General features: G+C 34.1%; 3 protein-coding genes across 3 annotated transcripts; 1 reads left to right on the top strand and 2 right to left on the bottom strand.

Moving 5' to 3' along the window:
* Positions 1 to 738: 738 nt before the first annotated feature.
* Positions 739 to 32317, bottom strand: LOC129223775 (myomesin-1-like). The gene is made up of 5 exons (XM_054858134.1): positions 31990 to 32317; positions 22192 to 22491; positions 12021 to 12305; positions 9339 to 9362; positions 739 to 1105 (listed from the first exon to the last, which is right to left on the bottom strand). The coding sequence occupies exons 1-5, from the start codon at positions 32048 to 32050 to the stop codon at positions 822 to 824; spliced, it is 954 nt and encodes a 317-aa protein (XP_054714109.1). The 5' UTR covers positions 32051 to 32317; the 3' UTR covers positions 739 to 821.
* A 31138-nt stretch (positions 32318 to 63455) lies between these two features.
* Positions 63456 to 93748, top strand: LOC129223740 (diphthine--ammonia ligase-like). The gene is made up of 9 exons (XM_054858098.1): positions 63456 to 63575; positions 67678 to 67766; positions 67892 to 68076; positions 68893 to 68966; positions 75255 to 75373; positions 76482 to 76546; positions 76988 to 77079; positions 81739 to 81832; positions 89904 to 93748. Exons 1-9 carry the CDS (start codon positions 63553 to 63555, stop codon positions 90027 to 90029), a joined length of 867 nt encoding a protein of 288 aa, XP_054714073.1. The 5' UTR covers positions 63456 to 63552; the 3' UTR covers positions 90030 to 93748.
* Positions 93749 to 104047: 10299 nt separating this feature from the next.
* Positions 104048 to 143933, bottom strand: LOC129224331 (uncharacterized). The gene is made up of 14 exons (XM_054858769.1): positions 143733 to 143933; positions 142769 to 143044; positions 141010 to 141294; positions 139700 to 140122; positions 133934 to 134212; positions 132756 to 133022; positions 129436 to 129787; positions 125747 to 126177; positions 124532 to 124795; positions 121388 to 121648; positions 119589 to 119761; positions 117454 to 117611; positions 107974 to 108131; positions 104048 to 104130 (listed from the first exon to the last, which is right to left on the bottom strand). Exons 1-14 carry the CDS (start codon positions 143890 to 143892, stop codon positions 104048 to 104050), a joined length of 3570 nt encoding a protein of 1189 aa, XP_054714744.1. The 5' UTR covers positions 143893 to 143933.
* Between the last annotated feature and the right edge of the window lie 246 nt (positions 143934 to 144179).

The following is a 144179-nucleotide window of genomic DNA, read 5'->3' as shown; positions in this document are numbered from 1 at the left end:
TGGATCATATCCTCCAATCGACCTTTCAGTGCCTTAATAAGGACACCGGAGACCTAATAATGCCAATCATGGCCTTATTGGACAACAACTTCCCTTTTTGATTATCTTTATTCCGACAGGCAGAGCCTTTTTCTTGGGAATTAAAAATTCCCAAGAAAAAGTGTCTTGTTTATCAGTGTTAGTTGTCCTCGTGTCTCGTTATCGAAATATAAGGTCTTAAAGTCTGCCGAAATTTTGAGAAAAGTCGCCAAGTTTGGCGAGTTTCGATGAGCAATGAAAGAAATCTTTCACACGCTTTGCAGATGGATGTTCTGCCGCATGTAGAAGGTGAAACTGGTAGTAGCTTCAATATCTAGCAGTCTTCAAATCTGGCGTTTTTCTTAAAACTTTGGTAGACTTTAAGACCTTATATCTCGGTAACGGAGACACGAGGGCAAATAAATGTTGCTTCGAAAATATGTCTCAAAACGCTCTTTCGATTGCTACCAATTTAAAAAAATCACAATTGCATTGTTTGTGTGGTTTCCTGGTAGGACCTAAATAGACATCTTTGCACTCATTAGAGGGCTTGTTTACCAATCTATCTGTCCAAGCAGTTACACGTTTTTTTTATTTGCATCTTGGTAATGCATTCGTAATACATACTTCAATAACGAGTGCTGCTAAAGACTTAGAAAGTTACAGTTACGTCAGGTTTGCAAAAGACACCACGAAAACAAGATGCAGATAAAACAACAATTTTTTTCACTGAAAAAAGATTTTTTATTAGAGACATAATAATAATTTCACGGAATAAATATAAATTATAAGGCCTCAAGTAGTTATTTTTTGGGTTTCTTTTTATTGAACACCGCAGCCAAAGAAGTCGCTCCAGTAGCTCCAACGATACCAGCTTGAGTGGATGCCGCCAAGCCAGCAGCCCCAATGCTCTGGAGTGTTGCGAAGGCGCTTCCAGATGCTATCGTGCCACCCAGAACAGCACTTTGATATGCAGCTGCCATTGATCCCGCTGCCACTCCTCCGGCCGTGAAGCCTAATCCAGAAACAACAAGTGGTATTCCACCTAAGATGGCTGCACTGGCTCCTGCTGTAATCAAGGCGGCTTCTGCAAGGAAACAGTAATAATAATAATCAGGACTTGATTACCGAAAAGACCCTAAATAGCTTTGATTAAAAATTACAGCTTCTGTTTTTAAACCCTTTTTTGATTCCTCAAGGAAGATCTCAAAACCAGAGAAAAAACTGCTTTAGTAGCTTTCTACTATTAAAACGTGAAAAACTCAACCATTTCGTTCCCGTTCAAAAAATAGTTTAAGAACTAATAGTTAAACAACAAAGAATAATACTAAAATAAATAGTTCAACAACAAAATCCAGTAGAACTATTGGGTTGTTCGGAAAGTCATTTCGGTTTTTTTGGGGAACATGAAAGACAGTTTTCGTATAATGAATAAATATTTTATTAAATTATGTATTAGGGCCGTGGTAGCCTGATCGGTAGGGCATTGGACTCGGGGCCGGAGGGGCTCGGGTTCGATCCCCGCTGGTCGAAGACCCACCGTCGTCATTAAAGGGGACTGGGCGACGTTAAATATGCTCGTGGTCTCAATGTCCTCCAAGTGAAACGATACCTCTGGGGGTGCTAGTACCGGGTAGCTATTAGCTCTTGGGCTAGTTCTAAATTCTCATTAACTGTTCGATCCGGTGATGGTGCTGCCATCTATCGGTATATAAAATAATGGAGGCAAGGCACTAGTATGCAGTCCTCGACATAAATACAGTTGTAGTCAGTTCTGACTCTTGAATAGAAATAGAAATAGAAATTATGTATTGGCCATTCTGGTCCAACACCTTTCGCCATCTTTCTGGCAGTAACATAATTCCCCTCTCATAAAAGTTTTGGTCCTTGCTGGCAAAAAACTGGTTCAGGTGGTTTTTGACATCTTCATTTGAGGTAAAGGTTTTGCCATCCAAAAAATTTTGCAGGGACCGGAACAAATAGTAGTCGGAAGGTGCCAGATCTGGAGAATATGGTGGATGTTGCAGTACGTCCCATTCAAGCTGTAAAAGTTTTTGGCGAGTGACCAAACTTGTGTGAGGTCTCGCATTATCCTGGTGGAACACTACACCCTTCCTGTTGATTAATTCGGGCCTCTTCTCTTTAAGTGAATCATTCAATTTGTCCAGCTGATGACAATAGACTTCTGAATTAATCGTTGTATTGTCCGGCAAAAGCTCAAAAAAAAAAAAAAAAAAAGATTCCTTTGACATCCCACCAAACGGAGAGCATCACCTTTTTTTGGTGAATGTTGGCTTTTGACACGCTTTGAGCCGGTTCATCTTTTCTGCTCCATGACCTCTTGCGTTTAACATTGTTGTATACAACCCATTTTTCGTCCCCAGTAATAATCCGCTTCAAAAATGGATCATTTTCTTGACGTTTGAGGAGCGAATCACACGCGTCAACGCGACGACACAAATTTCGCTCCGTAAGGACATGGGGCACCCACACATCGAGCTTCGAGGTTAAGCCCATGCCTTTCAAATGGCCATAAACAAATTTAATCTCTCACCGATCTCTCGTGTGGTTATTCGCCGATTTGCATCAACTAATGCCTTTATCGCATCTTTGTCAGCTTCGACCGGCCTTCCAGACCGTGGTGCATCTTCGACATCAAAATTGCCGGATCGAAATTTTGCAAACCAGTTCTGGCACTGGCGTACTGTTAACACGCCTTCTCCATACACATCCGTCAATTTTTTTCTCGCTTGGACAGCATTTTTACCTTTTCTGCAGTAAAAAAGTAAAATATGACGAAAATGCTGCTTATTGCTCTCCATATTTAAAAGGGCACCAACCAAAACCACTGCGTAGAATTAATAGAACTTTTTCACACACAAGCCTTGCAATATCAGCTCTCAAGACATATAATGGTTATGCGGCTTAAGTGTGAAGTTGGTTTCGAAAAACGTAATTAAGTCCTCTGACGGGAAAAAACGAAATTACTTTCCGAACAACCATAGAACCTCTAAGGGGCGCTAAGAGGACTGGACATCGTGTCCCCTTAAATAGAGCTAGCCTTTTTTCGTTCTTCGGAGGCACATGAATTGATGCATTCTGTGTATTTAACACGGTACAATTTCACAATAAAGGTAAACTAATAACATTCAAGATAAAATATTAAAAATGTTTCATTTATACTAAAGTTTAGAATTACTCAAATCGGAAAGAAATGTTTTAAAAATTAAAATATCGGCAAATTTTTTGCAGAATCCAATTTTTGTAACTGATTTCCATTAATTACACTTTTGAATTAATATGTTATATGAATTGTTTGATGTTATGTAGTTAACAATGCAATACAAAGCAAAACAACAGTGATAACATTTCAAGTTCTCTGTACAAAACTTGTAATGGGTGGGACACCCATCAGTCAGTGCTGAGCCCATATGAAGAAATCGAAGAGAGAGAAAAGCATGAATGTCGGTCTCCGCCAGAATTTGAGAATGCATATTTGTTTCTCTGCATGTTAATGTCATAACAAACTTTTATCAGTTCAATTTTTGACAAAAAGTGAACCTTTAATTCTAATAAATTAAAGGTTTTCTAATGCATTTATACATTAATTTTTGTAATTTTTCTCTAACATTGTCTTTTAAATAGGGGTCCCTTAATGAAAGGGAAATACATGAAGGATTCAAAGGGACTAGAACCAGAAAAAAATGTCCCTTACAGGAGGTGCTGCTGTAGTTTAACAACTAAGCAGGGTTGATATAGTGGACTCAAGTAAAATTTTCTGAAAACATTTTAAGGAAGCTCGACCCCCCGGTAACAGCTATGAAATAAATAAAAAAAACTCTTAAAATATGCATACAAAAATCATAGCATGTGTTTAACTGAACATAAAATATGATGCATTTACAACCATAGCTTCAATTAACTACGAAATAAGCATAAAGTTTTCGGAAACGGCAACCCAAACTTTTCGAAAATCTCAGAAGTTTCAGATCGCAAGCACCCTTGTAACTAACTTAACAGTAGAAGGAATTGCAATACAACTATATGCAATGTGTACAAAATGTCTATGTCAGTGGAGAAAGGCGAAAAAAGCCTTGAATCGGAATTTTGCAGGGTCACTTTTGGAAATATAATGTTTGTAGCATCAGTGAGTTTGATTTCAAAGAGTAGAGATTTTGGATAAGAATTTCTCAAGAAAAAAAGTAGGGCCCTGCGAAATGAGAAAGAGTTTCCCCTAACTTTAAGGCTGTAGCCAGCGGGGGGAGGGGGGGGGGTCAGACCCCCCCCCCCACGAATTTTTCACATGCTAGACAAAAAATTGCCAAAAATTTCGTTTTTCGCACTTTAACTCTGAAAAATTCAAGTTGTCCCCGAGTCCCCGAACTCTCCTGCCCCCATATCACCAAAGATCGTCTAAACTATCGTTTTCAGGGCTTAAATTCCGAAAAAATTTCAGGGGGAGCGCCCCCTAAATTAGCGAAGAGTGGTCCCCAAACCCCTTTTCCCCACGAACATTACCGAAGATCTTCTAAAACTTGTGTTTTAAAAGCTAACTTCAAGAATTTACAGGGGGTTTCTCTCCGCCCGCCCCCTTCCTCCTTGCCAACAATAAAGATTGTCTTAAATTCAGTTTTCAGAGCTTGAATTACGAAAAGTTTTTGGAGGAGAGATTGAAAACTCCTCCCCTTTACGTCATTGGAAGTCAAACAAAATTACGTTTTTGGAGCTTCAATTGGAAAAGATTGCCGGTACGCTTAACGTTACCAAAGGGTCTGGAATCGTGTTTTGAAGATTTTAGTTTCAAAAAATTCCCGGGGATTAGCCCCGAATTTCTCTTTTCCCTAACATTTCCGAAGATCGTCTAAAACTACCTTTTCGCAACTGTAATTCGAAAAATTTCGGGGGAAGGGCCCCCGAACCCCCATCTTCACAGCATAATAGGTGATAATCGGCAATTTTATTTTAAAAGATTCAATTTCATAAAGGGACCATGGGAACACCTCTGAATGCCCCCTTCCATTACGTTACCAAAAACTCTGAAATGCATTTTTAAAACTACAAATTAATAAAATATCTGGGGTTGGGCCTTTGAATCTCTCCTTCTCATCACGAAATCTTCTGAAACTGTATTTTTAGATTTTTTAAAAAAAATTGCGGTTTTACAATTGCAATTTCGAACAAGAAGTTCTGTCTAGAACTAAACGAGCCTACTTTCCCATATACCAATATCGACTTTCTAGTATCTGATCAGTACTCTCAAAATTAGCTAAAATCGTAAATTATTTCAAACATATTTTAAAAATATTTTAAGCTGATTTCGAGAAATAAAGTATGCCTCGCTCATCTAAAGAATTAAATACGCAAAAAATAAATAAAAGAACAAATAAAATAGCAGCACCTTTTAAACAAAGCAGTTAAATACATTTTTTCCATTAAAAAAAAAATCTTCAACCACTTTTTAAAAGGAAAAAAAAAAAAAAAATTCAAATTAAAAACTAATTAAAATAAATACATCATAAAAAAAAATCGTTTGTTTTTCCCCTGTTGCCAAAATTTTTTTAAGAATTTATTAATGTACTTTCAAAAATAAATAAAAACAATAAAATGTCAACTTAAAGAAATAATTTTCATTGTCGAAAAAACAATCGTCTGCGCATATCTTTATGTAGAAACATAAAGGACTCCGAATTTCTCCGCCAAAAAGTGAAAACATAAATTAAAACTTTAACTTGAAAATAAAATCAAAACATATTAAAAACAATTATTTCACAGTAAAAACATGGCTGCAAAGTCAGAGTCTGAGTCCATCTGATTTTGGGACAAAAGAGTTTAAAATTCAAAGACTCGGGGTTGGAATCGGTCATTTCCCCCAAAAAGTCCGCAAGTCTGCCAATATTTGTAGAGTCGGAGTCGGACTTATTATTTGATACAGGAGTTGGAGTCAGAGTCGAATTTCCAGGAGTCGGAGTCAGTCATTTTTCCTCCGTGCATGAATTTTTGCGAAAACTACGAAGTCAGATTTAAAGTCGGGGAGTCGGAGTCCGAGTAATTTTCGGGCACAGGAATCCGAGTCAGGAGCCCCAAAATTATCGGAGTCAGAGCCTGGAGTAGGTCGTCAAGAGCTATTTCCAACGAAGTTTGTTTGAAGTAAATCCGCGTAATAATTAAGTTCGGAATCTATATTGACTTTCAGTTTCCCCATAGATGCTAATGTTAAGAGATTTGAACTGTTCAAAACTGAACGAAAACTTGTTCAAATCAAAAAGATATTTTAGATACATGTCTTTCATCAAAAGCTTTTCCCACAAAGTTTGTTTGGAGTCACCTCGCCTCTAAGTTCAAGTTTTATTTTTGCTTTGAATTTCCCCGTAGGCGCTAATGTTAAGTTTTTTTGAACTGTTCAAAATTGAACGAAAAATTGTTCAAATCATAAAATGAATTATGGGAATGAGACGTCCTCGCTGAGATCTTTCTCAGAAAAATTTTTTTGTTCGAATCGGACTATTCATTCAAAAGTTATTAGGAGGGGACAGACAGACCGACAGACATTTTCCCCCATCTCAATTACCCTACTTTCCAATTTTTAATTTTTCAATATTTATCTAACTATTTTATTTATTTTTGACTTTTTTTTTTGTTTGCTTTTTTCTTCTTTCTCTGACTTTTACTGGGAAAGTAGGCTAAAAATAAGCGAGGGAGCACCCTCAAACCTCTTCTTCCCCAACATTACTTAAGATCGTCAAAAATGCATTTTTTAAAACCACAAATCCTAATATTTTCTGGGGGAGAAGCGTATTTAACACATGTGATGGGGAAAAACGAAGCCTTTGATTTCATACACCTCCTTACTTTTTTGACCTCAGAATGGCCCTATGGGATAAAAACATCGCTAATCCAAAAAAAGGTTTTAACCCCTTTGACAAGAACGTAGAGAGTCCAATACATTTTTCGGCTTTTAATTTTGGAAAACTTTCGGGTCAGAGTCACCAATCCCTTCCATTCTTCTTAATATCAATAAAGGTAAATTAAAATTGTATTTTCAGAATTTTGATTTTGAAAATTTATGGGAGGACAGCTACCGATTATCGCCCCTTATGCCGTCGTACCAAACATAAATCATATTTCTTCGACTTCGATTGCAAACAATTTTCTCTAGGCTGCCTCTTTCTTTTGTCTAACGTTGTCGAAGAAAACTTTAGAATGTGTTTTACAAAGGGAAAGCTCCTAAATTTCCATCTTTTCCCGTAAACTCATCCAAAGAAAATTTGTAATGGCGTTTTTAGAGTCTTATTGTTAAAAATTTGAGAACTCCCCCCCCCCCTAGTTTTCTCTTCTCCCCCAGCGCATAGGCCTTATAACTTCAAAAAATTTCTGAGTTAGAGCTACCCACCTCCTTCCCTAACATGTTATCATGTATCTCAAAATTGCGTTTTTAAAACTTCAATAACAAAATTTTCCGAGGGCAGTCCCAAATGAGTTTTTAAGGCTACGAAAATTTTCAGGGGAACGTACGCTAAACCAAACCCTTTCCATAGTCTTACTACCAAATATAGCTTAAAATAGCGTTTTTTTAAAATAATGCTTTTTTAAATTGCGTCTAAAATGAGATATCAAACCCGGTATCAGTTTGGCATGTATTTGAAAATATTAAAAATGCTCCTAGTTCTGCTCCTTCCTTACAAACAATCATTTGGGAGCTCCTGATCCTAAGAGCTCATGAAAAGTGATTTGTGGTACTATTTCATGTCCGACTTGAGGGTCAATTACAGGTCTTCATGTCATTGGTATCTTTCGCAATTGCGACATTTACGACGCAACACATCGTTTTCTGAACCAACAAAACTTGTACATTATTGAATGTTGATTAACTGATATTATAATAATAAATTAAAATTATCTGGGAAAAAATTTGCTCATATTTTCATAAAGTAACTTTTCCTCCTGGTAATTAAACCAACCAATAGCATCGCCAACCGCTCCCCCCCCTTCCGTCTTCTTTTTTTTTATTTTCCTGTTATGCCCCCCCCCCCCCCATTGTTGAATGTCTACCAATTGGCAATAAGCTTCAAAAATAATAGCAACAAGTGACTTTTAGTCGAACATTTATGAGCCCCCCCCCCCCCCCAAAAAAAAAAAAATCCTGGCTACGGCCTTGCCTAACTTCAGAGGTTAATCAGGTCCTCATAATAATAGAAAATTATACTGTGGCAAAAAATCAAATTTTTGGTTTCATTAAACAACAAGAAAATCACCCGTCGCGTCGGTACGACGAATGGGAGTAAATTGCTTCTTTATTAGAAAGATTTCCAAAAAATTTGGTAGATGTATGATATGAAAGAGAAATGTTTTACATAATTTGAAAAAAATGTTAAATTCATCATATGTTTCACGACAGGATATATTTTTTAAATATACGTTGTTAAAATAGTTCTTTATTTGGTTATATTTTGATAATGGAGACTTTATTCATTGTTATAAAAATATCACAACGGTATACGCTCCTTACGTTAAGTGACAAGTGTAAATTGGTCCTCATATACATATTTTTATTACTGCATTCCAACCATCGTTCCTTTGTTACGGGTATACCAAGTATTACCTAATCTAGAAAATCACCAGTCATAATGTTAGTGATGCAAATTTCTTTTTCATAAAAGCATGACTGTACTGTACAGAAACAGTGCCTCGAAGATTCTTGAGAAAGTTTGCAGACTATTTCTTAGTTTGGGTAGAAGAAAAACCTAAAATTTTCAAAGAAATATGAATCTTAAACTTCTATTACAACTTTTAACATAAAACTTCTTCCGACTAAAGGTTTTTAAAATTAGTGTCTAAAAACATACTTATAAACACTATAGGATGGTTATTAGTGCTGTGTCACTGACGCTGTCTGAAATATCTTCTAAAGGGGATTTTTTTTTTTTGACCAAGAATACCCTCTGGAGGGTTTTTTAATCAAAAATGCCTTCTTTAGGGTTTCTTTAAATCAAAAGTACCATCTGGAGGGTTTTTTTAAAATCAAAAATACCTTCTAGAGTGTTTTTTTTTTGAGGAAAAAAATACCTTCTAGGTTTTTTTTTTAAAAATCGAAACATCCCTTTCGTATGCATAAACTACTGAATTAGAGTTTACGTTCATGTTAAACCCAATGAATCTGCCGGGTTTTTTCACCCCCCCCCCCCGTTTTGCCACTGCAAATACTGTACGGTTTAATTTATATTATTTATTTATTTTATTTTACGGATATGAGACGCTTCCTTTATCTTTAATTTTACCTTAGTTATTAGAAATGTTCGGAAAAAAAAATCAAATGTACTTACTTCCCAGTTTTCTGAATACTCCATCTAGAAAGATAAAAGTAATAAAGTAATTTTTACAAAGTTTATAAGACAACGTATGTAAAGATAAAAGTAGGATTCAAAAGTCTACCTTAAAAAATTTGAATCTTTAGTCACAGTAAAATACCCAAAAAGAAGGAAACAACAAATCTTAAAACGTATATTTGGAGGCGGCTCCGTAATGATCTCAGGAACTTTCGCGACGGATGGAAAACGATACTAATACTTTTTTTACGGGGCAGAATGAATTCTGAGAGTAATGTTGATGTTCTGAAAAACATTTTTTAAACCAAAAACACTGTTAATTTCGAGTCGAAACAATGTATTTCATCAGAATAATGCATTACATGTTTCTCAAATATCAAAATGATTTCTTCGCGTTTATTTTGTGAAATTACTGGTACTGGCCGGACAAAAAGTTTGATTTAAGTTTAGTGAAACTTTGTGAAGCATTCTAGCGCCCGAAGCATGAAAAAAAAAAAAAAAAAAGGTACTCAATATCGAAACAAGAAAAAATTCATTTTCTCCATTGAAAACGCAAAGAACTTCCAAGAATGTTCTTCAATTTTCATGACATCAAAACTGATAAATTTGACTGAAAAACACGGGGATATTATTGATTACTAGGGGTTTTCAGGGCAAAACGCTAGTTGTCCTTATAATTTTGTCCAGTTTTAACAATGACATTTTTTTTGTGAATTACGACAAAGCATTTATATTTTGTATTTTCAAATGTTCTGCACTCCACAATGCTTTTTAGCATAAAAAGGCATTTTGTGTACAAATTTCACTTAATTATTTCGGAAACATTTTTTTTTACTGTGCAATTTTCTGTGTGTCCTTATAATTCTAACCACACTGTATATGATAACTACTCTTTATTTCACGAAGAACTGTTCCATTATAAAAATATAAACAAATCCTATTTTTTCTTATTGAAGCGATTTCTTTCTGTCAGATTTTTTTTTTCTAATACAAGAAAAACTAAAGTGACCAATGTACGAGTAATATGCATTTTTGCTAGTATTTTGATGCTTTTTCGTACAAAATGTATTGTATTCTCACTCCCTTTGAGCCACCCCTCCCCCTCCGGAAGACTTTGAGGGGTCACAGTACCTCAAAAATAATCAAACGATCAAAAAATATTTTATTGCTTATTTAAAAACTACAAATTATTCCAAACTCAGGGGAAAAGTTTCAACGCTTTAGTTCAAATATTTAAAAAGTTATGAGTAGTTTTAGGTCATGCTCGCTATGTGTTCTCATGCAAAAGAAAAATTTTAAATTTCTTTTTCTCAGTGATCGTTTTTTTTTTGTGTTTTCATGTCATTAGAGTCCCTAAGGATTTTTTTCTATTAAAGATACAGCTTTAAAGTAATACTTTTTGCAGTCAGGATAATATATTTAACAAAACTGTGCATTGGATAAGCATTTTATAAATTACTCAAATATTTAGAGCATGTTATACTATTAAAAACAAAATTTTTAAAAATAAAAAACAATTTTTTACACAATAATTCACAGAAAATATTCCAATACATATATTAACAAATGAATGCACAGATTTTTAGAGATGAATATTGTGATTGCTTAGCAAAAACTTTTTTTTAAATAAGTTCAAAAACAAAAAAGCCTTTAGGATTTTAAAAATTTGAAATTTTCCTAAATTTTTTTGAATTTTTAAAAAATGTGGGCAATATTTCAAGATTTTGAAAATAAATTATTGGTTGCGAAATGAGTGTGTATGTTATGGTTTCAAAGAAAAACACAATATTCATAAATGTAAAAAAAAATTTTCAAAAGGTACTGTGATCCCTTGAAGTGACGAGACTGGTTGCAGTTGATGCATAACGCAATTTTCAAAAACTGCTTTAAGCTCTTCTTAAAAATTCAAATGTAGCTCACAGTCGTCTGTCTCTGGGTGATAATTTTTGAAACTGCAGATAAGTTTAAATAAAAATTGAATTGTTTACCATACACACATCCACACCAAATATTATTTTGTAGTTTCAAGTTCTCACTCCTGTCAGCAGTCCCCTGCCTATTTTTTTTTTTTTTAAATCTTTTAAAAGTTTTTGCCAAAACGCTTAAAGATAATCATAATGGGGTCGTTTCCAAAATTTTAAAAGTATTTTTTTCTGAAACAGCATACTTAAAAACATAGGATCTGACCATTTCTTAAATCACAAATAATGAAATACCATTCAAATGTTGCCACTCACAGTGCAAAATATTTAATTCGCATCTTTGCTCACGTGTATTGGCAACGATATGGTTGATAGCAAGCGTAGGGCGCAATTTTAATTCGCTTCTTTATTTTCAAAACGTGGAAACGTAGTAGAAAGATGCGGCAAAGAGCATCATTTGTGACGTCATAAAGACCACGCCTTGTTTGAAAAATCGGACATTTTTAAAAAAGTAATTCAAAAAAACTGTTGGGATAATGAAAGTATTTTCTGGGTCCTTGTTGTTTTTTTAATTATTATTTATTTATTTATTTATTATTATTATTTTTCTTTTGCTCATTCTATCCATTTCAATGATTAAAAGTAGTACTTTTGACTGAAGGAAACCACCCTATTTCCCAATAAATTAGTCATATCTCTATCTGAAAAAAATTACCTTTTTCGTGAAATACATTTTAATCAAAATTGGTGCATTTACCTTCGACGACAAGCTTAAATATTTTTTGCTCTAGTCGTCCAAACTCATTCTTAGCTGTAATTGAATAGATTCCACTGTCATTCTTTTTGCATTTGTGAATTTCGATTCTTGCGCAACATTTTTCGTAAATTATTCTCACTCGATCTTGGTTTGTTATTGTTCGTCCGTCCAGCTGCCATGTAACAAATGCCGAGGGTTCTGCATCGATGAGTCTTTGAACTGCAAATGAGTCGCCAACTTCCATTTCGACGGTGTGTAATGTATCATTATGAATCTTGGGGGCACCTAAGAAAAGAAAAGGAACAAATAAATTAATTTCTACAGTTTCCTGAATAAAAGTTTCAAAATGGGGTCGTTTCCAAAATTTTAAAAGAATTTTTTTCTGAAAGAGCATGCTTAAAAACATAGGATCTGACTATTTTTTAAATAATTTGACTAAGTTTAATATTAAAAAAAAAATACTTAAATCGGTGCTCTTTTATTGTTTACGCTTCTGCCGACGACATCACAAATGATGAAATGCCATTCAGTGTTGCCATTCACAGAGCAAAATATTTAATTCGCATCTTTACTCATGTGTATTGGCAACGATTTGGTTGATAACAAGCGTAGGGCGCAATTTTAATTCGCTTCTTTATTATCATAACGTGGGAACGTGGTAGAAAGATGCGCCAAATAGCATCATACACTGTAAAAAAAATTCGGAAACGTTTCTGAGTATATCGTGCAGCTGCGGTTCATGAAATTTTCAAAAACGTTTCTGAGTATTTCGGAATTCTCTTTCTGTAATGTCCGGAAACGTGTCTGAGTATTTCGGAATCCTCTTTCTGTAATGTCCGGAAACGTGTCTGAGTATTTCGGAATCCTCTTTCTGTAATGTCCAGAAACGTGTCTGAGTATTTCGGAATCCTCTTTCCGTAATTTCCAGAAATGTTTCTGAGTATTTTGGAATCCTCTTTCTGTAATTTTCAGAAACGTTTCTGAGTATTTCGGAATACTCTTTCCGTAATTTCCAGAAATGTTTCTGAGTATTCTGTGCAGCTGTGGTTCATGAAAGTTTCGAAAACGTTTCCGAGTATTTCGGAATTCTCCAAACAATTTTCAAAAACGTTTCTGAGAATTTCGGAATCCTTTTTCCGTGATTTTTTCTAAAAAATAATTCTTTTTTAATAGTATTGTATGCCATATCAGTTTCAATTCTTTCATATCTAATAGCAATGAAACAAGCAATTTTAGAATCATTCGTGGATTTTTTTTTCGGAATTTCTAATGACAAATAGCATGGTTAACAGCATAACATATGCACAGTTATAAATTTTTGAAAATTTATGAAATAATATAGTAGTTTCATTCATAATCACAAAATCGTCGGGGGAGGGAAGGGGAGTACTTTCTCAAAAGTGGGATTGTTTGGTAAACAATTTTAAACTTCAGTTTTTCTCTCAATATTTTCAAGACAAAATTATCAACATATTGTATTTTTAATGCAGAACTTAAAAACATATCTTGTATCAAATTTGATAGCTTTTATTTTCGGATAAAATTTGACAGAACTTACCTACACTTGGCGTTCCGAAATTCGTTCACGTCAAGTCAATTTCTTTGACGCACAAAGTGTACCGAAAAGTACCAACAGAGAAATTGATGAATTTAAATATGACACCAAAGTCCCCCTGCTGGAACCATTCGGGTTTATTCCTCTGTTCTTGCCCTTTTCCAGTTTATCACAAATATAGATAATTAATCAAAATAGGTTACTGATTTAGAGTGTGCGCAAAATGCATTATATATTTTATTTATTATAACATTGAACTCTATTACATGATTATTCCATTTCATATATACGAGAGTTCCCCCCCCCCACACCATAAGAGTGATGGTGCACCCATAAAATGATATAAAGCGCCCCCCACCTTAAAAAAAGCAACCCCTTGAAAATGTCAATGGCACAGTCTGCGTGGTGAACGCCCCTCGTCTTCTCACCATATGTGCATTGCATATTAATAACATAGTATTTAAAAACTGATCACTTTTAAAACGATGACATGAAATAATATTACTTTTATTTCAGCATGTAAATGCAGCTGTTCCATTTTTGCCACTGACTCATTTCTCTTGACTGTCCTACATTAAACTAGTATATCCACGAAGGAAATGTTATTTTCGGAACTAATGTCAAGGAATTTTTTTTATTGTTAACCACATTTAACAAAATGAATAAGCGGATGAATTAATTTCATAACTATGTTCTTACTAATAGATAACATGGTCATTTTCTAATGGTATAAATATTTTTAAATGAATGAATAAATTATAATAAAAAAAGATAAATTATACCGGCACATTTTTTGTGAAGCATATTACAATACTAGAAAATATTTGCATTACCATATTTCTAATGAATTAAACAATTGATTTTTTTTTCTTTTTGAACCAAAATGTATGTATATCCAAGTATTTCGAAATAACTTTCCTGTGATTGCTTCTCAAGTATAAATCTTACTTCTTTTGCGTAATTAATCAGTTTCAGTTGGTTACAACAAATAGTACACCGCGCACATAGGTATGTAGGATAACTTTAAATTAATTCGATAAACCCAAAAACAGTTACAATTGGAGCCTCATCAAATGCAAATCAACAAAAATACAAATGTATATAAAAACATGTTTTAAAATATTCATTAATACTTACAAGGGAACATGAGCGGAAGAAAATCTAAGTACCTCCATTACAACTGAATAAGTAATCCAAAGGGTTTCGTTTCATTAAGTATAAACACGTGTGTTGAAACTATTCACGCTTGAACACACAATATATATCTAATTATGGTCGCATTGGAAATTGTAAAGAAGCAAATGGTTATTAACTAACTTAATAGCTGCGTACATCGTCTAAAAAATCAAGGGCAGTCCAAAATGCAAAGGCGTAAAATTAGTTTCGACACATTTTACTACTCTCTAGACATGAAATAACAAGCAATCCAATGCTAAACAGTTGCTGAATGCAGCAACCATAGATAAGAAAAAAAGAAGTTCTCGTTATTTCCGACTCATTGGCGCCTGTGTTGGAAGGATGAAATAGGTTTCGAAGCGTTGCGTCATCACTTCCGCTTCTAGATATCTTGAAATAACAAAAAGCTTTCTGAATATTGAGGAGTTCGCTATTGGATGAAGGATTCCTACTATTTCGGAAACGTTTCCGATATACTCAGAAACGTTTCCGAAATTTGTTACAGTGTATGTGACGTCATCAAGACCACGCCTTGTTTGAAAAATCGGACAGTTAAAAAAATTATTAAAACAATAATTGCTGGGAAAATAAAAGTATTTTCTGGGTCCACGTTTTTTTTTTTTTTTTTGCTTATTCTATCAATTTTAGTGAAAAAAGTATTACTTTTGACTGAAGGAAACAACCCCAATACTATACGAAACTACTATGTTGTGGCCATCACGAAACTTTCTTCTATATCTTTCTTGTGAATTCTGATCCCTCCCTATGCTTGAAGAGAATGCAATATTCCCAGCAAAAAAAAAAAAAAATGCGCACAAAAACTTGACGACCGTCCGAATTCCTGAATTCTCGCAAAAGCAAAGCAAAGAACGACTTGAAAGTTATTTTAAAAGCCTTGCTTGAATTAATTAGATGTTTAATTTGTTAACAAACATAAGATGGCAACAGTTAAAAATTTTAAATCATTGCGATAACATTTCCGATTATTTCCCAAAAATTAAAATCACGTGAAATAAGCAGACGACAATATTACAATTTATCTTTCTTATTGTTGCATTTATAAAGCTATTTTTATTTACACAAAAAAAAACTGCCCCCCATGGAGCGACTGGCGCCAAAATTGAAACAACGCCTATTTACAAATAGATTCACATTTATTCCAAATTTCAGCCAGAACGTAGCATTACTTCTTGAGATATGGCACTCGCCAATGAAAAAAAAAAAAAAAGAACATTCGATTGCGCCACCCCCTTTTCAGCTTTTGACACCAAAATAAAATCAGCTATTATACCCTCTAGGGGCTACTTGTCGATAAATTTTTGTTCGATTCCGTTCATTATTTCTTGAGATACAACCATTTTTTAAATAATTATTATTAGGCTTTTATTAAGCAAGAAGATGAGAGGAGGGTGCATAACCAAGAGTTCAAATCAAGAGAGTCCTCAGAACTCTTGATTTTAAGCCATATTGTCAAGAGCAGTACGCTCTACACTGTTAAAAAAATCCTGAAATTTGACGGTAAAAGTTACTGGCATCCATGTTGCCAGTAACTTTTACCGCAAAAAATCCTATTTTACAGTCAAATTTTACTATAAAATTAACCGGAGGTAAAAAAAAAAAAAAGGCAATCCGATGGTATGATCTCGGGACCTTCAGATTGGCTGGCGGCTTTGCTGCCCACCATACGAGTTCGGGCAAGTCGAGTGAGAAGAAATACGGCGTTATCTGCTTCGCACTGTATGTCACGTGGTATATCAATTGGAGATGCAATCGTTTATTTCTCTCGGTACAATTTACTGTAATTTTTTATGCTCTGCAAACACTACATTTTACAATAATATTTACCGAAAAGGTTTCCTGAATTTTTAACAGTGTACTGTACTAGCTGCGTTGCATGGCATACCTTGAAAATAAACGCTATTTAAAGTGATGCATGTTCAACAATTAGGCTTCTTACCGTAAAAATTCTAGCCAAAGTGTAGAAGAGAGTAATTTTGTGGCTAATCTTATACTAATAAAATCTGAGTATCTGTCTATCTATGTCCAAGCTTCTTCTCCCGAACGACAGTGAACTGACCATCGAACCAGGTATCGATGGATTCGTCATCTTCCCGTCTTCATGTTTGGCTATTTAACATAATCCTCCGATAATAATTAGCGGAGATATCAATTAAAAATTATTAATTATGACTCTTAGATTTCAAAATAAAATCCATATTTTTCGAAGGCTTTCCTCCATTCAAATTATTATTCAGTGCTTCAACTCAACTTTCCGGATGAACGCTTTTATTAAAATTTACAGCGTGAAGAAAATCATTGAGATGAAAGATCTGTTGCCATTTCTTTTTCTCGAATATGAACAGGTAAAATTCTTGTTTTTGTTTTGAGGCTTTTCCTGTAATCAGGGGATTTAAATTGTTTACTTTTTTGGGGGGTTTTCCGCAATCTGCCGCAAAACTACACTGACTTTTTTTTTTTTTTGGTTCAAGCCTGAGTGTTGAACTCGCGTCACTTGACATAACTTTTATTTTTGAGGTGGACCGTGCAAAGCCGGGCGACGCAGCTAGTATATTTATATTTAGTGCTTTTTGGATCTTGTTTTTAATTACGAAAATTCAGTCTTTGTAATTAATAGGCGTTAACATTCCGCTTCATAGATGATATAAATACTGTGTACATGGGGTAGCGAAAGAAGGGAGAGGGAAACACCACCAAACCCTTTGTTTCAACATATATTGCTAATCTCGATGTAGGATCTGACCATTTTTTAAATAACTTGATAAAGTTTAATATTTCTAAAAAAATATTTTAATCGGTGCGCAGATTCAATTTTATTCGCACATGACATCACAAACGATAAAATGCCATTAGCGCAGAGCACGATATTTAATTCGCTTCTGAATTATCATAAGCGGTAAACAGCAAGCGTAAGCATTCAACGCGCCAGTGGAATACGCGCCAAAGTGCACCACTTGAGACGTCATAAAGACAGCGCCTTGTTTGAAAAATCGGACATTTTAAAAAATCAATAAAAAATTAAACGTTTTGAAAATAAAAGATTTTTTTTCTCTCCACGTTATTATTATTATTATTATTATTATTTTGAGCAATCACGATTGCTTATTGTTCTCATTTGACTGTTTTGATGTCCTATCTTTTTATTTTCCCACCGCCACCCTCCGCACCCTGTCACCGTCGACCGGGTCCTCACGATGCTGCTCCTATAGCGAAAGCCGTCTCCAGGTTGCATCCATGTCCTACACACACGCGCATACATACACAACTACACACACACGCGCACACATACACACACACAAACACATACACACACGCATACACACAGACACATACACACAAACATACACACAACTACTCACACATTCATGCATACATACAGACACCTACACATACACACACATACACACAACTATCCACACATTCATACCTGCACACAGACACAAACACACATGCCTACACACACATACTCCTACACACAATATACATACCCCCACACACAAACACACACTTCTACGTACGCACACTCGCGATTGCGAAAAACATAATTTGAATTCAAGAGGTCAAAATTCAAATTAATTTCCCCCCCCCCCTTTTTTTTTTTTTTTTGCTCATTCTATCCTATGACTAAAAGTAGTACTTTAGACTGATGGAAGCAACTCCATTTTCGTAATTTGAGCTCTAGTTTTAATTTCATAGGTTCTATTGTAGTGAATTTGCTTTGAGATTTATTTTCACAATATTATTTTCAAAATAGCAGAATTAGAGCCGCAATTTTCTTCACAAACGAATAGCGGATTTTGAATTTTTTGGTCATACTCAATAAAAAAAACACATACAAGATTTTCATAACCAATGGGGTGGTTTCCTCCAGTCAAAAGTACCTCTTTTAGTCATCGAAATGGATAGAATGAGCAAATAAAACTACATGGACCCAGAAAATACTTTCATTTTCCCAACAGTTTTTTTTTTTAAATTAATTTTTTAAAACGTCCGATTTTTCAAACAAGGCGTGGTCTTTATGACGTCACAAATAATGCAATTTGGCGCATCTTTCTGCTACGTTTCCACGTTATGATAATCAAGCAGCGAATTAAAATTGCGCTCTACGCTTGCTATCAACCATATCGTTGCCAATACACGTGAGTAAAGATGCGAATTAAGTATTTTGTTCTGTGAAAATGCCAACATTGAATGGCATTTCATCATTTGCGATGTCACACGACAGAAGTGTAAACAATGAAAGCGCACCGATTTAAGTAATTTTTTAAAGTTTTTTCAGGCCAAAAACTAATATGAAAGGAAGTTTTAAAATAAACTGTTAGAAGCAAAAAAGAATGCCTAATTGGCTCTCAAAGCTGTGCGTACTTCTCATACGTGACAGTGAGAAGCAAAGGGATGTAAATGGCAAAATTAAAAATCTGGATATAACCAGTTCAAATGGTAGGTGAACCTCTCCTCTGTCTTGGGGAAAAAGATAGTAGGGGAGACCGGGGCAAGATGACTATGTTAACAATTTTTGTTGTTTATTAATTCATTTTTAAGGATAGTAAAATTAATTTCACATGAGCTGTTAGAGTAGTCCTTTGTGGTATTAAATATATTACCATTTAATTTTTCAAATAAAAATAACGAAGGATATTTTTATTTTTTCATGACCTTAACAAATCGTCATCTTGCCCCAGTACTGGGGCAAGATGACTTTGACCTAGGGGCAAGATGACGACGTTGAAAAAGGTTGAACATATTATATGTTTTGAATATGTTACCTTGTTTTAAAAATGATAACTGTGTTTTAACATCTTACAAAGTATCAAATTAAGCGTAACCCATTGGAGCGTAATGTTGAAGTGTTAAATTGTGCAGCGAACAATAGACACAAGTAAAAATGCCATTTTCATAACTGGAACATGCCTCATGCTATCATTCTTGACTTTTACAGCATTGGGTCCGTTCTTCTGTTGGAGAGTCACAATATTTCTCTTTACAAGCAGGGCATCTTATAACACCATTTTTTGAAGTTGATGCAACTGAATCGCTTGTCATGAATTGGACCTAATAGACTTGGACCTAAAGGAACTTAGTTTGAGTTTTTTTACTCCTTTTTTGAGCTTTACGAGCTTATTTTCCCTGTTTTTTTTAAATAATCCTTTTTGTCCTTCTGCTTTGCTCTTTGTTCTGACATTTCTTTGACGGGTGTGCTTGTAAAAATGTTTGAGCTCAGTTTTCTGCTTTTTTTTTTTTTTGAGCAATCACGATTGCTTATTGCTTTCATTTCAATTTTGCCTAATTTGTGTTTATTAGGTCCAATTCATTTGACTGTTTTGATGTGCTATCATTTTATTTTCCCACCAGCACCCTCTGCAGCACCACCGTCGGTCGGCCGCCTCACGATGCTGCTTCTCTAGTGAGCAAAGTCTCCAGGTTGCGTCAATATCCTACACTTACACGCATACATACACACACACATACATACACCTACACACACATACATACACCTACACACACATACATACACCTACACACATACATACACCTACACACATACACACACATACATACACCTACACACATACACAAACACATACACACACTCAAACACATACACACACACACCTAGACACAACTACCCACACACTCATACCTGCACACAGACACAAAAACATGCCTACACACATACACATTCCCCCCCCCACACACACAAACACTCATACACACAACTACCCACACACTCATACCTGCACACAGACAGAAACACACATGCCTATACACACATTTACACAAAGACACATACCCCCCCCCCCCCACACACAAAAACACACACGCTTACACACACACACACTCGTGAATACGAAAAACATAATTTGAATTCAAGATGTCAAAATTCAAATTAATTTTTTTTTCTTACATTGTGTTGCTTTAGGTAATGCATTGAAATCAGAAACACTAACAGGCTTCTTTGGTGCATCGGAATCAGCATTTGCCATAACTTCTGCTTCGTCTGGAGGGTTCTTATTTTGCATTTCCACTCCCAAGGTCTGAGGATTAGCACTATTATTCTCAGTTTAATCGCCAACAACATCATAGTCCGCTAAAAACAAGAGACTAATGGGTCTTGATCCCTCATTCTTTAAACCCTTTATCGTCATTTCCAACTGTAGCTGGTTTGAAGTAAGCGTTGCTCAAAAGCCCACCAATTTTTTTGTCTGTGATAGTTTGTTTTAGATGACTAACCATAAAGTTGTCACATGCTTGGCTATAGTAGATTTTTAAAGGGCAGAAAAATGACGCATCAGGAGCTAGAGACGATGCGATGTGTGGGGTGGGGTGGCAACCCAACAGCATGATGTGTTTTTCACTGCAATATAAGATAACCTGCAAAGTTATGCGAGATTTATGATTTTCAATAATCAACAGAGCAAGTGATTCTTTGCTTGGTTTAATTCAGTCAACTAGTCATTTGGTCAACTAGTTTATAAATAGCCTCTGGTGACCGGCTTTCGAACAACACCTCCCTTGATTCAATGCGTCCTTTAACCTAAGAGGAGATAGAGGCACAAGGTCGCGTGAACAAACACACAGACAAATAAGCATTTACAGGATTTAATTAAATGGACAACATAGTTAGTTAATTTCCGAAACACGGGGCAAGATGACGAGCTCGTCATCTTGCCCCGCGTTTCTTCCCGTCATCTTGCCCCGGACTGCCTGTTTGAACGGATTCTTCTCCATTGCCATAAAAGAAAGCGATTAATTGACATTTATTCATGGTAATAGGCAGTATTTAAACTAAGTTACTCATAAATACTAAAGAGACACGATATAACTTATCTGTATCTGTATCAGAGCTTATTTACAAATTCATAAAAGTTAGATCGTGGCAAAGGTGAACAAGCAGAGCTTCAGAACTAACACAAATATGGCAATTTCAGCGTCTCTAAACTATTGCTGAACGAACAGAGGAGAGGAGACCTTATAGTATGCAGTAGATGCTGTTAACTGGGGGGAAACGGAAAAAATGAGGAATTCGTCATCTTGCCCGGCTCGTCATCTTGCCCCGGTCTCCCCTACTAGTAGCCCTGGTAGGTGCTAGCATGATTTACGAAAATTTTTCAATGAAAGCCTACCTAGGACCTTGACTTTTAACGCGTTTTACTCAAAACTTGAAAATGTCCACTTACATACATTCTTTTGCTTCTCACTGCCTCATATGAGGTCTCAGGTTTTGGAAGCTGTTTTTGACCGGAATTAATAGGATTCGTTATCAATCACTTTGTAGAGTGATGCTTTCAACCAAGAAGTATCAAATAACAAAAGGGGGGGGGGGAGAGAAAGTCATGGATGGATCAGGTTTTTACCTCAATCAAAAGCACCTCAATGAAAGGCACAATTTCCCTGGCGTGTAAAAAACAGTAAGATACTTACACCCTTTAGGCTTAGCGACTGTAAATGGCGTTACATTGCTCGGTTCACCAGCTCCAGCTTCATTGACAGCACTCACTCTGAACTGATAAACTCGGCCTGGTTCGAGGTTTCTTATGGAAGTGATCTCCTGGTTGCTAGGAACAACTTTTTCCGTCCTCCAGTCACCGACTTTATCCAATACTTCAACGAAGTACTTGGTGACGGGGGAACCACCATCTGTTGCTGGGGGATTCCACTTCAAGAACACGTTGTTTTCACTCGAAAACGCAATTTCTAAATCTAGAGGTTTACTCGGTTTTCCTGCAAAAGGGTGAGAAGATTGAAGGACATGCCTAATGCCTATACATTAGGCTGGAAGAGGAAAAAAATATATACATACTATACATACATACATATATATATATATATATATATATATATATATATATATATATATAGTAAAAACTGTGAAGTTGACCACCTGTCTAAGTTGACCGATTTTATCAGGCACGGAATTAGCCATTACCTCTATAAATCAACCTCTGTAAGTTGACCACCTGTTTAAGTTGACTAAAGTAGTGCACAGCAAGTGGTCAACTTACACAGATTTCACTGTACATGGTGACAAAAAAATAACTTGGACACATGATACATTATAACTTTAATGCTAATAAAAATATTACGACCAAGCTTCAAAATGAATATGGATACACTATTTCGTCTATTATACAGGGTGTATCAGTACAGCGTTTACAGACTTTCAGAGCAGACAGAATACACCTAGACGATGGGAAATCACACAGCAATGCATGGTCGGAAACGCTTTCCTGACGCGATAGTGGTGACACAAAGCACAGGAAAGACAAGACACTAATAAGAGGAGAAAATATGTTTATTATTTTTAACACAACAAAAAATACTGGTTTTGTCTGGTGTACACCATAGATGTTTTTGCGTAAACCGAAGCATCAGATGACGGTGCTTGCGCACACGCGGTTTTTGTTACACCGGGAAGCCCGAAACACGCCCGGTATTTACGTTAACGTTCGATATTCAATGCGCAAGAGATGTAAGGCACGCATCACGGCCCGGGGTGGTCGTAATTTCGAACACATACTTTGGTAACGATCGTTGGCTTCTTAATGTTCTTTTTTTTATTATTTAGTTTTTTGCTGTTCTATGGATAATAAACATGTTTTCTTCTTTTATTCTTGTCCTGTCTTTTTGGTGATTTGTGTCGTCACTACCATACCAGGAAAGCGTTTCCGACCATGCATTGCTATGTGATTTTCCATCGTCTAGGTGTACTTGATCTACCCTGAAACTGTAAACGCTGTACTGATACACTCTGTATTTAAAGGTTTTCAAAGTGCTACTTTTAGTCTTTAATACAGAATTTTTAACGCGTTACAAAATTTTCGGCTATGGGCCGCAACTCACTTACTGGCATTTTATCCCGTGCCTTGAATAAGGATTTCTTTAGGGATGGCAAGATGAGGTTTAGCTAACACCCTTGTCTCCCCAATGGATTGAACAGAATAATCCATTGGGCTCAAATCTGGGGAATACGGTGGTTATTCTTGAGATCCAATGAAGTCCGGAAAATGTGTCTTGCACCTATCTTGAGTGCATTTAGCTCTGTGTGAAGCCAGATATGGAATCCTGTTGGAAGGTTCATATTTTGTTTCCAAAGAACTTTTGCGACTGAGGTAAGACAACATCTTCCAAATTGCGTTTGCGATATGTTTCTTGATTAATCTTTATTCTTTGATCAACAAACACAAGTGGTATTTTCCCACTAGCACATATCCCACCTCAAACCCCCCGAATGAATATTGGGGTCATTGACGCCGGTGAACAATGCAAGAAGGTCTTGGAGACAAGGATATGCGCTAAACCTCATACAACTTTGGCATCCCTAAAGAAATCCTTATGCAAAGAACGAGATATCAGTAACTAAGTAACTAAATATCAGTAACTGAATTGCGTTGCGACCCATAGCTGAAAATTTTGTGACACGTTTAAAGCTCTGTATAAAGACTAAAGGTAGCCACTTTGAAAGTTTGTAAATATATTAGACGAATGAAGTTTGGTCTTAATATTTTCATTAGCATTTAAGTTATAATGTGTTATGTATGTTCGAGTCAGAAAATGTGAGGAAAAGTTGTGATCGCCTTATGCCCACAAACTTATGGGAAGGGACATAAGGCATCATTAAAAAATTTAATTAAAAGTGTTTTTAAAAAAATAAAGAAATACGAAGTTGCAATCTTGTCTCCAAAATCCCCGAATTGTCCAAAAAAATTGCCGTCTAAGAAAAGATTTCGGGAGATCAGAGTGACCTCCCATCAGGACACCCCTGGTTTTGAGGCGAACAGAATCCACTTCGATCATTTTTAAAAAATGTCAGTCTGTCTTCCAGCATGTCTGTAACGGGTGTGACCGATTTGTATGACAGATTTTTTTTTTTTTTTTTTTTTTTTTTGTGGCCACTCTAGCACAAAAACTAGTGAGCAAGTGTATCCTGATGTGAAGTGGTGCTGATCACTTTTTGACACCTAACCGGAATGAAGTCAAAGGGAATGAAATTTTCTAGTTCTATTGTATATATATATATCATTAAAAATCATCATAAGATGTTCAGGGGTGCCCATCCCCCCCAAGCTCAATGGCGCAAATTCCCCCCCCCCCAAATTTTCCTCAACTCTCTTCCCCCCTTTTTGTTTTTAGCTCTTTTTTTTTATTTTACTTATATATTTTTTTTAAATAATTTTTATTAGTTTTTCTTTTTAATATATTATTTATTTATTTATGTATTTAATTATTTTTAATTATTATTATTATTTTATTAGAAAATTTCTGTGCTACGCCAATGACACACACACACACACACAAACTAAATAAATGAAATAAAAAATAAACAGAATAAAATAAAATAAATACTAATTTAAATTAAAAATAAATAAATAAATAAAAGCAATTTTAAAAATCCTCCCAAAGCTTTTGATGGCGCAACTTGCGCCATAATCCCCCCCCCCTTGTGGGCACCCTTGAAGATGTTCACACAAGTTCACAATTCAACCTAAATTTTTGTTAAGGGAGGGGTTAACCCCACCCCCTTGTATACGCCACTGATTCTTGCTCCCATGAAAATTTCGCGAAATTTCCCGCGTATTTCATCCTCTTTCTTCCCGCGGCATTCATAACGCTGCCATTACACTGCTAAACAAAAATTAACTTTACATTTTTTTCTTATATTTTTGCTGTACATGTTGTGTGTCATAGGTACTTAAAAATAATGATAAAAAATGTTCTCTTGGTCCTTATTTTTTTTACTAAATGGAGAATATGTATTTATGAATTATTACAAAAATATCAAATCTAGAGTTCGACACTAAAATTTGAAGGAGAAATCTTCTCAGCTATGGTCAAATAAATAAAAACAAAAGCGTATTTCATTTGTCAAAAAATTAGTGAAAACACATTTTCAGAATTAAATTCAATTCAATTCACAAAACACAACGCAACTAACATTTCTTAATGTTATTCCAATGTAAAATACAACAGTAAACTAACAACAAACCTACATTTTCTAATGTTATTCCGCTATGAATTTCAACTCGAAATCAATTATCTTCCAACGTTATTCAACTTTAACGGCAACGGTGCACCAATAAATTAGGTATTACAAGGTGCTCTTAATAAGAGGGAGTGTAAAGAATAATATATTTTAGTCACATTACCTTAAAATGATAAAATGGCTGAATTTTTCATACAATTAATAACTCCCGTCATTTCTTGCTAAAGATGCAAAAACACAGTTCAACAAAATATAACTTCATATTTTTTCATTAAATGTAAAGCTAGTATTTTGGTTAGGTACGCTCATAGGTAAGGTATCTAAAAATAATGGTAAAAAGTTTACGGTTCTTATTTTTTACTGAATGGAGGATACGTACTATTTATGAATTATTACAACAATATCAGTAGATTGCACATTTTTAATTTACCTGCTGTGTACCAGTGGCGGATCCACAGGGAGGGGGCGATTGGGGCGATCGCTCCTCCCAAAAGGTTTGAAAAATCGAAACATTTCCGGGAAAAGGTCACCAGAGTCTCCCTCCCCCCTCCCCCGAAGCATATCACAAAAAGTCCTCAACAACTGTATTTTTACGACTTTAATTCGAAAAATTAAAGTCCCTCAACCCCCCTCTCTTCAATGTTATCGAAGATCACCAAAATTTTAAATTTTTGGAGCTTCAATTTCGAAAAAAATCGGTGGAATCGAAAACTTTTTCGAAAATGTCGTTAATGAGAACATTCAATTACGTTTTTAGAACTTCTATTTCGAAAAAATTCCGGGGCAGAGTTCCGATCCTTAGCCCTTCCCCTAACGTCAAAGAAGATTCACTAACATTACGTTTCTGAAGCTTCAATATCAAAAAGTTGAGGGGCAGCTCTTGACCATCCATTCTTTTAACACTACCAAAGATGGCCAACCATCGCATTTCAAGACTCCAATTTCGAAGAATTTCCGATGGAGAGTTCAAAACCCCATTCCTTCCCCCTACGTCATAAAAGATTGCTTATTATGACTGCGTATTCAGGACTTCAATTTCGAAAAATTTCCGGAGAGGGGAGTCACCCGAGTCCTTCCTTCCTCATATTTCAACCTATCATAAAAAAAAAATCGTCTAAAACCGAGTTTTTAGAACTTCTACATCGAAAAGTTCTGACCCCATTTCTTCCGCTACGTTATCAAAGGTAGCTTACAATTGCGTCTTTAGGAATTCAATTTCGAAATTTTTTCCGGGGGAAAGCCCCCGAACCCCTGGTTTTCAGCATCACTAAAGATATCTAAAGTTGCGTATTTGCAGCTCATCAATCAAAAAACGTACTGGGGAGAATTCCTGAATCTTATCCTTTCCCTTCAAGAAACCAAAGATAGCAAATAATTGTTTTTTCGCAAATATACCCTTAAATTTGAAAAAAAATTTCGGAAGGGGACCTCTAAGCTACCCCTTTTCTTATTAACCACCAAATAGGCTAAAACTTCTTTAAATGGGGAATCAAATCTGGGATTTTGGGCGGTCCCTTTATCCTGTTGTTCAATAATGAGAGAAAGATTATTAAATTAATATCTTGATACGACAACATTTCTTTTATAAGGAAAAAAGTACAAGTGAGGAACTAAATGGTTACTGAAAATAGTTCACGAGTCCTCAAACTAATCAAAGGGTTTCATTTGGATAATGGATCCAGATAGTAGAAATTCTTTTTTTTCTTTTTATTCTTGTGTGTGTGTGTGTGCGTGTGGTACTCGAAACTATTATAACTTTCATTCAAACTCTTTCAAAGACAGACATTATTCGAAAAGAAAAAAAAAAACATCATGCTTTATTTCTTAAACTTTTTGAAAATTTTGTTTTCATTAGTCACCCCCCCCCCCCCCCCCCCATAATGCTCAATCGCCCCTTCCAACAGGGTCGTCTGGATCCGCCACTGCGGTGTACTATTATTCATTTTGCTCAGAAGAATACATTTTAAGTGTAATAAATCAAGTACATTAGCACCTGTTTTTAGTTACATTTTCGTTCCAGGAAGTTTTATATTAATAATCCAAGACTTCAATTATTGCTTCCCAGAAGAATATAACCTAATTTTCATTTTTGTCATAATAAGTTTTCCTATTTGAAATCAACATACTTCAATACACTTATTTCAAGATTCAGAAGTTTTTTTTCCCCACCAAGCGCAGATTCAGAAGGGGCATGGGGGTCATGAACCGCGAATCAGCCTAAAACTACATTTGTCCATCAATTTGATATCTAGGCAATTTTTATTAATGATCGCAAATTTAATTCTGTGAGTGATCACGTATTCGCCTCAAATATACATTTGAAGGTGTTTTTTTTTCTTTTTTTTGGAGGCTATGAAATGAAATGCTATGCAAATTCAGGAATGCTCACCTAAGGAAAGTCATGGAGCAGTGGCATTGACATTTTTAGGGGGAGGGGGGGTTGAGGGGTATTTTTTCTTTTTTAGGGGGGCTCTTTATGATATTTAGGTGGGTGCACCCCTGGAAAATCAATTATTTAATTTATGTTCACAATAAAATTCACTTTACGATATAGTGTCAGACGAAAGCCATCTAAATATGGCCCTACCACTCACTTTCGTTATCATTTTTTTTATTGCAAAAACACAGTTTTTTAAAAGCCAAAAAATAAAATTTTTTTGAAAAATTTAAGCGAGGATATCGCTTAAACGAGAACCAATTCTACTTTTTTTTTATGAGCATTTTCAGAATTCTCACAGGTAGGGGTGCTTAAATTTTTGCTAAAAATTCCAAAGGAAAAAAAATATACTTGTTTATCAGTGTGCGTTTAAGTAATAACGTTACACGACCATAATTAAAAATAATAATAATAATAAATATCTGCTTGTACTGTTCAACCACGGATTGTATGGAATTTTCAAGCGTCCAGATGAGACGAATCTGTCTGAATGAGGGGGAAAAGTAAAAATCTGATACGTGTATTCCGCTTATTTGAATGAGACACTGCTTCTGCAAAAGCTGACATCGCTAAAAATAATAGATTTGTCCATTTCCGGCTGTAAAACGGATGTTTGTCTCTTTATACAATCCCTGGTCAGACAGTATATGTATACCGTATGATTGTATGCTAATGATATGGTCATATTAGTAACTGGAGATGTGCAAGGTATAATACAGTCAAATACCCATACTTGGGACAGCTTTGAACTTCTACCTTTAGTAGCGTATTAATCATATGTTTTCCATTCGACCTCAAACCTGTGTGCCTTTGTTTTTTTTACGCCCTCGAACCTGTGCGCCTACGCTTTTTTTTTCTTGGCGCCTCCAAATCTGTGATTTTTTTTCCCGCTCTTGAACCTGAGCATCTTCGTTTTTTTTTTTCTTTTTTCTTTTTTTGTGCCCTCAAACCTGAGTTCCTTCGGTTTTTCTTTTGCGGCCTCGAGCCAGTGCGCCTTCGTTTTTTTTTTTTTTTTTTTTTAAAGATTTTATTTTACTCTATTTGCGTCCTCGAAAGTATGCGCTTTCAGGTTTTTTTTTTTTTTTTGCGCCCTTTGGAAGTTAAGGTTGGCGCCCCCTTGGGGAACCCAGTCCGCCCCTGGAGGGCAGGGGCGTAGCTAAGGGGGGGTTGGGGACAACCCCCCCCCCCCGAAACGTTTGTTTCAAAAAAAAAAGAGAAAAAGAAAAGAGAAGAGAAAGAAAAAAAAGAAGAAAAAGAGAAAAAAAAGAAGAAAAAGAAAAAAAATCGAAACGACTTTTTTCTGAGTAACAAAGGTCAAAAATTCACTTCGCTCCCCCCCCCCCCTCCCCAATGCCATTGAAAATTTGCTCCATGGGTGACCCTCAAGCATAAAGACGCCTCCCTATGATGCGACAATTTTTTGATAATTGACTGAAATTTGACACTTCGCTTTAGAAATGAGATTGATTTGTTAAATCCACGAATATGTAGTCTTTGTTCGTCCTCGATTTTGCAAATTGTTAAATATGTTTCATTTTGTGAGTGGCGCAGTGGGAATATTGCATACAGTCGAATCTCTATATTTCGAATTTCACTGGAAAGAAAAAGAGGTTTTGAGATACGGGAGCTTTAAGAAACTTTATAGAAATTTGGAATATGATGGTGAAAATTTGAAATCGATACTAAAGACAATGCGGGCTCTTGACTAAAATTCCTCTGTGTTAGTTTTGTTAGGTATTTATTCTATTATTATATTATTAAGTGCTTTAGTGCGAGTTTAAGGAATCATTTTGACAGTAAAAGAAACTTTAAGAATATCTTTTTCAAGAAAAAGTCTTATTGCTTTCTGGTCCCTGTTTTTTTTTTTTTTTTATTATTTTTTTTTAAAATCCTCTTGAGGTTAGCAATTGCTGCAAATCTAACTTGGCCAATATTCTACGATTTTCCTTTTTTCATCACTTGAAAAAATCTTATACTTTCTTTTTACTCCTATTATTTCGGTTTTCTAAGGAATCACAATTTTAAGAAAGAGAGCAACCAAAGAACAGTACTAATCCAGATTACAGAGCGAAATGACTTTTAACTTGAATGACCTTTAACCATGAACTTGAAATGTTCATCTTAAATGTAAAACCTGTGAATTTCACCCCTTTACTGTTCTTCCAAGAAAGTGCGCGAAACGACTGTCTTTTTGTTAATCTTCCTAGAAAGCCAATAGGGAAGTTGCAACCTATTAAATGTTCATATTTTGACTATTGGATATTGTTAATTGACCCTCAAAACTAAAAAATACATCATCACCAAATTTTAAAACACCGCGATTGATTTTTAATGAATTTTTAAAAATCCATGCGCATAAGGGCGCTCTTCTGAAACGTCACGAGCCTACGTCACAGGGCACTAATGGGCAGCCTTCCGCCGAAGATCCCTTGTTTTCGCTACGGACATTTTGAGCGCGCTGATATTTTTATTTTCTTATTTAGATATTTTTATTTTCTTCTTTTATTTTTCTTTTTAAGTCTTATTTTATTTTTTTTTTCATACTTTTACTGCAAACCAAGTCAGTAAAAATAGTCTTTATATTCTGACTGCCGATGAGATTGAAAGTCAAACATCCAGTTAACAGGCGGAAAATGGAAGTATCTATTAGCTTTCAGGGATGCTAGCTTATGTACTAGATGTGTGTTAGCCTCTAAATTAAGCAGTCACACTGAAATGAACGGAACACGCTCATTGGTTTGGATTGACTGGTTTTGACAAGATCCCACCCCCTTTCCCAAGAAATTTCAATTTAAATTAAATGGAGGGAAAAGAAAAAAAAGTTAAATTTTCCATAACATTAAAAAATATATAAAAAAATTTCTTTGCTTTTGTTTTGTTTGACACAAATATCGGACTTGGGGCACTCTATTCCAAAGTATGTAAGATTCACCTCCCTTTTTTTAAAACTAAAAAAGTTTACACACACACGCGCACACATTTTAAAAATGGAATCTGGAAAACATATGATTATTAAACGCAACTAAAGGTAAAAGTTCAAAACTGTCCGAAGTACGAGCATTCGATTGTATGACATTTTACATTTAAAAAAAAGGCCTCATAAACTGAATCTTCTTTATAAGAAGAGGTATTTTAGCAGTTATTACTTCAGTGGTGCCCCCCTAGGGAGGAAGGGGGTCATGGCGCAGACAGCGTCATTGAAATCTTTAGGGGAGGGGGGCATCCCTGGTTACTTTGTACTAGTATCAGAACCTTCAGCGGTTTGTCCGCCACAAGTTTAAAAAAAAAAAAAAAAAAAAAAAATCGATCAACCAAGAGAGGACAGTCGTAAGTTCAGAGCAAAACTTTAAAAACAGCATTTGAGACAAAATCAAACAATAACCTACAGTTAATTTAAATGTTCATTTTCTTCATTTTAAGCATTTTCCCTGGGCACGGCTTTGAACGATAGCATTTTAGTAGTTGGAAATTAAATTTGATAGTCTATTTTTGCTTCACATCTGATATCTTTTACGACGAACGCAAAAAAAAAAAAAAAAAAAAAAAAAAAAAAAAACTGATAAACAGGCTGAATTCAATTTTTTTATATCTAAACTTTAACAAAAATTTCATTTTAACCTTAATCAGTACCGGTATTTTTCAAGTTACAAAATAAAACCAATGATAATACAAAACAAATTCATCTGAAGAAAATAGCATTTTGTACTTAAAAATATTTCTGCTACTTTTATATATTTAATCAAAAATAAATATGTAACCAAATCTTTAAAGGTTTCTGGAACAAATTCTAAAAAATTCCTACCTGACATTTCTGCTCTTGCATTCAATTGTTGCTCATTAGATTCAGTGATTTCTAGTACCATGTTTTCAGGTTTTGTGTTGGTTGGAGGTGAAGAATATGTCAACGTCAAACGTCAGTGAAAAGGGAAATTCCCTTTTTACCGGAAGAAGAAGCTTTGAAAGGAATTTATATAAGCATCTAAATGCATGAATCAGTTACAATGTGAGGAAAAACTAGAACATTTATAAATTATTGACTTTTTTTGAGGGGATAATTAGGCAGATTTTTATTAAACAAAATTAAATTTATCAACAAATAATTATTTTACGTTCCGGACATAAGAGTCTATGGTTCCAGACAACAATAAAAAAAATTACGGTTGTGCTGCCATCTATTGAACTGAAAAAAGACTATACTAAAATTTTCTGTATAAAATAAAATGATTGACAACACAAAACAAAATTTCCTGACAAAATTAGCATTTTTGTCTTGTGAAAACAAACATTGTTCTTTTGACCGAAATTTTTTTTTCAAAATTTAAAATCATGAAAATTCTTCACTCTTATTAGTGCTCAGATTTTCTAATTAAGCCTTTTTTAATAATTTATTAAAGTTACTTCGATTGAATGAAAATTAAACTCTACGAAAGATTTCTTTGATTTTACACTGTACAAGGAATTTGTTTAAGTGATTCCCAAGGAAGATGAAAATATTCGTAAAATTAGGCCAATGTAAGTTTTGTATCAACCTCACAGCCGAAAGGACTTTATAATAACAGTAGAGAGGATTTTTTTTTTTTTTCGCACGCATGCAAAGGATGGGACGCTCGCTCTTTTAACCCTATTAAAAAAATTGAAAAGTTTTTTTTTTTTTTTTAAAGAATTACGTTCACGTGACTCGATATGCGGAATAGGCTTATACATAACAATTGCGTAGCAGGGCCCAATTAACTATTAGGCAGAGTAGGCAGCTGCCTACCTAGGGCGGCAAAATTTTCAGGTGCGGCAAATTTTGCTTTAACCACACATTTTTTAAATTAATTTGTTATTCTTGAAAGTAAAATATTAGCATTCTTTCATTTTCCACAGAAACAGTTTTTTCTTCTAATTTATTAATGATTACTTTCACAAATCTTATGAAAATCAAATGTTTTTTTCAATTATGGTAATAGATCAGCGTAAAGCAGTAAGTGAAGACGAAAAATGGGTTTCGATTTTAGAAAGTGTCGTTACGTTTGGCCAAAAGTCGCAACAAGATTGTAGTTTAACTAAGATTTTTAATGCTGTACTAAAGTTTATTCAGTACTTGTTTCTTGAATGATTGACGCTTATTTTCTTTTTTACATTATTAATATTTGGAAAATATTTTTTGTTATATTAAGTCTCGGAGGCAGATGAAAATGAGTGACAAGCGAAAAAGGCAGAATGATTTAAAAAAAGAAAAGAAAAGAAAAGAAAACATGCGAAATTAGAAACTGAAGAACGAAAAAGAGTCTTCAAAAATTTTTTTAACGTCATACTTTTTTTTTTTTTTTCAAATGGGCAGTTTTCAAAAGCGGAAACTTCGGAGTCTTTGCAATGCAATCTAGTTACAATTTACCAATGAAATACCATCAAGCAGCGAGGAATGAAAAGAACACAAGTGAGTGAAGGTAAGGTAACTTGTTCAAATCGTTGATTTGCTGATGAAAAAAAAATAATAATAAAAGGATAAAGACGCTGCTTTAAATAACGACAACTGATGAAATTGTTTACGTACAAGACATAAAAGTTCAGTGCTCATCAAAGATTCAGCTATATGGATGTTAAATAAATCAATAGAGTTTCGATTTCAAAACACGATTTTAATCAAAAGAGCACTAATACATGACTTTAAAAAAATTAACAGAATTAATTCAGAATGGAAAGGTTTTTTTTTTTTTTTTTTGAGCAATCACATTGCTTATTATTCTCCCTTGACAGTTCTTGGCGTTACGCTGATTTTATTTTCCCCCGCCTCCCTCTGCAGCACCACCGTTGGCCGGCTCCTCCCGATGCTGCTCCTCTAGCGAAAACCGTCTCCAGGTTGCGTCCATATCCTACACACACACGCATGCAAACATACACCTACACACACCCACACACTCATGCCTGTACACAGACACAAACACACACGCCTACATACACATACACATACATACCCACACACGCCTACATATACACACACGTGATTGTGAAAAACATAATTTGAATTCAAAATGTCACAAAATTCAAACAAATTTTTTTTTTCTAAAATCAAAATATCTTTTTGAGCAAGCGATGGTAAATCATGAAACAACAAAGAAGTTTGTGTTAATTTGTTCAGAAAATAAAGATGCTGTCTTATGTGAAACATACTAACATTCTTAGCATTCGAGGTCTAACTCATGTCATTTTTCAGTAACTCATCTGCGTTGACATAATAATGTAATGTTATAAAACTTCAAAGAATAAAAGAGAACATGTTTTATGAAACTATAGGGCCATAAAAAAACAATAACCATGCTCTATTAATTAATAATTGTAAATAATCATGCATATTGTTAATATTATTTAAATTGGCCTTAGGTTAATCGTTTAATAACCTGCCCAAGAGCAGTATTTGAGCCATGAACCTCAATGAACAAAATTAAATAATATAAACAGAGACGCAACGTACTAAATTTTTTAGGAGAAGGAAAATTAAGTTTACTGAAATATAAAGCACGAGCTTACACGCATATCATGCATTACTTGCATAACATCTAACGAGAAGGAACGTAAGGCATCATTAAAAAACAATTTTAAAATTTTAAAAAAAGAAAAAAAATCTCCATGTTGCTATATTTTTCCAAATTTTCCGAATCGTCAACAAAATTTGCTGAATAAGGAATTCTTTTAGGAGATCACTGTGCCCTTACCCCCCCCCCCCTCCCCCCGGGGCACCCCCGAATGGGAAAGTTATCATTTCTTCCTAAGCTTGGCAATTTAAATTTTTGTATCACTTTTTGCGTGTTTTTGAGTCAAGGAAATTTTGCTTCTTTTAGGGAGGAGGGGACGGCAGATTTCAAATCTGCACAGGGGCGGCATGGAGCTAAATTCGGCCCTGTTGCATAGAATAAACAGAAAATCGTAATTTTGAACTTACGTCCTTCTGGCTCTGAGGTACAGAGTTATCAATAATTACATATCGAAAAACTAAAATGACTTTGACTTTCAAACCAAGTAATTGTCCAACAGCAAAATTTTCAGTGACGTCTTACTGAGTGTTCATGGGACCATGGGAGGTCACTGTAACCTCCGAAAAAAAGTCTAACTGCGTCTAATGATTAGGAGAATTTGTAGACAACATTGTACATTGCAGTGGTACAATTACAATCTATTCAGTAGATGCGCCATTCTATGCGTAACGGCAGGGCCGCAGAGAGCCATGACATAACTGTCAAGAAGGAAGGGCCCCTTGACAGTTATGTCTACGGGTCCCTCCCCCCCCCCCAAAAAAAGAAGAAACAAAAGAAAAAAGGGGGGAAGAAGAAAAAAAGGGGGAAAAGAAAAAAAATCAAAACTGCTTACTCGAAAACAGTTAACTCTATTTTAAGTGCCACAGCAGTAAATACCAAAAGAGTAAGTTTTACTTAATCTTTGCGTTTTCTCCTATTCAGAGTCCACCCCTCCCCCCTTTTTTTCGCTCTTCCTTTCTTTTTTTTTCTTTCTTTCTCTCTCGCTCTCTCTCTCTTTTTTTTTTTTTTTTTTGCATCAGTGTCGCCGGGCCCCTAGTTTCCGACTAAGCTGACATGGTCTCTCGTCGGGCCTGAGTAGTTGGCAGGAGCGGACTAGGTCCCCCCAAGAGGTCGTCAACCTTGACTCCCAGAGGGTTTAAAAAAAACGAAGGCGGGGGGGGGGGGGGACAGACGACACAAAATCGCACAAATTCAAAAAGTTTAAAAAAAAAAAACGAAAGCGCTCAGGAGTGAGGGCGCATAACAAAAACGGAGGCGTACCCGTTCGAGGACACAAATAAAGTACAGTAAACTAGAATTTTAAAAAAAGTTCGAGAGCGGAAAAAAAAGGTGCACACGCCCGAAGGTGCAAAGGAAAAACCGAAGGAGCTCATGTTTAAGGCTGCAATAAATAAAGTCGCACAGGTTTGAAGGAGCAAAAGAAGAAAAAAGAAACTAAAAAACACGATGGCGCACACGTTCCGAGGCCACAAATAAAGAAAATAAAAATAAAAAATTTCGAGGATGAAAAAAAAAAAAAAGTTGCTTAGTTTCAAGGAGACGAGAAAAAAAAAAAAAAAAAAAAAAAACGGGGCGCATAGGTTGGAAGGCAGAAAAAAAAAAGTAATAAATAAAATAAACGAAGCCGCACAGGTTCGATTGCTTGAAAAAAAGAAGTAAAGTACCCATTACGTTTTCATATAGAGACTCTATTCGCAACTCTAGCGCTCGAAGCTCGAATACGCTACGTTGCGAGGATTTACAAAATTGCAGAAACAGTGCCGGATTAAGCCAGCGGGGGGCCCGTAGCAAATGTTACCAAAGGGCCTTCGTTTTCATAAGATAATAAACAGTAACGGATATCTTCATGGAGACGGGTGTGTGTGTGGGGGGGGGGGGAGAGGATTCAGACTTAACAGATCTGTAGGTGATTTCAGGTATGGGGCCTATTTTGTAGCCCGGACAACTGTGTTTTTGGCAAAACAGGGATACCTCTTTTTTTTTCTGCTGATACTGAACTGCTAATGTCTTTGCTCGATTTTTAAATCTCCCCCCCCCCTTTTTTTTTTTTGGTTTTTACTAATCTTGGAGAGAGCTCGGTGTCGGGCGAGTAATGCATTTAGACTCCCAATGTCAGGGGGTTCTCCCCCCGGAATTTTTTTTGAGAAATACATGTAAAATTCTGCATGTTGAGGCCTTAAGGGGTAGTTTGGACTACAAAAATAATCAGGAAAAAAATTAGGCCTTAGAATGACAATAAAGTCAAAGCCCTAAGCCCGCACCGAAAGGTCAGTTCTTTTAAGAGCGGTTTCGCCGAACCTATCTGGCAAAGGACAACTTAAGTTAGAGGAGTGTGACTCTAACTTGTTTTCAGTCTTTGTCATTTTGATGACTCATTCCATCTCCAAAAAATACAAGAAGCCCCCTCTCGCCCAGAGCTGATGGAACGAGTTACAAGTCTGTGCTCTTTTCGGAAAAAAAAAAAAAATGATTTTGAATTCATCTGGAAATTTATTTTTGCTGAGAAAAGCTGTATCCGAAAATAGAGAGAAAAATCCAGAAATAGAAGAAATAACTTTAAACGGATTTATTTTTCTATGAAAACTTGTTTTTTGGCATGGCACGGGGCCCCCAGAAATGCAGGGCCTTCTGCTCAATGGCTAATCCGGCCCAGGTGTCTTAGATTGCTTTCAACCACAGAAGTTGTTTCATCACTGAATGCGGTATTTTGGAGCTTCTCAAAATAATGTTAGTTTCCATTATTTCCCCCTAAAAAGTGAGTTGATTGTCGTAAATAACGAAAGTGTAAACAGAAGAAAACTCTGGATTGATAAATTTCGCCAAATGTATGAAATTAACAACAAATATGCTCGTCTGTTCGAAGTTTTTGGAAGAAAGAGGATAAAGGTTTACCAGGTAAATTTTTTTATTGTTTTGTGTGAATTTGCATAACTAAGGGTTTTTTAAAATATAAAGCTCGAAAGGAGAATTTGATAATATATAAGATGAAGAACTAGGGCTTTTATCTCCGCCTAATTTAACTAACCTTATTTTACTGAAGCATTTAGTTGGAATGGACAGCATGCGAAATATGATCTTGAAAATATTATCGCAGAACGGAATGAAAAATGTTTAGGATGAATGAAAGAAGGTTTAGAATTTGAACTAGCAAAAACGAAAGCTGAGAATTTTAATCGCCAAAATAGTGCGGAGACCTTACTTGATTGCTTACATTATCGGCTGAAGAGTTTGTTTGGGTTTATGTTTCAGTATTGTGCTAGCAAAGATCAAAGAACCCTTGGCGAGATTTCGCCTATCAGTTGAACCATTTTTATGATGAGTGGGTTAAAACGGAAGATCAATTAAAAACAATGTGATAATTTAAATTGATGATTTGCAAAGCATATGACAAAATTAAAACCAAACAAAACAAAGAAATATCATCTTCCTCTTTTGATAAACAATCGTTTTGCTATATAGTTAAATTATCTGGTCTTACTACTATTATATATGCGAAAGTTTGTCTGGATGTATGGATGTATGGATGTTTGTTACTCTTTCACGCAAAAACTACTGAACGGATTTTGATGAAACTTTACAATAATATAACTTATACATCAGAATAACACATAGGGTAGCTTTCGTCCCGATATGGGGGGCAAAACCCCCTTAGGGGGGCAATAAAACACAATTTTCGTATAAATTCTCTAATATGGGGATGAAAAAATACTTGTACATATTTACATTACATGTCCATCGAAAGCTGTGATTTTTCTGCTGAAGAGGGCACCTGTTCGAAATTTCTAAGTAGAATAAAAAACGAGTTATCAGCTTTTTAGTTCCATGTTCGAAGGCAGGGGCGTAGCTAAGGGGGGGGTGTCCCCCCCCCCCGAAACGTTAGTCTCAAAAAAAAAAAAAAAAAAAGAGAAAAAGAAGAGAGAAGAGAAAGAAAAAAAAGAAGAAAAGGAAAAAATTCCAAGCGATTATATATATATATATATATATATATAAAAGAAGTAACCCCCCCCCCCCCGAAAGTCGGGTCTAGCTACGCCACTGTTCGAAGGCTTTCCTCAACACAATACAGTATTTAGTGTATCATCTCAACTCCCTGTCGATAGCGAAAATTGTTGTATTTTTGACTATCTTTGCTTTTCGTGACTGTTCAAGGCTTTTCTCAAGTCAAATCTTGAAGTAAGATTTTTTGCACAAGATTGGCAAATAATACATGGATTTGGCTGATTATTTTCCATTTTAATGCAACTTTGAGGCAATTAATCTGTTTATTTATTTATTTATTTATTTGTGTAGCCTGGGTATTTAATCGATCAGCAGGAATCTAGCCAAACTTTTTTTGTGGAATCATTTCAATAGCTAAGGCATTTGGCAATTTTTTCAACTGTCGCCGTTTGTGAAGCTAAAGAGTACATAATACTGTTTCTCGGTTTTCACCATGTAAGCAAATATCTCCATTTCTTTAATATTTCTTTCTTTAAATTTGTTAACACGTAAAATAATTCGCCAACTAAATCAAGCAAATCCATAAACAGCACAAAAACTTCCATTAATTTGTCTTTGCGCGCAATTTCAAACAATTGCCAAATTTTTACTATTTATTGAAAACATTTCGGGTAACAACATTTTATAATCACCAGGACTATCTCAGTATTTGGCGACACTATCTCTTCGATGAAAATGAGTAACACACAGTTTTACAAAGTAGGGAGGGGGTATCCCATTTAAGGTATCCCAATACGATTAATGCAAATTTAATAACATTTTAAATAGCAGTAAGGGATTACGGACGGCTAAGTTTTTTAAAAGTTTGTACTTCAATAGCAATATAGAAAAGGTTTTAGACTATGTTCGAAAAAAAAAAAAGATAAATCTTTTTAAACAAATGAAGTTTAATTTCATATTTTGAAAATTGCTCAAATTTGTATATGCTTAAGTATTGTTTTTTCGTTTCTAAAAGAGTACTATTTTGTTCTTCATATTTATTGCCATTTTACTTTTATGGGTTAGAAAGAAGCTCTATTTTTAATCACGTCAAAGCGGTGTGTTTTGAGTTATTTCAGTTTCAGCAGAGAACGAATAAAAGTAGCGATTGTTTCTCATAATTTTTACAGCCCCAAGCAATGCGGGATATTTTTACTACGTACAATTATCTGGTAACTAAATAAAATTTGTGGAAATAGAGTCTGCCCCCCTACCCCCAGTTACCGTCGAACAAAGATTTATTTTTCGCCAGGAACGGCCAAATACATGCAAATATTTTCTTTATAGCATCTTCTGTTCGGAATTAAAAATCATATCTTATGAATATAGATTAACCAAACATTTTACGCAGTTTCATAAACTTGGCTAGTCTCAGCCGAATGTATGGTACTGTGGTCCTTTGGCGATTAATAATGCATTTGGATTTATTATTTTACATTTTAACGCTGCTTTTAATTACAAAAATATAAAATGAAACCAAACAAAATGACATTTTAAAAACTTACTTGATAGGAAGAGTTATGATAACGTGTTCGGGACGAGTGTTCAAAAATTTTATCGCTACAGCCATTACAAAAGTTGCATTAAAATGTAAAAATTCCGCCAAATTAATTTTGGTAAAAAGACCATTAAGTACTATGAGGTATTGAGGTTAAAATTAATCCGCCAAATTAGTGGAAAACACTCTTAAATAACATTAAAACTACTATTAAAATGTAAATTAATTCACCAAATTCATTTTTTTATCTCCAGTCTTACTAGACGACTACGTTAGTGCATTGGCGAATTATTTAAAATTTTTATGAAACTTTTCTTTTTTTGTGTGTGTATTTTTAAGGCTTAATGATGCTAATTAGGATTTTGTGGAATTAATGTCCCTATTGATAATGGCGACAATGGAGAATATTGTTCTTTCTTTCTTTCTTTTATTTTGTTTTTGTTTTTTTATTTGTTTTTTATCCTATCGGACCTGTACTGATGAAGATTTTTGGAAATAAACATGACTGAGATTATCAGAGGGAAATGTTATTTGAAAACACTGATAGAGACCATTCTAATAGAGATTTTTGGGAATTTTTCTCTTTGCGAAATGTGTTTTTTTGTACTACTGTCCTCATTTAAATGGGAACTTAAAAAAAAATGTTGTCCTTACTCTAATTTTAATGGTATTTTCACTCTGAACTTTTTGGTATTGTAATCAGGACCGTTTACGTTATTTAGAAACAGTTGATTTTTTTCTGATGGGGATATTAAAGGTTTGATGTTCTCACTCTAAAGGGACATTATTAGAATCAGGATTTGTAGTGATTGTTGACCCTATTTTGGGACGATATCTCCGGTAAGAAGCTATACATTATACAATAATTTAGATAGCCGGTGTAGCACTGGATATTATTTGACGGAGATAGGAATTATAAGGGAACTGTTTCACTTTATCTAAGAATAGTTGACCTCACTCGAACTGGATTTTTTTGGGAATTTTACCCAAACTAACTTCTTTAGAACTCCTGAACGCTTTCGTGATTTATTTTTTGTGATTTTTTGAGTGTCTTCCCAGTTTCGCCGACATTTTATATACCCCCCTTCCCCCTGATTTTCAGTTTTAATCATACCTTTTGATACATTTAAAGGGGCAGGCAATTTGAAATGTCAGCGAAACTGGAGACAAACCATTTTCTGGTAACTATTAGACCTCTGCCCGTGTTGACCGTTAACTTGAACCGATTGAAAAAAACTACATCAACGTGAGCGAAGCCGCGGGTAAAAGCTAGTATTAAATATTATTCTCGTCAGTCTTATAAATATCGAATTCAAATTCGTGAAAATGGCTGCTTGAGAATTACGAACTACTTGCATTAATTTCTATCGTTTAGTAGTGCTTCTTGATTTCTCGTTTCGTTCTATGTGGGCCAGAACATCTACAAGACTTTAAAAAATAACTTAAAAAGAATAAAACAAAATACATGCATACATTATGCATACAAACAAAAAGTAACAGGTTTATTAACATTTTATACGTACGCATGCGTTTGTTTAACCTTTTTCATCCGCCATTAGACGGTGACTGCAGTGCCCCCTATAGTTTATTGGAGTTGCGAATGGCTTAGAGTCTCTAGGGACTCTTCTATTTCCTAGTCAAAAGCCTACTATTTCTAAACGTGGAGGCAGTAAAAATGAGTGCGTTTATAAAGTATCACGAAACTCACTATCTTAACGATCGTTAACTCGTCTGTTTTTCGTTAACCGCGTGCACTTTTTGAACGCTCACTTAAAAGTAAAGATGGCGGACGTTTGGAAGCAGACGGCACAGATGATTGCTATTGCGGAGGATATGTTTTATGAAGATAGTGATGAAAGAAAAGAACTACAGGATTCTTCTTTTGAATAAAATAAGGAAAGAAAGCAAATCGTCAAGATTCCTTTCAACTAAATTCCAACTTAATTAAGATATTTTTTTAGATTCCATCATTGTTTCTTTGCACAGAACAACAAACTACGCATTTAATAAAACAGTATAAAAAAAGAGAAAAAATCTGTTCGCACATTCTATTTTCTCTCCAACTGTTTGTAAATTCTATTAATTTCTAAAAAATCTGAATAAAAAAAAAATGTATAGAAAACAGTCTTGTTTACTAAATTGGTGCCTCCCCCGGTATATGCGGATAATACGTCAAGCCGGCGTTTTTTGGATAGAAAACATTTCACTATAATTCTACTAACTTTAATAAAATCAAATATGGCCTGACTTGATCAAAATATCTTGAATTATTTCTTGATGAGTTACAGGGAAATGTGAAACGTGTCTTTAATTTAAAATATCCGACACATTCCCCCCCCCCCCCCCCGTTAAGAAATAGTAGGCAAAGGTGTATTCGCAACTCCAGCGCTCGAATACGCTACCTTGCGGTGATTTATAAAACTGGTGGGGAAACTAAAACATTGCCACGTTGCGTTCCACGTATGTCTGCTGACGTAAACACAGGCAGTTTGTTCTGAGTATTTATTAACGCAATCGTTGTGTCTTAGTTTGCTTTCAGCTACGGAAATTAATTCGTCCCTTAATAGTATTCTCGAGCTTCTCAAAATAATGTTAGTTTTCATTATTTCCTTCTAAAATATGAGTTGATTGAGAAATGGTGAAAGCGGAAATTCTGGATTAACAAACTTGGATAACGTTATACAAGGTAAAAAATTTCATTGTTTTGTATGAATTTGTAAGAATATGGGTTTTTTTTTTTTTTAAATCTTAAATTAATTAAACTAACCATATTTTACAGCAACATTTCGTTGGAATGGACAGTATGCAAAATATTTTCTTGAATATATTATCGTAGAACAAAATGAAAAATGTTTAACCGAGAAAGAATTTACTTTATTCCTTTTATTCTCAGCTGAAAGGTTTCGCCAAATTTGTTTAGGGTTATAGTTTTAGTATTGTGCGAGCAAAGTAGCCTTGGCGAGATTTCGCGTTTTTAGTTAAACCATTTTTAATTTTTATCATGAGTGGAATAAAATGGTAATAAGATTACAGAATTCGATAAGTAAAAAGAAATAATGTCAATCAACTGAAAAGAAAACTACCACCATATATCCGTGAAAATTTTGTTGATGATTTGCATAACATGACATAATTAAATCGTTACTCAGAAATTAGAAAAATCGAAACAGAAAAATTTTGAATTAACCGATTCGGGAATTCGAGAGAAATAACTCAGCTACAAATGCAAAACAATAAGCGCTAGCCAAGCAAGGCAAAAAAGTATCATCATCTTTCGATAATAATTTGTAATGTCATATTGAATTTTCTAGCATTAATTGTTATTCTTGTCAGGTCACAATTATTATTTAGTTTTATCAAGAATTGATAAATATCGAATTCAACATCGTGGAAATAGCTGCTTAGAACTACGAACTACGTAGTTTGCATTAATCTTTGACGTTTAGTAATGCTCCTTGAATTCTCATTTCTTTCTACGTGGGCCAGAATATCCACAAGACTTTGAAAATTAATTTAAAAAGAATAAAGCGAAAAAATCATACATGCGAACAAAAATCACATCACTTTTAGCATTTTCTTCGTTACCACATGCGTTTGTTTTAGTTTTTTCGTCCGCCATTAGACAGTGACTGCAGTGCCCCCTATAGTTCGTTGGAGTTGCGAATTTAAAATATTTGACTAAAAGTAAAGTACAATGTATTTGTAAAGGCTTTTAAAATTCAACATGCATTATTATTATTATTATTATTATTATTATGTTTATTTTCAGTTGTCTAGAACAAATAAATAATTTAAGTGTGAGTATTTATTTCGATCTGTTTTATTGAAATTTTATCAATCCTGCAAACCCTGATGTTTTCTCCGCAACAAGATTTCATATGTTCAACAATAAACTCATTATGAACACCACCTCCTACATAGAAAACTCAATCACTGCATGGTTTCGTACCGTGACCGAAAAAGGCTGACTCAGAGGACATTTCCAGATGAAAATCGCTTTAATTTATGACTCTTAACATACTAAAGCCAGTGGCGGATACACCCGGCGGGCAACCGGGCATTTGCCCGGTGGGCCGGTCATGTTTCGGGCCGTTCAGTTGCCCTGTCTACAAACGGTAAAATGTAAATACCGCTACGTAAATTCTCTACCTTCAATCCCTCTTTAAGCATGGCTCAAGCCCGCGGATGGAGGGTGCGAGTCAGTCCGTCGCTAAGGGGGCCGTGGGGGTGCTACACCAGTCCAGTTTTTCAGAAATGGGGCCGCCAATTTCATTTTAGTAATGCTATAAAAAACAGAAAAACAAGGGCAGTATTTAAAAGTTAAAATACTTTTGTCCATTTTTCAATTTCATGTATGAATTGCAATTCATAACAATTGCAATTGTAGTTCATAACAATTAGAATGAAAGTGACGAAAAGTATTTTTTCAATAAAGCTTTAACAAAAAATGCAATCTTAAAACACAATTTGGAGCATCCAAAATTCGGTATTATAAAGATTATTTAAGTAAAGACCCCCCTTAATGTGCGTTTCTAGCTTTTTTTGCGAAAAATAAAACATTCAGTTTCTCTCCCTCAATATCCCTCGAAAGGTTCAAACAAATGATTGAAAACACTTCAATTTAAAATGATTATATAAAAAACTATGATTCTCAGGGCCGCCGACACACCGACCTTTTCTACCATTTACCTCTCCTATTTTTTTAAATGAAAAATATCGTGAAAATCAGAGTTATGTATATAGAAATACACACAGGCGCCAGAAATATGGTTTAAATAGAAGAAGAATTAAAATATAGCGAGAGAGATTGAAAATATTAAAATAAATAATCACACCAGTAGTTCTAAGTGTTTGAAAGTAAAAATCATGTATGAAAATTGAAATAAAACTTAATCAAGAAGTGAAGAAGGAATGATATTTAAAATAAAATAGAGTGAAAAAAAAGACCAAAGTTCATTAAGGTTATTTAAGGTCACCAAAGCACCAGATCAGTTCAAGAAAAGTTTTTTTTCCTGGGGTCGCAGATGGCTTGCATTTCAAGCAAATAAAAATACTAGTCTAGAAATAGAAAATTTTATTATGGAAAATCTAAATGTAAATGGTTTTGAAGGAGAACACTTCGTTTCTCACTTTCAGATTCTGTATCATGTAAAAGTCCATGTCATGGTGTCATGGACTCACAGGTACAGCAGACATTTATATCATCCAATGTACACTAACCTTATCTTTCCGCATTAAATATTACCCCTCTAATTTCTCTTTCCGAAGTTTCGATTGTTTGCCGAGTGAAAGCCCTTGATCCTCTCTTCTTAGTAACACTAAGAAAGATCGTTTATAACTCCGTTTTCGAATCTACAGCAACGAAAAATTTCAAAGAAAGTCCCCCCCCCCTCCTTTCCCCTTCGTCATCATCGGTAAAGCAAGTCAGAAATCTCGTTTTTAATGCTTCAATTTCGCAAAAATTCCAAGGAGAGCCTCGCCATAACTCCTCCTCCTAAAATCATCGAAGGTCGGTAAAAGTTTCGTTTTTGGAACTTAACTTTTGAATAACTGTCAATGTCCTAGTTTTTATTTTTAAAAAAAGCTTACAATTACCTTTCTATGATTTCAATTTCAAAATAAATTATTGGTGGATGTTGCTCGAATCGAAACTTTCAAATGTAGATGGCGCAGAATTTCACTCGGTTTATAGGGGGGGAAAAATAAAGTGCCCTCTCTAAACAGCTTTACACAGAGGGGAGTAATTAGGCGCTAATAGCTGTCACGGGAACCGAACCCCTCTCTCCCTTCAGGCAAATGCAAAGCGGAAGACCGGTTTGCTCTTTCAACATTTCTCAGGATGTAGTTCAAGAGCAACAAATGGTCAAATTTTAGCTTTCAAGTGATTTTTGTGATGCAGTAGTAGGAATTAGTTTTTCTGAAAGGTATTGACATCAGGGCCCAATTTCCCAATAGGCTTAAGGATGCCAAAATTTTCAGGAGCGGCAAATTTTGCTTTAACCACATTTTTCTTTAAATTATTTTTTAATTCTTTTTTTTTTTTTTTGTTCTTAAAAGTAAAACATTAGCATTTTTTCATTTTTCAAAGTTACAATGTTTTCTTGTCATTTAATAATGATTACTTTCACACATCTTATGAAAATCAAATATGTTTCAATCAGGGTAATTGATCAGCGTAAAGCAGTAAGTGAAGACGAAAAGAGGGTGTCAATTTCAGAAAGTATCGTTGCGTTTATCCAGAAGCAGGGCCGTCGAGAAGGGGGGGCAAGCCTATGCATTGCATAGGGGCCCGTGAAGCTGGCCGAAGAAAAAGAAAAAATACCTCTCACCACTGTTTTTCTTTCTTTAAAAAAAAAAAAGAATTTAAAATATGTATTAATTTGAGTTTTAAGTTCATTGATACAAAATGGAACTAATTTTAGCGTTGTTTCAAGAGTAAAAACGGTTGTCTAATTTGGGAAAACATTTTGAACGAAGCACTTTTCATCAAATGTCTAAAAGGGGCACTGTTAAATCACTCAAGGGTGCCCACCTAGGGGGGTCAGGGCCATTAAATGTTTTTGGGGGAGGGGGTGCCCTTTTTCTTGGGGGGAGGGGGATGGGCTCCCCTGTGTCATTGTATTAATTAGAATCTGTGTTGAATTTACCTATAAGCTAAACAAGTTATAGCTTTAGGTGAACTTTCTGAATGGTTAGAGTGTTGCTTTCTCATTAGTACCTATTTTTTAAATATTTCCACCATTTCTTTTAAAGAATTTTATGCATTGATTAATCTAGATAATTTTTCAATAAATTCAGCGTTGTGTTTGTCGGTGGGTAGAAGGGATAATCAAAACTAACGGGTCGAAAAATAAAATATGTAACCGAAAGTCGATGTGAGCAAGAGATACACTGTGTGTCATACCGTTTCTTCTCTCTCGACAAATATCAACGATTTGTTGAACCAAGGGCAATTTTTCTTTTGTATTGCCTTAATTTGCAAAAGAGTGCATAAGTTTAAAAAAATTCTGCATTTCGTTCTCCTATTTTTAGCCTACTTTCCCAGTAAAAGTCAGAAAAAGAAGAAAAAAGCATGAAAGAAGGCTTATAATGCATGTTAAAAATGTCGCAAAAAACAAAAAAAAGTCAAAAATAAATAAAATAATTAAATAAATATTGAAAAATTAAAAATTGGAAAGTAGGGTATTGAGATGGGGGAAAATGTCTGTCGGTCTGTCTGTATCTGTTCCCCCCCCCCCCCCCTAATAACTTTTGAATGAATAGTCCGATTAGAACAAACTTTTTTTTGTTCGAAAGATCTCGGCGAGGACACCTCATTCCCACATTTCACTTTTTCATTTGAACTATTTTTTGTTCAATTTTGAACAGTTCAAAAAAACTTAACATTAGCGCCTAGGGGAAACTGAAAGTCAATGTAGATTCCGTACTTGAAGGCGGAGATATTTCAAACAAATTTTGTTGGAAATAGCTCTTGACGCCAAACTCCAGACTCCGACTCCGAAAATTTAGAGGCACCTGACTCCGACTCCTGTGCCCGACAATTAATCGGACTCCGACTCCCCGACTTCGACTCTGACTTCGTAGCTTTGGCACAAATTTATACACGGAGGACAAATGACTGACTCCAATTCTTAGATATTCGACTCCGACTCCTTTACCCGAAAATGAGATTGACTCCGACTCCGCAGCTACAGTTTTGACTGTGAAATAATTAGTGTTGATCTGACCTGTTTTTATTTTTACGCTAAAGTTTTAATTTAGGTATTCAGTTTTCGGCGAATGAACTCAAAGTCATTTTATGTTTCTACATAAAAATATGCGCGGACGATTTTTTTTTTTTTTTTTTTTTTTTTTTTTTTGACAACGGAAATTATTTCTTTAAGTTGACATTTTATTGTTTTTTATTTATTTTGGTAAGTGCATTAATTCATTTAAAAAATTGTTTTTGGCAACAGGGGAAAAAGAAACTTTTTTTTTTATATGATGTATTTATTTTAATGAGCTTATTAATTTAAATTATTATTTTTTCGTTTTGAAAGCTGTTAAAGATGTTTTTAATGGAAAAAAGTGTATTAGCTGCTTTGTTTAAAAGTTGCTGCTATTTTTTTTTTAAGCATCTAATTTTTTTTAGATGAGTGAGGAATATTTTATTCCTAGAAATCAGCTTAAAGTATTTTTAAAATATGTTTGAAAAAATTTGCGATTTTAGCTATTTTTGAGAATATTGATCAGGTACTAGAAAGTAGTATGGGTATACGGGAAAGTAGGCTCGTCTAGTTCTGGACAGAACTTCTTGTTGCTGATGTTTTTGTAGTTCGAATTATCTCTTATAAGACCTCGAAATGCAGCATTTTTTAATGCATTTTTCAAAAACATTTACGGGGGAGAAACCCCCCAACCCCCTCAAATTTGAGGAATTCTACCCTCAACTCAAAGGAGGTCCCTGTATGACTCTCCTAAAAACCCTCTTCGTCCAAGGGGTAAAAAAAAAAAGAAAGAAAAAGACAGTATAACAAAACATTTTTTAAAAACACATTCATGGCTATATCGCTATAAGTGCCAGAGGAAAAGACACATAGTTGGAAAAAAAATTAAAAAGTAGCCTGTTTTGCTACAAATATAATGCTGCCCGAGCTACAAAAAGGTCCCCCATACTTAAAATTGCCTACGGCCCCAGTAAGTCGAAATCCGGCCCTGTATACAAGAATCTCTTTTTAATAACATTACAAAGTTTGGATTAAGAAGAAGCACAGCAAAGCAATTTTAATTAAGAAAAAAAAAACTTTCAGTTTAAAAACAAAACCTTTTTATTAGACCTAGACCCATTGACAATATTTAGGATATTTATGTAAAAGCAGAACGAAGAAATAGGAGATTTAAGATTCAAGTAAAAAGTTAGGGGCCCTGAAGGAAGTTCCATAGGGGCCCATAAATCCTGTCGACGGCCCTGTCCAGAAGTCGCAACAAGATTGGAGTTTGACAAGGATTTTAGTGTTATATTTAAGTTTATTCAGTGCTGGTTTCTTGAGTGATTGACGTTTATTTTCTTTTTTACATTATTAATATTTAAAAATTGTTTTCTGTTACTATTAAGTCTCGAAGATAAATAAAAATGAATGACGAACGAAAAAGGCTGATTGCTTTTAAATAAAGGAAACATGCTAAATTAAAAACCGAAGAACAAAAAAGTCATCAAAACTTTTTTAAACATATTTTTTTTTTTTTTTTTCAAATATGCAGTTTTCAAAAGCGGAAACTTTATTCCAGTTACAATTTACTAATGAAATACCATTGAACAGTGAGGAGTTGTAAGAACACAAGTGAGTTAACGTAATAACAGAGTAAATTATTCAAATCGTGGATTCGTAGATGAAAAAAATAATAGGATAAAGATGCTGCTATAAATAAAGATGACGACTGCTGATAAAATGGTTAACGCACAAGACATTAAAAGTTCAGTGCTCATCAAAGATTCAGCGATATAGATGTTAAATAATTAAGTTGGGTTTGATTCCAAAACACAGTTTTGATCAAAAGAGCACGTAAACGTAACTTTTTTTCAAAAAGTAACAGAATTCATTCGGAATGTAATTGTGTTTTTTTTTTCCTTCTAAATTCAAAATGTCTTTTTGAGCAAACAATGAAACAACAAAGAAGTTTTTTTTTTCTTCTGAAAATAAAGATGCTGTCTTATGTGAAACATACTAACATGCGTAGCATTCGAGAAAAATCTAAGTTACTCTTTATCTCCCCATTTTTCATCATTATATTTTCTCTTATAGATCTAACTCAAGTCTATATCATGTTTCAGTAATTCATCTGCGTGCCATTACAAGGAAATGTTTTAAAACTTCAAAGAATGATAGAAAACATGTTTTAGAAACTATAGGGCCATGAAAAATAAATAAATAAATAGATAACCATGCTGTAATTAATTGATAATTGCAAACAGCGGCGTAGCGTAGGTTTCTGCCGCCCGGGGCAGGCACCAAACTTGCCGTCCCTCTTAAATTTCTTGGCTGAATGCCGCTCCCTCCCCCCCCCCCTCCAAAAAAAGGCATTTTTAACATTTTATAGAACGAAAACAGGATTTTATTATCCAAAATACGTTTTACGTTTCAATATAATATTACGTCAAAGAGAAAATATTGTTGGTTGAAATATTTTTCAAAAATTATTGCATTATAAGCGATAATATTTTCCTTAAATTAAAACATTTAAAACGTGATCAAAAACTGTATATACTGGTAGTAATTCTGAAACCTCTTATTGAAAAGAAAAAGAAACAAAAATATGATTATAAATTACCTGAGAGATACACATATTTATACTTGAAAACTTTTTTCTTAACCTAAACTATTAATTTTCTACTTTTCATCAACGGAAAATCTTTAACAACACTATCAATGTCGATTATATCAGTCTGTTTGTTCTGTAAAATGTTTTATGAAATGTCATTACATAAAATAACCCCTTGAATCCAAATATGACCACCGTTTCCCCCTACCCATCCCATTTTGGAGTTTTGGTGATAGTGATACTTCCTCCCCCTCCCAATTTTTTCTGTTTTTGACTGTTTTAAAACTGTTGTTATTATTTTGAGTGGGAGAGGGCATAGAGAAAAGAAAAGTTTAAAAACATGAACATTTGTCGCAGGGTGAGACCTTCAAGGTGGAACTCCCCCCTCCCCCTAAAATATTTAAAAAATCATCAAAACGATCTTTTTTCTTTTTTACCACAATTTGTTGTCGATTCTACTTCTCGATGAAAAATCAAAGTATCGGCTTAAGTTCTATGAGCGCCATGTCCGAAAAAATGTGCACGTTAAAAATAAATTAATAAAATAAAACAAATACATATTTAAAAAAAAATCTTGATGCACCGTATCATGAGTCGCATCACAGATCTTTAGTCGCAAACCTTCCCAAATTATTTATATTTACTAAAGTTACAATCACACATATAATTAAGAGCCATTGTCTGTAAGAATCAGGCAGTTTAAAGCATTTGTGATTGTTGATATTTTTAATTTTTTTTGTTTTCACATATGTTGTTCCTTATCATGAATGTAATGTAAATCCGAAATTTGAGCTTTGTCTGACTCCCCGTTTTTGAGAAAACAATTTTTTTTTTTTGTTTAGGGGGCGTGGCACATTTTTGCTGGTTTTTCAAATTTGCAGATTTTAATTTGCTTGTTGCTTGAAGCGTCCTTATAATGACATGGATTTTTTAATTCCATATTACTATATGGTCTTGTTAGATACTGTTACAGCTGTCAAATCGGTGACACTACGAGGGCGACGTCCACAAACTCCGTTTAAAAATGACCGAAAATGAATTTTTTTCTATATTCAAGGCAAATTTTCTCAAAGCGCCTTCATGATGACACTAACATTTTTAGATCATTTTCTAGCCACATTTACATACATCAAAAATATGTATCAAAATCGGTGTCACTATAAGAGCTCCAGAAGATATTGGAATTTTATTCGATAAATTTAACAAAAACACAAATATTTAGAATCTAATTACAACTGTCGCCCTCATAGCAGAAGGGAAAAATTTCCACCCTTTTCAGGAGGTACAAAATTACTGCCAAAAATAAAAAAAAAATATGTTCCAATTCTAGTTTTATAATAAAAAATAAAAATCTATAAATTTTAGTTCCCCCACCCTGCAATAAAATCTGTAGGGCCTTTTCCCCGAGGCCAGCAGTGCATTTTGCAAAGCTAATAAGTCTTAGTGCAAGTGTTTTTATTTTATTTTGGTTTGCTTTATTTCTTTATTGATTTCATTTATTTATTTTTTTCAATTTCTTGGGTCCTTGGTCCTTTTAAGGACGTGGGCCCTCCCGCACTGTGGGTATACATATCCGGACCTGCTCCTAAAAAGCTTTTGAAGTAACCTGCTATGCAAATCAAGTGTTTTACCTTCACTGGCGTAACTACGTACCGCACGACCCCGCAACGCTCGGGGGCCCGAAGTCAGGAGGGGCCCGAAAATTTTCAAGCTTTGTTTTCATTCGATTTTATATAAAAAAAAACCATTAACCGTAATACTAAAACTAAAAAAACGTAAATCAAACTTAGTTGGAAAACATTATATTGGTTCTGGGCCCCCCCCCCCATGGGTTTCTGGGGTACCCCAGGAACCCAGAAACTATGGACGTGGAACCCCCGTTTAAGATATCGGGGGCACCATGCCAGAGATTTTTTCGAGCCTTCTTGTGGGCAAACATTTCAAATTTTGCCAGCCAATTTGGGGCTCCTAAATAGCAGGGGCCCTAGGTCATGGCCAATTCAGTAATCGGCCTATAAGTGGAAAAAAGGGGGGCCCACGGCCCAACTTCCATGTGCGGAAACCAAACCTTGGGACGGCACTAAGCAAAAGTGGAGAAAAGGGAAAATCCCCGAAAAAGAATGGGAGAAGAAAGAAAAAGTCCTGACCGTAAGGAATCATGAAAAAGAGTCAAGAGAAGTTTTTTGTGTAGTATCTGGAATCGGGGGGGGGGGGGGGGGGGGGGGTCGGCAAGGGCCCGAAAAGTTTTGAGCCCGAAAATTTTTCCATAAATAAAATTTGGTTTGAAAAGCTTATATTGGTTTTGGGGCCCACTAGGGCTATAATATCATTCAAGATCGTCTGAAATTGAGTTTTTGGAGCAATAGTAAAAAATTCCGGGGGAGAGTCTTGAAAACCGTCTATTCTTATCATTTTCAAATATGGTCTATGTTTGCTTTTCTAGGGCTTTTATTTAGAAAAATTTTCGGGGATGGACTCGTATCTTTCGTCATCCCAATATCATCAAAAACCGCCTAAAATTTGGGGCTTTAAAACTTTGATTTAAAAAAAATCCCGGGAAAGCCCCGGAACGTTATTTTTCTTGTCAGGTCAACGAAGGTAATTCAATTTCAGGAGTTCAATTTTGAAAAATTTCCGGGGAGAGCCTTCGAACCCCCGTTTCTTTAAAATTATCGAAGATCATCTAAAATTGCGTTTTGAGTAGTGATGTTCCGGATATCCGTATCCGTGGATATCCGAGGGAAAATAAAAAATCTGTATCCGTATCCGTTACTTTTTTGACGGCTCTTTTCTATTCTAAAAATTCTTAAATATTTGAGTAAAAGACTTAAATTCCGTTTAAATTAGGTTTTATTCCCTATATAAATTCTAAGGTATCGTTTCAGAAGCCAATTAGTGCCCCCCGTCGTGAAAAGGAAGGAGTAATATAAGTTTTAAAAGTGTGTTTCTGTGTGTCAATTTGTGGCATCGTAGCTCTGAAACAGGTGAACCGATTTGGATAGTTCTTTTTTCGTTCAAAAACTGACTTTTTTGAAAGTGTTCTTAGCTTGGCCTCGATTTTGTCGAACTTTAATTACCGGAGATATTAATTAAAAACCGACTTAACGTTTTTCCCAATTAAGGTTGTAAAAACTTACCCGTACGTTAAAAATATTGGCATAATTGAAAGAACGAGTTTTCTGCGTTTAATATTAGTTTGGAACTTCCAAGTTATACAGTAAGGACCTACTATAATCTTGTTAAGTAAATTTTAAATGCAATTCTAAGCCTTTAAACGCGCGATTGGTAGCGATTTCATGGTCGGAAGATTAGAAGAAAAAGCTCAATGATTTAAATATTCTATCTGCTATCAGTTCATATTTGTTAACAATGTGTGTTCTGACGCGCGAAATTTACCTTCATATGAGGTTCTTTTTTATAATGTTTAATTTAATATTAGTTTTTTTTATTGATTTGGGGTTTCTGTTATTCTTCATTTTGGTTTTTCTCGGCATCCTTCAAAAAAAGTGAGACTAAATACTCTATTTACTGTTTGTAAAGGTGTTTCTGGCTCTGTTATATCGTCGGTCGGAGTAAGTTGGGTGGAATGGGTCAGCACTGCATTTATGCTGATGCGATAAAATGCGAAAAATTATTTCTAGCCTATCTAGTAGCAGCTTTACCACTCTTGTTCCTGTATCCTACATCTACCGAGCAAGCTAGAAATAATTTTCCACATTCTATTTAAACATTAAAGCAGAACTGATCCACTCCTTCCAGCTCTCCCTCAATTTTTACGGAGATTTCTTTAAAGAGTAAATCATAGTCTTGACTATACCGACATTTTTTGAAGAAACAGTGCCATTATTCTGACGGGAATACCTTCTGTAACAAATTTTGCACTTGGATAGTTTTATTGGGTAAAAAAAAAAATTGAGATCCGTATCCGTATCCGCGGATCTTGCCACTAATGATCCGGATCCGTATCCGTATCCGCGGATCTACTTTTTTAACGATCCGGCACATCACTAGTTTTGAGAGCTTCGATGTCAAAAAAAATTCTGAAGTCTTATCTTTCACCCTCTTCCCTTTATATAACACCGTAAAAACTCATTTATGCACCACTTTCAATGCTGTTAAGGCAACAGATGAGGGGGTTTTGAACTTTGCTCCGAAATCGAAGATTCAAAAAGGTAACTTGCTGCATAAACTGCAGAGTTCCTCGTGTACAATCCCTCTGAGACGCTCATCAACAAAATGTAGCCGTTTATTTCGTGTATGAATGTTTATTTATAGTTACCGCCACATTTTTCATTATATCATTAGTCATCAAATTGCATGTAAAAAATTGTCAATAAAAAGTGAATTATGTTTCTGATTTTATATTAATTTTATATCCAATGAACCGTTTCTAAGAGAATGAATTTCGAGAAATATATAATTATCAATTCCAGTTCAGTGAAACATTTTCGCTTTGTATGATATGTATATATTTATCTTGTGAACTGTGATGCATATTGAGTGCATAAACTGCAGAGCTCCTCGTGTACAATCCATTTGAAGCGCTCATCAACAAAATGTAGCCGTTTATTTCGTGTATAAATGTTTATTTATAGTCACCGCCACATTTTTCATTATATCGTTAGTCATCAAATTGCATGTAAAAAATTGTCAATAATAAGTGAATCATGTTTCTGATTTTATATTTACTTTATATCCAGTGAACCGTTTCTAAGAGAATGAAATTCGAGTATTATTTAATTATCAATTCCAGTTGAGTGAAACCTTCCTGGAACAAAGTAATCTATATTTGATTGATTTAATTTGAAGGTAATAACTTCAGATAAAAATGCCTCGATCGCAGAAATAAATTACCTCCTCCAAGCCTTTCCGTACCATTGCAGATGACTTTTTAGTCTCTTGTAAGTTTTGACTACCTAGGAGAAGCCCTCCCCCCCCACTAAAATTTACTGTTATGTGCTTAGTAGGTATTTATTACGGAAATACTGAACAAAAAGGGGTCATAAATGTTGAAGAAATTAAATTAATGATCAATTTGCATGAGGGAAAATCAAAAAGAAAATGAAAAGGAAGACAAGAATAAATTTAACAGTATCAAATTCTTATCCAAACCATTATTGAAAGGAGATTCCTCATTTTCTTGAAAAATAGTCACAACCCTAAAATTTTCAAAACAGGAAAGCTTATTGGAGTTGGTCTGCACATTTTTTCTTCTTTCGTTTTTCTCTTTTATTGCTCATATACGATGTTTGTGTTTGTGTAAATCATATACTTTTTCTCATTAAGATATTAAGTCAAGAATGTTTAGGAAAACTATGATAAAAAGTTGAAATTTCAGAAATTATTCTGAGTGTTGATCAAACAAGACATATAATTTGATGGCGCCTGCTTTTTCCTGAGAAGAAATCCCTTTATTAAGTGACTAAACTGAAGCAATCGTTAAACCGGTAACTTCGAACCAAACTCGACAATACAGCAAACGTGACAAGTCTAGATAAATTTAAAATTTTTGCTCACATATAGTCAAACGCACTATGATTTATCATTTATCTCATAAATTAAAAAAAAAACATATATAAATGCTTTTCGTTTCAAAATAGCCAAAAAATCGCTTTTATTTTATTTTATTTTTTTTTCATTTTATTAATGAATGGCATTCACAATAACAAAATACAGACCGACAAAATTAAAAATTGCGAAATGCCTCAGTGAAACGCTGGAATTAGCAAAAGGAACGCATTCAACCACTTCTCGATGGGGAGTCTGTTCTCTGGGCCCTCGGGAAACATCGTTATCAGAGTTCGAAGAAAGGCGGAACTCGCAAGTGGCTCGCGTTGGGAAAAAGGGGGGAAAACCTTAAGTGATTTATGGTGCTAAATTAGGAAACGTACAAGAGAGTGGTCACTTTTCAGATTTCTTACTTCAGCGACACCTGCATGAGAAAATTGAAACTAAATGTCTGGAGATTGAACAAGTTTTATAAAACATCCACACTTTAAAATATAAAAATTGATGAAAATGAAATTTAAAAATTATCATTGAGACCCTCAAAGTCTTATGAATCAACGATAAGTGTTTTTTTCCCCAATATTATTACGGGATTTGCAGTAAGACGCAAAGTTGCTCTGTTTTCAGTGCGTGTATGGTTGCTATTCTGAAATCGTCGCCAAGCGAGATTTTCATTTAAAATTAATTTAAATTATAAAAACGAAAAATTTTTCTACAATAATATCTCAATCGATTCTAGACTGAAAATCAGGTCGTATGCAACAAGGATTGGGAGGCTATTTGCTGTTGATTTTGATTACTTGAGTAGATTGATTTTCCCTTGGCGCCAATCACTTGGGAAAACAGCCTTAATTTGAAATTGGCGCTCGTGTTGGCTAGTACTGAGAGCGCTAAACAGCCAAATAAGGATTTTTAAGTCAGCCGGTATTGGCGATTCCAATGAGAAAAAGTGGGCGTTGCCCGGATGATCAATGTCGGACCGAAACCTGTAACTAACCGTGGCCGTAATCGCATTTTACATAGCAAGCTTTGTTGATTTTCCGATTAGTTGCGAGCGCTAGCCTATTTCGCATTTCTTTTTACATAATAATCTCTTATTTGTGCAGTATTTTTATATATTTCAGTGTTAGGGGGGGTATTATGTTTAGTTTCGTCCAGTGTTGTAGTATAATATCTGTACAACTGTCATTAATGTCAAGTAGTACTAACATAGCTTCCTTGTTATGTTTACGTTATCGGTGTGAATTTATAATGTTACTGATATAGCGTTTGGCTCCGCATTGCATGTTTCGAGTGTTTTTTATCTCTTAATTGCAAAAAGATAATTGTACCCCCTGTGCTTTTATTATTTTAAACATTTTCTGGCAGAAGAGATTCGTTACAGCGGAATGTTTTGAAAATCAAATGATACTGCAATACGCTTTTGTTCACTGCTCATTTTTACTTATTTCAAGTTAATTTCTCTTCATTTCCATGCACTTTCTTTAAAAATTTTAACAGAAGTACACATTGCGATAGTGGCTTTGTTTATACTCAATGAGTTGGTATTTGTAATGTAAAACTAAAGTGCAAACATCTAACAGTCTCAGACTAATTTTTGCATTTGATAATGCATAGGTAAAAACAAAAACTTTGAAAATACTACACATGATAGATAGATTTTGTCTCCCCTTATATATCGAACGTTAAAAATTATCCAATGTCCAAATATCTTATGAGAAATATTAATGTTTTAAAAATGGTCTTGAGATATAAAAATTGAATTCTAAAAAACTTCCATACATATATGCATGTTTAGTTGGATAAACAAACACGGGAAGATAGATGGTTTGTTTTTAGTCAAAAAAAGGTGGGAATTTTTGAGTTTTGGGGAGGGGTATGTCCTCTACTCCTTTGCTACATCCTTGTATTCAGTTTCTGATGTATTGAAAACTTTTTACAAAAGTCTCAAGTGGTTTGATCGAAAAGAATACAGGAAATGAAATCCCGTTGTGACGAACTTTCAATGAAATATTCGTTTCAACGTAAAAAAAAATTTGATTCCTGGTCTGAGTTTCAATGCATTGCTTAAATTCCATTGCAACAAAATTCCCGGTGCAATGTACAAAATGTGAGCCTCCTTGAAGTTTGTGGTAGGGAGATTTCAGTGTACATAGATTTGTAGGGTTTAAAAGTACTCTTAGTTGGAGACTTTTGATATCTATAAGTTGCAAATGAGCTCAAAAGAGTATATTTATTATTATATACTTTATATTTTAATCATAGTAAAATTTTCATGTTGTGGTTTTTTTCTGTGATTCAAAAGATGACTAAAGTAAGGCTAATACAGTGTATACCGGTTAATTGAATAAACTGCATTGATAATATCAAATCGTCAAAAATAACAAAATTCAGCTTTATTGAAGCTGTTTAGAAGAAAGTTGATTCATATAAGCTGCGGCCACTGTAACAACAAGATCCGTGGGCCCCATACATCGGGAAATCACTTCAGTGATAGAAAGAGGGGACCCTCGGAGAGTGATGTAACAACAAGAAAGTTTATAGTTATTGTATTCAAGTTAAAGGACCCTGGTGCATTGGCAAGCAAATGCAGAACTATGTGGACAGAAAGCATTTCGTTGACCCTGTTCTTGTCATTTTTGCAGAAGATTTAATTCAAGTATCACACTTGTTCCTTTCAAAACTAGCTGGTTTATCAATATTGGCAGATTTAATAAACAAAATTATCTGTCATATTGGTAACTTGCTAATCAATTATTTCAGCATCACAGTGCTATGGATAAAATTGGAGTAGAAATTAGAAAATGTTCTTTGCTATTGCTTCAGAGAGAATTTGATTTAGGATTGATTGGCTGGAAGAACCTGAAAACTGGAAACAAAACATCCCATTTTTTGAAACCTGTGAAAATATATTTCTTAGTACAGTCCATGTCACAATTGTTGGAATTTTTCTGTGGGCAAATCTACTTAAAAAGTGATTAAAAATGAAATTAATCCTGGCTAATCAAATCAATCATTGTCAAAACAAGCTTTCTTCTAGAAGAATCACCGTTTAACAAGTTTGCAAGCCTCGTTCTTAATAGAGGTAATCTATTTTTGTAGTTTACCGAGTGGCACTGATAGTGAGTTGATCTATAATTCTATATCTGCTACAATTTTATTATGTTTAAATGTTGTGCTGTCACTTTTTAAGTGTACATAAAATGTAACTCAAATAAAGTATTTCTCATACATTCACTAACTTTTATTTCAGTTTCAACTACGGTTGGCAAAAACCAGTTTTATTTTTTCCAAGAAGAAATATTAAAATATCGAAGCTGAAACTGGGGGGGGGGGGGGAGTCAGGTTTGTAAAGTGTAAATGTCAATATAATTTTATTTTTTCGGGAAAATAAGATTTTATAGTTAACTTGAGATAACTTGAAACCTCATAAGTCTAATATTCCTTCATCTTGAAGTTTACAATAGGCCTCAAACCCTTGACAAGGCTATGGGAACTTCCCATAACTCAAAGGTTTTAGCTGGTTGCTAGAATTTCAAGTTGTCTAGAGTTGACTGTATTCATATTTCTCGTTTTATGTTTCAGTTAATGCCCACAGACATATCTAGAGGAAGTAGGCGGGTAGGAAGAGCCGCTGCCTGTCTTCTTTACTAATAATAAATCTGAAAATCTCTCTGTCTGTATCTCTGTAACGCGCATAGCGCCTAGACCGTTCGGCCGATTTTCATGAAATTCGGCATAAAGTTAGGTTGTAGTATGGGTTTGTGCACCTCGAAGCGATTTTTCGTAAATTCGATGTGGTTCTTTTTCTATTCCAATTTTATGAACACAACTATCATAAGATGGATGAGTAAATTACGAAGTTATCATAACGTAGAACCGTAACATGGGCACAAGCCAACTGGCGAGAAAATTCACCACACATTGATAACATTGTAAATACACTGGCGAACCAAAAGACCTTTTAATTTTTCTATTACGGGCAAAGCCTGCGGTACCACTAGTTATAAAAGTATTTGAATCAAAATAGATTTAAAAATTTAAGTTTTGATGAATTGATTTTTTTTTTTCAATTTCAAAAGAAAATTGAGTTTGGCTCTAGTAACTTTGTGACAGATTGAGTGTGTTATTTTTTAAATTTTTTTATCATCCAGATATTACGAATAACCCCAATTTAAAGTATAAAAGTTTCAGTCCCGATGATTTCGTTAAATCGGTGTCAGACTGTAGCTATAACAGAGTAGCACCGCTACTTCCGACCACTGACCTAGTTAGATCATGATTATCAGATGAATCCATGTACTGGAATGAAAATACTTTCTTAGCAGAATTTTGATGAACCTAACTTAGTTCCTTAATCAGGAGTTATATTAATTTGCTTTTGGAATTATTTTCTTTATTTATTTTTTATTAATGATTATGCTATTAGGATTTTAAATGGAACTAGATTGAAATTTCACATTAGACACAAAATAGATAAACTATTTTAAATTGTTATTTAAAAAAAATAACATACAGATTTTAAAAAAATAACTCGACATTAGATATTTTGTTCAAATTTTTATCGAATATTCGGTATTCAATTCATCTCTTCCAACAGCAATATGATTACTAGATATTAACAGCTGCTTTTAACTGAACCATTTTGTCGAGTAATTGATTAGATACTTCATGGAACAAAATTTTTTCTATTTAATATAAGAATGAAATTTTTACTATTTTTCTTCAATTGCTATCGCCATGAATCCAATCCAGCGTTTATGTTGAGAGCCAAGATAAGGAAAATGCCTTAGTATTTGCAACAACTATCATAATTTTAAAGGATATAATGTATGCCGAGTTATAGAATCAATGTAAATTTAATAACCGACTAATGCTATGCATTTCCGACGTGCACTTTAAAGTAAATCTTTAATCGTGTAATGGTATGCTTTTTACTGTCACTGGATGAGTGTTTCTTAAAGCCTGGTACTGTTTGCTGGACAGCATATTGTGCCTGGCAATAAAGTGTCCGAATGAAAAAATGATTGATTTTTACAAGCAATAAATAAAAACCTAATGAATTTGTGCTGCATCCAAAAACATTACTTTTAACAGCATTTAATAATTAAGGTAGGAGATCGAGTTGAACATTTTAAAAATAACTCTTAAACATTTACAACATTTAGCATTTTCAACAAAAAAGGCTACATTTATTATAATTAACAACCATTACATATTGAGATTCCACGGGACAGAAGAAAATTTGAGAGAGTTTTGATAAAAGTTATGAAAATAAGCAAGTCGAAGGGTTGACATCCTTTTTTATTGATATCGTTCAACATTCTATAGTATGATGCTTTGATTACACGTTTTAAATTTAAGAGATAGTATCGACAGCAAGTTCATGCATCATTCAAGGATAAAAATTATCTTTCAATGATTTTCATTCAAAAATGTCGATATTTTTTACTTTTTCAATAATCAAAGCAATTTAAACATTTGAAGGAATAGAACAAAAAAAAAAAAAAAAACTGTTACCGGTGGACTCGAAAGTAAGACTCTAGATTCATTTTCACTCCTCAAAAATGCCCTCTTTCCCCCAGTCTCCGAGTGGATGAAATTGATGGAAAACATGATCTTTGTACATATAGTTTTCCTTGAGCTACATGTTTCACAAAACTTGGAGAATTATATGATTGCTAATACCAGGTGGAAATGTTTTCTGTCACTAAGTTTTACCGTTGATAAAGATTGCTGGGGATTGAATTCAAAAAGCAGCAAACTAAATTTGAGATAGAGGTTTTTGTAAAATGGACAACACTGAATTAATGCTGTAAATGCCAAGAAAATTTAAATTTCAGTATAGAGAGGTTGTTGAGAAACAGGGCCAAACACTTTAATTCTGACCAAAATTCGTCAAGTTTAGAGTATTAAAATTAAAAGATCAAGGTAGAGGAAAACAACAAAAAAAGATGGATATTCATCAAAAGATGGGGCTGAGGAGTCTATTTATAACTTCAGAATTTTTAATATTTTACTCATTTTTTACAGATTTCAGAACAAGGTAATTTTGGGTTTATGTCACACACTAATTAAAATTTTCTTGTGGCAAATTCTTAAGGAGCTTTATTCTTGAATAGGCCTTGACAACATCAATATTTGCAGCGAAGCACTTTAATCAGATTTAATTTACAACACAAGCCTTTATCAGATGTGTTTACCTTTCGAAAGGTAATACTTTTCTGCTGAAACATTCATTGAAATATTTTTCTTCTGAAACTGTTTTGAAGTTATGTATACGAATTTTCAGTACTTGTAGCTCCATGCTCTCATGGAAATTCAGCATTTAAAATGTCAACATGCCAGTAAGATCGTTTGCAAGGCAGAAGAAATTTATAAAACACTTCTGACTGTGCAACGATCCAACTAGTTAAAACGAAGTATAAATCCATATCATTCATATAGAGTTGACAGGAACAAATCACTTGAATAAAATTCTGAAGCTCAAAATGCATCATCTTCACTCCAAAGCATATTAAACTCAAGATACGCACGATTCAGTAACAACATCACAAAAAGGTAACAAAAGCTATTTCACAACATATCGATTAGCAAAACTAAACATTATATTCACGAATATGTTTCACAATAATAGCGAACGAAACAAAGATGACATTTCACATAAATAAGGCATAACTAGCGAAGTAAATGTCCATCACTTAACACTGTGCAAATGTAAACAAGCACATTATACAGACGGCTCTGGACAAATCACCAAGCGTAAAATCCACAACCGAGCTATTTTAATTGAAACTTTATTCCATCTAAGACACAAACAATTCGTTAATTTCGCCAAAATCTTTTTTTGAGATTAAGAAATACGAAAACAAATGACTTCGATTAACATGCGATTGCTATTCAGAGGAACAGCGGTTAAAGGGCTATTTTGGTTAATCGTGACGCCAGAAGAGGGCGTCTTGGACCGCTGGAATCGCCAATCTGGGCTGCGTTCGGAAACGATCGACCGGTTACACCGCGTGGTTAGCCCGGTGTGGTTATGACGTATTTGGAATTTCTCTAGGAATTCCGGTAGAACAGCTGTGTTTCCGAACGCTCGTGGTTAAACCGCGGTAGTTCTAGTTTAGCAGCAAACGACACTCCAATCAACGCGTAACTTTCATAATAGGCAAGTCACGTGCGTTACGATCAAAACATGAAACACGACCGGATTGGCCAACACAGACTTTGTGACGTTTGTGATCTTCACTCTTCAAACGCGTTCGACTTTATTAACGCACTTATCTGAACGATCAGTTAGATAACGCGTTCTCTTTTTAGACGCTTCGTTCGGTTAACGCGTTCGACTTTATGAACGCACCCAATGGGAGTCTACCAAGTCTACAGAGGCGAAGCCTATGATATTAAATCGCTTACTTTACGTAGTTGGAGAAATTAGTTGGCAACTATATCTTTAAACCAAAATGTCAACATTTCATTGTGATGCGGATAACGGTGGCTCAGTGGTAGAATTATTTCATTGTGAATAAACGTGGATTAAATTTAATCAAAAATCATAGTTAAAATGAAAGTAGTAGCATTAATAAGGTAGGCATTTCAATATTTTTTCAGTGGTCAATTTGTGAAGCTCATGTCTTTTTAAGATTCTGTTTTCTTCAGGATAGTTTTTATTGTAAATAAATTAAGGTAAAAGATACTCGCTGTTTTTTTTCAAATCGTAAGCAATAATAAAGGATAATAAAAATCGAAGACGAAATTCGGAACAAATCTGATATACCCCCCTCTTGGCGACTTTTTCCTGTTGGCGCCAAAAAAGCGTCGCCAAGAAAACTATGTATGACGTCATATGTCATACATCGTTCTTAGCGATGCTTTTTTAGCGCCAACAGGAAAAATTCAAATTATGTCATTAATTATTTAATGAAATTAATGCATTAATTTTTTTCCGTTGTTTCTCCGGGATACGAGCCCTCGGTCTCATAGTACTTTCGTAATGAGACCTCGGCTCGCCGGCCCTGCCTCGGTCTCATTACGAAAGTACTATGAGACCTCGGGCTCGCCAGGACCTCGGTCCGTTATCCCTCCGACTTTTAATATACATCACAGTCGGATATGTCACAGATCTCCTCCGTTCAGTATACAATAAAGTCACAGATTTTATGTGAAATTAACACCATTTTTGTGCTACAAAAATGCCAACCAGACCAAAATACAAACTACCAGAAACACACTAAAAACACAATAATTCAAAATATGTTCACTTACCTTTTTTACTTTTCTTTTACTTCCTCACGTGAGGCAGTGCACATATGTTCCGCTCTTAAGAATATTTGTTCGGATTTTAATTCAATGTAATTTAATATTTCTTCATTAATATAATTTCGCCAATCGGCTAAAGTTTGTGATGAAAAAAAATATTGACTTTCAATATCAGCAGTTTTGGTCCCAATTAAAATCTCATATGTTATCAAAAAAATCTCCTCTATTTTCAACTTGCTAGAACTAAACCATGACCCACTCCTGATCGTTGCTTCTTTTCCACAAACAACACCCCCAATAACCTTTCTACAAAAAAAAATTAACCCATCTGAACATTTTTTAGTTTTTTAAATTTTCATAACAGAATTACATCTAGAACATAACATTTCATTCTTAAGTAAACCAATTTCCCTTTAAAATTCTAAAAAAACCTCTTTATTTTCAATTAGTTTAAATATAAAAAATCTATTTAGGACTCAGGTACGTCCAAATGTTGGACGACCTGACGAAAAAGAAAAAGAAGATTCATTCAAAAATTTCAATTGATACATTTGGACAACATCACAAACCGAACTCATGATTAAAATAGAAAATTCAACTAAATTAACATTAAAAAACAATAAGAAAAAGAATACTCTAAAATAAAGTTTGAATTGAAACTTTATTTTAGAGTATTCAACTTAAAATCTCCCTAAGAGCGAAACATATGAGCACCTACCTCCTACCACACATACACGTGCAAAAAGACAAACTTCGAGAAACTACTTTCCAGCGTTCAAGTTGCAAAACCAGGGTTGCCAAGTTATCGCCTTATTGGCGATTTTCGTATCGAGCGAAAAATTAAAATCTCGCCAAGAGTGGGGCATATCAGAGGAGAGCCCGAAATTCTACATCCGATTATGACTGCAATATTAAAATTTTTGGAAAATTTTCAGAAGTTGATAGCAAAAATGTTCAAGTAATCATTGTTTCTTAAATTTAGCACTAATGTACAATGTTCGTAGTTCAATCAAATATGCGAATGAGAACTTTTTTTTAAAATTTGTACTGTGAATGTTTTTTACAATCAGTAACAAAAAAACAGTTTAAAGTTCGTAAAAAGAACTATGAACAAATTCTTTGTAATGAAGATTAATACACTCAATTAATAGGCTATTTTTCACAACTATGAGTTGGTATTCATTGGTATAGGTGGAAAGTCACTTGGCTTCGGGACTTTTTACTTTCTACTTTGGAAAAATAGGAAAAACCGTTCGTGACACCGAAATGTTTTTTCGTTTTTTTTGTTTACATTTTAATAGAAATATATTTGACGGATTATTTGACATAGACTTCATTGCTGGATCCCTTCCTTTTCCTCCCGAGATTATTTTTTAATTTGTCTATTGCTACTGTTTCAAAGACTGCACCAAATCTTTTACAAGAGTTGCTTTAGGGGCCTTTAGTGATCCTTTTTTTTCTATTTTTGAAGGTGAAGTGTTCCCCTGATTTATGAGTGTTTAAATTTTAATCTCAAAAATTATAAAAATATTTCTACATAACTGACATAAGTATATTTTCCATTGCAATAGGTAAGTTTGTTTTGGATATCATTCCGCTAAAGCAGGATTTTCATCCTTTTAATTTTATTTCCTCTCTGTCCCTTTAAATACTGATCTATTGCTTCCTCCCTCCCCCCCACACCAATATCATATGGTCAATACAAGTAGTACAATCAGAGTTTGAAACTAGAGCTGGTTAGGATATGTAAACTGGTTATTGAATGAAAATATGGATAAATGTAAGCAGAAATTTTAATATTATTGCATGAAACCTCATTTCAAATGTATTATTATGAAAACATATGGAATCAATGAATCGCAAAAAAAAAAAGAAATAAATTTGACCAGAGCCCGATCTAGGGGGGGGGGGGGGCAAACCTGGGTTCATGCCCCGGGCTGCAGATTCGAGTGGTGCTTCCGGCAGAAAAAAAAAGTTTAAAAAAGAAATTTTGGATACTACTCTTTGTGTTACAATTCCAGTACTAAAATCAACTAAACTAAACACCAAATTATAAAATAAACACAGATTTTAATTTCTGTACGGTGAACTATTTTAATATCTAAATAATTATGTACCATTTCTTGATTTTTATTCACCTTTTGAAATCAGTGCCTCCTCTAAACTATCTAACCAAACTGACTACCCATCAAATCCTAAGTTAAACACTAACTGAACTGAATACCAAATAAGTTTTAAAGCCAAACTTAGTTGCAAGGTGAAATTGCAATGATTGAACACTCCTGTATGTGCTCTAATTTTTATAGAATTTTCCCTTTTATAGTTTAACTGAACTTTTGGGGAGAACATGATAGCATGAAAATCATGAACCAAAAATTTATTTTAGTTACCATTTTAAAAATTTGATTTAAAAAAATGTTACTAACAAAACATTCCTGGCTTTGGCTTTTTTAGCAACTTACTATGATGTGTAAAAAAGTCTATGTATCAGTTTTTGAAAAAAATATATGTTTTGATATGCTCACAGGCAGAAATACATCAATTTTTTTGTCCTTCCGTTATCGCTGGATGATTATGGACCAATGATAAATTTAATGACCTTAAAAACAAAGGGAATTTCTACAGTTGGGGCAAACCTAACCAGGCAGTTATGTAGTGTTATGATCTACGTAGCCTTCACAATGCTGTCAGGTTAGGTTTGTCCCAACTATAGTTCATCTTATTTTCATTCCCCCTTTTTTTTGGTAAAAAATGAATGTTTGTGAAATGCGATTGGTTAATCCAATTTTTGTTGTTTTGCAAGTTTACAATATGTCTATAATGTATTGTTATGGATCCGGTGCGACTTCCACTTTCTTGAAATGAAGACACAGTTCTTGAGAACACACAGGAGATTTATTTACACTATCTACAGGAAAGATCGTTAACAACTGCTAAATTACTCATCAGGAATTAAGCAAATATCAATCAACACCATAAACTCAACGGTTACACACGTATTTACATTCAAATACGCAAAACAAAACAGCGAAATGCCTCGCAATAAACAGATCAAAATAAATGCTCTCAGCCCAACGGTTCCGTCCAGACTGAGACTTTATCATGTGGGAGGCTATTTATAGACATCGAAAGAGAAGAAAATGGAAAATCAACCATTATTTTATTTCTTTCCATTCACAAATTTTATCATTCAGAAATGAGGGGACCGTATACTTCGGCCAAATGTACGGGGACTGTATATTCATTACAAAAACTATTTACAGGTTACATTACTACAATAATTTTAGATGAAAGATAATTTAATAAATGCCAAATTTAGCTAGATTACAACAGATTAATCAGAAAAATAATTACTATTTACAGAATTTGTAACAGTATTGTATAATAAAAATTACTTTTCCCAGTAAAATTGATTTATTTTGTGCTCTAGTGGTGGAAAAGATAGTTGCTACAATATGATGCAATGTGTTGCTGATGGTCATGAAATTATAGCCTTGGCAAATTTACAACCCAAAGAAGGTAAAAAAAAAAAGCTTCAGAATTCCTTAAGAAATAAAACCAGCTTCTCTTACTTGTTAAAACTTTTATTTTATAACTTTGAAATCTTGCTGCATAGTTATTGTCCTTTTTAAAAAATGTTTCAGATGAAGTTGATAGTTATATGTATCAAAGTGTTGGCCATAATGTGCTTGACATGTACGCTACTGCCATGAATTTGCCATTGTTTAGGAATAAAATTGAGGGTAAACCATTGAATCAAAACTTTGACTATCAGCCTACAGAAGGAGATGAAGTGGAAGATTTGTACAACTTGCTTCTTGAAATTAAGGTATGATATTTCTTTGTTTCAATTGAAAGGTTTCAATATTTTTTTTTTATTTACAAAAACTAAGTTATTGTCTAAACATCACTTTATATAAATATAAATATCACAAAACATTAATGAAATATAGGTATATTAATTTATTGTTATTGTTAATTTTATGACAGGAAAATAAGGATAGCAAAATTCATATTAAATATTTATTTTTTTCAATAGGTTATTTGCTTCAAACTTTTAATTTTTATATACTCGGAGAAAATTTGTTCAGTGCATCTCAATACTTAGGAATTTTTTCTCTCAAAAGTGATGAGGTTTTATGCAATCATATTTTTTAAATGTTTTTTATCATTGATTTATTTTATTTCATTGTGTGGAACAGGAGTGAAGACTAATTTCTCGCAGTGCCCTTCTCTGGTGTTTTAAAAGAAATTTAAAGCTGAGAAAATAGGTACAATCCCACCATAGTATGAAAGAATGGTGGTCATAGGCTTTTGAAATGCGATTTTGTGCACAGTTATTGTCAATGAAACATAAAAGTTTCAATAAAGTTTACTTTGGTCTAAAATTTAAAAGTGTATTTGGCTTTTTTGAAGTTCTGAAATAATTTTTTTTTTTAAACTCAAAGGTAAATCATTAAAATTTCCATTTCATAAAATTGGAGTATTATTTTAGTTACTTTTAAATTCCATTATAATGTTCTTGTATTTTTTTGTAGAAATGAAACTTTTTAAAGCCCCCCCCCCCCCACTACCAGATTTTTTGAGTTTGCTACTTTGTCATGATATCAAAAAATATTTCACCTTTCATTTTTCTCCATTTTAGAATTCATTAGACATTGAAGCTGTATCTGTAGGTGCAATATTTTCTGATTATCAACGGTTAAGAGTTGAAAATGTGTGAGTATTTTTTTTACTATTTGCTTGCAAAGTCTATTAATCGAAAACAAGTTGCTCATGATACATTTTTGTAAACGTTTTAAAATATCTTTCACTAGTTTTTAAAACTTTGGTGTTTAACCCCTTCCCTCTCGCTCCCGTGAATATGCTGGGCTGGGGTTTCGATCTTCATTTCTCGCACCCGTGATATTGTTGAGCTGGGGTGTGCAATATTAACACGACGAAACGATTAAAATCAATTCATTTCTTTGCCCCGGAATAAATTTTATTTCCCTTTTTATACACTAGATGACAGCACCAGTCAATTTTAAATGTAATTGTGGATTTTAAATGTAATTGTAGAGATGCAGGAAGGAATTTTGGTACTACTTACCGGATTGTGACGTTAGCCTCTGTATCTCAAGCTTTGAAATTTACCACACAAGAAAAATTTACTTATCTTTACTTATATTACACAAAAGATTAATAAAATTCTTTTTTAATGTTTAAAAGACGTATTTCCTAAATTTTCGCTGCTAGCTTGGGCTTGCTTTTCATAAAATTTTATTTTTTTTTTAAATTTCAATCTAAAAAATATTGAAAATAGAAAATTGAATGCACATGTTGTACATACACTTATTTTTATATAATTTTCTTAAATAAAAACAATAGACACTTTTATGACCGTTTTCTTGAAAATTATTTCTCTTTAAGGGGTTAAAATAACATTCTCATGTGTTTTTATTAATAGCTTAAACAAGTTTTGCAATATAATGACTAAATTCTAAAATTGTTTAAGCTCCCCTCCCTAAAAGAACTTACTTTTTTCACATGAAGTCTCTAAGATCCCTATATTTTCCAGTAATGCTTTAGAAGGCTGGAAACATGAGAAAAGTCTTTCCAAACACATATGAAATAGATAAAATAGCCTCTGGGCCTTTCAAGGCTCATATATCAGTTATGAAACAACTAAGATATTTAGTAGGTAGTGTTAGACAAAAAGTGCTGAGTTTTTAATGAAGCAAATTTTACTAATTTCATTATTATTATTGTTTTGCTGTTTTTAAAGAGAATATATCTGTAAATCTCTGTTTTCTATGATGACATTAAAAAAAAGAAAGTAGATCTGCTGTCAAAGACATGATAGGAGCTGTCTATAAATGTCACACTTTTGTTGTCAACATTTTTGACTCCCCTTTGTCACATGTCATTTTTCGTAAACAGATTCCTATTTAAAAAATGCGTGATGTCTCACTTTTTGTTGCTCTTTGCCTCCATCTTGGCTCAATTTCACGAACCTCCTCCCCCATCAAAGCATGACATCATTCTGGACAGCCCCATTGGTGTGCTTCTTTGTTTAAGGCTAATTGAGGCAGCAGATTTAAAATCAGCGGCACTTAGGCAGAGTTTGAAAGCAGTATTTTCTTCTGGATTGGACAATAGCGATGTGAATCTTCAGTGGGCAGAGTTTAAGGAAAAGCTAGCGAAAACGGTTAGGGATCATGTTTCCTTTAGGAGAAAAGGTGTCAACACTAAAATCTGGCCAATGTGGTTCTCCAGGGAAACTAAAGACGCTCTAAATTACAAACAAGCTGCTTTTCATAGGTTTAGAGAAACTGGTCACAGTGCAGATAGGCTCCATAATTGTAAGGCAAGGCGTAAATTTAAGTATTTGGTATGGTTTCAGAAAAGAGAGTTGGAGCAAAGACTGGCAGATAACATAAACAGGAATCCCAAGAGGTTTTTTGCATACGCTAATTTGAGGAAAGTTCGAAATAGTCTTATTGGGCCACTGGTTGATGAGCATGGAATTTTAATTCAAGACGATAGTGATATTGCTAATGTTCTTAATAACTTTTTTCAAGTGTTTTTAACGATAACTGTATCTCAACAGTTGACACCAACAAGACACAAGCTATAGTACAGCTTGAGGACTTTGTTTTTCCAGGGATGACGTTTTACTTCATTTGAAAAAAATTAAAGAGACTAAGGCTCCGTGACCTGATAATATTTATCCAAAAATTTTAGTTGAATGTGCGGAGGAATTAGCAGATGTAATCATAAATATTTTCAATGCTTCTTATAACTCGGGGAGAGTGCCAGAGGACTGGAAGCTGGCTAACATTACACCGCTCTTCAAGAAAGGGTCTGAAGGTAGTGCGGGAAATTATAGACCTGTGAGTCTAACTTCGGTGGTTTGCAAAATTTTTGAAACATTGATAAAAATTAAGATAGTAAATTTTCCAGAGACTAATAATCTATTGACTAGTTTTCAGTACGGTTTCAGGAAAGGTAAATCTTGTGCAACTAATTTATTATATTTCTATGATAAAGTTACCATGGCTTTGGACAATAAGAAGCCTGTAGATGTTGTTTACATTGATTTTCAAAAAGCTTTCAATAAGGTACCACATGTTGCTCTACTTAGCAAATTAGCTGATATAGGAATAGGAGGGAAAACTTTCATTTGGGTAAAAAACTGGCTGACCGGAAGGAAACAAAGGGTAGTTGTAAGGGGAAATTATTCTAATTGGAGTGAGGTTTTAAGCGGGGTTCCTCAAGGATCAGTGTTAGGGCCTGTTTTTTTCATTGTTTTTATAAACGATATTCACAAAAATAATTCAGGGAACATGAATTGTTTTGCTGATGATGTCAAAGTTATGGGGACTGTAGAAAATGAAGAACAAGCAAAACAGCTGCAAGAGGATCTAGATCATATTACGGAGTGGGCTGATAAATGGGGTATGGCTGTTAATGTTGGGAAATGTCAAGTGCTACATTTAGGGCGTGGAAATAAATGTACAAGTTATTATTTGCAAGGTTCAATCATTAGTCAGGCAGACAAATTACTGATCTGGGGGGTCTTAATAAGTCAGGATTTAAAGTTTAGCCAACAGTGCAGCATTGCTAGTAACAAGGCCAATAAGATGCTTGGGTTTATCAATAGATCTATTTCAAAAAAATCTAAAGAAGTTCTTCTGCTCTTATATAGAAGTTTGATAAGACCTCGTTTGGAGTATGCTGTTCAGTTTTGGTCTCCTTATCTTAAAAAAAGACATTAACGTATTGGAAAGGGTTCAAAGGCGGGCTACAAGGCTAATAAATGGACTTTCTCACTTAGACTATGATTTCAGGCTTAGACGGCTAAAAATGTACAGTCTTGAGCAAAGAAGAGACCGAGAGGACATGATTCAGTTGTTTAAATTTATTAAAAGGAAAGATGTTACGGGGCTGAAGTTTAGCACTGAAAACAGGACAAGGGGTCATTGTTTTAAGCTATTTAAATCTCACGCTAACATGGATGTTAGGAAAAATTATTATTTTAGCAGGGTAGTGGAACCTTGGAACAGTTTATCAGAAGAGGTGGTAATGAGCAAGGGAGTAGATAGTTTTAAGAGGGCCATTGATCTTCACTGGGGATTGTAAATTGACTAGGACCAGTCTAGCTGAGTCCAGAGCCTGTTGCTGGTCGTCACTTTTGTATTTGTATTTGTAATAGGATGGTAACAGATTGAATTCAGTTCAAAAGTGGTATGTTAACTCCCAATGTTTAAAGGCTTTAAATATGGTGCTTTTGATGTTTTTTTAAAGTTTATCCAGACACTACTTTTCCTAAGTTCCGACTAATAAAATAACTTACGAGGAACTGGTAATATACTTTCTAGGGTTCGAAAATATCATGATATTTTCAAAAATATCGAAAATATCCGATATTTTGATATATATCCCATATTTTCAATTAGCACAAACTCAAGTCTTTAAAATAATAAATGCATCCTCAAATCACTCTTTATTATCCTATATTAAAATTACAATATGTGGACTTAAATTTATGGTTTCTTTCATTATTTATACCTAATATTTTGTTTTGCATTTCTATCAATTTTAATGGAGTTAATTTAGCATTAGCTGTTTTACTCATTTTCCTTCTGTTAAATACTTTTACACAGTTATGTAATTCATCAGAAACAAATAATATGCATTAGTCAGTGAGTCATAAAACATTTTCTTCTTTACTGAGCAATGTTTAACTTTGAATTAGGCACTTTTAATATGAATTAAAATTGTTACACTGCTAATAATTTTATGGATACAAAATACAGGTAAAAAAGGAATATTGTACTACCTAGTTATATTATTGATGCATTAATACATCATAAAAATATAGTACAAAACTGTCTGAATATTTTTAATAATAAATGAACAATGTTACTATGATTAATGTACTTTTCATATTGGGAATACCGTAGTTGAAAAACTAAATATTGAAAATATCATGATATTTTCAAAATAAATATTGGATATATATCGTGATATGTAATATGATATATATATCGGCAAACCCTGATACTTTCTGATTTTTTCTTGCTTAAGCAATGATAATGGATTTGCATTTTTTATTATCCTCAAAGTGTCCCAATTATCTAAAGACTAACTAATTGGTTAAAAATATTTTAAAGATATTTCTTTATAATTACTTGGATTTGTTTTCTTTCCTGTCTTTTCTTTTCTTTCTTTTTTTTTCTGATGCAAAATCTTTTCTCTTGATAAATGTCAATCTTACTGTTAGGAGCTCTTTTCAAGTTTAATATCAAAGCACTTTGTTTTTCAATTTGAAAATCAAATTATCCAATAGTTACGATTTCTAAAATGCGATTATTTCAAAATTCCATTGAAAAAAATGAAGGATTAATTTGCTCCCCTTTACTGTTTAGATGCTGATCAAATCCTGGGCTTTCAATTTTTGAAAGCTGTAACTTGAGGGGAAAAAAAAAAACCTTTTTGCTAAATCAAAAAGCTTTTCTTGAGAGGGGGCAGTCCCCCTTCCCTCGGGTGACACACATCTGGTAGGTGACACCTCAATTTAATTTCAGAGTTTATAAAAATGGAAATGCTTTAACTCTGAAAAAAATCCCCAATGTTAAATTTCACCTTAAAAATTTCAACGAAAGAATTTCACTATATTGCGGGGAGTGGTCAGATACATACGTACTCCAGACATACAACGTCTGGAGGAAATTTTACGCAAAATGCAGCGCACACAGCTTTATATAAATGGCTTTTATTATACCTACATTTCTGGGTTCAATTTTTAATTTTAATTTTATTGAAAGCTCTTGAATTAACCTTAATGTGAAGATTTCAGGATTAACTACAATTATTGAGTGTTGTAACCAATAAATCATGTACTGATCTTATTTTATACTTTTTAGTAATAACCAAACTTTCTTAGATAAAGTCTTACATTTTATCGGATCTTTTGGATTTGCATTTTTGTTCCAACAGTTGTTTGAATTTACCAAGCACCCACAGAAGTTTTCCGACTTGCTCAAGCGATACATACATTAATTTTATTACTTTATAATTGGGATCAAGGTAAAAAATACATTATTATTTTTACTTGAAAGTGATTACTTAGAAAATGTTGAGCAACAAAACTGTTTTGTTGACAGTTGCTATCAGTTAAAGTTTGTTTGCCACAATGACAGTTATTTTCTTATTTGTAAGCCTTTATACATGTTATCAAATTAATTGGTAGTCAGTTTTTTTAAAAAATGCAAGGAGAGTCAGTGTAAATTAAAGAAAAAAAAAGAAACACAGAGTCGGAGTCGGCATGTTTTCGAACGACTCCGACTCCTTAATTCCAAAATCAGTCCGACTGACTCTTCATCTCCGACTCCACAGCCCTGGTAGCAGCAGCAGCAGAAAGAGAGAAAGAGGACCATAGAACTTTACAATAAAAAGTTTTATACATTACAGTTGCATTTGCTAGAATGTTACTTGAAATCAAGCTGTTGTGTCTATGTATTTTTGCATTAATGTGGCTGAAATACAAAGAAAAAAAAAACTTTTATTACATACAACTTAATAATTCTCTAATATATTTTTATTTTTTATTTATTTATTTACCTTACTCATTATTATTGTTATTATGTATAAATGATGAGAGTAAAGGTCATTTATTTATTTCCGGGGTTCTTGATGTGCACAAAAAGTGTGGCCCTGAAGGTTTTAGAATGATAAATAATTAATTCATAAAAAGTATAAAAGAAATATATGATTTAAATACTTTGCTTGAAATCAGACATTCAGTTTTCTTTGTATACTTCAAGTAGCATAATATGGCCCTCCTCTTAATGCTGTGTTTTGGAAGGAAAGGTAAATAATGTAATTGCTGTTTGAGAGTGGTAGGGGGGACAGGGGGACGTTGAGATTTCTTGATTGTATTTTAACCTAAAAATATCTTTAATAGTTTATTAAAAAATTTTGCCTGTTTAATTTTAATTTCTCATTTGTTTTTGATTGCAGCTGTAGTAGATTAAACCTAAAAGTGTTAGCTTATCTGTGGCACAGAGAACAAGCTGAACTTCTGAAAGAAATGATTAACTGCAAAATTTCAGCTATAATCATAAAAGTGGCTGCATTAGGTAAGTGATTTCTTAGATTGGTTTACATTTTTTCTTTATTTTCATCTCAGATGGATGTATGATAGGATATTTAGTAAATCTTAATTGTCATTTGAATGTTAGAAAATCTGTTTATGTGTCTAGTTTCCTAAAGATACCTATCATATAATATTTCCATTTCAAAAGGTGACACAATTATATCTGCCCTTTTGTTATACTAGAGTTAATGATAAAAAAAGCAAGTACTTATAAAGGTTTACTTTTTCCTATTATTAGCATTAAAATTTTTGCAAGTTGTCATATTGATATGTAATTATTAAAAAAAAAAAGCATTTTCTCCTCACTCAACCCACAACCATCTTCAAATTCTTTTAAAATGTACATAAGTTTTTGTTGCATCTGAAGCTAAGGTATGCAGATTTTTATCTTTAAGTATAAATTAAGTTATAAGGGCTTTTCTTAGATGTCATAGGATTTGAAAAACTAGAAGAAAATAGATGTCTGAAATTTATTTTTCGTTCTGCAACTTTTTATGCTGTATTTTAGTTTACAGTTTGATTTCTTGTGGCTTTTTTTTCTAGTCAGGCTCAAAATTTGATAAAAAACTCATCCTGCAAATTTTTGTATCAATTTTTAGCATGTATAAACAAAAAACTACTTTTTAAAAAACAGAAAACGTGTTTCATGGATGCATTTGTACAGTAGACCTTTATTTTATGCACATTTGATTTTGCATGGTTTAAAATTTGAGGTCTTTATTTTGTTTTAAGTGTAAGAGTTTTCATTTTATGCGGATGCAGCATTGAATACAGATAAAAAATTTCCCCTATTTCAAAATCCAAATTTCTGAGATTGCAGATAACATGTAATGAATTGCTTTTTGGCATGCTAATAATGGAACTTAGGCCACTGGAGACGTTTTTTTTCGACTTGTTCCAGTTTTATTTAATGCATATAAATAAGACAAGTTCATAGTAACTTAATATCAGGAGGTAAATTATTTTCATTGAAAATAGTTTTGATGTGGAAGGAATGTTGAATTCATTTCCACGAATCTTATAACTTTTTTTTTATTATGATTTCATGGAATTTTTTTCCAAATAACCAGAACTATTCATTCTAATTTTAGGACTAGATCCAAAGAAACATTTAGGAATGACTTTAGAAGAGATATATCCTCATATGATTGAAATGGTAGGTATTTTTATGGCCTCTGGTGACTTATGAAGCAAGTACTTTAAATTTCTTCACTCTTTGATGTTAAACTGAATTTTGAAGCATTTACTAAACAGTTGATTAAATTTACTAAATCACTACTTTTGTGTAAATGAAAATATTTTTCATGAAATTACAGTTGGTTTTCTGTTTAATGACGCTTTATTTAACGACTTTCTCTATTTAAAGACGACTTTTGACGGTCCCAGATTCTCCACTACAGACATCACTGTAGATTCTCCACCTTAAATAGAAGCATTCCATTTAAGGGCGCATTCTACTTAATGACAATTTTTTGTGGTCCTTTGAAAATCGTTAAACAGAAAGTCAACTGTATTGTGTAGTAAAATAATTATTTTCGTGACTTTTAGGTTACTGGATATTAATGTTGTATATTTATTTATCTTTTTTTAAAACTAGAATAAAAAATTTGGATTGAATGTTTGTGGTGAAGGAGGAGAGTTTGAGACATTTACCCTTGATTGTCCATTATTTAAGAAGAAACTCACAGTGTAAGTGTGGATAAAAATATTTGATGTCTTTTCCACTGATGGAAGTTTAACTCATAGCAATGTTACAAAATATACCATTTAGCATAAGAGTAAAATGATATTTCTTTCTAATGTGTTCATAGAACCATGTGCTCAGTTTGTTTCCCCTAGGAATATTCCCCGAAGAATTTTTTAAAATTATTTGTAAACAAACAAGAAAAGTATCAAAAGTTAAACTTTACATTGAACGTTTTAGCAATAGACATTATATAATCCATGAAAAATAATGAAATATTTGCGTTTATATATTATACTGTGTTGTTTTTAATATTGCTTGTGTGCTATTTCACTGAAATAATCTTGAACAGTCTGTACAAGAAAAGTTTGACCATTAATTCTTGATGATCTTGTTATTCTACTCAACTCTTCTGTACCACCCCCATTAATACGAAATAATGGCTAAAACAAATATTTTGTAAGTTGTTAGTTAGATTTGGTTTACTATTTACTTATGTTAACAATATCATGCCAAATATGTTGCATTGAAATTAGTGATGTGCCAAATTGTTAAAAAAAGTAGATCTGCGATATGGATACGGATCATTAGTGTCAAGATCCGCAGATACGGACCTCAAATTTTTTTTACCCAAATCAACTGCCCAAGTGTAAAATTTGTTACGGAAGGTATTCCAGTCATAGCACAGTTTCTTCAAAAAATGTCATCTACGGTGAAAATATAATCACGACTATGATTTACTCTTTAAAGAAATCTCCATTAAGATCGAGGGAGAAATGGATGAAATGGGTCAGTGCTGCATTAATGCTTAGATAGAATGTAAAAAATTATTTCTCGCTTGCTCAGTAGATGTAGGATACAGGAGCAAGAGTGTAAAGCTGCAACTGGACAGGTTAGAAATAATTTTTCACATTTTATTTCAGCATAAATGCAGCGCTGACCCATTCCTCCCAACTTACCTCGACCGACAAAATAACAAAGACAGGAACACCTTTACAAACAGTAAATAGAGAACTTAGCCTCACTTTTTTTGAAGGGTGCCAAGAAAAATCAAAATGAAGAAGAACGCAAACCCCAAATCAATAACAAAAACCAATATTAAATTAAAAAAAAAGCATGTGTCAGAGGGCTGACCTTATATTAAGATGAATTTCGCGAGTCAGAACACACATTGTTCCCAAATATGAACTGACAGCAGATAGAAATTTTAAATCACTGAGCTTTTGCTCCTTATCTTCCTTCTATGAAATCGCTACCAATCACGAATATAAAGGCTTAGAATTGCATTTAAAATTTACTTAACAAGATTATAGTTCCTACTGTGTATAACTTGGAAGTTCCAAATAAATATCAAGCGCAAAAAACTTCGTTCTTTCAATTAGGGCCAATATTTTTAACTTACGGGCAAGTTTTTACTACCGTAATTGTGAAAAACGTTGTCTGTTTTTAGTTAATATCTTCGGTAATTAAACTTCTACAAACACAAAGCCAAGCTAAGAAAACTTCCAATCAAGTCACCTTTTCAAAGAAAAAAAGAACTGTCAAAATCGGTTCATCTGTTAAGGAGCAACAATGCCACAAATAGACAGACAGATACACACTTTTAAAACTTATTATCCCTTCCTTTTTTTGACAGGGGGTACAAATTGGCTTTGGAAATGATATCTTATAATTTAAACAGGGAGTAAAACCTAATTCAAATGACTTTAAGAGTCTTTTACTTAAATATTTAAGAATTTTTAGAATAGATAAGATCCGTTTAAGATCCATCAAAAAAGTAATAGATTCAGATACAGATCCTTATTTACTTTTGGATATGTACAGATACGGATATTAGGGTGGGCCGAAGAAGAGATATTTTCTATAAGCAACGTCTAATAGCAAAAAAAAGTTGTGTATTGCCATCCTAAACATGGGAAAATTAATAAAAAATATAATACTTATGTCTTCAGATCGCACATTGGCAGTAAAGTTTGAAAAAACAGTTAAAAAAAATGATCAATTTTTAAATATTTTGATAAGAATTTAAATGTTAAATTTTTTTGTTCTAATACCATTTAAATGCTTTCTTTTAATAGTCTTTTCATCTATCTTTGAAAATATTAACATTTCTTTACAGTTTTTAATTCGCACATTAGCCGCAAAGTTGCGTGAAATTAACCAGAAAATTGACTTTTTTTGCTTATTTTGCAAATTGCAGTATTTCTTCTTTTTGATCCTAGTTATATTTTTTTTTACAACAAATGTGCAGTATACAGTTCTTTGCTGGAACTGTAAGTATATTTTCTTGCATTAACAACCCAGAACCCATCACAAGTAGGTGGTTGCACTTAGTGTTCCACAATGCATTTACCAAGAAGAGTAGTTATTTACAAAACTTGTATATTTGTAAAGTAACTTGCTTTCATAATAGCTATATTATTTTAAACAAGCTTTTACGATTCAATCAAGGTTTGAAGTTGGATTTATGACTCAGTTTTCCATTGATGTTGGCCAATAAAAAGTTTTTCATACAAATCCCTCCCTTTCATTTTAATGTCTCAAATGAATTTCTGCAGGTTCACTGATCAGTTCCAATCTTTTCAATTGCCTGAGTATGACATGGGAATTTTAAGAATGCATGCTTAAGCAAATGTATATTTTCTAGAAATGATAAGATATTTTTGTTTTCCACTTCATCACTGAAGTGCAGGTAATCAATTAACTGTTATAGTTAGCTTCAAATCTTAATATTGGTGGAAGAAATTCCCTTATAGCTATAGAAGTGTTTCTTGATGGGTAATCTTTGGCGTTATATTGTAGGCCCTAGTGTAATTCAATTCCTTTGTATTTCGCCTCTAGTCTACTGCCATGACCGACAACAATTTCTCAAAAATTGCAAAGTTAATTTTTTTTTGAATCACCGCATCTAACATAGCTAAACGATCATCAGACACCTGACTTGTTGATTTTGTAGCTTTAAAAAAGTGTACAGGTCCACAGAACTTTGTTCTTTTCTTTAAATTTTAATTTCATCGAACCATAGAAGTGTAATTTTTAAGATATAATTTACAAGTGTTTTCATTCCATTAGTAGTTTAGTTTGGAAAATATACAGCCCCAGTACTTCATTAACATGCGATTACAAATGCAAATGACTGAAAGGTTTTTGGGAGAGATAAATGTAACTTGTTCCTTTCTGTATAATGTTGGCAATATCTATCAAATATACGGTTGCTAACTTTTTAAGTCAGTTTTTAATACTTTGATTTCTTCCAATCGAGTTCTTCCAAAGTTAATAACATTTAATTTTACAATAACAGTTGAAGCTTTACCCATAATTCAGTAAATGTTCCTCTTTTACACTATGGCTGTTGAAAGGGTTATTAAACTGGTTAGGGAATCGGTAGGTTGGAGAGTTTGGTATGAAACAAGATATGGATTAATGTAAAAAATTTTATGCTCATCAATGTAAAAAGTGAGTCACCAATCCAAGTTTAAACCTTGATCAAAACGTAGAAACTTGTTTAAAATAACATAGTTATTGTGAATGTAAGTTACTTTACAAATATATAAGTCCTGTAAATAACTTATCTTCTTAAGAATTACAGGGTGGAACACAAAATGCAGCCACCTACTTGGGGTGGGTTCTGGGTAATTAATGCGATGAAATATGATTACATTTCCAGTGAAAGATTGTATAGTGCACATTTATTGTTAAAAAATATAATTGGGATCTAAAAAAAGAAATACTGCAATGTGCAAAATAAGCTAAAAAAGTTGATTTTTAGTTAATTTCACCTAAATTTCTGGATTATGCACGAACTAAAAAACTGTAAAGGAATGTAAATATTTTCAAAGATATATGAAAAGACTATCAAAAGAAAGCATTTAAACAATATTTGTTGAAAAAAAATTTAACATTTAATTTTTTATAAAAATATTAGAAAATTGACCATTTTTTTAACCTTTTTTCCCAACTTTGCTGCCAGTGCACGTTCTGAAGGCACAAATACTAATTTTTAAAATTATTTTTCCTATGTTTAAGATGGCAATACACAATTTTTTTTTGCTATTAGAAATTGCAACTCGAAAATTTTCTTTTTTTGGCCCACCCCAAGGGATATTCGGAACATCTCTAATTGAAATGCAAGTTTTGTCTAAGCAATCGAAAGTTAGAGCTCATCACCAAAAATTATTTAGCATTTTATGTGGTTGTAGAAAGCCTGATAGGTATTGAGAAGTATGTATTAAATCTTTTTGCATTGATAAATGCGGCTAGAAAGTGTCAATAGGCAAATTTCACTAGGATCTGTGAATAGCAAAAAAACAACTTAAGAGCAACTAAATAATTTTTTTAAAATTTTAATATTTAAAAATTAAGTAAATTTTTTTCTCAAAGTAATTGTATTGCAAGGAGTACATTAGTAATGACAAAACTAGCAGAAACTCTTTTTCAAGTATAGGTGTGCATTTTTTCATTTTCCCCCAAAGTTTTACATATTCACGGCTGTTAAGAATAACGACAAATACTTACAAGGTCCTTGAATTTTTGGCATTTTGTATTAACTGAGTTTAACTGTACTTTGTAATCAAATCTCTTAATTTTAAGGGTTCTTCAATATATTATTTACCAAAAAAGTTCTTTTAAAAATGTTTGTACTTGTATTTCAATTTTTTTTTTAGTGTTGATAAAGAAGTGATTATTCATTCCAATGATGCTTTTGCTCCCGTTGGATATTTGAAATTAAATCAAGTTGTTTTATCTGATAAAAATATGGTAAGATTTTATATCATATGCTTTTTTCTTTACAGGAAAATTGCATTGTTCATAGCTGTTTTGTTATATGTATGCGCTAAAATGTGTGAAATAAAATGTGAAAGATAAGTAACTGATATGACCAAGCAGACCCCGAAGAGTTCCTTATTTTCCTAGTTTTTCCTCCTTTTTAAAGCTCTCTCCTTTTTTTCCTACTTTTTCCCTTTTTCCCCTACTTTTTTCTTCTTTCCCCTACTTTTTCCTTCTTTGGCATAGCACTTCTAATTGTGCATTCATTTTTAATTTACAACGTCTCCCCGAGAATTTTCTGCATGTTTCAATTTCAAAAAGAAAAAGAAACGAGCAGATAATGAACATTTTTTGACCGACTTTAGTAATTTCTGGGAGAAACCCCGCAGCGTTTGCATGTTTAAAAGTTAAATTTTTGGAAGTGCGATTTTTTTACCGATGCAGCGTTTATGATCAACTTTTATTTTTATCACCAAGATTTTAGTCTAACTCTTTTAACGAAAGAATGAAGAAATTGATACTAAAGCATTCTGATACTGTCATATATTATCTACCCGTTAATTAGAAGCTTTAATTACTGTAAATGGCTGACTGTTTGAAAAGTGAGGGAAAAGCCTAATTTCCAATTTGTGATTTTTTGTATAGTTGATTGCAACTGAAATAGAGCTTGTTTTAAACAAAACCGTAAGCAATGTAAAACCCTAAAAGGAACATAAAAAAGCAAAAAATGAAAAATTTGTTCATATTTTATTGATGTTTGTACAAAATAAAAGCGAAAGATTCGCAAAAACGTACTGCTTTTTAAATAATTGCTCTTTTTTCATACATAATATGATTATTGTTCACTCTAGATCATAAACATGATTATTCAGGGTGGCGACAGATCAGGGAGATCAGGGAAAAGTCAGGGAACTTTATTAATCAGGGAAAAGTCAGGGAAATATCAGGGAATTTTGAAAAAATAACAAAAAATCAGGGAAAATTTATTTTATGAAGAATTTTTTTTTTTTTTTGCTTTACAAAATTAAGTACTCTAATTCCCTCCGCATTTTCTGCCAATGATCTGTTAAAAAAAAAAAAAGTAAAATTAATGAGGTGTGATTATACACTGCGGCATATTTGTGCATCTTTTTTCCTCAACGTCAAAGTATTGAATCTTACTTATTAACCAAAGGATGAACTTCCTAAGATTGCTTCTGTGTCTGTTAGGTTGTTTATTTTACCTAGCTTGAAATTTCATTTTACGCTTTCAATGCTACGTAAAATAAACAACCATACAGGCAAAGAGGAAGCCTTCATTAATGCCTTAGCTTTTTTGCCTTTATTCCGTTGTCTTGAAGTGATTAGCGTACTGTAAACACGATCTCAAGAAGAAATCTTTGGTTTTTGAATTAATACTATAAAAGCTTAAGTTATCACTTCTTTGCATTTTTAATTTAATTGCTAAAACTGAACTTTCAAAAAAAAAAAAAAAGCTTATAAAGGTTTTCTTTTCTTCAGACTTAAGTGATTCTTTAATTTTATAACCAAGTTGTATTCTTTTATATGTTTTAAAATTAACTAATTGCTTTTTTTTTTCTTTTTTTTTTCTTGCATTTCAAAGTTTTTTGTTACAAAAGCAATCTAAGATTTTTTTTTCATTACATACTGAAATGATTTTAAATAGAGTTAACTTGTGTACTTAAGAAATTTTTTTTATACTGTTAAAATGCTGTATTCATTCATTAAAACCTATGTTCTTGATTAGAGAAAAGCTCCCTATGAATGGATGTCAAATGGTTTCATCTGTTTTGCATAAATATTCTATTCTTTCACTATTACTTGTTATTCTTGCAACAATTATTGTACTGTTTGAAAACTTAGTTCAAAATGACTTTAATTACTTTTTAGTTCTATCTTAAATACACATATGTTTTTAAGAGTAATTTTAATAGTTTCTTAAAATTCTCATGCTAAGTGGTTTCTGGAAGTGAAGTATTTTTTTTTTTTAATTTTCTATAATCTTTCCATTGTAGAAAAATTTAATGTACTGTTTTGCAGGTTCCTCCTCCCCTCTCCCAAAGATTGACTTGATATATTTTTTTAACCATTTTATTAAAAAAAAAGTAACATCTTTTGAAAATATATCTTTAGTTCAACAACTTTACACAGCTTAAAACGTTAAAAATACTGCATTTTATACAGATATACAATGGATTTCAAGTAGAGCAAAGAAAGAAAACCATTATCATTGGTAACGTAAATCAGGGAAATTTGGTGAACTTAATCAGGGAAATCAGGGAAAAGTCAGGGAACTTTTTTTCACAGTTCCTGTCGCCACCCTGTTATTAAATTTCATTTTTTTTCCTTGCAAAGGGTGTATTTGCGAAAAAAAAAGGCAGCACGCTTCCGATTTTTAGAGAAAAATCAAAAATCGATTTAAATACGGAATTCCGTTCTTTTCTTCTTCATTTTTTCTTTAAAAGTTGGGGTTATAGAGCCACATGCAAATATGTACTGTAAATTCTTTCTTTTTAATGGATATTTTCTACCCTGATATACTATCAATGTTGACTAGTTGATCATCCAATGTTTATATGGCAATGCAGCATTTCTGAGCCTTAAAATGTTTTTTGACAGACTTTTTTCAGGTACGGCAGTTATGCCAATTTGGCATTTCTACTATAACATGGCGCCTGCTGTGCAAGAATTTTTTCTTTGGTTCATGACAAAAATTTTGGAACAAGGAAGGGGGGGGGGGGTGGCAAAGGGTGTATAACTCAATGCAAATTTAATCTGAAATCAATGAAAACACACAAACTTACATAGTAAAGCATTAATTTTCCAAAGCCAGGGAGGGGAGAAATTGACCCACATAAATGACGAGCCGAGAACAAAAATTTATGTTGAATGCTAGAAATACATAACATAACTCAAACCCTTTAGTTTACTTATTTCATTATTTATTTGGTTTCATTATTTTATTATATAATTTTTATATCCCATATTTAAGAACAAATTTAGTTTTGCTCTGCATTTCAAGTCTTTTTCCTTTTTTTAAAATTCAAACATCTGCTCCTGTATATGCAAACCATGGGCGCCCATATAGGAAGGCAAGTGAGGGCTCAAGCCCCCCCCCCCCCCCACCCTAGGGATTCGAATTTTTTTGCTTTTAGTACTTTTGTCTTTGCAGAAAAGTAAAAACATTTCTTCTCCTGCTATTAATGAATAAGTTATTAAAAATGTCAAATTTTAATTACTTTAATTTGTACTGAAATCGGTTTCAATGGGGAAAATATCCTGCTAAACCAGGGAAAAATGTCTGAGCCCCCCCCCCCCCCTCCTTTAAAATTTTGCATATGGCCGCCCATGATGCGAGAATGCTTGTTAGCTGTTGATTGTTTCTTACTATAAAACTAATTTAATATTCACTTTGCTTTTTGTATCATAGTTTATGACTACATAACAGGATCTGAAAGTGTTAGTATTTTCAAACGATAAATGGATGCTCTCTAAAGAATATTTTCATATTTGCAAGAGAAAACAAATCTTAAAAAAAAATGATTTTATTGCACCAAATTATGAGGTTTTTTTAAAAAAATCACTCTTGCATTTTATTCTTTTAATAAAAAAAATTTACAACTATATTGTTGAAAGACATTTTTTTTTTAAGCAATCACATTGCTTATTGTTCACATTTGACTGTTTTTGATGTCCTATGATTTTATTCCCCCCCCCCATTCCTCTGCAGCACCACTGTCGATCGGCCCCTCCCGACGCTGCTCATCTAGCGAAAATCGTCTCCAGGTTGCGTCTCTATCCTACACGCACACGCATACACACACACACACACACTCGTGATTGTGAAAAACATAATTTGAATTCAAGATGTCAAAAGTCAATTTTTTTTTAAATTTTATTTCCATATTTTTATAAGTAGTATCTTTGTTTCCAACAGTTTATTTTTCATACCAATGATTGTCAGAGTGTTTCTTTCCTTTGTTTTCGCGACTCGGTCTTTCATTCCATCACTTTAACACTTTAAAAATTCTGTTAGTTTATTTTGGGACAGTTTCAAATAGTTAGAAGATGTATTTTGCACCCTAATGTCTTTAACCCCCTTGATTTTGATTTATATTTGATTGACTACAGTTTGTTCATTTTTTGGATCATTTTGTATTGTTAGGAAGTTTTTATATTTTGTAATTAGTATATGCTAGTAAATTCTAAACTTTTTTGTTTTCACACAGACATGTGACATGTTTCTGGTTATTTACTTTTTACAGGAGAGAAAGACCTAATTTCCTTATTTTTCAACTTAATCTATTTCTTTTCGTTTTAAAAATATTTTTCCACCTTTTTTTTTGATAGTGTTAAATCTTTAAAAGTGCCCCCTCTCTCACCGCACCCTCCTTAAATTTTTATTTAAAAAAAAATTATTTAAATTAATTATGTTTTATAGTTTTTTTTGTATTAGCAGGTGAATGACAAATTACTAACTCTTACCCTCATCCTAAATTGTCCTCCTTCCTTCAGGAATTGTCCCCTCCCCAATTTTTGTATTTTTCCTTTTGCCCTTATTTTTGTTTCTTCTCAGTTCTGTTGGAAATGTTTCATTCTACTCTAAATTATTTTTCTGTTTATTCTTTTGGTTGGTTATTCAAAATTTAAAACTTCATTTGCGAGCTTATCTGGGCAAACTGTTTTCAAATTCTAGAAGTTTTATGTCTTTTACTCCTTAAACAATTCCCTTCTTTGGCACCTTTTTCGAATTTAAACAATCGTTTCTGTTTGGTGCAGCATAGCTTACTAAAGCTCTTATGCAGAAAAAAAAAAAAAAAAAAAAAAAATCAGACCCTCAAAATTACTTTTTCTATACATATTATAAGGACTGCAAAAAAAAAAAAAGTATCTACCTAATCTCATTTTTTATTTCATGTGAAAACCTGAGGACATGTACCAAACGTACTTGCTTGAGCCAACTTCAGACCTTTTTGTGCACGCTGAAGATTTGTCTGCCACTCATGAAAAATTAAATAATATCTAGAAACCAGATTAAGAAATGTAGGGATGTATTTGTATGTTTAATTTTAAAGTTGTATATACAAATACGTTTCCACATTTCTTAACCTGGTTTCTACATGCTATTAAGGTTATAAAATATAAATATCTTTTCCACTAGCAATAAAATTTATCTTAAATTTGATTATTTATCCTTGACTTATGTAGTCATATCTGTTGTATTTGTATGTTATCTTAAATATTATTTTATTACATTATTAACTTTATCTTTTCTTCTGGAAATTAAATTTACGTAAAATCTTTTCCTATTTTTTCCTACTTTTCCTACTTTATTATTTTTTTATTCTTGTTTCCTACTCCCCCCCCCCCCAAAAAAAAAAAAAACACATCGAGATCTGACCAAGAGATGCTCAATTTTAGCATTTGCATGTCAATATGACTGCGGATAATTAGTTATTCAAAATGTTCAGTTTTGGAAACTGAAGAGGAGGATATTATATTCTTTGTAATTAAGATTAGATTAGAAATAAAACTTTGCAAATTTAATAACACTGGTTAGGAAAATAAAATGTATACTTTTAGCTTTTTTACTGTAAGGTGATTTTTTTTTTGAAAATGAACTACATGTATTTTCAGTTACTATATCCAATGAAAGTACAAATGGAATTTCATTGGACAAAATGATTGAAGTTATCACCTTATTAAATCACTTTTTGTAGACTAATAGCGATGTTTTTAGTTATAAGATATTTAATTCTAAAAATAAATCACTACAATAAGTACAGTCGACTCCCGCTACAACGCGATTCAACCTATGCGAAATGGCTACAACGGGAATTTTTGCACGAAACGAATTTTAGAGTTGATGCAAATTCCTCGTCCACAAAACAAAATTTTTTGGAAGGAAGTATCGGCTTCCTTATTGACTCTCAATATTGATTTAGTGAATGTTATTACATCCCTTTAGCATCACTGACAGCGAAAGTTCCCACATCAAACTAGTCCACACATTGCATTGTTAGTGCATCAAATTCAAATAACCACTTAGCATCTTTCCTTTATTGTTTATTTTTTTTCATTCCAAATAATAAAGTTAATGAAATATAATGCACTTTAGTGCGCTGTTTCATCTAAAGTTTGTGAAGATGGGAAGTAAAAGAAATTTTCTGACAAAAAAAAAAGGGTTAAGATTCTTGATATGCTTAAACAACTACAAAACGTTGATGGTAGCGCAACAATAAGTATAAGTGAATCTTCCATACATACTATTAAAAGTCAAAACAAAAAGATATCGTAAAATTTCACAACTTAGCTTCAATATTGAAACTTCCAGAGTCTTAGCAAAGTAAATATAATGAAAATGGAAGCTAATCTTGTATTGTGGATTAAAGAGATCCTTAAGAGAGGCTGTTGCCATAAATGGAAACGTTATAAAAGAAAAAACGAGGCAACCGTATTTTAAAATGTATTAGATAAGAATAACGATCTGATCATGGAGCGTAAATCATCATCTTCATTTTTAACTCATAAATATTATTACTGTTTCCACTGTACCGTACTATTATAGTGCAGCATTTTATTATTACTACATACTGTGTGTACTGTGTTGTTTTATTTCATGTCTTTCCCTCCCATCGATCATTCATTTTGTGCATCTTAAAGTACTTTATGTTGAATAAAACAGCTTTTTTTAATTTTTTCAATACACTAATATTAGTGTTCAGTTCTTTATTCAAGAAATTGTAATGTATAGTTGAGGAATGCTTTAAAGCAGTTTGAGGGGTGTTTACAAATGTCCAAAAGAACTTGTTTGTTTCTAAAAAATTTGTGTTCATACAGTTTTCTACAATGCGAAATTTCGAATTACGAGAGGGGTCTTGGAACGCATCCTTCGCATAAGTCGGGACTCGACTGTAGTCACTTTTTCTAGACTAATAGCGATGTTATTAGTTATAAGATATTTAATGCCAAAAGTAAATGACTACAAGTTTTAATTAAGAAAACTATGTAAAAGGAGTTAAAATGGGCCTATTTGATTCCTCACAGTTAATAAGGTTTATTAAGGCAATATTCAGTCTATAAAAGATCTATTGGCACATTTTCCTTGGCATAGCCACTCGGCATTTTAGTTATGATTAAAAAGAAACAAGAACAGAATAATAGATACTTATTCTGTTCAAATGTCCTGTAACAATAACAGAATAGTAGCCACTTTGGCTACTGTTAAATAAAGGCACAATTTATGACCACTTGTATTTACTCACTATGGGTTGAGCAGTGAATGCTAATTTTTATTTCTAATATCTGTGATTTATTTTTGTTACATACATCTGCATTAATATCAAAATTCTTTACTGCTTATTGCTCAATAATTACTCCAGTTTAGTCGGAGATATTTCATATTTAGTTTTAATAAGCATAGACATATTTTCACCCCTTTTTGCTCCTCTGTATTTGAAATGCATATTACTCATACCACTTAAAATGCGTTCTGAAACTATATTGCATTATTTTTTAAAATTGAAATTTTAAATGCCAAAATGAATGAATCTTGCTAATGAAAAATAACTTTTATTGCTATATTATTATCCAAGAGCTATGTAAGTATAAATTCAGAAAAATAGAATCAGAAAAATAGAAATTTTTTCAGTTAGTTACCAACTTTTCCACCAAGTTTTTCCACCTCCAGCTCAGTTACTTCCTATGCGGCTGATGAGTGCTAATAAGCATGAAAGTGCAGTCCTCGGATAGAATGACTGAGTTGGCGGTGTATTTCATGTAGAAATTTTTTGATCAAAATAAGATATCTTTTGAATAATATTTAGAAATGGTAGTTAAATAGCAATTAAATTAATTCTTCACATCCTTCGAAATGTGACTTTGTTGAGTTTTCTTCAAAGCTATACAAAAACTGACTTGTATAGTTACCTGGTTGTAGTATTCACCCCACGACAGAACATTTTAGCTGTGCTGTTTTAGGCTTTTTTTTAATAATGCAATGTAATTTGTGATTTATTAATGAATGATATATCTGGATTAATTTCTATTATTTTTGTTTTAGGGTGAACATTTGACCCAAAAAGATTGTGTCCAGAAGCTTCCAATTAAACTGCCATCTTGTAGTACAGAGGAATTAAAATTGTCATCTGAAGAAACAAATACAAATTGTATGGAGATACAAACTTGAGATGTATCCTTAATTGTATTTTCTCAACAGAGAAAAAAGGGAAAACCTGTGATATGTTGGGTAAAATTTTATAAAAAGTGAAGTCATTATTACAGTGGTTTCCAGTCTTTTGGGGCATTCCTCGATAGGGAAAAGCATAGAATTATTGTATAAAAGATAGATCTACTGCTGATACCAAAATTTTTGAAGAAAGAGAAGTCAAATCATTGCCGTAAAATACTGATCAGGAAATAAAATTGAGATGGCATTTAAATTGTTCACATGCACTAAGAAGGATATCTTTTCAGTGCGAAATTTGGGGAAGTATTGTGCTCAAAAATAAGCCCACTGACTGCTTTAATGGGCCATTCCAGCTTTATGTGTGTGACTTTTTGACTCCTTTTCTTTGCAAAAGCAATAAAAAACTGTATGATATTTTTTAAGTATCTCTTAATAGTTCTATTGGAGTTACAGAACATATGTTAGAGTTTTTAGGTGGCAGTGTTTTTTTCCTAGGCTAATTTAAAATTTTCTTTATAGAATTTTAAATGCAGTGTTACGTGTATGTTTCTCAAAATCTGAAAAGCTGTACCTCATATTATTTTGTAATTTCCTGTGAAGTTTTGAAAGGTAAATGAACAGTATTTTCTGTACCTGTGTCTAAGTATACCAAGTAAGTATTCCATAAATATTTTTCACTCAAAAGCCTGGAAACAAATTTTGCCCCACCCGTCTCATTTGCAGCTCATCATTTAAAATGCTTTGAACAAAACCGTATAAGATCTCAATGTCAGAGCCCACTTTCCCAATAGGCAGAGTAGGCAGCTGCCTAGGGCGGCAAATTTTTTAGGGGCAGCAATTTTAGCTTCAATCTCATTCTTTAAAGTATTATTCTTGAAAATAAAACTTTAGTTCTTTTTAAATTTTTCCCCAGTACAGCGATGTAACTGATCCTAACTTATCAGCAGAGTTTACCGTAATTGTCGAAACCACAGAAAATGCGGTGTGACAGACTTCCAGTAATAGGTAATCAGTTTCTTTTTAGCTTGCGGCAGGGACCAAGTACATCTCATCTAGAGAACATGCTTTTGATCTATACCTTTCAAGAATTTCTTTCCCTAAACCCAAAGAAGGTCCTTTCGGAGGAGCGCATCCAGAAAAAAAGCCTCAGTAAAACAGACATAAGATCTGGTTTCTCTTAAAAAGACAATGCAGCACTGGAAGGGCTGAGTGACCATTATCTCCTTCTGCATTTAAAAAGAGCATTTTATTTATCTTATACCCTTAGGAGTGTTCATCACAAATCATTACTTGAATGTTTAAAGAATTGGAAAGTAATTTGGGATTACTTAAAATACACCACCAGCTCAGTTATTCCATCCGAGGACTGTAGTTTCGTGCTTTTTAGCACTCATCAATGCAGAATAGGAATCACATGAGCTGGAGGCGAAAAGCCTCTTAAGGGAACCAAGAGAGCCAAACAAACTGGTAGCAAATGCAAGAATTAGCAAACCAGATGAGCGATCGCAGCGATGGTGCGGTTCAACTCAAAGATTGATGGCAAAGCATGGTATTTTGTAGTAAGTTACCAACCTAAGCCAGGGCAAGGGCAGAAATACTTAAAATACACCACTAGCTCAGTTATTCCGTCCGAGGACTGCAGTTTCGTGCTTTTTAGCACTCATCAATGCAGAATAGGAATCACATGAGCTGGAGGCGAAAAACGTCTTAAGGGAGCCAAGAGAGCCAAACAAACTAGTAGCTAATGCAGAATTAGCAAACCAGATGAGCGATCGCAGCAATGGTGCGGTTCAACTCAAAAATTGGTAACAAAGCATGGTATTTTGTAGTAAGTTACCAGCCCTAAAAATGAATCCAAGAAGATTTAACTTACTACAAAATTTGGGATTATTTATCGCTGTTATTACTTCCGCTCAGTAAGTTAGTTAAAACTTACTCTGTTTGGAAAAGCTTAAATATGTACTATATTGTCCATTTATTTGTAGAACGAATCCAAATATTTTTAAAACTTTTAATATGTATTGTTTTTTACTATAGGTGACGCTTTTAAACCCCACAATTTGATAATTTGATAGTTTTAATGTGTGTATTTGAATTAAAAAAAAAAAGTAAGTAAACTGAATGATTTTAAAATAACGGTGTTTTTTATTTCTCAGTTAATTTTGTTCAGTTCTTTGTTAACGAAAAAAATGAACTAAATTCTGTTTTTGTCAATTGAAATGCTGTTGTCACTGTCTTATGAAAGGGTTTAAAATCAAATGCAAAATTTCAGACACCCAAATACTAAATGCAGAATATAATTGTAAGAAATAGTGTTTGAATTCATCATGCTTTTGGAACGAAGTAAAAATAATAAAAAACTCTTTAAGCCTCGTGTAGATTTAAAGCCGCATAGAAATTCAGCCTTACAGATTGCCTGAAAAGTTTGTGATTGCGAATTTTAATAGCAATAAAAATACTTGCTATATTTAAAAGGAAAAACATGGGCTGCATGCACTACATTTTTTGAATTTACTATTCACAAAATCAAAATTTGATTATAATATGTAAAGTTGAAATATTTTGCAATACTTAAATTCTCTCTTTTATGACGGGCTAGTGAAAAGTAAAGCCTCGTGAAAATAAGTGCTTTTCAGTATTTAAATTGACCTTGGATAAATCACTTAAGTGGAGGGGGCAGTAGATTTCAAAACTGCCTAGGGGCGGCAAGAAGCTAAATTCGGTCCTGCTCAAGATCTTCTGGTAGCTCTTAAATTCGTCATTCGTCTGTTTGAACTAATCATTGTTTCCACTTTTTGCATTTTTAACATTTTGTTTCAACTTGCTCTTTTGCAAGTTGAAACAAAATTTAATGTTGATGCATTGTTTGAAACCAAGTTTTGCGACAGATACCATAAACTTGACCTCACTTTAGCTGCTCTGGCAGCTGACTGACAACTTCGAACTTGTTAAAACTTGTCCCTGCCAGTCTCATATGATCACGTTACTAGACAAATCACATCATATGGATGTAACTTCAGCAGTTGCTACTATAAAAATTCATTCACTCTATTTTTTGATCACGTCTCGTAATTGATTCATTTAATGTTTTAACAATGCTTTTGTACATACTTGCAATATACCTAGAGCCTGGTTAACCCATCCAGAGACTGCAGTTTCGTCCTTGTTATGGACTTGTCTGTCTGGAGTAGGGAATAACATAGCTGGTAGCAGATGCAATAGTAAATAATTAACTTTATCTACTAGTTTTTTGGTACTCTCAGCTTCAATGAGATGACATCTGCCTCCTTCAGGATTATTCCCTATTTCAGACTGATGAGTCCATAGCAAGGACAAACCTGCAGTCTCTGGATGGGACAAACAAGCTATTGGTATATTGCATATATCAATTATGTTGGTATAGTTCTGAATTGCCCTGACTAAGGGACGCTAACTTACTGCTGAATGTTGGTGTAGTTTCTATGTAACATTTGTGGTAGTCAATAATAAGCAGTACGTAAATAATTAAAAAAATTTCTTATGGCAATCAGTTTGTGTTATGATAATTTTTTTTTTAATTTTCAAAGTTGAAATGTGAATAAATTCTGAGGACAATTTTAGTATTAATCACTATTTTGTAAAAATACTTTGTTTAAAACACTCGATTCTTGAACTAACTGTGTGAATGTATTGATATATTTTTCATATACGTTTGGTAATAAAAATAGTTCGAAATACCAAAAGCATGTTTTATTCATTGGAATATCACTTTACAAAACATAGTAAAAACATTGCAGGGACTTTCAATTCCCTTACACAACAAAAACAAAGATGCAACATATTTTTTTTTCTTTCTTTTGAGAAGACAGTTGGAGCTTTTACAATTTCTCAAGTTACCGAAAGTATTTTCTTAGTTAACGAAACAATGTTCAAATTTTTCAGAATTCAAAAACTTGTTTTTAGTTCCTTTTATATATTCTATATACAGTCAGAACATGGAAGCAAATTGGAAATATGTTCAGTAAATTGACAAAACCACACTAAAAAAAATAAGTGTTCTTCATAAACATTTTATGTATAATTTTCTTTCGGATGTTTCCTGAAAAGTTAAAACAGTCACCATTATCGAAACACCACCCCCTATTCATTTTCCTTCTACCTAAGGTCTGCAACAATAGACAAAATATTCTTTTGTGAATAAGGACTAGTTGATAATATTTTTGTGAATAAGATTTGAGTAACTAAAGAGTGCTATTTTTTACTTATAAAGTTTTATACAGCACTTCTACAGAAGCATTACCTTTTTAGATGCAAATTGAGTTGGCAGTCAATGTGTTTAAATTATTTTATAAGCATCTGTGATGCCTACCAATTCCGCAACCCACTTAACATCAAACTACATTTACAGAAAAAATCAATCATATTGTTTTCGTGAATCTATATCTATATATTTATTGACTTTCCATGTGTGCTATATATTAAAAAAAATGTTATTTGAGTGGTTTTTTAACGTATTCTGTTGCTATTCATCGATAATTTTACGTTGATACAGTTTGAGCACCAATGAGATGGAATGGTAAACCACAGGTTTAAAAGCGGAAACACTTCCGTTTGTTATTTTATAGGAATGCCAGTTTCACGAATTCAAAGCATAGATAGACCAAAAAACTTGCATTTGTCAAAATATTTCACTATTTTTCCTTTTCCCCTGTTATACTCATTCAGGTAGAACAGTCTTTGCTAGCAACTTGAAAATTCTACAGCAAATGTTATCAGGAAAATCCATAAACACTTATTTGACATAATTCATTTGTTTTAGCTGCTTTTTTTTCTTTATGAATTATTTTTTCAGTCTATAAATTTATTTACAGACCTTTAAGCGAAAACTCAACGCTCCCTCAAAATTTCTAAGCCTCGAGAAAATATTTTTCGGTTTAATTTTTTTTTTTTTAATCATTTGATATTGTTATGTATTGAGAGGTTACTCGTGTGATTAAGTCATTTGTTTTAATATTTCTTACATGTTTTGGAAATCAATATTAGCAGAAAATTTTCTACAATTTGAAAGCAGATGCAAATTTATTTGTCACATTTTACTCTACTTGTCTCTAAATTCAATGGACGAATTCATTGTGTAAAAATAAATATAGGTTGAAATAACACATTGCTTGTAGTTAGAGGAACTATAGTTGTAGAAATTAATATACAAGTATGAGAAGCAGATTATGAAATGAACATAATTTTTAGAGTAGAGTCCAAGATCCCTTAAATACAACAATCCCTATACACAGCAATTTAGCTAACCCTGAGGCCAAGTTAATCAAAAAGTGTGAAACAACTCAGGGAAGATATATACAATTGACAGTTTGTTTCAGCAAGCGCCATGAAATTCTTCCACATGGAAGTAAGCATCAACTTTAAACATGAAAGAATGCTTTCTTTTCAGTGTTTAAATGTCCATTTCCTTGAGGGTATATCAATTCGGTCACTTAATACTTCCATGTGGTCAGCCTTGACCAATAAATGTTTATCAAAATAAAATCACAGAAGTATGAGTTTTAGACACATTAATTGTCCAAGGCTGCCACATTAATCAAATCTTCAATCACATTGAGCAGTCTGAAATTACTAAATCGGACACTACTCATCATTGATTCTTGCAAAATGGATTCCAATTGTAATTCCCTGAAGTTTGCAGTCAAAGTTTTCCGAGCATTATGTGGTTGACGTAGAACTGACTGGGAAGTTTCCATAGACATTTCGGAAAGTCACATCAGGTGTACTGTATGTGACATTAGTCGTTGGGGGGTTTGGCGGGTAATGGACTGGATGAGCTGTTGTCATGGCTTTTCTCCTCTTATTTTTCCTGTGCCATCTGTAGCCAACTATAGCGCCGGCAACTACACCAAGGTAGACAAGTGTCACGGAAACGGCAGTTGCTATCACTGTTGCTTTGGAAGTGCACACTTTGTCTTCATCGATTGGATCCGGGCGGGGTGCTGAAAGTAATAACTCGTATATTGGAATTTATAGAAAGAAAGTTAAGTACGAGGGCCATTCAATAATTAAAGAGAGAAGTTGTGGTAGGGAAAACTGTCCGTGGTACAAGTTTTATTCATTTGAGATCTTAAATTAGCAACACTGATATGAGTTTTAATCACCTGATTGATTAACATTGCTCGGTTTATAACAGAGACGTACCGAGTCGCACTTTTGACTGAGTACTGAGTACTCGGCCGAGTACCGAGTACCGTGTTTCAATTATGTTTTAAGAAGAACCACCAACACATACGTAACGAATTTTGAACTCATTGGAATAGTAGTATAGACCTTCATGTCCAAATAATGGTTTTAAAAACAAAATTTCAGGTGAAATTTAACTACGCATTATTTAAAAGATTTTGTTTGTGTCAATAATTTTACAAATATGTTATTTTTTAAATTAAAAATAAGCAAATAAATAAAAGGTAGGATAAATCAAGTTGGAATTAAAACACATATCAATCTTATATACTTCTAGTCCGCCAAAGGTAAATAATTTATAAAAGCAAATGAAACAACGTTAAAAGCACTAATGTGCAGCAGCACTGCAGACATGTGTTTCTGCATTACAAGGAATGTCTTTTTCAGTGCATAAAATTTGAGCTAATGAATGTAAAAAAATTCAACCTTTGTCGCATGTCTTTAAATCCATAATCTCACATTGAAAAACACATTCCTTGTAATGCCAAAACACGTGTTTGCAGTGTTCCTGCACTTTTGTGCTTTTAACGTTGTTTTATTTTTTAAGAAAAGGTATTTTTATGCTTTTTATAAATAATTTTGTTTGTGGCGAAAATACATTTAATAATATAAAAATATCATATTTTCTGCACTTACCTTTTTTGCCCCATTTTTAATAAAAAAGTTTCATTAACTTTGGGGCATTAAAATGAAAGATTTACTCCATAGAAGCATAAAAAACTATATTATTCTCGAAAGTTAATTTTGACTTGTTTAATTTGAATTGTAAATGATTTTAGTATATTATATGCTTCTACTTTTTTTATTAATTGTAAAATCTGCTTTGAACAATATTCAATTTTTTTGCAACTACTCGGTATTGGCCGAGTACCTGATCAAAATTTGGCCGAGTACCGAGTAGTTACCGTGTACTCGATACAACTCTAGTTTATAACCTCAAAAATAAGTTCAACGATGTCAGGTCTTTTTGAAAATTCCACTTGCTTGAAAAACGTACTGTGAAACGTTTTTTGATTGCTGAAGGTAAAAAAAACCAGCTACTGTACGTTCTAAAACAGAGGTTACCAAACGTTTTCGATACGCGAAGAATTTGAATTTTCTTATAACACCCTAGCCTGACTCTGTTATATGTATTGATAGTATGGGCATTTCGCGGTACCCGTCACCTTTCTCTGTGGCACCCACTTTGAGAACCCCTGCTTTAGAATGACTGAAGTTTATGGTGAAAGTTGTATGAACCGTTGAAGTTTTTGCCAGTGGGTAGAGCATTTCAAAAGAGGTCGAGTATTAGTGTCTGACGAACACCGTTCTGGCCAGCCTATTGAAGTTGCAACTTCCTCACTTTGAACTCGAATTGTAGCTTACAATTAGCCGCCAATAATACTCAGATGTTCTTTTGAAGCCAGCCGTGAGAGAGAAGCGTCGTGGATCTCAGAGGAGAGGTGCGATTCACCAGCAAGACAACGCACGTCCTCACGTTGCTCAATTAACACGTGAACGATTCATAAAATGGACTGGGAGGTACTGCCTCATACCCCTTATAGCTCCGACTTAGCACCCTATGATTTCCATTTGTTTGGTCCACTGAAGGAGGCATTATGTGGAAAGAAATTTAAGAGGAATTGACTCTGATACTAAGACAAAGAGTTCTTTGTATTCGGTATAAAAAAAACTAGTAGCATGTTGGGACAAATGCATAAATGGTTATTAGGAATTATGTAGAAAAGTTCGAAAAGTTTTATTCTGTGAAATAAACGCGTGAAAAAAACGTGTAGAAATAAAATTGCGTGATAAATTTCTCGCCAAGTCTTTAAATCCGGCGATTTCCTTAAAATTTCTGCAGACATGAATACCTTATATCTCGATAACGGGCGGAAGAGGGCAAATAATTTTTGCGTCAAAAATATGTCTCAACGTGTTTTTTTTTAATCGCTGCCTATTTCAACTTTTTAAAATTATTACCCTATTCGCGTAGTTCCCTGTGGTCAGCTTCAATCTTTAAAAAAAAAAAAAAAAAAAAAAAAAAAAATTAGAAAATTAAACTGATATATTAAAATATTTACTTACTATTAATAATATTGTGACGTTGCAATCCTCTATTGTACTGGGTTGGAGGTCTCCATTGATGCTTTGGTTTTTGATTTGCCGAATTTTGACTTTTGCCATCTTCTCCAACTAGTATTGCTAATGATAGTGGCACTTCTTCAGGAACAGATTTTTGAGTAGTTGCTATCACTTCGCTTGGTCTGTACTGTGGTTGTGAAGCGTAGAAATTGTTTCGCCCAGGAACTGCATTTGGATCGCTTGGCCGTCCTGGATTCGTCCTCCAACTATCATCTGCTCTTGGCGGAGGCTGATTTGGAGGCGGCTGAGGGTATTGTTGCCTTGGGATATTGTGTACTTCATCCTGTCTGTTTGGAATTTTGTTTGGAGCTCTAGTATTTGACGAAGCACTGTTCCCCCACTTGTTAGAATCCACATTTGTTGGCGGATAAGTCGGCCGACTATTAATTCTGTTTTGGTTGTTATTCCAAGGTTCTGGAATGCCCGCTTGATTAGGCAACTCTATTGGGCGATTGTGGTTCGTATTTACTCTGTTATAATCATACCTGTGGTTAGTAGTAAAATGATTCGTTTCAAAAGGATTACCATTTTGGTTGTTAGGAATTTCCATTGGTCTCGGATGCTTATTTTGATTGTGAGTGGGAGGGTATCCAGGATGTCTATCGTGGCGTTGACTTGGATGATCCAATATTTCCAGAGGCCTCTGTATCTGTATTCCTGGTGATTGCTGGGTGTTAGAACCCCACATATTTGTACTTTTAATTTCTCTAGGTCTATCTTGAAAACTTGGTGCTGCAGTCACAATTCGTGATTGTCTGTCAGTTTCGTGAGGATTGTAAATGTTGTAATGGGAATTTGGTGTGTGCCTCTGTGATGATTCTCTATTTTTGCTGTTATCCCATGAACTTGGTACTTCATGAATCTCAATTGGATGCGATTGCATTGGAGGGTACGCATGAGAATGTCCTGGAATTGCACCCTGCACAGGTGGTATAGGAACATTCCATGCTCTTGGGGGGCCAGAGTTATCAACCAATCTTTGTGGCGCAGGTAGTGAAGGGGGAACCCGGTCATTGTTGTGATGATGAAAAGCTGATTCCTTCTTTTCTTCTGCTGTTTCTGTATTTGTTGCTGTTCTACCAGGCATTGAATAGGGATTTCTTACCGCTGAAAAGGGATCTTTTCGTGCTGGCGGCCATCTTTCGAGATGTGGCCCCGATCTGGATCCAGTTGCGGGTAAATGACTCTCTCCAAATCCTTTTATATCTGGTCTTGGGAATGATCCTCGTTTACTGTGATTCAAATCCGTTTTTAGATCTGTTCTGTTTACGACTTGGGAAAATTTGTTTACTGAAGGGGAGTAGATATTTGATGAAATAGGTGTAGTGTAGGAATGTGTGCCATTGCTAGATTCTTCATTGTGAATGAACGCAAATTTTCTATTGAAACTTGATGATTGTTGATGGTTCACCGTTTTACTGTCTACAGGAGTATCAGTTCTTTTCATTTGTTCCACACTTGTTGCTCTCGTATCGTTATAATTAATTGATGTTTGTGGTGTAATTGAACTGTCTGATGTTGGGGATGCTGTGAAAGTTGTACTATTTGGTGTAATAGTTTCGATTTCAGAATCGTTTTCCTGATCATCAAAATTTGTCTTATTTGAGACTTCTGATGTTTCAATATTCAGATCCGCCAAGTTTTGTTTTCCGTGAGATTCAGACATTAAATGCTCCTTTATCACGGGAGAGTTTTCCGATTCAGTATCGTACATAGTTGTACTGTCGTAATATTCATTTGTTTTTGAATGTTCTGATGAAATAGTCTCGTGTGTCACGTCAGTTGCTTCGACAGCCAAACTGGACTCTTTTCCCTCTTTCAAATCTTCCACTTTATTAGGTTCTTTTGACTCCAATTCACTATTGGAGTCACTGAAGAAGAACCCATATACTGTTGTTGGATAATTTCCACTTTCGTATGATGTTTCTGAATCTTCATCGTTAGTGTCAGTGTTTAATTTCGTTTGATCATGCCCCCTGAGGTATTCATTTTCCGATGAGGGTAAAAGTATTGCTTCTCCGTCTTCTTGGACGACAGCTCGAATGTTGTCGTAGTCATCACCATCAAAAAATACATCTTCGTCATCTAATTGTGATGCATTGGATGCATTAAAAGATAATGAATCGTTTTCTTTCAAGCTTCTTTTCTTCCTTCCATGGGAAACGCCTTTTCCACATCGAACCTAGTGTAAAAAATATGACTATATGTATACTGAAAATTAAAAAATAGTTTTTGAATACTTCTTTAATACTTTTTTTTGTTATGTTTTGTTAACTACTTGTAATGTACTGGTTGAATAATGATGTAGCAGCATGAGAACATTAATGAATTTTATTCATGAAAAGTAAGATTAGGGAGCAATATAGATTCATTTACAAAAAAATCAGAATTAACAATGCGGTGCATTTGCATAAAAGTGATACAATCTTTAGGGCAATCTGTTAAACTAAGGAAAAATAACCATAAATAAATCGTGGAAAGAGAAGTCATGACTCTTCAATTTGATTTATAAACATAATGAAAATGAACTTCTTTTATGCTACTATAAATTGGAACCCTGCTTTTAGAGACTTTTTTTTTAAGTGAGAAACAACCCATTTATTACAAATTTTATACATTAAAAAAAAATCTTTGAAAAAAGTAACAGAAAGCAGTGTGCTTTTTTTTCTTTTTTTTTTTTAATTTCTGGAAGGTAAAAATATTTGAGGAACGGTTAACTTTTTCCGCAAACCTGTACCGGTTTGTCATAACATAGAAAAGCCTGTATATCCGAGTGTGGTCCTTCATCTCAAAAAATATTTTTAGAAAGAAGTAATTATTAAAAATTAAAAGGCAGCTAGCTACACACAGACACACACACAGTTATTACTTACTTCTTCACACCGTTCTTGACAGAATCTAATTTGAACTTCAAAGTTCACCATTCCTGAAGTTGGAAACCGAAATGCTTTAAAAGTTGAAATCAACGATTTGTGGTCAGATGGGTCCAGAATTAAAGCCGGAAAGATGGTAGCATCCGTAGGACATCTGAAGGGAAAATGTTTTCAATTAAGGAAGGTAATGTTTGTATGTTTTATTGATTATTAGCGGTACCCACACAGCTTTGCCCGTAGTAGAAAATTAAAAAGTCATTTGGTTCGCCTGTATATTTACGAATTGTGGATGATGAATTTCTCGCTAATTTGCTATGTTAATTTGCTCGCATATGTTACAGTTCCACGTTGTGAAAACTTGGTAATTTACTGGTCCACGATATAATAATTTGATCGATAAAATGTTCTCAAAATTGGAATAGAAAAAGAACAAAATCGAATTTTCAAAAAAATCGCTTCGAGGTACTCCCGTCTATGCTACGAACTAATTCTGTGCCAAATTTCACGAAAATCGGCCGAACAGTCTAGGCGCTATTCGCGTCACAGACATACTGGGATCCAGAGACACAGACTTTCAGCTTTATTATTAGTAGAGATTAAACATTTTATCACGCAGTATTTTATTTAATTAATTTTATTGCATCGGAGTTACATCTTTCCTGATCTCCTATACATGATTTCAAATTTAATCTAAAGACGCATGGTGATCAATTTAGATTGATTCTTGAAATTCACTACTAATTATTGTTATTAATTGCTTGAAACGAGTCATATAAAATTCTGAGTATTTCTTATGGGGTTTAGTTGTACACCTCTCTTTGGTCGCAATCCTATGTTCCAAAAGGGCTCTAAACGTGATTTTTGTGGATAATTATTGTTAATTTCAATGCAGATTGATGTAATATCATAAATTGGCGACCATTTTGCGGTAGATCGACAAATTAGGGGCAAAAATGAAATACTAAATCTGTTGTCAGTTTGGCGATACTTGGCGCAATTAGCTCGATTTTAACTGGCAGCACTTGTAATATGAATCTCGGTACGTCTTTTCTGCATTGGTTCACAACCAACTAGAGGTGGAAGTGTTCAAAATGTAAGTTTTTTCAAAATGTGTTTCAAAATTTAGATTTTGTAATTTCAATTTCAGATTGTAGACACATTTAAAAACATCACATTTTTTAAAAATTGAAAGTATCACATTCTATATTCAACATATTTTTACCGGCGTAGGTATGTGTCTAAAAATATGTATTATCAAAATTATTACTTTTAAATTGCGTCCATGAGTACACATACCCATTCTTTTGAGTGAATAAATGCACCGATTATTTATTAGGCGTATTAAAAAGTCGTGTGGTGCTAGCATCAAATTTTTCTGTTCCATCATTTATTGTTTATCCATTTGTCAAAGCTATGGTCAAAAAGGGCAAGGTTTTTGAATTTTAAAAGTAGTTTTCCCAAATCGCGTCATATTAAATTAAAATTAAGGCATTTTTATCACCCCACAAATAAAAAACCTCAAGAAGAACGATGACTTCGATGAAAATCTCCCCCAAAAAGAACTAGCGGCTTGGTTGTCTCTAAAGGACGACATTTGTGGATTTTTAGTCGGTCATACTAAAACTAAAAACACCGAGTTTTAAGTGAAAAACTTGTAAAAATATGAAACAAATGCTGTGCAGTATGTTTTTGAAGATACAGTTGCATTCTCACTTAGATTTTTGCCCTCTTAATCTTGCAATGGCGTGTGATGAGCAAAGTGAGCATTTCCATCAAGATAGAAAACGAAAAGAAGAACGTTACCAATAAAAATGGAATGTAAAAATGTTGGGAGATTACTGTTGGTTTCTAATTCAAGAGAATTTTACTATTCACAAAAGGAAAAAGTAATTTTTCATTATTTTTTTTATACCTAATATGTAACTCATTTTTTCTAATTAATGCTAAAGTCTCTGCTAATTCTCCTCACAATGTATGTATAAGTGTAGATTAACACTATATTCGCATTAAAATACAGAATATAAGTGAATAAACATGTTTCGGGGGAGGGGGGGGAGTGGATTTGATTTAAAAAAAATCAGTTTTTAGCAATTTATGGGAATTAAATTGCTTATAACTTATAGAAACGGTACGTGATATTAACGGTTTAGTTCATATATTTATGCTTAGCAGATCCAAATTGACATGAATCAGGTATTTAACTCAATATTATAGAAAAAAAGTAAACTTTTGTCACACAGTGTTATTTAAGTAGATGATACAAATGGGAAAATTGCAACATTTTAATTAAAATCAATATTGAAAATATCTGGTGAGCATAAAAAAAAAGGAATGGGAAGGGGGGGGGGGGGGGATTACATTTATAGTTATGCTGGCAGTAGTGCTGAAAATGTAAGTGCTTTTGCGACCTGCCTTTCTCTAGCCTTACCATTTTTTTTACCGAAGAATAGCATTAGTATGGAGCTCATTGGCTCTACATACATTTCTGACCCGATAGTAAAAGTACCGATGGTAAAAGTCTATACACCATAGTAAAAGTCAAACTAAGTTATTCGCTACAGATAATAATTTATCTTTTTATTTACTAAAACAGACTAAACTAATTTTGAGTTCGTTTCAACTTTGCTCTTCCTTGTGAAAATGATACTTCTCATACGTTTCTCTTCCAGTTTTATTTTCTGTTTAAACAATACACTTTTATTCATAACTCCGTACCCATCATATATTAGCAGTTGCGAATATATACTTTATGGTAAAAAGAGTAGAAGATTAAAGGTATTAGCTAGCGGCGAATGTTACTTACCCCGAACTGTCGATCAAAAATAGTGACTCTCCGTTAGAACTACGAGCATATAAATTTCTAGCAAATATGGCAAATGCACCTAGAAAAAATCAGTTGAAAATTTATCATACAGTTAAAATGTCAGTAAAAGCATATCGCTCGTTTGGAAGAAGAGTGCCACAATACGAAATTCTGAATTTTAATTTTTTTTTGCTTAAAGGCCTTCTAAGGACGTTAACTTCTTTGGAAAATAATGACAGATTTTTTGTTTTAATATTAACCACTGGAGAGCACAGCAAACTTACTTTTCTGAATGCAAATTGCCTGAAGACTAAAGAGTTCAACTTCAAACGCTTCTCCTGTAAAATTTTACTTCTTTGTATCATGGCACTCTTCTTCCAAATGAGCTTTATATAAAAATTAAATGTTTTATTCGAAAAATAACTGAAAGTTCATTTTGGTCTGACTGAAAGTCAAATACATGCTTAAATGTGTTTACGTTATTTGTAGCTACTATGTTTGTATTCATGGTAACTATGTTTTGGCTATGGTGACTTATGATACTATGTTTTTATTTATGACTAGTGAAAATACCCGGCGTTGCCTGGGTCAGTAATAATTAAGAGAAAAAATCGTTACTTGCTTTTGTTTTCTGTTTTAAGTGAAAGAATTTAAAACACATCTTTTTGGCGTGATTAAAAATCGAGTTTCTTCCTTACCCATAAAACTAAAATAGCAATAAGTATAAAGAACAAAATAGTATTGATTTAGAAACGAAAGCACTATATTTAAGCATATACAAATTTCCAAAACATGAAATTAATCTTCTCATGTTTAAAAAGATTAATCTGTTGATACTTTTTTTTAACATGGAGTCTAAAACCTTCTCTGTATGGCTAATGAAGTACGAAGTGATTTAAAAAAAGTAGCTGCGCTCGTAATCCCCTTATACTTGCTTTAGCTATTTTGGGAAATTTCAATCATTGTGGGCTCTTGGTGCGATTTTACCGAATTTGCGAGAGTAGTTTTGGGGTACCTTCGATGATTCCCCCCCCCTTCTTTCCTTCCTTTGTAAAACGATATGATATTAATTTTCGTTACAGAGATATCGTCGCTAGATTCTGAGATACTTTTGTTCACCATAAAATGGCGCTAAACAGTTTCATCCGAAATGTTTCCAAAATAAGTTGTAAAATCTGGTGATTGTTTGAAATTGTGCAAAAAGGAAAATTAATGGAAGTTTTTGTGCTGTTTATGGATTTGCCTAATTTAGTTGCTGGATTATTTAACACAGTAAAAAAAGTCTTTTGAAAATTCTTTGATTGGCGATATTTTGTTCACATGGTGAAAGCTGAGAAACATTATGACGTAGTCTTCGGCTTCAAAAACAGCGACGTTGAAAAAACTGCCAAATGCATCAGCTACGGAAATCTTTCTGCAAAAATTTTGGCGATCTGCTGGTTGATTGGATAATGAGTAAGCGTTCAATCAGCATAAATAATAATAAAAACCATTAATTACATTAAAGTTCCGTTTAAGTGGAAAATGATCAGCCAAATCATGTATTATTTGCCAATCTTGTGCAAAAATCTTACTTCAAGATCTGACTTGAGAAAAGCCTTGAACAGTCGCGAAAAGCAAAGATAGTCAACAATACAACAATTGCCGCTATCAACAGGGAGTTGAGATGATACACTAAATAATGTATTGAGTTGAGGAAAGCCTTCGAACATGGAACTAAAAAGCTCATAACTCGTTTTTTATTCTACTTAGAAATTTCGAACAGGTGCCATCTTCAGCAGAAAAATCAGAGCTTTCGATGGACATATAATGTAAATATGTGCAAGTATTTTTTCATCCCAATATTAGAGAATTTATACAAAAATTGTGTTTTATTGCCCCCCTAAGGGGGTTTTGCCCCCCACAACGCGACGAAAACTACCCTATGTGTTATTCTGATGCATAAGCTATATTATTGTAAAGTTTTATGAAAATCCGTTCAGTAGTTTTTGCGTGAAAGAGTAACAAACATCCATACATCCATACATCCATACAGACAAACTTTCGCATATATAATAGTAGTAAGATATCACTGATAGTTTCATTCCATTCTAATTTGCAATCGAGTATTTATTTTATTACACTGGTTAATGATTATTAGTGTTAGCGAAATTAATTTTAAAAAGTATTCGATGGGTCATAATGATCTTATTTACCATGGCTAACATTCGTGGATAGTTTGGTTAAGTAAGGGTTTAAATTTTTTTCTGTTTTCATTTCATGACATTATTTTTATTTATTTATTTACTTTTTTACATCAAAAATCGCTTTGTGCTTATCGATGACTTAACATTTTACAGTTAAATTGCTTTAAACTTAACATCTCATTCCATTTAAAATAGAGATTTTATTAAGGTGGATATTTTAGTAAAAATACCATTTTGAAAAAAAATGTAAATACTATTTAAAAAAACGATCAAGAAAGGGAATAGTTTAACATTGATATATGTAGATGTTAATGAAATTTGTTTTAGCTTTCGTGAAGAGCAATTAGGATCAAAATATATTCTTTATCCCGTAGAAGTTGGCTTGAAAAACTGCAATTGAAATTGAAAAGGAATTGATGCATTTAGGGCGAAGAAAGTAGTCTTTTTGAAAAGGAATTTTATGAAAGTGAATGTTTAATGAAGTACAAGTTCATTCCATCAAGATTTGGTGGTTTAGAGACGTGATCACTTGAATGCTCGAGAATAATCACTGTACTGCCATGGGCAGGTAAAGGACAGTAACTGCAAATTTTTCATTTTTTTGCATTAGAAATTTAAAATTTTGTCATCTATTGTACGTTATCTTTATTGAAAAAGCTTGCGTATTTGGTTTCCGCTGAAAAAAAGGGCTCGAAAAAGTCTAATTCCAACATTTCCCTATGCTTAGTATTGAATCCAACACATATTTCTTCAAATATCTCGAAAACTCATTTCAGCAGATACTGCCGTTTACCTATCCACGGCAGTATAGATGGCAAGATGGCTTATCCGTTTAGTTATGTCAGTGATGCAAATAAAGGACATTTACTGATCTGGCCGTTAAGATTTCAAAATAGACTCCTGATTTGATATATCACTCCCAGCGAGATTTCAGGGCATTGAAGGAATCACGGTTAAACTTTTCCAGAAGGTCTTTCGGAGCCTTGGTGTAAGCCACTTTGACCTTGTCAAAGGTCTCAAAATGATGTTTTCATATTAGTTTTCAAGTAAGGGAGCAAGAGTCAGTTGAGGGACTGTCAACAAGAATATACGGCAGCATGAGAATTATTGGTATACCTACAAATGTAGACACCTGCAGATAATTCAACACACTTGCTTAAGCAGAGCTTTTTGGAATGTTTATTGTTTGCGCCATTCAAGTTACACTCAACTAATGCTATAAGTTCTTGATTTCTGTCACACATTTCCGTCTGTGGTGATTGATGATGGCCTTCCAGAGAGCGAGATTCATTACTGATCTCTTATCAGCCTTCAAATATTGTTTGTGTGCTTCAAAGTTGTTCCATTAAACTATTATTACTTACCAAAGGTTCTCTTTATCACGGGAAAAGTTTCCACTATAGACGTGCCAATTTTCATACAAAACATGATGGTTATCATTTGCTTAACAGCAGCGCGGCTTGAATGGGAGATAAAATCAAGATTCACGAAAATGTCCATCCTTACTCTCCAGATGGTCCAGATCTTGCTGGAAATGAGGAGTCTGTTTTGAAACTTTTATATGGATTTTAATGGGCAGATCAATAAATGTTTTGTAATAGACTCACTGACATTAATTTTCAAACAAACCAGATAGGCATGTTTTTTTAAACTTCCATAACAATGAATGATAAAAAGCTCGTAAAATTAAATAATAATTATTAAAGAGATGTGCAAGGAAATGAAAAGATACTCACTTGAAGGTTCTCGAAGCTCTATTTTAAGCGTCAGTTCTTCTCCTAATCCAACAGTTCTAGCATCTTTCCCAGTTCGATCCAACACTCTCATGGCGACGTTGGGAGGGGGAGCAGTGTTCGTCACGACAGCAGTTAGCGGAGCTTTGTTGTATGTTCGACTGCAGAGCAAGTAAATGCAATCATGAAGTTGAGATGTTTATTTAAAAGAGTTAGAAATTTAAAAGTGGCATGGAAACTTTTTATTTGCCAGATATCAGAACTAGATCAGATTGATTAGGTATCAGTGCGAAACCATTATGCAGGAGCTAAGGAAGCTGTCTTTTTCTTGGTCTTTTGTTCCTACTCTAGTTCAGAGTGTTGAGACTTTTAATCTTTTAAAACGATCCCATTGTTTGACTTTGATTGTGTGGTTTTTAAAAAAAAATATTTTGTTTGATCGTTTGAGCACATGGCACAAAGTTTTACAGACATTCAATATAGTCACCAGCATTGTGTACAACCCGTTTCCAACGCTGTGGAAGTCGTAGGACACCTGTAGCAGTGTCTTTTCTGTTGGTAGTTTGAATGTAGCCGGATGTCTTCTGCGGAAGAATCAGAATAACAATTCTGAAGCGAATGCCAGGAAGAGGTTTCTATATCCAAGGATTTAAGTCAGCCACAAGGGCTTATGTCTGTGGGACTTGAACTTCATTCCTAAGGTAAAGGTATCACGTCGTGGCATTCGCTTCAAAACTGTTTCTAAGGTTCTTGGGGTAGTAGAAGTTTAAACTATCATCAGAACAGGTGCTGCTATGAGTATCCTATGACTTCCACGTGGTCGGAAATGGGTTATACAACAATGCCGTTGACTATATTGAAGGTGTGCAAAACGTAGTGGCATATATCACTTTTGTATTAAATGTAAATAAATAGTCGCTGCTGTTAAAGTTCCGTCCATCGTATTTCTTTTACAAGTCACTTTCTAGCACAAAAACTGTGCAACGAAAAAGACGACATTTGGTTTCAATCCACCCAGAATTCTGGTTTTAAGCCGTACTGACGATTCCAAAAAGTTAATTTATATTTATTACTAGGGGGCTCTGTCCCCAGCTCGTTAACGCATCAAATCGCTCCCATCAAATAAGATTGCTTCGCAATCTTATTTGATTCGCAAAGATTTAAATCGTCTGTTAAAAAGAAACAGATTAAAAACGCATTATGAGCTCCCTTTGAATCAAAAAGCACCCCTTACCCGGGTTTCAAAATAACTTGTACCAACATGTAGAGCCGTAAAGGCTAAGGGGCTCCTGAGCATTGCAAAACTGCAGTTTTGTATATTTATGGTCTCAGTAATATAGTATGCTCTTTAGTTCGGGGCTTGAATTGAGTTGAGCCTAAGATTTTCCGTTAAAATCGAAACTCTTAAAGTTTGTGAAAAAGGGAAAGAAGAAACATGCGAATCTAAAGAACGTAACTATGGCAATGCCAAATAAAACATCAATAATTTTAATGGAGATGAGGATTGTTCGAACTTTATTTTTAACGGCTTGTAACTTCTTTTCCTTTGGAGACAGAAGCTCAGTTTTTCGACCATAGGTCGAGTTAGATCTGGAGTAAAAAAAAGCCGCTCTTTTCAGTGGTGTAAAAAGAAAACTGCAGGACAATTCCTTCGCTTTTTACTGGTAGATTTAATGAAGAAAGTAGAGCCTAAATTTTAGATAAGCCTTAAAAAGTTCGAGCTAAAAACGCAAATAACTCCCGTCGCATTTAAGTTAGAGCAGCGTTTCCCAAAGTGTGCTCCGTGGAACCCTTGGGTTCCGCCGAAGTATAAGAAGGGTTCCGCCCCGAGTTAGCAGTTACATAAATTTATTTTCTACTAGTTCCAAGAAGAATGAAATAATATCACGGATCTAAAATATGGCTCCAGAAAAAAGTAATAGTCATCACTGTTTTGCATCGCCATGCCAACATAATAAGTAAATACCATCAGACTTGTTTGAAGTTCTTGATGAAACTTCAAAAATAGTTAATTTTGTCAAATCTCGTTTTCTCCAGTCAAGACCAGTTAGCAACATTTGTGAAGACATGGGTGAGGTCAAATCACTACTTTTCCATATGAAATATGCTGACTATCCAAAACAAAAAGTTTTTTAAAGGTTTTATGAACTTCTAGATGAAGTGCAGGTTTTTCAACTGGAGCAGAAGGCATCAATATTTTTAGCTATTTTCAATGCTTTATATGGGTCATTCTATAGAAAACGTAACTTTTGAACGCAAATATTTTTCAATTTCGAAAACTTTTATCGACTGCCTGTGAACGGCCCACCGAGATTTTTTTACCAGATGTTTTATCACACTTAGAGATACCTGTCACAAAATTTGGTTTAAAATCTGTGGAGGTATACTTTGAGTAAATTTCTGTCAAAGTTACTCCGTTTTCGAGTCAAAAAATTAAAAGTAAACCCTCACAGAAAAGAATTGAAATGAGTTATACAATTTAAACCCAGTTTAAATTCAAGTATACATTATACTGAACAAAATAAAAAAAAATCAAAGTTGTGATAATTTGTTAATGAGTTATAACCATTTACACACGTCTTTGTGTCAATCAAAAAATCATCTTGGCATGGCATATATTTAAAAGCTCGCAACTTTTAAACCCCTTCATAAATCTCAAAAGAATTTATATTTTCATAATCAACATCAAAAAATCTACCAGTACACAAAATTTGAACAAAATCGGAGATGGTGGGTGACATGACCTGGATGATTTGACTTGGATTGACCCAGTGATCGAATGATGATCATTTTCCATTTTTATCATTTGACTCCTAGATCGTTAAAACAAAATAATAATAATAATAATAATAATAATAAAAATATATATATATATATTACTGACTCAGGCAGCGTTGGGTATTTTTGCTAATTTACTATAAAGAAGATAAGGAATGTTATGACTCAAATACCCCAACCTTCAGAAGAAAATTCTGGTTTCCTTGGTACGGCGGCAAAGCCCGCTATACCGATGCGTTGTTTGCTATTTCGATTCAATGTGTTGGGTCGATCTAGAAATTCTTTCCCAGACCACACTCATCGTGAGAAAAACATGTTACGCTGGTGTTTTATATCTGTCACCGAAATGGAAGCTGGATAAGTATAAGACCACACGTAAATACGGCTTTTGCTCCCCTTTTCTGAGAAATATTCGAAATGAGATCTTCAAAATAGCTGAATTTTATCTGAAGCTGGACATTTGTTGTGTACACAAACTTTCTCCGTTTGGTGTGATGTAATGTCTGTGACACTATAGGGAACATTTTTCAATCACCCTGTCAACGCAGTTGAAACCTCAGACAGCAGAAGGAAAAGATCTTAACGCATTTTTGTCAACAACGTCTAACTGTTGTAAACAGGGGTGCATTCCCCGCCAAACGAATCCCCGTATATAAGAGAAAATAAATAGGTCAAAGGAGGAGACACTCGTAGAGCAAAGATCTGGGGAGTCACGGACGATGGCTCTCGTAGTTCAAAATATCTTTGTAACATTAAATAATCTGTAATTTGTAACATAGCTGTAAATATTGATCGCATTAAACGTCTCTAAAAGACCATGCATTCTCTTGTCATCTTTATACAAGAGGTGGAAACGGTACACCGCGCTTACATATGGCATTAACTTCGATGTCAGAAGTGGGATGCGAAAGATAACCCTGAACTGACTCTTTGCTCATAAAGAAAACGAGGGGAGAAGGAAGTCAATGCTTTCTCCCGCTCCTCGAAGAATTCCCGAACAGCTATTTGAAGCGGAGTTTGTTTCCCTTCTTGCGAAAAGGGGGCTTTACGTTTTCGTCTGCTTGCAACGCAGAGAAAAAGAGGAATGGAGAACGAAACTGGAACTTTCGCGTTTCTTAAAGATTTGCTGTTCGTGTTATGAGTGATCAACCTGACCACAAAATTACGAGATCACCCTGATCTTAGGATTGCATCGTTGGAAACGGTCAACCTGACCGAAGGTTTGTGAGATCTCCAGGATCTCGCTGTTTGCGCTGGAAGGGTCAATCTGACCATAAGCTGAAGAGATCACCTTGATCTGTGCAACGTTGGAAACGGTTAAACTGGTCGCAAGTTGCTGTAGCGGGATCCAGTCACGGAGGCTTGTGTTCGCGCTGAAGAGAGAGTCAACCCGACCTGTTTAAGAGCAGAAACGCAGTCAACGTTCTGCTTTTGTGATCATATTGATCAACCGGTAAATGGTCAAACTGACCATACTGTGAAAAGGTCAAACTGACCTTCAAAAAAGTGTGTGTGTGTGTGTTGGTGGGCAAATCTTGCCGAAGAAAATCTATTGTGCACGTGCCAATTGTGGATTACAAAAAGAAGAAAGGCGCTCAGGAAAATCTGGGGTATGTACCTTTGCTTTTTCTTGAGTTTGTCATTGACTTGTTGCTATATTAAGTTCTAAGTTTTGGAATTAGCTTAATTCTAATTAGTTAAATGTATGACAGCGCAAATCTTGTACGGGAAAATTGTGTACATTTTAACAGCCATTCAAAAGTTAACTGTGGGAACTCAAGTACGAGTACATTAACTTTTTTTGCTTTATAATTAGCTAATTAAGTCATTTCTTGTTGTAATTTTTGTATTCCTTGCAATGGCGTTCCTCGGAAAGGGAAAGAAGCAGGATTTGCTAATCCTGGCTGAAAATTTAGGGGTAACCGTTACCTCGGAGATGAAAATTGTCGAACTTAAAAAGGCAATTACTAGTTCCGACGATTATGAAGAGGAGTTTGTTAGGACCCTCTTCGAAAATATAATTTCCTCTAGGAAATTTGAGGAGGAAAGGGCTGAACAGGAAAGACAAAGGAAACACGAATTAAAAGAAAAAGAAATTCAAAGGAAACACGAACTAGAAATATTAAAATTAAAATGTGAAAACCCTTTTATTTTTGAAAATAATAATGTAGTACCGCCATCATTTATCGTTTCGCGCTTAAATATTAAGAAACTAATTCCTGATTTTGATCTGAAACAATCGGACATCAGCCTATATCTGGTAATTTTTGAGAGACAAGCAAAGAGAGCTGAAATTCCAGAGGAAAATTGGGTCGCTCATTTGCTGAGCTTGTTGCCACTGGATATTGTGCAGCTCATCGCGCGGGAACCTGAAGAAGTAGCGTCGGATTATCATCACATAAAACAAGTGTTGCTAAAAAGATATAAATTAAGTTCAGAAGTCTTTCGACAAAAATTCACTCAACATCAGAAGAAACCCGAAAATTCCTGGAAAGATTTCACTTTTGAAATAACAAATTATTTAAATGAATGGTTAGCGGGGCTGGAGATAGAAAGTTTTGACCAATTGAAAGAGCTCATGGTAGTGGATCAGTTGAAAAAACGTGCCGGTCCAGAAATGAAAAGTCATTTTCTAGACGACTGGACTAGTTACAAATCAGCCGCCAAACTTTCAGAACAATTTGATAATTACGACGAAGCCCGAAAACATAATTCAAAATCTGAGGAAAATTCTAATAGAAATTTTAACTTTTCTGCAGAGGGTACTGGTTTTAAAGAGACAGGAAGTAAGACGAGAGTAGGAAATCAGACATCTAAGTCGGCAAATTCTTCTAACGTGCAAATTCGGAAAGATTTCGAAAAACGCGCGGCTCCGCGGTGTTACTACTGCCATGAGGTAGGTCACATTAAGCCTGCCTGTCCAAAACTGGGAAAGGGAGCCGGATGGAAGTCTGTCAATTGTATCTATTCTGAAACAGAAACTATCAATTTTATAGAGACGGCAGAACTCACAGAGGGCTTGATTTCTTACACCGAGGGTACCGTGGATGGGAATCCGATATATTTATATCGAGATACAGGATCGACCATTGATTTAGTCAACGCTAAATATGTAAAACAATCGAGTTGGTGCGGTCAAAAGGTAAGGATAAGGCAACCATTAAGCCTGGATTTAGTAACATTACCCCTAGCTCAAATAGAAATTTCTGGGCCTTTTGGTACAGTGAAAACAAAAGCCGCAGTTTGCGGAGATGTGTTTGATCGAAATCGGTACCTTTTGGGAAATCGGACGGCCGCGTTAATCAAAGAAAGGACCGGCTATGAATTTTCCCTGGTAGATTCGATGAGCGGGAGCCCTCCGGGCTCTGATATAAATTTCTCACTGACCGGATACGGGAATGGGGCAGTAGTTGATGTAAATTCAGATCTGAAGGATGTCCTTGATGACAAGAAAAAAAACTTGTCTTTATGTTGAAGGGCAGGTTTTGGTTTCCGGAACAGAGAAAAACTCCTCGCATGTGGTCCTTTTTGATAATGATAGGAATGAGTTGAGCACAGCTCGCAACAGGGGTTCAAATCGTGATCCGAAAGTTAGAGAGAGGAACGGCTCCGAAGCCGAAAATACGAATCAAACAGATTCATTCGAGAACGCAATGCTGCGCAATCCTAGGGAAAACGTTCCATTAAAATGTATATATTTTATAGAATTTGGAAAGGAAATTGTGCCGGTTCTCGTCACAGAATTAGTGAATGATTTAATTAAGAGTTTTGGAAATTCGGTCGTACTTTGTTCGGATAATACAGAGGCATCTTCGAGCATGGGGAAGTTTCTTTATAGGATCCCTAAAGCAAAACTAACTGCTATCAGAACGTCCAAGTGTCGAGTTTATCGGGGCGAGAAAGAGGGAACGCAGTAGCTCTGCAAGTAAAAGATCATCGCTTCTTCGTTTTTCTGAATCCCCTTACGCGGGTTCAACTTAGGATTTGTTGTGTACATAAACTTTCTCAAGTTACTGTGTTTCGAGCATTATACGAAGTGTCGCAAGCGGGAAGGACTGCTTTTGGAACGAAAGGAACGAGTGACTTCTAGTTTGATTTGTTAACTTGGGAGAAAGACTAGCATATGTCAGGATGCCGGTAAAATATGCTGAATATTTATGTTAAATGTTGTTAATCTTAACTATAACAAAATGTATAATTTTAAATTGCATTGTATGGTTTGGTTAATAGTTGTGTACTCGTACTGCGTTCTAATGAATAGCACGTTAACAATGTTCACGAATAAGTGAAGTAGTTTGATGTTTTTTACTTTTAATGCATTTATGAACGCGTTGTATTATGATTAATTTTGTTGTTGTTTTCTTTTGTAATTAATATATGATTTTTCTATTTTAATTATATGACTCTTACAAGTTTCGCACTGTGGTTACATTGTAGAAGTAAAATTGTAAAGTAGTTGATTTGTTTTAAAATGGAAATTGAGTTATTGAGTCAATTACAACTCCAGAATTAGCATAGTACTGCCTATAGAAGTGCTATTTTTGTAATCAACTGTACTTGAGTGTCATCATTAGAAAAATGAAACTTTTCTCCTAATCGAAAAGTTCTTCTAAGGGGGAAGGAGCTATACCGATGCGATTTCTCCAGTTGTTTGCTATTTCGATTTAATGTGTGGGGTCGATCTAGAAATTCTTTCCCAGACCATATTCAACGTGAGAAAAACATGTTACGCTGGTGTTTTATATCTGTCACCGAAATGGAAGCTGGATAAGTATAAGATCACACGTAAATACGGTTTTTGCTCCCCTTTTCTGAGAAATATCCGAAATGAGATCTTCAAAATAGCTGAATTTTATCCGAAGCTGGACATTTGTTGTGTACATAAACTTTCTCCGTTTGGTGTGATATGATGTCTGTGACACTATAGGGAACATTTTTCAATCACCCTGTCAACGCAGTTGAAACCTCAGACAGCGGAAGGAAAAGATCTTAACGCATTTTTGTCAACATCGTCTGACTGTTGTAAACATGGGTGCATTCCCCGCCAAACGAATCCCCGTATATAAGAGAAAATAAATAGGTCAAAGGAGGAGACACTCGTAGAGCAAAGATCTGGGAAGTCACGGACGATGGCTCTCGTAGTTCAAAATATCTTTGTAACATTAAATAATCTGTAATTTGTAACATAGCTGTAAATATTGATCGCATTAAACGTCTCTAAAAGACCATGCATTCTCTTGTCATCTTTACACAAGAGGTGGAAACGGTACACCGCGCATAAACTTCGATGGCATTAACTTCGATGACAAATGACGTTTTCGTCTAAGATTTTATTGTGAACATATCTTTAATTTTTACGGTTCGAATGCGTACACTATAAAAAAATTCAGAAACGTTACTGAGTATTTCCGTGTAACGCTTCGGTATTTCAACGGTTTTTATCCACTTCCTGGAAATATCAATTATCATTGTCAAAAAGTTTCCTGAATGGCTACAAGTTGCAGGAATGCCGACTTCTCTCTGTTGTAAAAAATATTTATAGCTCCCAGTTTAAAGATTAACTGAGAGTATTTATAAGGTGTATCGGCTTATTTTCAATTACGGGTTGTCCGGACTGTTTAAGCTCTCAAAAGGAACGAAAAAGTCTTTGGACTACTTAGCTTTGCAAGAATTGCAATAATTACTTGCGATTCTGGCTTAGTTTTGGCCATGATTGCAATACTGCTTATGGAACTATCATATTATCTCTACCTAAGATTACTTTAAAGTTCTAGAGACAAAACTGGGTTTAAACGGGAAGATTTCTGGATTTCTCAAGATAATTTCAAGAAGGTTACTGAGTTTTAGCGGAAAACATTCCTGGTTTTTGCAAGATATATTACTGGCAGAAATGGGACACATCAGCTGCTTAATGTTTTCCGGGAACGTTTCTGAATCGTTTTTACAGTGTAGCGTAGTTCGTGGCGGATTGTGTCAAAAAATTTTTGAGAGTTTTGTTTAAAACTGAATCTAATCGGTAAACACGTATTCTATTGCAATCAGAATAATTTTATTACATTACATCCACTCCTCGAACTGCATCCCCTCTGGATTCAACGGTGCTCGTCGTGTCCTCCGTTTCGAATAAATGAACCACTTTTGTAAGTTTTGTTATGAATTTTCTCTTTAAGTAAATATATTTTAAAATAGATGTAAGTAACTAAATCCATTTGTAATACTATTCGAAGAATACTTCCTACCAATTTTATTAAATTCATATCTTTATGTAGTAGTCCATAGTTTACTATTTCACCATCTCTAAATTAGATGGTGCCAAGATCGAAAGAAGTTACTTAACGACAAAAAGGGGGATATTTCGACAACTAGGAATCTGGCGCGGTCATCTCATTTTAGGCGTAAATAATATTATTTTGGTAACCCTGCTGATTTATAGTAACCCTATGTGAATAGATGTTTCTGATCTCTTTGTTTACATTTGCAAAGAAAAATATATCTCGCGCAGGCGCTGGAGCTAAAAATTAACGCCAATGAAGAAAGATCGCCAGACTCCCAGTTATCGAAATGTCCCCGACAAAAATGAATATTTTGTCTTAAAGCAATTTTATCTTTTGAAGCATTTTAATCTATCCCTAGTAGAAAAAAAATCTCCCCAAAGTATTACCATTAAACACGTTTTAAACCAGAATTAAAGTTTAAGTTACTTACGCTACGTCAACACCTGGGCCTCCAACTCCAGGCCCTGCCATAGTGTACGTCCTCTCTTGCGTTTCGAATGAACAAACCACTTTGATCGTTTTGTCATGGTCTGTCATGATGACTGGGTGCTGCTGGACAACCACCTCATTCACGAACTGGTCGTTCGACTAAAGCAAAAGACAAAAGAAGTAGCTTTGAGTAAAAGAACCATAGTGATGAGAGTACATAAATAAATTTAAAGTAGATTTTTATTGCTAAGGAGCTGGTCAGTGGCAGCATCTACAAAAGTATAACTTTTAGAGATCGTCAAAGAAACGTGATCTTGCTTTACCACAAACATCAATAAAGTATTGAAATTTTAATTTAAGCCACTGGTAAAAAAAAAAGCTTTATTTTCAATGGAAGCCACATTAGCATGCTTGTACAATAGAACTGAAATAAGGCAGCTGACAAAAAAAAAAAAAAAAAAAAAAAAAAAAAAAAAAAAAAAACACGTAGGTATTGTCATTTAAAATCCCAGAACGTAGTTTAAGTAGCGACATGTTTACCATCTTGGTGCTCAATGCCGCTTTCTTCCTATGTCTGCTATGATGAAGTAGCATGTTTTACTTCTGCTATGATGAAGTAGCGTGTTTTACTTCTGCTATGATGAAGTAGCGTGTTTTACTTCTTGATTGTGGTGCTTCTTGACTGTAGATTGAACAATAGAACTGAAATAAGGCAGCTGACAAAAAAAAAAAAAAAAAAAACACGTAGGTATTGTCATTTAAAATCCCAGAACGTAGTTTAAGTAGCGACATGTTTACCATCTTGGTGCTCAATGCCGCTTTCTTCCTATGTCTGCTATGATGAAGTAGCGTGTTTTACTTCTGCTATGATGAAGTAGCGTGTTTTACTTCTGCTATGATGAAGTAGCGTGTTTTACTTCTTGATTGTGGTGCTTCTTGACTGTAGATTGACATGGAGTTAGAAATCACAATTCAGAAGCAAAACACGCTACCTCACCATAGCAGATATAAGGAAAAAGAGGGTTTTTAGCCTAAGATAGCAGACGTGTTCCTACTTTTAAGCTATGATCCAGATGGCTTTACTGCCATTTACCTGGCCAGGACAGTATACTTCAGAGTCTCTATGGTCTACAACACTAGTTCTTATAGTTGAGCAAGTTATTACGATTTCCTTATTTTGTCTGAGCACTTCGAGAGCTTCCTTCGATGGGTGGACTGATTCTGTCATACGCCTTAAAAATTGTTCTCACAAAGTTTAACTGAGCAGTTTTCCATCCAAGAGTCAATTCACAAGGATTGTATAATTATTTATTACAGTAAAACCTATGAAGTTGACTACCCTTGTAAGTTGACCACCTGTCTACGTTGATCGCTTTTTTCAGGCACGGAATTAGCAATTATCATATAAATCAACCTCTGTATGTTGACCACCTGTTTAAGTTGACCACTAAAGTAGTGCACCGCAAGTGGTCAACTTACACAGGTTTCACTGTACTACATTATTTAATAACCCATAAGCTGAGGCATGAGTATCTATTTAAATTATTAGAAAATTGTTCAACCATCCTCATAAGATGTAAAAAATCCCAATTTCAAAACTAAATAATATTTCATCATATATGGTTAAAAAAAAATGCTTTTTGCTTCATGAATTTTTACAGCCATTATAGCTGAAATCAGTAAAATGGAATTTTCAACTTCGCTGGTGCAACTAACTTAACAATAATCGATTTGCAAGAAAAAACATATAAAAACCAAAAACTGGAAATTTGCAATTAAAAGTCGGATACACTTATTGTATTTCGGATTAAAATGTACAATCGTTAGTTTAAAATGAAAAAAATATATAATGCTTGTACTTATGTAAGATTTATGTCGGAGAAAAACTTATGACTGCTGTCTTACAGTTAATTCTATACGTCAATTTATTAACGGTTTCGTTTGTTTTAGAATTCTTTTAATTTACTTACTTAAACTTTAGCACAAAATACCAGTGACGTAAATACAAACTCACGAAATTACTGAAAGCAGTGATAAAATATAAAAGTATGAGCAAGATTTCAAATAACTTAAAACAAATTGCAAAGAGTGATGGAATAACAGATTTTATTGAACTTATGGAGATCTTTGTCTTACTTCAGGCGTTGTTCCACAGCGGGCACCCATGGAAATGGCAAATTGCAAGCTGGTTTGACCTGTGCCAACTACAAAGCACTGCGATGGGTTTCCTTTTGCATATACCCTTCCATGGAATGGACTGTCGAAGTGAATTGTTAGCAGCATGTCTTGTGGATTACATTGAACTGATACTAAAAAGAGAGTAAGATAATGTTGAACGTTTGATCAATACTGAGAAGATATTTAAATTTGTTGCAACCACTTTTTAAAAATATGTATATGAAGTCGTTGTATTTGAAAATTTCAAAGGATATTGCTTTGGTACCGATATATTGTTTTAATTACTAATCAATGAGCAATTTTACTCTTTAAAAAAATGAAATAAAGTAGCTCTTAGTTAAATTGCGAGCGAAGTAAAACTCAATTAATTCAATTAAGGATTACAAGAACATAAATTATTAGAACACAAGTTCTGACTTCGTTATAGTGATATCATTATCTTTTATCACTGATACCAAGAGAAAACTACGTTGGAAAAGCGGTTCTCACTTTCTATTTTTGGAAGTTTAGTAATATAATGCAGTCACTAAAGATTTTGATTTTCATTATTGAGCGTAGTAATAATGTTCACGAATAAAGCATTATCTATAAGGGGATCCTTCTGGATCAAAAATTACTTGTTTTATGCACCTTCCTGACTTATCAGGGAAGCTCCTAAAGCAAATATGGCCGAAGATAAGACGGAATTGCAAGCAATTCTTTCAAAGCTGAAATATTCGGAGACTGCATTTCGCCCCTGGTTGGGGCTCAATTAATCCGGAAGAGTCGTAGTAAGTTGAAGAAGAAACACTTAATAAAGAAAGCTCTTGGATATATTTACTCTGGTAGATAAAACTGTTTTTCACCACAATGTAAAATCAGCATTCATGGAATGTGTGGCGATTTAGGAAACCTTTTCGCAAAAAAAAAAAAAAAAAAAAAATAAATAAATAAATCACAGGACACTGGTGTAAACTCTTGAAATCCCGGAACGTTACTCGAAAGTAATGAACGACGTTTCGGATTTTTTTTTTACAAGGTCGATGCGCAGTTTGCTGACGACGTCAATGGTCGAACGACGACAACCAACTTACCGAACGAACCTGTTGGACACTTGCAGGATCGGCTCTAGTACTCCTGCCGCCTTGGGCAATATTGACAAGTGTCAACTCCCATTGATAAAACAATAATATATTGATAAAATAATATAGTGCTTAAAACTAAAGTGAGTCGTTTCTAATTAAATTAAATACTGGGTATTGCATATCCAAGCACTGGTACACACTTTAAATTATATTTTTTAACATTAAAGTAGTGCATCTTATGCCACTGAAACAGATATTAATGTTTTCAAAAGACTTGTAAATCGCGCAATTTGCCGTCTTTAAAACTAAATTGAATTTCTTGTTAAATTCTGATCTATGTCTTGCATATCCAAGCACTGGTACACTCTAAATTATAATAATAATAATAACTTTTTAGCATTGAAGCAGTGAATCTTTTGGCGCTGAAAACTCAATCTTTAAAAAAAAAAAAAAAAAATCAATTTCGAAATTGCCCGCCCCTAAAATCTGAAGTCCTAGGAGACCGCCTAGGCGATCGTCTACCCCAGGAGCAGGGCCTGGACACTTGTACCATCCAGCGTTTTTAAACTCTGCTGAAAGCTACAGTAGGATATCTTACTGTTATTCCTGGGATTAGATGCTTTACTGTTGCTGTGAGGCGACGATATACTTTTCGACACAGTACTGGTACTAAATAGATTTTGGTAGTTTTACCTTGTTCACAACTTCCTTTTTCGCTGTAAAGCGAGTTCCTTCTTGGTTGTAGGGCACTGATGCCTTGTGGGAGGCTTGATATGTCTTCGCTGCTGAGGGCACAATCTCTTGCCACCATTTCAAAGTTGATGGATCTGCAGGTGAAATCGCGTTCCGTGTCGCACTGTCGTTGGCAATCCTTCAAGTTGAAGGCTCTGGAGAGCCGGTCCAGTTGAGGTAAAAAACGATCCGGGAAGTCGCGATATTGACACGTTGGTGAATCTAGAAGAGAATTGGATTAAAATTTTAAATTTAAACAAGTATAAAATGAACAAACGATAAAATTAACGTGGGCTTTCAAAGAACCCCTTTTTCAATGCGAGACATTTTTTTAGCTCCTCCATGCAACTCTTCTCACGAAGTAGTTGTTTGTTTACTGCGTCTAACGTTGGAAGATCAAACTTGTCTATGTAATATTTTTACAAATTTGTTCTTTAGCAACGTTGATATTTTATTGACTTCAACAACATCATTTTATTGACCAACAGTAAGTACTCAATTAATTGTTTTTACAATGGTAAATTATTTCTTAAGTAAGAATAGGAATATTAGCAGTTAACATTAAGTTATCAGCATGTTTTTTTGTTTTTTTGTAATTTTAAGTTTTTAGTAAAAGACAGAGATTTGTTTTTGGATGTTTGTCGTGTGAAGTGGAATGACCTTCATAGAGCTATGCAACCTATGTTTATGCAATAGCAGGACAGCCAATTAGCAAAGGGCTATTACCTTGAGAAAACCCCCCAAGACTTTGGATTCTGTGTTTTTTTTTTTTTTTTTTGATGAGCAAGATGCAATTATTAACTACTTTAACAATAAGATATTGTCACACTTCTTATTACTTCCTCCCTCCCTCTTGTCACAAACTGTCTCAATTTCACGAACCCTCTTGCCCTTCTAAGCGTGATATTATTTGTGGACAGCCCGTATGTAGACTCGCTCTTAATCTAAGTGAACATTGGTTCATTTCAAGGACTCTCTTCAACTTTATTTCTAAAATTTAATGAGTGTTTTTCAGGAACCCTGTCTGTAGATAATGATATCGCATTGATGCTACATCGTTATTTTATGCAAATCTTTCTTAAATAATGATGTCAGGATAGAATAATGCGCTTCCTGATGATTAAGCTCCCAAAAAATGTTTTAATTTTTGTCCAAGGTTTAGCAGTAGCATATGTTCTTTTGTTCTATGTTTTACAATACCTTTCTTTTGCTGCTGAGATTTGCTATTTGTTTTTGGGAGTAAAAAACCTGTTGTGTTACAAAACTTGGTGAGGCTGAGATGAACATAAAGCAGCGGTTCCCAACCTTTTTAGTTGTGCGGCCCACCAATTTCGTAGAAAACACCATTGAGGCCCACTAAGTACTATATATTATTTGCGCAGCCATAATTTACCTTCTGAGGGGGGGGGGGGCATCTGCTCATAACTGTCCTGAAGTGTAAATAATATACCGTATTAGGATTAAAAGTGAGTTAAAAAGAAGGAGTTCTGAAGAGTCCTTTTCCCCTCATGTTGCACTACTGATGTAAATATACTGTAAAGAACAATTTTTCAAAATATTTTTTAAGAAAGAAAATAACTTTTTAACATTCACTTAGTTGGCATAGCTGTAAGAAAACTCGAAAACAAGTCATCTAAGTTAAAGCTCCATCGAAGACGCTGCTTTTTCTCCACCAGAGAGTTGATATCTGGTTTGAACATGGATAGTTTTAGTCTCAAATAACTCGTAACATTCAATGCATTTCTATATGATTTTTTTTTAAACTGCAATCAAAAGTCTCAATCAAATAGGTATGTTGTCGAAAAGCCCCTCAAGTGTCTCAATACACTGGTTAGTCATGCCAAAGTTCAACAAAGGAAGAGCATTTCTAACTTGAAGTTTGAAGCTAATACTAGTTTCTTTGGGCAATTTTCTTTGAAGGAGTTTCTGATCCATTAGATTTCATCTTCTATTGTAGGGGAAAGTTCCTAAGAAATATGAAAAATCTTAATCTTCAAGTTCCTTATTGGCTATTAGTTATTGACTTTTCAGTGACGATACATTTAAAAAGTGAAATTTTCGCAAAGGACGAAAATTGAGACCCCAAGATTTATTTTGTTTCTGATTCTCGACCAGTGTCCAAGGCCCAGTCACACGCTGTTCGCGGCCCACTTGTGGGCCGCGGCCCATTGGTTGGGAACCGCTGACATAAAGGATTCCTGTTTATATACTTCTCTTTTTACTTCCTTTTACATAATAAAGGAAGTATAGTATTCGCGAAAAAAATGTTCACTCAAATATCGACCTAAATTTCCATTTTGCTTACCTTCGAATGACTGTTGAGTTGTATTTTCGGTCCAGAAGCACGTACATCGTACATATGTACCTAAGAACGTATGGGCGCCCGAAATATCCATTTTGACCCCATCCCAGAGTTAATTACCACTAGTTTTCTCTTCTCGTCTTGTCTGTATGTACGTATGTACGTGCGTATGTATCTCGCATATCTCAAAAACGGTATACCGTGGAATGTTGAAATTTTGCGCATAAGCTGTGAGTGGGGTCTTGTTGTACACTTTACCTTTCGAATGCTCCGAAGGGGTCTTTTGCACTTTTTTGTAGAAAATCAATGCTAATTTCAATTGCAAACACAAGTGATGTTATAATTTGGCGAACATATAGCGATATATCGCAAAGCTTTTAGTCGAAAAGTTTTGGCAGAAATATGACGCATTTTTTTTTCGAATCTGGTTTTAGTTGGGCTCTATTTAGAGAGTTAACCATTGAATCACGTTAAAATTTCTGATGTTCGGAAAATTTATCTCTGTAAAACGCTTTTTCGCTTCGGTTCGCGACAAACTAGAAGTGAAAATATTTAAGGTATTTCCTTGGTTACTCTAAGGCACTATTATCATTACATTGGCGTAAAAGGAAGTCAGTGATACACACATCAGCTCGTTTATGTGGTTCTGCCCACTTCTCAATGTGGGCTAAACCACATAAAAAACTTGATGCTGTGAAAAATGTTAGGTTAGTATTTCTTTGTTTCTGAAAATCTTCAGAAATATTTTGGATAATTGAGAAAACTTATTACTAATAAAGAGGGGGGGGGGGGGGGGAATTTACCTGCTGAACACTGATTGTCAAGATATTCCACTTCTTCGTTGGAGTAGGCAAATCTATTCGCTGCTGATCGTTTCGTGTCTGCGTAAAGAAAGCAAGTTCTTTCGACGTAATTGTAAACAGCCGATTTGCAATGTGGTCTCTCCCGAAGACACAAGTCTTCGCAGTCGGTTCTTTCCAAGACTTCCGAAGTTTCTCGAATGGGTTCCGAATGCATCTCGTGGTGCAGGTATCTCTCGAAACTCCAGAGCTTCTGACACGCTTTTTCTAAAAGTAATGAAGAAAGAATATGCTTTAACATTTACAATACATTGTAAACATCTAATAGAAAAACAAAAGTTAATTTGCTGACGAAAATAGGGTAGATATAAGATTTTTTATCATAGCTTACATCCAATATTGCTTTAGGTTCTGGAGACTCACGTAAAAGTTAATTATGAGAATAAAACTAATGCGTTTTGAAATTCGTCAGCATAATAACTTTTTAAACTACGAAATATTAGCTTTGTTTATGCTCTTAAAACTGATGAATGTTTTACACAGTTTAATGATATATTTATTGAAGCTCACTTTTTTTTTAATCTGACATTAGTTTTCTAGCACTTAAGAGTTCATTTTCTTGAAAGCAGTCTTTTGTTGATAGTGCTGGTTTTGCTATTAATGCAATGATATTGTCGGCAGAGTACTACGAGTACAACTAGGTAACAAAGATTTTGAGAAAAATCGACTGTTTCAATTTTTTTTTTTTTTGATTTTTTTTTCTCGGAAGAAGACATAAATGATTCTAGTTAAGTAAAATTAAAAAATTGTAGTTTAATAACATTTCAATCTGGTCTTCACATTTTCACCAAGATCTTGAAAACTTTAATTTGTTGAGCTTTCATTGAAGCAGTGTAAAAAAAACTGAATTGTGTATCGCGTTCACTAGAAAGATAAACTAGATGTAACCAAAGAAATGCGCCATTTGGCTATGTCAATCACAGGTTTGGCTCGGAAAGATATAAATTAGTGGCGAGCAGACGGAGAATGCGAATGCTTTTAGTTTACTTTTAATTTCAGAGAAATTCCTCAAAAGTGGCCATAGTGGCAAACCTTCTGGCAACCTGTTTATTTACTTCTAGTCTATCTTTTCCGTGAACTCAGTATAGTTATCTACTTGTATCAATCACCTCACAATATGTGATAAGCTGTTTTAAAAACAAATTCTTTGATTCTTACCTCTGAGACAGACTTTGTTGAAATATACAGAATCAAACGACGGTATCAGTATCGGTTCATCAGTAGGATCTCGTAAAATTACGTAACAGTTCTGATAACTCTTATACTGAACTACGAATCCTTGGCATCTTTCTCCCAGCCTTTGGCACTCGGCTTGGCAGGATTGCACGACGCCAACAGGCACCCTCGTTGGAACCCTTTCTCTTCTGCCCCCACGCACGTCATGGCCAATTACTTTCTCGTAAGTAAATTGGTGGCTCGTACAAATCGGAGGGGGCATCAGAGGCATGGGTGGTATCGGCGGTGGTGGTGGAGGTGGTGGAGGCTTATAAGGAACTGGTGGTGGTGGAGGCGGCGGCTTGAGTAGTGGTGGTAAGTGTGGCGGCGGTGGTGGTGGTGGGTGCTTATGGAATGGAGGTAACTCCTTGATGCTGAGGGGGAAAAAAACACATTTTTTACAAAAAGAAGCGAAAACAAATGGTATATGTTTTTAACAATTATAAGGTTTAATATGAGTCATTTGTTTGCCATTCGTCTATGAAAAGAAAAGTGCGAAAAATGAAATAGAACATTGCTTATTTCTTTTATAATTGTAATTCATGATTTATGGTTCAGAATGCTGCTTTCTTTTACTATGTACCTTGTTCAGTAAAGACAAAAATCTATCACCACAAAGCAGAATTCATTCATTCAGTACAGTAGGCAGGTGTGCCTAATAATTCCACTGCATTAATTAAGTGGATTAGAAATAAATGAACTGATTTAAAATTGAAAAAATAAAAACATGAATGAAGTGAATGTAGCATTTAATACAACACTTCCATAATGCAGCACTATCCTTATACATGATCATTTCAAAATGTAAGTAAAATCACATAATCTATTAAACTTACCCCTTTAACGGATTCATTGAAATGCGAAACAGTGAAGTGACTAAAAACAGATTTTGAGTATAATGCATGAAAACTCCTCTAGGGGACTTATTGTATTTTTTAAAAAGATCATTCTGGATTAAAGCTTTTTTTAGGGCTACTGCTAACATCTCTCGCTGCAAAACAAATGGGTTTTTATTTATTTCATTTCTGGGCAATGCCACAGGACTGACATTTTTGGAGGCAAACAGTAAGTATTTTGTAACGCTCAATGCAAAATGTACGTTGTGCAAACGATATTTTCTCCTAAATTATTGTATTTTTTAAGCTAAATTTGATGATTTAATCAAATTTCCGAAATACATTTTGGAGACTTTTTAAAAATGTATTAAAAACTGATATGTATTATACGTAAAATGTATTAAAAACTTAATAACTGATTGACATTTTTAAAAACAGCAGTTACTATGCTTTTAACTTTTTTTTTTCCAAATCATCCAAAATATATTTTGAAATCCCCGGGAAAAGATCTTTTGTACAAGGTATATTTGCACTGAATATTACAAAATACATAATGTTTTGCTTTCAAAATGTCAGTGAGTTACTCTTGGACTTTCCTTTTTACAAATCATTTCCGAATTTTCAATTTCGTTACCTACATCTCTTTTCTTTTAAGTTCATGAATACTATCCTGCTTTTATGTTAATTTAAACATGGGTTGGTTTTCTTACATACTGGTATTCAATAGAGATGTGTCGTTCATGAACGAACGGGTCAAAAAGAACGAATCCTTAAAGTGAACGGATTCGTACGTTCACTTAAAAAATGAACGACCGTTCTTTTGAACGGTAGGCAGCTTAGAACATTGTACTGATGCACTTGTGATAAAATCGCGTTTGGTGAATTCCAGCGGTAACGGAAGGACAGTTAGTACAAAAAAATTGATTTCGTTTTGCTGTGAGCCCATCAAAATACATATTTATTCAAAAACTGATGCATAGACTTTTATGCACATCATGGTAAGTTGTTAAAAAAGTCAAAGCCAGGATTTTTTTTGTTAGTAACTTTTTTTAAAATTCAAATTTAAAAAACGGTAACGGAAAGACATTTGTGGGACAGGATTTTCACGCTATCATGTTCTCCCCAAAAATTCAGCTAAACTATAAAAAGAAAAATTCTACAAAAAATTAGGTCACATACAAGAGTTTTCAATTATTGTAATTTCAGCTCTAGTTAAAAAAAGTATTTTAATCACATAAATTATGTATTTGTTAAGGGTAACGGAAGGACAAGAAGTCGAAAGCAATTAAACTTGGTAAATTTCAACTAACAAACATTTATTCAGCTAGTACAGCTGTCTGAAACAATGATATCGAATGCCTGAGTCATCTGTTAAAGAACCACATTGCCCACCCCTCTAGTATTTAACAGAACCAACATTCTATGTCTATAAGTTTTATCTGCAAAAAAATAAAAATTAAAAAAAGGGGAAATCAAGAAGGAATCCAGAGGGAAAAAAATCAAGAGGGAAAATTGAAAATCCTTTTAAAATCTTTATACTGTTAGAAATCAATAGCAAGTATTTTATTTGTTAACAAATAGAAACTGGCAACAGATAAAAATTTAAATCATTGCTTTTAATTTCCTTGCCGGCCAACAATGAATTCAATTACCAATCTCGTGAATGAAAGCTTAGCCGTTTTTAAAATCCGCTTTAAAAGCGTTATTATTCGAATTCGATACAACATAGAAGTTTTAAACACATTCTATCAGACGCAGAAAAAAATACTCTTCATTTTGGTACTAAATTTAAAATTTTTAAAATATGTTTTCATTGCAAAAATCACGGAAAACCTTTTAGAGGTTTTTACTTAATGTCTTCGTTAAGGGGGTCCGGGACACAAAAATCCTCAAATTTTGAAATTTTTTTTTATAATTTGAAAAATTGCTCCGTTTTTTTCTGCTTAAGAGGACGTTTGAATCTTGTTTCCACCTTAAATAGAACGAAAGTTATAGTTATTTTTGTTGCATGCATCTAACGAATGTGTACATAACTTTAAAACTTTAAACGCGTTTTTCTCCATGATGCAATTTTTCCCGATTTCTTGCATTCAAACTCTTATAAGTCAGGAACCGATAGAGATAAAGTAATGAAACTTGGAGCATATCTTTTTCAAGCAATTTACTTTAATTTTTATTCGGCGAATTTGAAAAAAACGTTTACTGCAAAAATTATGATTTTTTAAAAAAAAAGTATCTTCGAATTTTTCGAAATTTTTCTTCAAATATTTTTTATTTCTTATTGAATCAATATTTTTAAAATCGCCGAATAAAAATTAAAGCTTAGATATTTGTGCATACTTTTTTGAAAAAAAATTGAAAATTGACCAACAATATTTTGAGTTATAGCAATTTAAAGCAACCCCATTTTTTTGAAAAAAACTAATTAAATTTAAATAAAAATTTTTTTTTTCATATTTATGTTATGATTTTGCTTATTAAATAAATGATGAATCAGTTCAAAAAATTTCAAAACTCTAAAGTACATAATAAAAAAATTTTCAAAATGTGTCCCGGACCCCCTTAATGTCACCTAAAAACACAACCTAGCTAAGAACACTCTCAATCAACTCTCCTTTGGAACAAAACTTTTTTTTTTTCTTCAAAATCGATCTATCCGTTTTGGCGCTACAGTTCCCTCAGACAGATACACAGACACGTCAAAATTATAACCCCCTTGCTTCTTCCTTTGTGTGTCGAGGGTTAAATATAAATCTATTTATTTTTTTATAAACTTAGAAATCTATAATGAAATACTTTGGAAGGTGCTCTTCGGTGATTCCTTTGGTGGATTCTGGAATGGGTGGATACACCGTTGGAACTTGTCTGGGGTCGGATATTGATGTCTTGCAGTTCTTCCCAGAGTAGGTGGCACTTTGTCTGTAGGATATCCCCACATCTTGTCCAGTAAGGCGACTCTCTGCGCTGAGCATACACACGCTACCACGAGCGCCTTGATCCCAGAAGGTGTAACTTCTGCAGTTGAACTCTCTCTCCCTGTTGCATTCCCGCTCGCAGTGAAGGGTAGAGGGCGTGTCTGATATGGATTTGGTGACGTACACCATGGCCATGTCTTCCTCTGATTTCTGGTACGGGCAAAATGACGTTTCTATAGAAATAAAGAAAACAGAAGAATGATTGTGAGCATATCAAACGCTAAAGTTTATGGCTTCAAGAAATTGTTTTCCATGCTGAATGAATTCCACGCCATTTTCCGTAGACATTTTGCAGAAAATCACTTCTGAATCCCTGAAACTCCGAAAAATATCTGCAAAAACATGACGCGGAATTCACTTTCGTAACTATATAGATGATATACATGAAATACACCGCCAGCTCAGTCATTCCATCCGAGGACTGCAGATTCGTGCTTATTAGCACTCATCAGCTCGGCATAGGAAGTGACTGAACTGGAGGTGTAAAACCTCGTAAGGGATCTAAGCGTGCCAAACAAACTGGTAGCTAATATAGAATAAGCAATGACCAGACAAGTGACCGAAGCAATGGTTCGGTTCAACTGTAGGGCGGTAACTTACTGAAAATGTATGGATGGTATTCTATCGATGTTTATTACTCCTAAAACTTCAAGGTAACTGTTCATAACAAACATTCACCCATAACTAACGTAATACTGATAATAAAAGGGAGGCATGCCAACTTTCGAACCACTCTGTATTTGGTCACATTGTGCAGGGAGCGATCAATTAACTATTTGTACGTGATTAATGTTTATGCAGGGTACCTTAAAGCTTTACCTTATTGGAGAATTAGTAAGGTTGGTTCAAAATAGCACTTTCTTGCACGACAATGCGTGTTCGCAAATGGAGCGTAAAATTCCAGCTAGGATGTGCACTTTCTCTTATTAAAATGCTAATGGCATGAGGTGACGTTTCACCCAATTCCTCCAATAATTCCTCGAGTTTATTCGAGCAACTTGAAAGTGTTCAGCATTCCATGCCCGAAGGTGATATCCAACATCTGTACCATGGACAAAAAGTGTATCTTTGCTCATGTGGGTTCATCATCCAACTAACCATGCTCATGGTCCGATCATTCTGATACAGTGAAACCTGTGTAAGTTGACCACTTGCGGTGCACTACTTAAGTAGTCAACTTAAACAGGTGGTCAACTTATAGAGGTTGAATTATATGATAAGATCTAATTCTGTGCCTGCAAATAGCGGTCAACTTAGACAGGTGGTCAACTTACAAGGGTGGTCTACTTTACAGATTTTATTGTATTGGGCATGGGGCACAGTTCTAATTCAGGGCCTCCCTAGGGCCCGACTAAGATTTTTGAAGACACTGGGCATGAAATTTATTTTGTGCCGCCTTCCCTCCCCTATTCCTGCCCATTCTATACAATGAAGCTCTAAAATATTTCCATGCTATATTAACACAACCATGTTAAATTTGGCAGTACCTCATATCAAAATATAGTATTATACATTTAAAAAGTAGAAGAGATTTATATATAGCTATAGGGGATAGTGTTGTACCTTGGGAAACTGCTAATTTCTAAGAATCTATTTTTAGCAGCCATGTTTTTGTAATCTCTAATAGCTGCTTTCACCACTAAATGGTACCATAGTAAAAATCAGCATCAAATTAGTAAAATTGACCATTTGATGAGAGAAAAAAATTTCATGACTCCAAAGTAAATATTTTCTTCATTTTTATTTCATTTTCTGTCTTTGTATTTGGAATTTTTACTTTAAATGGCTGGCAATATTTTATTTTCAAACTGTCTGAATTTAAAAAAAATATATTGCATAGAAGTATGTTGATGTATTTTAATGTGACTTTTAGATTTTAAATTTGATTCAAATAATTGACATTGAAAATTAAAATATGAAAAGTCCCAAGGTGTAACACTCTCTCCTATACGATAATTATATTCCATGTGGCTAAACTTTGCCCGTTGCAATAAACCGTAAATATCAAAGTTATCTATGGTATCTATGGTATAACTTTTAATAGTAAATACAGACTAAACTTGGAGTGATTTTAGGATTTGCAAAGAGATCAAGTTTTTAAGGGGAATTTTCATCAACAAATGAAAGATTTTTTCTTGTCTCAGCATTTGCAAAAATATCAATGACTCTAGATTCTGGGTGAAATCATTATTTATTTTTAATTAGCATGATAAATTAAGGAGATTTTGGGCCACCCTGAAATCCAAGAGGAGGAGCCTGTGCCCCGCATGCCCCTGCAGTAATCAGGGTCTGACCATGCTATATACTACTGTTTTAGGAAGAACAGCTTTGTTTTTGTCTCTAGTTTTTTAACAATATCTCTTTTGTATTCTATGATTATGTTGTACATTTTTTGTTCATGTTAAACCTTTTTTTGGAGTTTGTTTTTATTTTTTGGAAGTTTATCTCTACTGTAAGATTAATAGCAGGTGAAGCTAGATATTTCCATAGAAGTCAAAAAGGAACAACGCAGTGAAGAAATTAACAAAAGACGAGTGATGTTGCGCCTAACATGGCTTAAATACATTTAATGAATTATCTCATTAAAAACGTAATACGGTGGGAGTTGTGCACTCTCTTATTAAAAAAAAAAACGTAGTATTATTAATTTTAAGTAGAAATGAATAGTTTTGTCCGCGTAGAAATACATTTTTGTCTCATCCGTCTCACAGTTTTGAAAAAATGAGCCTGCCATTATTATTAAATTTTGTAGTAAGAGCGTTTTATTAAATTTTTATTCTATACTTTTACAATCAACATTGTTATACTAACTGAGATTCCCAATTTGCTTTTTACTAGTCCCAAAAAAATCAAAAGCAAACGTATTCTTTCTACCAGCAAACTTAAATGCACCGGAAAATATAATATACAGTTAAACCCTATCACACGAACTTGAAGGGAGAGCAGAGTGTGTTCATTGTAATCGTAATTTTGTTGTAATGGAATTCAAGCCATGCAAAGGCAATTAAAACCGGGAGGACCATATATTTGGTTTAAACGGATTGTTCGTTGTATTAGTATTTGCTGCAATGAGATTTCACTGTAACTTAATAAGAGATAGTAGTTTGTATTATTTGAACTAAAGAAAAAAAAAAATCTTACCAACAAGACATTGATTCTCGAAGTAGTCCACTCTACTTGAGTCCACCAAATGAGACTTAGCAGCAGTCCTGTCATCTCCGAAAACATGACATTCCCTCCTCAAATGAAAGTAATTGGCAGAACGACACACGTATTTCCGAGTTTCTAAGCAGTGCTGTTGACATTGTTCCAGGCTGACGACTCGGACGACGTCAATTGGAGAAAGTCCTTGCAGTTCGTGATCCATGAGCCTCTCGTAAACCCATAATTTAGAGCACCCAACATATGCTGCAAAGGAAAAAATGAGTTAATATTTGGTAGATTCCATACAGCAAATCTTAGTGGACGTACACTATATCTAGTATGAAGAGTACACTGTTAAAAATTTTCCGGAAAATTTACGGTAATTGTTACTGGCATCCATGTTGCCAGTAACTATTACCGTAAAAATCAAATGTTACTGTAAAATTTTACGGTTTCCTCGGTAGGCCACAGCAACCAATTGGCGCTGGGATCGATTATTTCTCAGGTATAAATTACCGTAAAAGTCAGCGATGCGTTAGTCCGCCATTTTACAATAACAATTACCAGAAAATCTTCCTGAATTTTTAACAGTGTATGTTTCAGTACTTGATTAAGATATCGGGGAACCCTAGGTCAGTCAAATCGTACAGTTGGCTAAAACAATTTTACCTTTGGCTTGAACATTTTTAGCCATTTTGGGACCTTTAAAAAGCGGGGACCCTAGGCCATGACCTAGTTGGCTTATGGCCAACTTTGATTAACTAGTTCGGTAATCATACCCTGAGCATACATTCTTGTGTGCAATTTACCATAGTATAATTCCATATTATTCCTTCGTCAGTGCAGTAGAATTAAAAGTACAAGACTATGGAAACGTTTTATAAAGTTCTTAACAAAGCATTCAGTGATTCAGATTTATCTAGTTATTTATAAGAGCTTCATTTATTTATTTATTTACTTGTGTTGCACAATTGAGATAAAATGAACCTTGATATTAAACTAAATGTGGAGTTTTGATCCAGGACCAACTCCCCTCCCCAATTTATATGGGTTAGATCTCCCTTCATTAAAAAATACATCGAAATGAACAGCTACATTAAAAAAGAAGCACTAGGTTTTTAGTACACAAAGATGAACTTTGAACCGCAGCCCTGGTACAAGCCTATATACCATACCTGGTACGCAAATGCCTCCGAAAAAAGTCTTCCCTATCGATGACCGGAAATCAGCTGGATGGATACTTGGTGGGTCTTGTATACTGGAACATTCGAACCGCTGGTGGTCCAGAACAAAAGATCGGCAGTCAGACAGAGCCTGACATCGCCGGACGCATTCTGAAGTAATGCCAGGAGTCGAACTGTCACCTCGGTACAACAGAGTGGAAGTTACACCGAAAGGCTCGTATCCGGTCAACTTCTCGAAGATGAGGCGTTCTGTTGGGCTGCATTCTGGACCTGTGAAGCAAATAAAATAACTCTTGATTAGAATTTAAAACTATTGATTCTGGACCTGTGGATAAATCAAAATAATGCTTAATTAAAATTTAAAACCGTTTTTTTTTTATCAATCTTAATTTTATAATAATTGAACGAGGCACATAGATCAGAAATCAGAATGAAAATAAAACACTTGTTTAGAAATTTTAGGAATTTTTACTTAATTGCTAATTTTTCTGGGGAATTCCAAGGTTAGTGTAGACCAGCGATATTTAAATTGCGGTTGGCGGAAGTTTTGTGAAGCCTGATGAAGGTAACCAAAACTGTAACAAACTGGATATTTATATATTTTAAATCTGGTTTTTCGCAAAAACATTTTTTTCTTTTACATTCCAATTTTAGTTTGATTTGGTCCTGAAAAAGACCATTTGTTAGATAATTTCTGTGATTTAATCAAAGAAACACACATTAATATTCATAATTTTTTTTTAAAGAGAGTTAAAGATACTTGTCATGTGTTTTCGGCCCTAGGAAAAAAAGAGCAGCACTACCGCTAAAGCTGAATAATTTAAATATAGAAGTGGTGTTGATATCATTCTTGATCTTATGCATTTCCATTTTGCATCGAACAAAGCTTTAGTTATTCCATTCTAACGGCAACATTTTGTTTATTATTTATTTTAAATCGAGAGTCAGGTCACTATTTTTTGTTCGAAGACCACTCGTCGTACAGTGTTTCTATTAATACTATTAATACAAGCTAGCTGGACAAAAGTCAAGTTCAGAATTCCTTATTTCATCACACAAAATTCCTAAATTCGCATTATTCAATTGTTCAATATAGTCCGTGGAGTTTGTGACAAAAATACCCAAAACATTTCACTTCCGGATACCAGTCTGAAATTTTGCACAATGCTTACGTATATATCTAAGAACAAAAATCCGCCGGGAGGCATTTGATCAGAGGTCATGAACCCCTGTGATGACGTCAGCAAAATGGCCGCCTTTTAAAGAAAAGTACGTTCATTTAACTGCTTAGAACTCTATTATGGATCTTAATATTGTGATACTAAAGTATTTCATTCAAAAGCGTGTTAAAAGAGCTGTTTAATAGTGATTGAATTTTTTTCCTATCACAAATAGTTTGAGTTATTACAATTAATGTCATCAAAATGGTTGCCTGGAAAGGTAAGTACGTATGTTTAACTGCTTAGAACTACATTACAGATATTTATATTATAGTATTAATGTGTATCATCTGAAAGAGCTTTAAAAGGGCTATTTAACAGAGGCTGGTTTTTCTTCCGAGGACAAGTTTTAGAGTTATTAAAATTTCTGTCATCAAAATGGCTAACATGAAAAGGTGAAAAGTTTCGTTTTACTGCTCAAAACGCCATTAGAAATCATTCTTCTGTAAAAAAAAATATGTGCACTAAATAAAAGCTCTAAAATAAGCTAGAAAATATGCATTTGCCCCCCCCCCCTTAGTAAATATTTTTTAAAATTTCACTGCAATAACGTTACTACATGGAGCGGGGGGGGGATTCTCATTGAACTGTTCCAACAGTTCCGCCGCACCTAACCCGCAGTGAAACTTTTAATTAAAAATTCATTACTGGATTAAATACACATATGTATTGTCCCGTAATAATTCACTTATCTTGCAAGTGCGAACGACTGCCGTCTAGCGGCAAGAATCAGAACGACTACTCGATTTTTTCCCGCCAAACAAGCTGTAACTTTGGATTGCTGTCCGCCTAGCTCGTTTCTTTCCTGTTCTGCTGTTCTCAGCAATAATTAATTCCATGATGATATGTTTATTATTCAGATATAATTTTCAATAAATGAATATTTGACTGGTTAATGCTGTAGCAAATAATATCAAATAAAGGTGAGTCATATAATTCTATTACGATTTGAAATCGATAACTTCGATTGTTCGTTCCATCTAGCATTAAAATTATCATATAGCTTGTATTCATTCCTTTACGTCATTTTCAATAAGCAAAACGTATTAAAAACTCGCAATATTTTTTAGAATAAATTTTTCTCCTTCATTTGTTCCATGTGACCTCAAAATACTCACATAGCTTGCAATCATTTCTTTAATATGCTTTTGAAAAAGTAAAATATTTAATGAATTAAGTGTTTGTAATTTAGTTCTCATCTATGCGCCCTGGTAAAATCTATTCAGTGGGCTATGCCGAATGAATAAAAAGTTGGTCATGTTAGGTGGTCTCTACATAGAAATGGTTGTTTCATCTGCAATAGGTACATGACTTGAAGGAAGAGGATGAACTGAACTCCTAGTAGAAACTCATGTAACAACATCGGGAAGAGCAAAAGGAACACTGAAAGTTTCGCATGTGAAGAGAGGTCGATACGTTCACAATTTTGCAGTAACCACTCTCCAAGTTCTGTTAGAGAAAGCGTATCGAAATCTACTACTAGGAGCTAATACTAGATATACTGCCTAATATGGATAATAAAGATCTAATACTAGAAGCTTTTGTATTCGATATGAAACTCATGTTTCCAGCCTAGTTGAAACAATTGAAGAACATGGAAATCCTTTCGAAGATGACGATTTAACTGCAGTAAACAGCAACAAAATTATTCTCTCGGAAGAAAGTGCCATTTCTGTGATGTCAGCGCAAGCCAATTCAATACATTAGTAGAAGATCGCTTAGTGCTAAGAAAATTATCCATGTATGATGTTATTAAAATAAACATTCTCCTATTGATGAGCAGAAAATATTTCTGTTCAGTCCAAAGACAAGCAAAACATTCAGTAAATTACCGCTTCAGGAGGGCAGCACTCTTTTTGCTAAGCTATATGTTGCCGGCCAGGCAACTCAAATAGATGTAAAAGAATTTTTTCCCATAAAAACAGTTCGTGTCCATCTTCTATATCCAACCTTGGCAAATTTAGGAATCCAAGAAAAAGTCCGATGTAATTTCTTGTATCGTCCAATCTACTGGACTGGTTTTGACGGCTATTCCGGAACCATACTGTTCATTGATGAGGCTGCACTGATTCACATGCTTTTTCCTCAGTCTACTCGAATTGTCCAACAGTACTGCGATCAGATTGTGAAGCCGTACATATTAATGAGTCTAAAAAGCGTTCATAGAGTAGATTTAGTTTTTGACCGATATTCAAAAGAAAGTTTGAAAAGCGACAAGAGACAATCGAGAGGATCTGGACCAAGAATAAGTATTAAATCCAATGTTTTGATACCAAAGTCATTTACTAAATTTCTCGCAAAAGATAAAAACAAAGAGGAGCTTTTTGAATTTTTGGCAGAAAATCTCGTAAAGATGGATCTACCAGATGGGAAGCAGGTTGTATGCACGAACAAAGACACTGTAATCGCTTCAGTCAAGAACAATTTTGAAACCATGTCTCCTGTATCCCACGAAGAAGCCGATGCAATGCTATTCCTTTTTATATGCAGCATGCAATAGAATACTCGGGTCATGCTAAAATCACCGTGAAAACTGTTGACAGGGGTGATGTAGTGATTGCTATATTCCGATTTCCGAAACTAATAAAGCTCTAAATCTAGATATCTGTCGGGATGTCTGTCTGGATGTCTCTCTGTGACGCGCATTTCGCCTAAACCGTTCGGCCTATTTTCACAAAATTTGACACAGAATTAGTTTGTAGCATGGGGGTATGCACCTCGAAGCGATTTTTCGAGAATTCGATTTTATTCTTTTTCTATTTCAATTTTAAGAACATTTTACCGAGTAAATTACCAAAACGTGGACGAGTAAATTACCAAATTATCATAAAGTGGAACCGTAACACAAAAAATTGTAGAGAAGGCAAAGGCCCACCCAGGGCTGTTTTGCAACTGAGGAAGGAAGGAAGGAAGGAACCATAAAATTGTCGAGCAAATTAACATAGCAAATTAGTGAAAAATTCATCATCCATTGTGTGTAAATATACAGGCGAATCAAATGACTTTTTATTTTTATTTTACTACGAGCAAAGCCGTGCGGGTACCGCTAGTAGAAAATAAAACTAAGCACTGTTGAAGAGCTTTTTTAAATGGCTTTCAGATAATGTATTTGAATTTTACAAAATTATGACCTATTATGTAGTTCTGAGCAGTTAAACCAACGTACTAACCGATACATGGCGGCCATTTTGATGACGTCCCCACACGGGGGTTTTGACCTCCAATCAATTGCCTCCCGGCGTTTTTTTGCTCTCTTATATGAATATAAGTGCTGTACAAAATTTCATACTGGTATCCGGAAGTGAAATGTTTTTGCACAAACTCCACCGACTAATATGGATATTATTTATATTGGTAAGTGCTTTTTTCCCTAATTTAATTACTCTATCTGATAATTAAACAATATTAATTTTTTTTTGAAGATAACCGAAGGAGTTTTTGCTCTTTAAAAACCTTTCAAGTGATGGTAATGATTTTACCCGTGTGTACCCGGGCCAAATTTTCTGTATATGATAGCTGCACTTTTCCCATTATTAATAAGGCGTATTATAGTCAGCACACTCTAGTATACTTACACTGCTAGAATACTTTCTTTCGCGTAGGAATTTCTTTGAAGAATTATTGAAGCATCCAAAGCTTTGGGTAAAAAATATGTTGTGCTCGAGTGTGCTGACTATAATACGTCTTATTATTAATGGAAAAGCCATAGCTACTATATGCAGAAAATTCAGTTCGGGTACAAATGGGTACAAGTCATTGCCATCACTTGAAAGTTTTGAAACAGGCAAAAAATCCGTCGTTCATCTTTAAATTTTTTTTAAATATTGTTCAACTATCAGATAGATTAATTAAATTAGGGAAATAAAGTGTTTACTAGTATAGAAAATATCCATCTTGAACAATAAAATCATATGAAATTAGGAACACTTTAATTTTGTGTGATGAAATGATGACTGGAACTCAACTGATTTATTCAATTACAAACGGATACGTACCTTTGAACCTTATTACTCACGTGACGGAAGGGAGTTAGACTTACACAAATAACTAAGTATCATGTTTTGCTTTATTGTTTGCATTATCCCAATAACAAAGTTTAGAATTTTGAACTTGACTTTTGTCCACTTAGCTTGTACTAATCGAAACACTGTGAGTCGATGTATTTTATAAGACGCTGCCGTTTCATTTGAACACATCGAGGTTTGATGCACAGATCACTGTGCGAAGTATGGATCTTTTACCATCCACAATAGTGCAAATTGTGAAAGAAGCCTTTTATAACCATTATAATTAATTGTTTTACATCATACAAGTTGTTTCTAAATTTACGTCTAAAATCGTTCGTGATACTAAACTAAGCGAGTTCATTTCCTTGATATCTGAAAATAGAATCTTCTCAACCGCTTTTGCAAATGTAACCCCATTTTAAAGATTGAAATTTAAAATGTTTGCTACACATGCTAAGTCTCTCTCATATCTTTATAGCAACCTCCTTCCCAAGCAAAAAAAAAAAAAAAAAAATGTAATCAAAACCTACGTGAAGGCTCTGCTGGTTGGTAAGGTGGTCTAGTCTTCTGGGTAGTTTCTTTCTCCTGAAACTGGGCTTGTGTGTTACTGGATATTCCCTGCGTCGGTAATGGAGCTGGTGAAGTGGCAGTGATGAGAGAAGATGTGGTCTCAGTGAACGAATCTATAGTGCTGGGCTGAGGACACATTCTTTCGTAGTAGATGATACCAGGACGACGCTGGATTGCTGCAGATCCGCCACTGGCTTTGTCGTCACCACTGAGGAAACATTGCAATGCACTTGAGTAATAGGAGAAAGATCGGCATGAGAAGCGAAGCAGGTTGTTGCAGAGGTCTCTGCAGGATTCCAGCGTGGATACACCTTCTGTTTGAATGATGTTTGCATAAGTGGGATAAGCATCTTCTGTCTCGACGTACGGGCATGATGTGTCCACTATAAGTCAGACAAATTGTATTTGAAAGGCATCATTGTTTAGTTGAAAAAAACCACAAAGTGCAAGCGAGAAACTTGTTTTTAGTTATCAAATGGTAAACCTGCATAATTAAATCTAAATGAGCATTACTCTGCAATACGGTGGGTCGAATTTAACTTTTTTAAAAAATCGAGATCGCCTGTGGTGAGAAAACTTGGGTATTGACATCAAATATTCCTGCAAATCGTTTTTTGAAAATTCAAAAATATTTTGATCCCTGCCCTCCTTTCCTTACCACACCCATTAAGTTTCACCAAATACTTAAAAAAATTGACAGTAAAAAGAAAAAAAATCTCATGTATATTTTTTTCAATCGCCTACGATGGGAAAAGATATGTATTGGCATCAAATGCTCGTGTAAAAAAATTGATAGTCAAAATATATTTAGACCCCTCTTTCAAGCCATTCATATTCCATTAGTATTTGTGTCCTAGTATGGCTGAGGTTTTATTGAGAGAGCTTTATGGAATGCTGGAGGCCTTTCCCACGCTAAAAGAAAATTCAAATTGTATATTTCAACATTTGCTAAGGGCGCCTGGGAATGCCTTTGGAGTAATGGATCGACTATTACGGACCTTCCACGAAGTTCTAACCGGACACTATTGCCTAAATACTCATTTAACTGGACTCGATAACTCACCGGCTTGCAGTCTATGCGATTCTGGACTTTTGATGAACAGTTCATATTTGGACACGTGCATCACACTTTTTTTAATTGTATTTTCCGAAACTATTGGGAAACCAGAAGGTAACTTAAGTGTTAATGCCTGGTATTTGTATTGTTATTTGTTTGTATATATTTTGGTAAATTATTATTCATCACAAAGAGGTGTTGGACTATTTTTACCTGGCAAACAACTGTTTTCAAGATAGCTCACACGGGCATCTTCACTGCGATAGTACTTCATCGGTTCTGTCCTCCTGTCTGCTGCTGACAGTTTGCATTCCCCACTCTCTTCGTCGTACCTTGCCGAGCGGCAGGTGAACTCTCTTTCGGATAGGCAATGCTGGATGCATACGGTACGAGTTTCCACTTTGGTGATGGTCTTCTGATACAATCCGTCAGCCAGCTCGTAGCCTAATGCTCTTTCGAACGCCCATGCCTTGTCGGAACATGCCTGAGCTTCTGGACCTGCAGAGAAATGATGATTAAAAAGGGGTAAGACAATGCATGCCCCCACTTAATTCTACTAGGCCGTGACAATCCCTGAAACTCATGGCAACAAAGAAGGTGCCACAGGGAACCTCTGTTTCCATTACGTTGCCATTGATTGGTGGATGCAGGGGTTCCTATCAGCGCCTCTTGCGGTCAAAATGGGTGACGTCCAATCAAAAATAAACAAAGTTTGAAACATTGACATTGATTGTTGGATGCATGAGCGGATCATGTTGCATCGGTTTAATACAGAAAAATCAGAAATTGTCAAGGCCCGTTAAGATTCCGCCTCATCTAGTGGGGCCATGGACTATAATAATTGAAATTGTGTCTGTGAAGTAATTATCTGAACTTGAAATTATTTTTGGTTATGTATATCTAACCGAGAAAAGCTGAACAGAATTTATGATATAAGTAGCTGCAGTATCGATTCAAGGTGCCGTTTGCTTAAAAGTAAGGGTTCATTTCGCAAATGATGAGGAATGTTTTTCGAGTTTTTCATCGTCATCAGCGGCACCCCGTTCGGTGGTCAAGGGTGGTCACTGGGACCTCCTCAAAATTTTCTCTTCATTCGGCAAATTTTGTCTGATGATTCGGCAAATTTAGAGACATAACTGCAATATTGTAATTTTTGAACTATCGAATGTCCCTTTTCATTAATTGTACCTATGCGTGCATACCCGTATTTTATTATTCGGCACAAATTTGGAGTTCCATGCGGCACATTGAGAATTTCTGCCCTTCCAAAAATTTAAATTCGGGCCGCCCCTGATCGCCAAAATTTAAGAAATGATCGTCAACATCTTTTCTGATATTGTCCATATGATAGAAATCACGTGATGTGATTACATGTGAATGATGTGATTATTACAACTGATATAGGATCGCTGCTAAAATTTCCCTTTATTCAGTTCGATTGTTAGAATTTCTTAGTCAATAGAGCGACTTCTTTTACTGTTTTACTGAACAGCTATTTTTACTGCTCCACAAAGAGTGACTATGCGTTTTTCAATTAAATATAAAAATCATGTTCACGTAAGCTAATAATAAGCGATTTGCAATTTTTAATAATTTTGTATGACTCCAATAACATATATTTTAAACAAAATGAGTCAAGTCTTGAAAAATTAGATTATTTTAATTTTAAAATAAAAAAAAATTATCAAAGGAAAATATTTTCTCTAGCTTAGGATAAAAAAATCTTGCAATCTATTAACTATTGTCTTATGGAACGAAATTCTCTATTATTAACAGTTAAGAATGTGTTTCCCGTACTATCCCAATTATTTGAATTTCCGATCATCTGGATTGCCTTTGGTTCCAGTTCGGTCCGGATAAACGAAATTGTACTGTAGTTTAACGCCATTGTACAGTTTCCTGAATCCACAATGGCATATGCGTATTTATGAACTATGTCATTGAATACTATGTCATTAAATACAAAGCTTACCTTGGAGACATATCTTCTCAAAATAACTTTCCCCGTCTCTTGCGATAAGTTCTTGAGTTCTCCCGTTCGAGTTCCTGTCCAATCTGTCACATCTCATGTTGTGGTAGTGGTCGCTGAAGGCCGGGCATTCTGTGCCATCGTCTAGGCAGATCTTGGCACATTCCAGGGTGTTCCCCAGGGCTCCAGCTTTGTTCACTTTCATCATGGTACCTTGAGCTGACCGCAGCAAAACTCCTGTCATCTTTTCAAAAGTCATTACCCCATTATCGCATTGTTCTAAAAAGGAATGATGCATTAGAATATTACTGTCACCTCACATTTCAATACAAGTTTACAGGCTAGACCAACACATTTCTCGCTCTGGCCACTTAGTTTTTTCGAAAGATTTTTTTCTTCCTTTGAAAAACATTCGGTGTTCGACTTCGTTATTTTTGTTAGTATTGTGTAATTGCTTACAGATAAAATAAGTTAGATTGATCAGGTTTCCACATTATTTATTTTTATTTTTTAACTAGTTGCGTCACCCGACTTTGCACGGTCCACCTCGAAAGTAAAAGGTATGTCAAGTGCGGCACGTACAACAGTTGGGTTTAAATTTTTGAAAAAACATGTAAAATTGCTGATCAGAATAATGACGACTACCCCTATAAATCTCCATTAAAGTTAGGACATTAGTTCCTAATAATTCACTTTCGAGTAAGGAAACTTCGTGAATAAAATTAACACTCATCTGAAAATCCCTACTCCCGTCAAATTGTATCGGGTGCTGCTTGAGCTATTTCAAATCTTACATCAAACCCAATCCAAAAAAAAAAAAAAACAAGTTCTTTAGAAAACTAAGTGCCGGACAACATTGGTCACAGCATCGTTAAATGATAGTCTTTTATCTTTGACTGTGTCTATCTATAACTCAGTATGGGGGTTGATATTAACTGTCCAGTATTAGTGGAATAATACAGCTTACCAAAAAAGCACTTCAGTTCTCCATACAGAGCACCAGGATGTGTCGGTAGTTCAACATCTCGTCCCCACGTGACACTGCTGTCTCCACTAAGTTGGCACCTGTTGTCCACATAACTGTATGACCAGCAGTTGAATGCTGTTTCGGCGTCACACTGATCCATACAATCAGTTGCGGAAGCGGCGAATTGGAGGTAATCTGGAGTCAGCAAGGTGACATCTGAACGGGTCTCATATCGGCAACTTGCAGGAGCTGAAAAAAGAATAATTATACAGTAGAAATTCTCAACAAAAGACACTAAGGGAACTGAACATTTCGTCCTTTAAACAGAAGTGTACCTACTTCGGAGGTAGATGAGTTGATACACGATGCGTATTTAACTTAGTATAAATAATTTCATGATGAAAGTAAACTATAATAACATTTGAGATTAAGTATTGAAAATGTTTA

This window comes from Uloborus diversus, chromosome 6 (genome assembly GCF_026930045.1).
Source record: "Uloborus diversus isolate 005 chromosome 6, Udiv.v.3.1, whole genome shotgun sequence".
NCBI classification, from domain to species: domain Eukaryota; kingdom Metazoa; phylum Arthropoda; class Arachnida; order Araneae; family Uloboridae; genus Uloborus; species Uloborus diversus.
This window is presented reverse-complemented; position numbering and strand designations above follow the sequence as displayed.

What these genes read in the sequence shown, in the direction of transcription:
- LOC129223775 (XM_054858134.1), bottom strand. Translation starts at nt 32,050, where the DNA reads ATGGTACTAGAAATCACTGAATCTAATGAGCAACAATTGAATGCAAGA. An exon ending in TGCAAGAGCAGAAATGTCAG is followed by an intron (nt 22,492 to 31,989) that starts GTAGGAATTTTT and finishes ACCCTTTTGCAG; the next exon opens with GAAAACCGAGTAAACCTCTA. An exon ending in AGTATTCAGAAAACTGGGAA is followed by an intron (nt 1,106 to 9,338) that starts GTAAGTACATTT and finishes GTTTCCTTGCAG; the next exon opens with AAGCCGCCTTGATTACAGCA.
- LOC129223740 (XM_054858098.1), top strand. Translation starts at nt 63,553, where the DNA reads ATGAAAGTAGTAGCATTAATAAG. An exon ending in AAAGTAGTAGCATTAATAAG is followed by an intron (nt 63,576 to 67,677) that starts GTAGGCATTTCA and finishes TTTGTGCTCTAG; the next exon opens with TGGTGGAAAAGATAGTTGCT. An exon ending in ATCCTCATATGATTGAAATG is followed by an intron (nt 76,547 to 76,987) that starts GTAGGTATTTTT and finishes TTTTAAAACTAG; the next exon opens with AATAAAAAATTTGGATTGAA.
- LOC129224331 (XM_054858769.1), bottom strand. Translation starts at nt 143,892, where the DNA reads ATGGATCAGTGTGACGCCGAAACAGCATTCAACTGCTGGTCATACAGT. An exon ending in CCAACCAGCAGAGCCTTCAC is followed by an intron (nt 134,213 to 139,699) that starts GTAGGTTTTGAT and finishes TTTGCTTCACAG; the next exon opens with GTCCAGAATGCAGCCCAACA. An exon ending in AGAGCTTCGAGAACCTTCAA is followed by an intron (nt 104,131 to 107,973) that starts GTGAGTATCTTT and finishes GATTTTTTCTAG; the next exon opens with GTGCATTTGCCATATTTGCT.